The following is a 135,206-nucleotide window of genomic DNA, read 5'->3' as shown; positions in this document are numbered from 1 at the left end:
TTGGTGCCTGAATTACAAAGCCAGTGTCCCTGTGTCTGTCTTCATTTGTGGGTGTCCCGCTGGCATTGACACAGCTTCTGCCCCTGGCACACCCCTAACCCTTTATTATGTGTTATAGCTTAGTTAAGTCTGAGCCTTTTGAACATTTTACTATAAATTACTTTCCTCTTATTCTTTCTTTATTACAATAAGGACATTATCTTGATTAAAAAAACTTTTTTGTACGTGGGTGGGTTATATTATCCATAAACTTCATTTCAGGGTGGTAAAGGGAGCATACAAAATATTTATTATAACATTAATCTATGCTACAAATCAAAACAGCAGTTACCCCTGAGGGTGGGGGGTGGGCGGTAAGAGGACTGACTGCAAAAGGGCACAAAGGAATGTTCTGGATGGAAATGTTCTCTGCCTTGATTGAGGTGGTGTACAATTGTCAAAACTCATCCAACTGCACACTTAAAGTGGGCGCGTTTTACTGTAATTGTAATGTAAATTATACCTCACTCGAGTGGAATAAAACAAATTTTTAGATATCTGCATAGAAACTTTAAAAACAGAGTTGACCAGGCGCAGTGGCTCAGGCTTGTAATCCCAGCACTTTGGGAGGCTGAGGCAGGTAAATCACCTGAGGTCAGGAGTTCAAGACAGTCCGGCCAACGTGGTGAAACCCCATCTCTACTAAGAATACAAAATTAGCTGGGTGTGGTGGTGGGCACCTGTAATCCCAGCTACTTGGGAAGCTGAGACATGAGAATTGCTTGAACCCAGGAGGTGGAGGTTGCAGTGAGCCAAGATCTCACTGCTGCACTCCAGCCTGGGCAACAGAGCAAGCCCCTGTCTCAAAAAAAACCCAAACCTAACAAACAAACAAAACCGTAGACTTGTTCTAGAAAGCAGATAGGTGGGGATCTGCTAAGGCCTTGAAATTGATTAAGTGGATTTAGACTGGCATTTAAAAACAAAAGCAAAAACAAGAGATTGGAGGCTAGCACTGCCCACATTGCGAATCTTGCACAAGTTATATAAAACTTTTTATTTTTTGAGACAGAGTCTCACTCTGTCACCCAGGCTGGAGTGCAGTGGCACGATCTCAGCTCACTGCAACCTCCACCTCCTGGGTTCAAGCAATTCTCCCACTCAGCCTCCTGAGTAATTTCAGGTGCATGCCACCACGCCCAGCTAACTTTTTTTGTATTTTTAGTAGAGATGAGGTTTCACCATGTTGGTCAGGCTGGACTTGAACTCCTGACCTTAAGTGATCCATCTGCCTCGGCCTCCCAAAGTCCTGGGATTACAGGGGTGCGACTGGTCAAGTTATATAAACTTTAAATTACACAATAGAGATACGTATATGCATGCTAGGTTGTGATGTAAGTACATTTCTTATTTTGAATTGTAGTCAGAAACTTTGAAAAAACTCTAAAATGGTACTCACCAGACTTTCAAACAGAGGTCTCTTACTGCTTTTGCAGCAATGTCGGAGATGTGATTAGATCATCATGATTTTATCCTAGAAGCTTGACAGTCAGAAGCTTGTGTTTGAAAGAGGATTAAATGTGGTAGAGTGAGTTCTAATAACAGAAACCACAGGGATGGGGAATCAAAAGAGTGTTGGGGTGAGAACTGAATGTCATCGTTCATAACGATGTCTAAATTTGATCAATGCAGAATTCACACGAACAAAACTGGAAAAATACTTCCAAATTGCACCACATGCAAAGGGCTAATTTTAATAGATTTCCCACAAATGAATAAGAAAAGGAACAATCTCATCTAGGAAAAAAAATCGCTTGAACTCGGGAGGTGGAGGTTGCGGTGAGCTGAGATTGCCCCATTGGACTCCAGCCTGTGCAACAAGAGCGAAACTCCTACTCAAAAGAAAGAAGGAAAAAGAAACAGAGAGAAAAATACAACAGAATTTTAGAAACCAGACTTCTCGTCCTGGCATGGTGGCTCATGCCTGTAATCCCAGCACTTTGGGAGGCCGAGGCAGGAGGATCACATGAGGTCAGGAGTTTGAAACCAGCCTGGCCAACATAGTGAAACCCTGTCTCCACCAAAAATACAAAAAAATTAGCTGGGCGTAATGGTGTGCACCTGTAGGCCCAGCTACTTGGGAGGCTGAGGCAGGAGAATCACTTCAACCCAGGAGGCGGAGGTTGCAGTGAGCCAAGATTGCACCACTGCACTCCAGCCTAGGCAACAGAATGAGACTCTATCTAAAAAAAAAAAAAAAAGAAAAAAAAACAGAAAAAAAACCTGAGGGTGCTATTAAGAAGGTGCGAATGTGCGAATGGCCACTGTGAACAGCTGGCAGACCCTGCCACGCCTTCCCCCCCTCCCATCAGCCTCATTTGTGCCTCTCCCTCCGTTGCCACCTTCTCTGTCACCACCCCAGCCTCACGACTCTCTCCTTGACACTATCATCTCTGTCTCAAAAACAAAAAGCAATCAAAACAAACAAGTAAACAACAACAAAAACTCCAGACTTCTCAAGAACAACATTGCAAACAAGAAGATGAGAAGACAATGCCTGGACAATTCCAGAAGAAATAGATTCTGGTCGCTGAACTCTGTAGCCAGTCAACTATCAATTAAGTCAGAGGGGAGGCTGAAGACATTTTCAGACGCGTACAGTCTCAAACATTTACCTCCCATGAAACCTTGCTCAAGAAGCTCCAGGATGGCCGGGCGCCGTGACACACCTGTAATCCCAGCACTTTGGGAGGCTGAGGCAGGCAGATCATGAGGTCGGAAGTTCGAGACCAGCCTGGCCAACATGGTGACACCCCACCTCTACTAAAAATACAAAAATTAGCTGGGCGTGGTGGCACGCACCTGTAATCCCAGCTACTCGGGAGGCTGAGGCAGGAGAATCGCTTGAACCCGGGAGACAGAGGTTGCAGTAAGCCGAGGTCATGCCACTGCACTCCAGCCTGAGAGACAGAGCGAGACTCCCTCTCGGGGAAAAAAAAAAAAACAAAACTCCAGGATGTGCTCCACTGAAATGAGAGTGCCACCAAGAAAGAGGGGAGCACTCGGATCCAGGACACAGGGGACCTGACGCAGGAGAGAGTGAGGGGCTCCTCAGGATGGCAGCAAAGGAGGTCCCAGCATGGCAGCAAGGCATCAAAGTCAGAGGGCAGCCGGGCATGGTGGTGTGTGCCTGTGATCCCATCTACTGGAGAGGCTGCGGCAGGAGGATCGCTTGAATCCAGGAGCTCAAGGCTGCAGTGAGCCATGATCATGCCACTGCACTCCAGCCTGGGTAGCAGACTGACCCTTTCTCTAATACAGATATAAAAAATAAATATATGACATTTATTTCTGTTATATAACAATTACTTATTTCTATATATTTCTATATATAATTCTTTTTTCTTTTTTTGAGATGGAGTTTCACTCTTGTTGCCCAGGCTGGAGCACAACGGTGCTGCTTGGCTCACTGCAACCTCCGCCTCCCGAGTTCAAGCGATTTTCCTGCCTCAGCCTCTGGAGTAGCTGAGATTACAGACACGCACCCCCATGCCTGGCTAATTTTGTATTTTAGTTTCTCCATGTTGGTCAGGCTGGCCTTGAACTCTCAATCTCAGGTGATCCGCCCGCCTCGGCCTCTCAAAGTGCTGGGATTACAGGCGTGAGCCACCGCCCCCGACCCTATATATAATTCTGTAATATAAAATTACTTATTTCTATTACATAAAAATACATTAGAAAAGGTTAGAGGGCAAGCAGTCCAGAGAGGCCTGTGTGACTCATGCGGTGGACGTGGCGAGGGCAGTCGTCGCCAGCGTGCCAACTGCCACTGTGCTGCTGTTTTTTGGTTTTGGGTTTTTGGCTTTTTTTGAGACGGTGTCTCATTCTGTTGCCCAGGCTGGAGTGCAGTGGTATGATGACCTTGGCTCACTGCACCCTTGACCTGGGCTCAAACGATCCACCCACTTCAGCCTCCCAAGTAGCTGGGGAGACAGGTGCACACCACCACACCTGCCTAATTTTTGTAGAGTCGGGGTTTCACCATGTCACCCAGTCTGATCTTGAACTCCTGAGCTGAAGCTTGACCTCCAAAGTGCTGGGATTGCAGGTGTGAGCCACTGCGCCCAGCCTCTGTTTTGCTTTTTAAGTTGAGGAGAGTATGGCTGGGTGAACTGAACCTCTTTCCTTCCTTCCTCCCTCCCTCTCATTCTCTCTCTTTTCTTTCTTTTTTCTTCCTTCTTTCCTTCCTTCCTCCCTTCTTCTTTCTTTCCTTCCTTCCTTCCCTTCCTTCTTTCCTTCCTTCCTCCTTTCCTTTCTCTTTCTTCCTTCCCTTCCTTCCCTCCCTCCCTTCCTCCCTCCCTTCCTCCCTCCCTTCCTTCCCTTCCTTCCTTCCCTCCCTCCCTCCCTCTCTTCCTCCCTTCCTTCCTTCCTTCCCTCCCTCCTTTCTTTCTCTTTCATTATTGGAGACAGGATCTCACTATATTACCTAAGCTGCTCTTGAACTCCTGGGCTCAAGGGATCCTCCCACCTCAGCCTCCCAAACCGCCACATCTGGCCCACATTCCTGTCTATACTTGACTTGCCTTGACTGTGGCCGAGACCCTGTTCTCCCTGCGTGACCTGCCAGGGACCCAGGAGCATACTCACTTCCCTTTAGTAACTGTGCTGCTCGGCCCCCGCCTGACAGCCTGTGGAGGGCTGGGCTGCTCCTGGAGGGAGGACACGCAGACCTGACCGCACTTCTGCTGACCGTGCACGATGTGACCCATGCCTCAGCCTGACAGATCCCCGGTTGGTGGTCGGTCATGTGCCCTCTAGGACTCAACTCACGAGGAGGGGTTTGTGTAGACCCTCAGGGAAGCTCCCACCAGATTTGCCCTTGATAGGACCCAGCTCATCCTTCACACAAGAGGAGCCAGGCTGCCCTTTCCTCACACAGATGGATGGCCTTGCTCTCCAGTGGGTTTTCATTTATTTATTTGCAGACAGGGTCTCACTCTATCACCTAGGCTAGAGTGCAGTGGTGAGATCTTGGCTCACTGCAACCTCTGCCTCCCTCCCGGGCTCAAGTGATCCTCCCGCCTCAGCTTCCCAAATAGCTAGGACTGCGGGCACACATCACGACACCTGGCTAATTTTTGTATTTTTTGTAGAGATGGGGTTTCGCCATGTTGGCCAGGCTGGTATCAAACTCCTGGGCTCAAGTGATCTGCCCACTTCGGCCTCCCAAAATGCTGGGATTACAGGTGTGAGCCACTACACCCAGCCCACTAAGACATTTTTTAAGGCAATTTTTTTCTTTTTTGAGACAGTCTTGCTCTGTCACCCAGGCTGGAGTGCAGTGGTGCGATCTCAGCTCACTGGAGCCTCCACCTCCTGGGTTCAAGCAATTCTCCTGCCTCAGCCTCCTGAGTAGCTGGGACTAAAGGTACATGCCACCACGCCAGGCTAATTTATGTATTTTTAGTAGAGATGGGGTTTTACCATGTTGGCCAGAATGGTCTTGATCTCCTGACCTCCTCATCCACTCACCTCAGCCTCCTAAAATTCTGGGCTTACAGGTGTGAGCCACCACGCTTGGCTAAGGCAATATTTTTTGGGGTACAGGGTCTTGCTCTGTTGCCCAGGCTGGAGTGCAGTGGCACAATCACAGCTCATTGCAACCTCCTGGGATCAAGTGATCCTCTCACCTCAGCCTCCTGAGGTGAGGAGGTAGGAGGATTTTAAAAAGCCTGTAGGACTTTAAAATCTTTCAACACTCCTCAACATGACTCCAGTGGAAAATGGTGTACCCAACGACGGTACAATAAATAGTTGGGGCCGGGCGTGTGGCTCACACCTGTAATCCCAGCACTGTGGGAGGCTGAGGAGGGAGGATCACTTGAGATCAGGAGTTTAAGAGCAGCCTGACCAACATGGTAAAACCTGTCTCTACTAAAAAAATATTTTAAAATAAGTAGCCAGGTGTGGTGGCGTGTGCCTGTAATCCCAGCGACTTGGAAGGCTGAGGCTGGAAGAGTCGCTTGAACCCAGGAAGTGGAGTTTGCAGTGAGCCAAGATCACCCCACTGCACTCTAGCCTGGGTGACAGAGTGAGACTCCATCTCAAAAAATAAAATAAAATAAAACAAAAATAAATCACTGGGCCAATATTTATGAAGCTCATGTTGTTTGAGGGTTTTGTCTGTCCCTGACCACAGTTCCGGATCTTATGGAACTGTCACGTGCACCCCATAATACAGCTGTGCTTGGAGGCTGGGCACGGTGGCTCACGCCTGTAATGCCAGCACTTTGGGAGGCTGAGGCAGGTGGATTGCTTCAGCTCAGGAGTCTGAGACCCGCCTGGTCAGCAAAGCAAGACTCTATCTCTACAAAAAAATTAAAAATTCACCTGAGGGCCGGGCGCGGTGGCTCACGCCTGTAATCCCAGCACTTTGGGAGGCTGAGGTGGGTGGATCACGAGGTCAGGAGATCGAGACCATCCTGGTCAACATGGTGAAACCCCGTCTCTACTAAAAATACAAAAAATTAGCTGGGCACGGTGGTGCGTGCCTGTAATCCCAGCTACTCAGGAGGCTGAGGCAGGAGAATTGCTGAACCCAGGAGGCGGAGGTTGCAGTGAGCCGAGATTGCGCCATTGCACTCCAGCCTGGGTAACAAGAGTGAAACTCCATCTCAAAAAAAAAAAAAAAAATTCACCTGAGCGTGGTGGCGTGAACCTGTAGTCCCAGCTACTAGGGAGGTTGAGGTGGGAAGATCACTTGAATCCAGGAGTTTGAGGCTGCAGTGAGCTGTGATCATGCCACTGCACTACAACCTGGGCACAGAGCGAGACTCTGTCTTAAAAAACAAAAGACGGCTGGGCGCAGTGGCTCACGACTGTAATCCCAGCATTTGGGAGGCCGAGGTGGGCAGATCATCTGAGGTCAGAAGTTCGAGACCAGCCTGGCCAATATGGTGAAACCCCGTTTCTACTAAAAAAACACACAGATTAGCCAGGTATGGTAGCACGCGCCTGTAGTCCCAGCTACTCGGGAGGCTGAGGCAGGAGAATCACTTGAACCCAGGAGGCAGAGGTTGCAGTGAGCCGAGATCATAACACTGTACTCCAGCCTGGGCGACAAGAGTGAAACTCCATCTCAAAAAAAAAAAAAAAAAAAGACAAAAACAAACACGTGCTGGGAGATGACACAGGACTTGAGGCCTGAAATCCAGGACGAGATGGCAGAGGGATGAATTGGAGACAGTGGGGCCTGGTGGTTAAGGCCAAGGAGGCACAAGGGAATGAATCTCAGCTTACTATTTTTTTTTTGAAACAGAGTCTTGTTCTGTCGCCCAGGCTGGAGTGCAGTGATGCAATCTCAGCTCACTGCAACTTCCACCTCCCAGGTTCAAGTGATTCTCTTGCCTCAGCCTGCTGAGTGTCTGAGAACACAGGCGTCCACCACCGCATCCGACTAATTTTTGTATGTTTAGTAGAGACAGAGTTTCACCATGTTGGCCAGGCTGCTCTTAAACTCCTGACCTCAGACGAGCCACCTGCCTCAGTCTCCCAAAGTGCTAAGATTACAGGCATGAGCCACTGCACGTGGCCCAGCTCTTCTTACTGACAGTGGGATGTCAGGTAAGTGAGCTCACTTCTCTGAACCTCAGTTTCCTCTTCTGTAATAGAAAATGGGAGTATGCAAAGCAGTGAGGAATCCATGCTATCACACATGGCTCACAGTGAGTCTTCAGCGAACTGGCTGTGGCCGTGATTACGAGGTGAAGCCTTGGATGGGCTGTCCTGGGTCTGTCACAGGAAGCCACCCCATTGGAGAGGGTGAGTCACTCTTCCTTCCTGCTGTAATTTGAAGCAGGGTGGCATCTCTTGGGAGGTGAGCTGTGACCCGGGCATGCTGTCACCTCTGGTGGCTCACAGGTCCCCTGACGTGTGACATCATACACAGTCAGAATGAAATCAACGAGCTCAAAGTTTGGGATAGAGGAAATGGTTCTGGAGGGAGATGGAGGTTGCAGTGAGCCAAGATCGTGCCATTGCACTCCAGCCTGGGTGAAAGAAAGAAAGAAAGAAAGAAAGAAAGAAAGAAAGAGAAAGAAAGGAAGGAAGAAAGGAAGAGAAAGAGAGAAAGAAAAAGGAAGGAAGGAAGGGAGAGAGAAAGAAAGAAAAAGGAAGGAAGAGAGGAAGGAAGGAAGGAAGGAAGGAGAGCAGGACCCATAAGTAGGGTTTTGGCCTGGGTAACGGGGCAGAGATGTGTTTGAGATTCTCCCCAGACTCGCCACTCTGGGTATGTGCTTGCTTATTCCAGAACTGGCTACTTAGTCCATCCACAGTTTCATTCACGGGGGCAAGGAAAAAAGGGTTGCTCATTTTACTATCTGGAATTTGATGGAAAGAGGCGAATCTCTGGAGTTGATCTTACTATGTGTCAAAGGGTTTGGAGAACATTGATTAAGGAAGCATTTTCCTGATTGATGAAAAAATAACTCAGTTATGTTCATCTACCCCGGTAGGTGATGCGGTGTGTTATGTAGTACTTAATGAAAATATAATGAAGAAGCAAGCAAGCATTCAGCCAGCCGTTCGGGGCGACGGACTCTCCAGCCCAGAACCATGACCCAATTTATCCGTAACCTTGTGGAGACCCTGGCGCTGGTGAACGCTGCTGTGACTTATTCGAAGCCTCAATTGGCCACATTTCGGTGCTATGCCGAGATTGAGCTGACTCCTCCCACCCCTGCTGAGATCCCTAGAGGTATTCAGAGCCTGAAAAATATTCAAGAGTGCTCAGACTGGTAGCTTCGAACCACTCCCAGTTGAGGGAGCTGTGCTGAATGGTTTGCAGGCCACGGAGGGGCTGCTGTGCTTTTACGTCGGAGAGATCGTAGGCAACCGTGGCATCGTTTGCTACAATGTCCGAAGACCAATCTTTAGCATGTGGTTACATTTGATTTATTATTTGAGTGTTGTTGGACCACATGTGATCAGACTGCTATCCGAATAAAATAAGATTTGTCAAAACAAACTGAAAGAAAGAAAAGAAAAGAAGATGCTTCTACACTCACCTCCTCCTCCCAATCTCGAATTCTAGGATGCAGCACTTAGTTGGGCAGCAAGAATGGGTACAGGCTCCAGTAGTCACTAGGATTCATCCATGTATTCGATCGTTGAATAAATCCTCACCGCAAACCTGCTATGTGCCAGACAGCCAACATCCCTGCCTTCCTGGAGCTGTTAGGAAGCCAGGGCCGACGGCTCCAGAGGGGTGCTAGACTGTTAACATAATAAACGGGTAACTATTACAGTCTATTAGAAGGTGATGAATGCCACGAAACAAATATTAGCCAGGGTAAGCTTAGGGCAGGGGTCAGCAGCCTCAGCCCGGGGGCCAGATCCAGCCTACAATCTAAGAATGGTTTTTACTGTTTTGTTTTGTTTTTTCTTTTTGAGATGAAGTCTGTCTCTGTCACCCCGGCCGGAGTACAGTGGCACAATCTCGGCTCACTGCAACCTCCGTCTCCCAGGTTCAAGCGATTCTCTTAATAGCTGGGATTACAGGCACCTGCCGCCGTCTATTTTTCGTATTTTTAGTAGAGACGGGGTTTCACCATGTTGGCCAGGCTGGTCTCAAACTCCTGACCTCAAGTGATCTGCCTGCCTTGGCCTCCCAAAGTGCTGGGATCGCAGACATGAGCCACCAATGCCTGTCCTGGTTTTTACTTTAAAGAATTTTTTTTTTTTTTTCCAGACAGGGTCTCACCTCTGTCACCAGGCTGGAGTGCAGTGGTGTGATCATGGCTCACTGCAGCCTCAACCTCCCAGGCTCAGATAATCCTCCCACCTCAGCCTCCCAGGTAGCTGGGACTACACACATGCACCACCATGCCCTGCTAATTTTAGTATTTTTTTAAGAGATGGGGTCTTGCTGTATTGCCCTGGCTGGTCTCAAACTTCAGGACTCAAGTGACCCTTTTGCCTCGGCTTTCTAGAGCTCTGGAATTACAGGCGTCGGCAATTGTGCTTGGTTGATTTTTACATTTTTTAATGGTTGGAAAACAAAACCAAAAACAAAGTAATATTTTCTGGTATATGAAAATTATATGAATTTCGGCCGGGCAAGGTGGCTCACACCTATAATCCCAGCACTTTAGGAGGCCAAGGCAGGCAGATCACCTGAGGTCAAGATTTCGAGACCAGCCTGACTAACATGGTGAAACCTCATCTCTACTAAAAATGCAAAAATTATCCTGATGTGGTGGTGGGTGCCTGTAATTCCAGCTACTCAGGAGGCTGAGGCAGGAGAACTGCTTGAACCCAGGAGGTGGAGGTTGCAGGTGAACTGAGATAGTGCCACTGCACTCCAGCCTGGGTGACAAGAAGGAAACTTTGTCTCAGAAAAGGAAAAAAAGAAAAGGAAGTTATAGTTATATTGATTTCAAATTTCAGTGTCTGTAAGTTTGTTTGATTTTTAGAGATGAGGTCTCACTATGTTGGCCATGTTGGTCTTGAATTCTTGGCCTCAAGCAATCCTCCTGCCTTGGCCTCCCAAAGTGCTAGCATGAGCTACTGCGCCGGGTCTCTGTACGGTTTTACTGGAACACACACACACTCATTGGGTCCCATAAAGTCTACGGCTGCTTTTGTGTGATGGCGGAGTCCAGTAGCTGTGACGGAGGCTGTGTGGCTTGCAAATCTTAAAATATTTAATATCTTTCCCTTTACCAAAAAACGTTTGCAGATTTTTGGCTTGAGGGGTGGGGAGTAATGTGTGGAGGTAGACTGTAATTTTATATTAGTCAAGGGGAGGGCTCCCTGAGAAAGTGTCATCTGGGTAAGGCCTGAGGGAAGGAGAGAAGGGGCTATAGGGCCCCTTCCCCAGGTGAAGAATGTTCTAGGTTGAGGGAACAGGCAGTGAGAAGGCCCTGAATTGGGGACGTGACTGAAACGTTCAAAGAACGGTGTAGAGGCCGGGCGAGGTGGCTCACACCTGTAATCCCAGCACTTTGGGAGGCCGGGGTGGGCAGATCACTTAAGATCAGCTGTTCAAAACCAGCCTTGGCAACATGGTGAAACCCCACCTCTACTAAAAAAAACAAAAATTAGCTGGGCATGGTGGTGGGCACCTGTAGTCCCAACTACTCCACAGGCTGAGGCAGGAGAATTGCTTGAACCTGGGAAGTGGAGGTTGCAGTGAGCAGAGACTGCACCACTGCACTCTACCCTGGGCGACAGAGCAAGACTCCATCTCAAAAAACAAAGAACAGCGTAGAAGCTTCGTGCCTGAACCAGCCGTGGGTGAGGGCACGTAGTGAGAGATAAGGACAGAGAGGTGATGGGCGGGTCACATGGGGTCTCATGGGCCACCGGGAGGTCTCTGGCTTTCCCCTGAGTGAGAGGATCAGGAGGGCTCTGAGCGGGGGAGAGATGTGATCTCACTCAGGTGTTCAGAGGACCCCTCTGGTTGTCTCAGTGGGTGTCAGAGTGCAGGGGGTGTCTCCAAAGCCCTTCCAAAGCCCTGGCTTTTCTCCATGAATGCCATCTCTCAGATAGGGTGAAGTAAGCCACACAATGGAATATTATGAGCCAGTAGCAAAGAATGTTTAGAAGAGTCCAGTAAAAATAGCATCAGACTGTGGTATGATTGTGATTCAACCCAATTCCTGTGTATAAGAAGAAATGCTGCAAGCCTTCTCAATGGCCACTGAGTGAGTGAATGAAATCTTTTGTAAATAATTGCAGTTGTTATATATGGAGCTCTTTCTTGGTGCCCCACCCCGGGTTACACGTTTTACATGCTGTATCTTTCCGAGCACTTGCAAGGTAGGCACTGTATATCAGTTTTAGATATCAGGTCACCGAGGCTAACACAGGGGCAGACACTCACTGAAGGTTACCCAGTCACAAAGTGGCAGAACCAGAATTCAAAACCCAGATTTGTGGCCATGTGCAGTGGTTCACACCTGTAATCCCAGCACTTTGGGAGGCCGAGGTGGGAGGATTGCTTGAGGCCAGGAGTTCGAGGTCACAGTGAAGCTATGATTGCACCAATGTGCTCCAGCCTGGGTGACAGAGTGAGACCCTGTCTCTGAAAACAAATAAAAACCCAGGTTTGTTAGTTCCTTGAACAAACCTCCCTGGCTCTTTCTAAGTTTTCAGTAATGAGATGCTAATATTTTCTTTTTTAGTTTTTTTTTTGTTTGTTTTTTGTTCTTTTTGAGACAGAGTCTTACTCCATTGCCCAGGCTAGAGTGTAATGGCGTGATCTCAGCTCACTGCAACCTCTGCCTCCAAGGTTCAAGCGATTCTCTTGCCTCAGCCTCCTGAGCAGCTGGGATTACAGGCATGCACCACCATGCCCGGCTAATTTTTGTATTTTTAGTAGATACGGGATTCCACTATGTTAGCCAGGCTGGTCTCGAACTCCTGACCTCATGATCTACCCACCTCGGCCTCCCAAAGCACTGGGATTACAGGTATGAGCCACCAAGCCCGGCTAATGCTGCTACTATATTCATAATGGGGAAATACTTATTAAAAAAGAAGTCTCCTTAAGAAAGTAGACTCAGACCAGGCATGGTGGCTCACACCTGTAATTCTAGCACTTTGGGAGGCCGAGGTGGGCAGATCACGAGGTCAAGAGATTGAGACCATCCTGGCCAACATAGTGAAACCCCATCTACTAAAAATACAAAAATTAGCTGGGTGTGGTGGCATGCAGCTGTAGTCACAGCTACTTGGGAGGCTGAGGCAGGAGAATTGCTTGAACCCAGGAGGTGGAGGTTGCAGTGAGCTGAGATCGTGTCACTGCACTACAGCCTGGTGCCTGGCGACAGAACAAGACTCTGTCTCGAAAAGAAAGAAAGAAAGAAAGAAAAGAAAGAAAGAAAGAAAGAAAGAAAGAAAGAAAGAAAGAAAGAAAGAAAGAAAGAAAGAAAGGAAGAGAAAGAAAGAAAGAAAGAAAGGAAGACTCATTTTATTTTATTAGCCATAAAATTTAAAATCCTACCTCACACTGCACATAAAAATCAGTTCTAGAGAAATTGCCAACCTAAGGGTAACTCAAATGAGAAAGCTCTTGAAAAATAACAGAAGAGGCCAGGTGCAGTGGCTCACTCCTATAATGCCAACAATTTGGGAGGTCAAAGTGGGAGGATCATTTGAGTCCAGGAGGCTGAGGCAGGTGTATCACCTGAGGTCAGGAGTTCAAGACCATCCTGACCAACATGGTGAATCCCTGTCTGTACTGAAAATACCAAAATTAGCTGGGTGTAGTGGTGTGCGTCTGTAATCCCAACTACTCAGGAGGCTGAGGCAGGAGAATTGCTGGAACCTGGGAGGCAGAGGTTGCAGTCAGCAGAGATCTTGCTATTGCACTCTAGCCTGGGCAACAGAGTGAGACTGTCTAAATAAATAAATAAATAGAGATAGAAATAAACAAAATTAGCCAGGCGCAGTGGTAGTACCTGCCTGTGGTTCCAGCTACTGGGAGGCTGAGGTGGGATGATTGCTTGAGCCAGGGAGGTAGAGGCTGCAGTGAGCTCTGATGATGCCACTTCATTACAGCCTAGGTGACAGAGCAAGACCCTAGCTCTAAAAAAATAAAATAAATAAACCAATAAAAATGGACAACCCAATAGAAAACCGGGCAAGACACTTGAACAAGCACATCACTAAAAGGATATCCAAAAGGCTGATATGCAAATGAAGAGATGTTCAATTTCATTACTCAGCAGGGAAATGCAAATTAAAACTACAATGAGCTACCACTAAACACCCACCAGAATGACTAAAAATAAAGCACCTGACAATGCTTTATTGGTGCCAAGTGTTGGCAGGGATGTGGAACAATGGAAATGTTCTAACATGGCTGGTGGGAGGAGAAGAAATTATTACAATCACTTTGGAAACCTCTTTGGCTGTATCTACCGAAGATAAAGATATATACACCTTATGACCCAGGCTTTTTTTTCTCTCTTTTTTTTTTTTTGCACAATCTCGGCTCGCTGCAACCTCCACCTCCCGGGTTCAAGCGATTCTCCTGCCTCAGCCTCCCGAGTGACTGAGATTATAGGCACACACCACCATGCTCCAATAATTTTGTATGTTTAGTAGAGATGGGGTTTTTCCATGTTGGTCAGGCTGGTCTCGAACTCCTGACCTCAGATGATTCTCCTGCCTCAGCCTCCCAAGTGACTGAGATTATAGGCATGTACCACCATGCTCCAATAATTTTGTATGTTTAGTAGAGACAGGGTTTTTCCATGTTGGTCAGGCTGGTCTCGAACTCCTGACCTCAGATGATCCACCCACTTCGGCCTCCCAAAGTGCTGGGATTACAGGTATGAGCCACCACGGCTGGCGTTGGTTTATACCCAACAGAAATGTGTACATATGTTTAACAAAATACATACTAGATTGTTGAACGCAGCACTATTTGCAAAAGCCAAAAAAAAAAAAAAAAAAGGAAGTAACTCAAATTTCCATTGACAATTGGTTTTCATAGATAAACCAACTAATAAATTGATAAATAAACTATTGATGGCCAGGCACGGTGGCTCATGCTGTAATTTCAACACTTTGGGAAGAGGAGGCAGGCAGATCACCTGAGGTCAGGAGGTCAAAACCAGCCTGGCCAACACGGAGAAACCCTGTCTTTACTAAAAATACACAATTAGCTGGGCATGGTGGTGCATGCCTGTAATCCCAGCTATTTGGGAGGCTCAGGCGGGAGACTCACTTGAACCTGGGAGGTGGAGGTTGCAGTGAGCCGAGATCGTGCCATTGCACTCCAGCCTGGGCAACAAGAACAAAACTGTCGCAAAAATGAAACGAAAAACAAAACAAAACAAAAAACCGCCACTGATACATAAATGGGGCTGTATTCACATAATGGAGTGCTCCTTGGCAATAAGAAGGAAAATGGGTTTCAATTATATGCCCGACTCAGGTAAATTTCCCAATCATAAAGTGGAGTGAAAGAGTTCATCCCGTATACTTCTATTTACACCATGTGCAAAACTAGGCAAAATGAAACCACTGCGTATAGGGAGGCATACTTAGGTAGGGAAACCAAAGTCAGGTAAAAGTCAAGCTGATTCCTTCACCGAAAGGAGAAAGCTGTGCTGGAGAGGAAGCAGGTGGGGGCTTGGGGGAAGCCTAGGTAAGATTATTTTTCTTTCACCTGGTGGGTAGTCACACAGGTGTATTCTCTCTGTCATATTCGTTCAGTGGGACATTTATGTCTATGTACTGTTCTGCATGTATATCACGTTTCATAATTTAAAAGGTTTAAATTTGCTGAGCACAGCGGCTCACACCTGTAATTCCAGCACTTTGGGAAGCCAAGGTGAGCAGATCACTTGAGGTCAGGAGTTCAAAACCAGCCTGGCCAACACAGTAAAACCCTGTCTCTACTAAAAATACAAAAATTAGCCAGGTGTGGTGGCACACGCTTATAATCCCAGCTACTCAGGAGGCTGAGGCATGAGAATCGCTTGAGCTTGGGAGCTGGAGGTTGCAGTGAGCTGAGATCTCACCGCTGCACTCCAGCTTGGGCGATGGAGTAAAATGACTTAGAAAACTAGGCTTATTATAACCCTGTCTTTCAAACTGGGCAGAGTAGACGTCTTGGGTATGATAATAAATAGAAAATTGAATGGGGGCACTTGCTTTGTGCTAGGCACTGTTCTAAGGGGTTTCTATCTACGCATTATTTAATCCTTGCAACAACCCTATAAGGCACTACTATTGTTCCCATTTCACAGATGGGGAAACTGAGGCACCGTGTGGTTAAGTCACTTGTCTAAGCTAGCCAATGCTGAGAGAGATTTATGAACAGGCTATCTAGCCCCAGAGTCGATGCTCTGTTTCCCACCACAAGCTTACACCTGAGCTATCCACCCTCACCCACCTGTCAGGGTTCAACCAGATGGAATTCCAGTGGGCCTTTTTCACCTGGGCTGGTGGTTGGGAATCCAGGAGCTACATGAACTTGGATAGGGGAAATGTGTTTTTACCTCTCCTTTTACTACACTTTAGCAGTTCTCAAACACCTATGGATCCCCAAGACCTTTTTCAGGGGGTTAGTGAGGTCAAACTATTTTTATAATTACACTAAGATGTTTGTCCTTTTCATTCTCCAGAGACTACCTGATCCATGATAATGTCATCACTCTGATGGCTAACAGAAATATATGCATGTATATTTGTGTGTGTTTTTAAAACTCAGTTTTCAGCCAGGCGTGGTGGTTCATGCCTGTAGTCCCAGCTACTCGGGAGGCTGAGGCTCAAAAATCACTTGAACCTGGGACGCAGAGGTTGCAGAGCACTCCAGCCTGGGCAACAGAGTGAGACTCTGTCTCAAAACACACACACACACACACACACACACACACACACACACACAGTCTCAATAGCACTGGTTTCCTTTGTAATTCTGTACCTTTATTTTATGCATGTATCAACATGATCCTGAGAAGAGCTTAACCAGCTTGCCAGAGACACCTTCATCACGTAAAAGGTTAGGAACCTCCCATTCTGAAGAACTAAGAATAAGGGGAGGTTATCACTGGTGGCCACAGGAGTGGTGGGTACTCAAGTTTGGCTAATAGAGCTGCTTTTTTTTCTATTTTAGGCTGTAATGGAGACTCTGGAAGTGGGAAGGAAAAAAAACAGTGCAAAAGGCTCGTTTTGAATTTCCCACACGCCTAGTGCCAATTTCTGAAATTAGTGTCCACAACCAGTAGAAGTCTATATACTCTGAATTTACAAAGCCACGTGGTGGCGGGTCATTGCATCTGCAGTCAGGATACGATGGGGAAACTGGAAATCCGGACCCCCTAGACTTTTCCTGCTGCTGCTTTTGTGGCAAGCCCTCCCCACATTCAAACAGCTTGCAAAGGTTTACAGGGAAGAAAGCTAACTTGCTCCCTAGACGTCAGCTTCTGGAGTTGATGCATTAATAACGACAAAAAGAACAGCTGATTCTTATCCAGCCCTTACTCTGGGCCGGGCCCTGTTATCAGCACGAAGTTTCAGACATCAACTGGTTTACTCCTCACAGCAGCCCATGGGGTATAGACGATCATCACCTCCTTTTTACAGGTGAAAACACCTGAGGTTCTGCGAGGTTGAGTAACTCACCCAGGTCGCACAGCTCAGAAAGCCCACAGCAATTCCGGGGTTCCGGTTTTGTTTTCAGGGTGCCCCGGGCTTCTGAGGAGGAGTCAGTGGGCTCAGCATGGAGAAGGTGGTGGCCGCAAGGAATTGCGAGGAAGATGCAGGCAGGCTGGAAAGGTTGGGGATCCCCCGGGACCTGCACATCTGGGTACCTGGGTGGGGATCCGGCAGGGCCAAGGTAGGGGCCGGTGTCCGTGCCCTGGGAGGGTCCCCAGCTGATGAGTGGGCACCTGAGGGGCGAGCGCAGGCTGACCTGCCCGGGCGCTCACCTGGTGGCCGGCTTGGAGGTGGCGGCGGCGGCGTACCAAGCCTTCCTGGGTCCCCCTTCCCGCGCCACGCCCTGCGGGGGGTAGGCGGGTGGGCGTGGGGCGCCCGGGACCGGCCGGACCTGTGGGACCCGGGGCCCTGGCTGTCTGGGGAGTCCGTCACCCCGAGGCGCCCGGCTCTTCCGGGGCTGGGACAGCTGTAGGCGTCAGGCGGCCTCGGCACCCGCAAACTCATAAATACCGCGGCGGCGCGGGTGGCGGGAGACGCGCGTGCGGGCAGCCCGCGCCCACGAGGGTGAGCCGGGGTCCGGGAGGGCGACCCCGCTCCCGGATGGTCCCGACCTGGCTCCAGCCTGGCAGCTGGAGACCGGGCTGGAGCTGGGGTAGGGGGAAGCGCTGGGGGTGGGGAGTGGGTGCAGATCGGGGAAGAGCTGTGTGGCTGGGGATGGGCAGAGAGGATGCGGCCTCTCTGGCCAGGATGGACTCTAAGGGATCTGGGGGTGGCTTGGGAGGATTGCGATCACTAGGAGCAAAATGGAAGGCTAAGGATGGCGTAGGGCCGCCAGGTCCCGGGACGGCGGGGGTGGGGGTCGGGGTGGGGCAGGGGGGGCGGTGTAGGTGGGAATGCTTGGAATCTGGGGAGTAGGTAGGAGAAGTGGGGTTTCTAACAGCAGGATGGAAAGCTGGGGGCGGGGCTGTCAAATGCAACCTGCTCCACAGCCTCCACCCCACTCCCAGACCCCCAGCACTGACTGAGCTCTGGTTAGGAGCAAGGCTCCAGAATCAGGCCCTCCTGGGTTCAAATCCTGACTCCAGTGCGTGCTAGCTGTGCAGCTGAATCACTCAGTTGCTGTTTCCTCATCTGTGATATGGGGATGATGAATGCTCACAGCCACCATGTCATAGCAATGTCGTGAGGTTCCCATGAGTTAATCTATGTCAAGCACTTGGCACACCGGCAGGCAGCCTCAGAGCTCTGCTGCTGCTCCTTAGCCATTCTGATTTGGGGTTTCTCTCTCTAGCGTCTGGATAACTGCCCATCTTGAAGAAGACCTCCCTGCCCTCCTGCCTCTCTCCCCGAAAGTGCTGCCGTTCCACATCCTCCCTGCCCTTCCTGCTGTCTGTGCCTGTGGGGAGCTGACCTCCTCAGTCGTTCTTTCCCCACCCCCGCTTTCCCCTGTGTGCCGTCATCACCCCACCACCATGCACTCCCTTCCTGGCTGGTGGTCCTGCTACTGTCTGCTCCTGCTATGCTCCTTGGGACTCCAGGGGTCCCGGGGGGCCTCCAGCGCTGCCCCAGAGCAAGTCCATCTGTCTTACCCAGGTAAGTGTCCCTGACCCCTCTCTTTGCCTCTTCTAGCAAGGCCCAGCGGTGCTACGTTGTGAAGGGCTCAGAATTCCCACACTGTGGGCCCCTAGGCAGGCGGCTCGTGCCTCCTGAGCCTCGGTCATCCGCCTCTGTGAAATGGGGCGTACAGACTGTGGTACATCTGGAAGTGTGGGGAATGATCACGGCGCTCAACCCACAGGGAGGGCTCTCCGCTCTCCAAAGCGGGCTGCTGCTGTTCTTGTTCATTGATTGCATCCCTGTCATGTCTCCAGGACCTGGCACGTTCATTTGTGCATGGTAGGTCTTAGAGCCAGTTGTGGAAGGAACTAGCAGATGAGTGATGACAGAGCTGGGTTACCCAGTCCCTTCTCCATCCCTCCTCTCCTCTTCCCCACAAGGCTGGCTGCCTCCTGATCTTTGATTAGGATCCTTGCACTGTGGGGGTGAGAGCTTGGACTCTGGACCCTCAGCACTCAGACCACATGGGTTAGAATCCCAGCTTTGCTATGTATCTGCTGTGTGATCTTGGGCAAGTGGCTTAACCTCTCTGGCCTCAGCCTCCTCATCTGGATAATGGGGTAATATTAGTACAACCTCATGGTGAGGTGTAATGAGTCGCTACCTGTAAACAGGTAGAACCGAGGCTGTGCGTGGTGGCTCACACCTGTAGTTCTAGCGTTTGGGAGGCTGAAGCAGGAGGATCACTTGAGGCCAGGAGTTTGAGACCAGCCTAGGAAACACAGTGAGACCTCTGCCTCTTAGGAAAAAAGAAAAAATCTTAGCCAGGTGTGGTGGCATGCACCTGTAGTCCCAGCTACTCGGGAGACTGAGGTAAGAGGATTACTTGAGCCCAGGAGTTCAAGGCTACAGTGAGCCATGATTGGCCACTATATTCCAGTCTGGGCAACAGAGAGAGACCCTGTCTTTAAAAAAAAAAAAAAAAAAAAAAAAAAAAAAAAAAAAATGGAGGAGGCGGAGCACAGTGGTGCATGCCTGTAATCCCAGCACTTTGGGATGCCAAGGTGGGTGGATCGCTTGACCTCAGTTCAAGACCAGCCTGAGTAACATAGTGAAACCCCATCTCTACAAAAAAATGTAAAAATTAGCTGGGCATGGTGGCTCGCGCCTATAGTCCCAGCTACTTGGGGACTGAGGCAGGAGGATCACTTGAGCCCAGCAGGCAAAGGTTGCAGTGAGCCAAGATCGTGCCACTACCCTCCAACCTGGGTGTCAGAGTGAGACCCTGTCTCAAAAAAATAAAGGTGGGGGAGACAGAACTGAGCTTGGCATGTAGCAGCAATTTCCATACATTTTTAATCTCAGGACTGCTTTGCACTGCTAAAGTTTATGGAGAATCTCAAAGAGCTTTAGGTTATGTGCATTATAGCTAACAATATTTACTCTATTTTACTATATGTACTATAATTACTAATATTTACTATATTAGGTATTAAAACTGAGGCATTTAAAATCTTTTATTGTTGGCTGGGCGTGGTGGCTCACTCCTGTAATCCCAGCACTCTAGGAGGCCATGTTGGGTGGATCACAAGTTCAGGAGTTTGAGACCAGCCTGACCAACATGGTGAAACCCCATCTCTACTAAAAATACAAAAATTAACTGGACATGGTGGTGCACACCTGTAATCTCAGCTACTGAAGAGGCTGAGGCAGGAGAATCACTTGAACCCAGGAGGTAGAGGTTGCAGTGAGCTGAGATCGCGCCACTGCACTCCAGCCTGGGCAACAGAGTGAGACTCCATCTCAAAAAAAATTTATTGTCATTTAAAATTAACAATAACAAATGCCTTCTGTATTAATGTAAGTGGTATTTTTTATGAAAAAACTATATTTTGCACAAGAAGAAATTGAGTAAAGAGTGGCATTGACTTGCATCTTCTAACCATCTTTTATTTTTTATTTTTTTGAGACTGGGTCTCGCTCTGTCACCCAGGCTGGAGTGCAGTGGCACAATCTTGGCTCACTGCATCCTCCACCCTGCAGGGTTCAATTGATTCTCTCACCTCAGCCTCCCGAATACCTGGGATTACAGGCACCCACCGCCATACCTGGCTAATTTTTGTATTTTTTATAGAGATCAAGTTTCACCATGTTGCCCAGGCTGGTCTCGAACTTCTGAGCTCAAGCAATCCTCCCCTCTTGGCCTCCCAAAGTGCTAGGATTATGGGCATAAGCCACCGTGCCTGGCCTGAAATTCTTTAGTATCTGGTTTAGTAACTGACACCCGGATTCTCCTCAGATCTGTTTTCATTTCAGTCTGTTGCGTTTTGTTGTTTTGGATTTTGCCTGTGAAGAAACTGTTCTTGCGCAGACATGTGGTTGAAACAGGGAGAAAAGCTGTTTGTTTTTTGAGACAGGGTTTGGCTGTGTCAGAGTTTGGCACCAGAGTGTAGCGGGACAAACATGATGCACTGCAGCCTCAGCTCCCAGGCTCAAGCGATCCTCCCACCTCAGTCTCTCGAATGGCTGGGACCACAGGTGCATGACACCATCCCGTTAATTTATTTTTCTTTTTTTGAGATGGAGTCTCACTCTATTGCCCAGGCTGGAGTGCAATGGCGCGATCTCGGCTCACTGCAACCTTCGCCTCCGGAGTTCAAGCGATTCTCCTGCCTCAGCCTCCCCAGTAGCTGGGATTACAGGCGTGTATCACCACACCCGACTGATTTTTGTATTTTTAGTACAGACAGGGTTTCACCATGTTGGCCAGGTTGGTCTCAAACTCCTGACCTCAAGTGATCCATTCACCTCAGCCTCCCAAAGTGCTGGGATTCCAGGTGTGAGCCACCGTGCCCGGCTCTAGTCCTGGTCTTTTCTATCTGTGACAGTTCCTCAGTCATTCCTTATCTTTCTTTGTTTTTCATGTCTTTTATACCTTCAGAGAAGATAGTTTCTTTTTTATTTTTTGAGACAGCCTTGCTCTGTTGCCAGGCTGCAGTGCAGTGGCATGATCTCGGCTCACTGCAACTTCTGCCTCAGCCTCCCAAGTAGCTGGGATTATAGGCACATACTACCATGTCCGGCTGATATTTTGTATTTTGAGTAGAGACAGACCTCGTGATCCACCTGCCTCGGCCTCCTGAAGTGCTGGTATTACAGTTGTGAGCCACCGAGCCCGGCCTCTTTTTTTTTTTAGATGGGGGTCTCACTCTGTTGCCCACACTGGAATGCAATGGTGCAATCACAGTTTACTGCAGCCTCTAACTTCTGGGCATAAGCGATCCTCCTGCCTCAACCACCTGAGTAGCTGGGACTACAGACGTGCACTACCATGCCTAGCTAATTCTTTTTTTTTTTTTTTTTTTTTGTAGTATAATCAGGATATTTAGACATAGCTAATTCTTTTTACTTTTTGTAGAGACAAGGTCTCAGTATGTTGTCCAGGCTGTTCTCAAACTCCTGGGCTCAAGTGATCCTCCTACCTCAGCATCCGAAAGTGCTGGGATAACAGGCGTGAGTTACCATGCCCAGCAGAAATACTTTCTTATAGGTTACTGCAGTGTGGCAAATGAACTGGGTTGGCATTTGCCGGCCTAGCCACCTCGAACAAAGCACTTTGCCTGGAGGCGTCTGTAAAAATGGGAAAGGCAGTAAAAACCCATCTCATAGTGCTGATGTGACAATCCAGTGAGCTCATGGCTGTCATTTTTCAACCTACACGGTAACAATGGCAAATATATGCTTATAAGTGCTTTAGACGGATAACTTGGATAACTCATTTAATCTGATATCAACCTTAAGCCGTAGGTACCATTGGTACTCCCATTTGACAAGACAGTAAACTGAGGCTCATAGCAGGGAAAGAATCTGACCGCAGATCACATAGCCTGGGAATCAATGCCGGCAGGCTGGCTCAGGAGCCCATGATCTTTGTGGGGTTTTTTGTTTGTTTGTTTGATTGTTTTGAGACAGAGTCTCACTCTGTCACTCAGGCTGGAGTGCAGTGGTGCAATCTTGGCTCATTGCAACCTCTGCCTCTCGAGTTCAAGGGATTCTCCTGCCTCAGCCTCCTGAGTAGCTGGGATTATAGGCACCTGCCACCAACGCCTGGCTGATTTTTGTATATTTGCTTTTTTTTTTTTTTTTTTTTTTTCAGTCAGAGTCTCACTCTTGCCCAGGCTGGAGTGCAGTGGCATGATCTCAGCTCACTGCAACCTCTGCCTCCTGGGTTCCAGTAATTCTCCTGCCTCAGCTTCTCAAGAGCTGGGACTACAGGTACATGCCATCATGCCCAGGTAATTTTTATATTTTTAGTAGAGAGGTTGACCATGTTGACCAGGCTGGTCTTGAACTCCTGACCTCAAGTGATCCACCAGCCTTGGTCTCCCAAAGTGCTGGGATTACAGGCATAAACCAGTGTGCCCAGCCCCTAATTTTTGTATTTTTCAGTAGAGATGGGGTTTCGCCACGTTGGCCAGGCTGGTCTTGAACACCTGACCTCAGATGATCCACCTGCCTTGGCCTCCCAAAGTGCTGGGATTACAGGCATGAGCCACCGCGCCCGGTGTAAAACAGGCACCTGAGGTCAGGTGTTCAAGACCAGCCTGGTCAACGTGGCGAAACCCCATCTCTACTGAAAAATACAAAAATTAGCTGGGCATGGTGGCAGGCACTTGTAACCCCAGCTACTCGGGAGGCTGAGGCAGGACAATCACTTGAATCTGGGAGGCGGAGGTTGCAGTGAGCCGAGATTGTGCCATTGCACTCCAGCCTGGGCAACGAGAGCGAAACTCTATCTCAAAACAAAAACAAACAAACACTTTTTAATTTTGTACTACTTTTAGATTTAGCAGAAACATTCCAAAATATTACAGAGTTCCTGTCTCCCCTCACTCAGTTTCCCCGATGTTAACATTTTACTTAATCATGGTACAATGATTAAAATTGAGAAATCGAGATTGGTACAATACTGTTAACTACAGCTCTCATTTGGATTTCACCCGTTTTTCTACTAATGTCCGTTTTCCCTTCCAGAATCTGATCCAGGATCTCACATTGCACTTAGCGGTTTTGCCTCCATAGTCTCCGCCCATCCATCAGTTTCTCAGTCTTCCCTTATCTTTCACGGTCTTGGTATTGCTGAGTACTGATCAGCTATTTTGTACAGTATCTCTCATCTGGGGTTTGTCTGATATTTTTCTCCCTACTGGAATTAAGTTATGTGTTTTTGGCAAGACTGTCATACATGTGACATTGTGCCCTTCTTGGTGCATGATACGAAGGATGAAGGTGCGGCTGTGACTTGTTGATGTTGACCCTGATCGTTTGATCAAGGAGGTGCCTGCTGGGTTTCTTCACTATAAAGTAATTATTCTTTCCTTTGTAACTAGTAAGTATCTTGAGGGAGATGGCTCAAGACAATGCAAATCCTGTTTCTCCTCAATGTCTGCCCACTAATTTTAGCATCCATCAGTGCATCTTATCGGCAACAATTATTAGCGTGCTGTTCGCCTAATGGTGATTTTCTAATTTTCTAATTCCCTCCTTCTTCTTCTTCTTTTTTTTTTTTTGAGCTGGAGTTTCACTCCTGTCGTCCAAGCTGGAGTGCAATGGTGCAGTCTCGGCTCACTGCAACTTCCGCCTCCTGGGTTTTCAAGTGATTCTCCTGCCTCAGTCTCCTGAGTAGCTGGGATTTCAGGCATCCACCACCATGCCTGGCTAATTTTTGTGTTTTTAGTAGAGATGGGGTTTCAGCATGTTGGTCAGGCTAGTCTCGAACTCCTGACTTTGTGATCCACTGCCTTGGCCTCCCAAAGTGCTGGGATTACAGGTATGAGACGCTGTGCTCAGCCCTCCAGTTTCTTTTGATTGGAAAGTGGGTATTTAGAAGCTGAGATCTGAGTGCTAGGCATGCTTATTGCCACTGGGGTGTCATTGCTTCTAGTTCCTCTCAACAGACACAGCGAGGCAATACGTGCATGTATATGAAGCTGCATATTCACACATTTATGTTTGAATCTGTATAAAAATTAATTACCTGGCTAGGCACGGAGGCTCACACTGTAATTCCAGCATTTTGGGAGGCCGAGGTGGGTGGATCACTTGAGGTCAGGGGTTCGAGACCAGTCTGACCAACATAGTGAAACCCCATCTTTACTAAAAATACAAAAAATTAGCCAGGCGTGGTGGTGCACACCTGTAATCCCAGCTACTCAGGAGGCTGGGGCAGGAGAGTCACTTGAACCTGAGAGGCAGAGGTTGCAGTGAACTGAGATCACACCAGTGCCCTCCAGCCTGGGTGATAGAGCAAGACTCCAACTCAAAAAAAAATGTAATTACCATGAGATCATTCTGATATCCCTGATTTCGGCCCAGCACTGTGGGTTTATTTTAGCCTCCTCTTTCCTTTTTGTAACTTCTTTCTCTAACACTCAGAAATTTGACTCTGATTATCTATAATATACTTCTTTGTTCAATCCTAGTGTATACATAAAGCTGTTCTGGCCAGGTGCGGTGGCTCACACCTGTAATTGCAGCACTTTGGGAGGCTGGGGCAAGCGGATCGCCTGAGGTTAGGAGTTCGAGACCAGCTTGGCCAATATGATAAAACCCTGTCTCTACTAAAAATACAAAAATTTAGCCACAGATGCCTGTAATCCCAGCTACTTGGGAGGCCGAGACAAGAGAGTCACTTGAACCCAGGAGGCAGAGGTTGCAGTGAGCTGAAATCGTGCTATTACACTCCAGCTTTGGCAACAAGAGTGAAACTCTGTATCAAAAAAAAAAAAGCCGTTTCAGAATCATTTACAGTTGTGGCTGTGAGAACACCCACTGCCAAGGTGACAGCCTTTACGCACAGGCCTTTTGGTCCTTTGCCTTATAATAATACCCGGTTAGGACACTGTTCCTTGCAGTTATTTTTCTTCCTCACCCGCTTCCGTGTGGTTGTGTTACTCATTTTTAAAATCTGGTTAGGTCCACTTATTAGTGTTTCTATTCCATATTGGGTTCCCCCCACACCCTGATAGTTTTATTTGTTTATTTTGTGGGCGTGTGAGGGAAATGTGAAACATGTCTATAGTTCCAGGAGTCAAAATTACACAAACGCCTGACTCAGAGAAGCGTCTCTGTTTCCTCATCCCTACTACTCTGTTCCAATTCCCCTTCCTCCCTTCCTTCCTTCTCTCCCTCCCTTCCTTCCCTCCCTCCCTTCCTTCCTTCCCTCCCTCTCTCCTTTCTTTCCTTCCTTCCTTCTTTCTTTCTTTCTTCCTGTCTTTTTTTGGAGGATTCTTGCTCTGTCACCCAGGCTGGTGTGCAGTGGCACAATCTCTGCTCACTGCAACCTCCGCCTCCCAGTTTCAAGTGATTATTCTGCCTCAGCCTGCTGAGTAGCTGGGATTATAGGCATGAGCCACCACGCCCGGCTAATTTTTGTATTTTTTAGAGACGGGGTTTTGCCACGTTGACCAGGTTGGTCTTGAACTCCTCACCGAGCTAATTTTTGCATTTTTAGTAGAGAAGAGGTTTCACCATGTTGGCCAGGCTTATCTGTAACTCCTGGCCTCAAAGCAATGTACCCACCTCGGCCTCCCAAAGTGCTGGGAATATAGGGATGAGCCACCACGTCTGGCCTCCTCTTTTTTTCTACCTCATTTTCCATCCATCTCCTGTAAGTAATTCATCTCTTATTTATTTATTTATTTATTTAGAGATTGAGTCTTATTCTGTCACCCAGGCTGGAGTGCAGTGGCACAATCTTGGCTCACTGCAACCTCCACCTCCCAGGTTCAAACAATTTTCCTGCCTCAGCCCAAGTAGCTGGGATTACAGGTGCCCGCCATCAGGCCCAGCTAATTTGTGTACTTTTTTTAGAGTTGGGGTTTCACCATCATGGCCAGGCTGGTCTCAAACTCCTGACCTCAGGTGACCCACCCACCTTGACCGCCCAAAGTGCTGGGATTACAAGTGTGAACCACCGTACCTGGCCAGTAATTCATCTCTTTAGTACCTGGTGTATGCTATCTGTATTGCTTTTGTACGAATAAGCAGAGACCCCTGCGTGTTTTCGTATATCCCCTTACATTAAGGGCAGTAGCTACACTCTTCTGCACTTGGCTATTTTTAGCTTAACAGTATGTCCTGGAAGCATTTCGTAGCAGTTCTTGGAGCTTGTCCTCATTCTTTTTAACACCATTGTGTGGATGTTATTCAGTCACTCTCCTAAATATGCGCATTCAGGTTGTTTCCCATATTTTGCAATTACAAAGCGTACTGCAGTAAATAACCCTGGGCACATGCATTTTTGTATGACTGGAGGAAGAACTCTTAATGTTACAGGACACCACACGGCATTTTTAAAACCTTGACTTGGGTGCTAACATTTAAGAATTTGAAACTATCACTTTAAAATGTGGATTTTCCTATCTATCTATATATGCTTCTGGGATATTAAAACCACTGTGTAAAGATGTGTTCTAGAAGTCAATAGAAAAGTCGGGACATGCTCATGCCTGTAATCCCAGCACTTTGGGAGGCCGAGGAGGGCGGATCACTCAAGCCCAGGAGTTCAAGACCAGCCTGGGCAACACAGCAAGATCCCATCTCTAAGAAAAAAAAAAAAATTAAAAATGAGCTGGGCATACTGGTGCATGCCTGTGGTCCCAGCTACTCAGGAGGCTAAGGTGGGAGGATCACTTGAACCCAGGAGGAGGGGTGTATTAATTTGTTTTCATGCTGTTGATAAAGACATACCTGAGACTGGGAAGAAAAAGAGATTTAGTTGGACTTACAGTTCCACATGGCTGGGGAGGCCTCAGAATCATGGCAGGAGGTGAAAGGCACTTCTTACGTGATGGAGGCAAGAGAAAATGAGGACGCAGCAGAAGCGGAAACTCCTTATAAAACCATCAGATCTCGTGAGACTTATTCCTTACCAAGAGAACAGTATGAGGGAAACCGCCCGCATGATTCAAATGATCTCCCTCCAGGTCCCTCCCACAACACATGGGAATTATGGAAATATAATTCAAGATGAGATCTGGGTGAGAACAGAGAGTCAAACCATGTCATTCCACCCCTGGCTCCTCCAAATCTCGTGTCCTCACATTTCAAAACCAATCCTGCCTTCTCAACAGTCCCCCAAAGTCTCAACTCATTTCAGCATTAACCCAAAAGTGCACAGTCCAAAGTCTCATCTGAAGGCAAGTCCCTTCCACCTGTGAGCCTGTAAAATCAAAAGCAGGTTAGTTACTTCCTAGATACAAAGGGGGCACAGTTATTGGGTAAATACTATTCCAAATGGGAGAAACTGGCAAGAACAAAGGGGTTACAGGACCCATGCGAGTCCAAAATCCAGCAGGGCAGTCAAATTTTAAAGCTCCAAAATGATTTCCTTTGAGCTCAGGTCTCACATCCAGGTCACGCTGATGCAAGAGGTGGGTTCCCATGGTCTTGGGCAGCACCGCCCCTGTGACTTTGCGGGGTACAGCCTCCCTCCTGGCTGCTTCCACAGGCTGGCATGGAGTGTCTGCAGCTTTTCCAGGAGCACAGTGCAATGTGTCAGTGGATCTACCATTCTGGGGTCTGGAGGATGGTGGCCCTCTTGTCACAGCTCCACTAGGTGGTGCCCCAGTAGGGACACTGTGTGGGGGCTCCGACCCCACATTTCCCGTCTGCACTGCCCTAGCAGAGGTTCTCCATGACTGCCCTGCCCCTGCAGCAAACTTCTGCCTGGGCATCCAGGAGTTCCATACATCTTCCGAAAACTAGGCAGAGGTTCCCAAACCCCAATTCCTGACTTCCCTACACCTGCAGGCTCAAAACCACATGGGAGCTGCCAAGGCTTGGGACTTGCACCCTCTGAGGCCATGGCCCAAGCTCTACGTCGGCCCCTTTCAGCCATGGCTGGAGCAGCTAGGATGCAGGGCACCAAGTCCCTAGAGTGCACACAGCACAGGGGCCCTGAGCCCTAACCACAAAACCAATTTTTCCTCCTAGACCTCCAGGTCAGTGATGGGAGGGGCAGCTGCAAAGGTCTCTGACATGCCCTGGAGATATTTTCCCTATTGTCTTGGGGATTAACATTCAGCTCCTCATGGGCCGGGCACGGTGGCTCACGCCTATAATCCCAGCACTTTGGGAGGCTGAGGCGGGTGAATCACGATTTCAAGAGATCGAACCATCCTGGTCAACATGGTGAAACCCTGTCTCTACTAAAAATACAAAAAAAATTAGCTGGGCGTGGTGGTGCAGCCTGTAATCCCAGCTACTCAGGAGGCTGAGGCAGGAGAATGGCTTGAACCCGGGAGGCAGAGGTTGTGGTGAGCCAGGATTGAGCCATTGCACTCCAGCCTGGGAAACAAGAGTGAAACTCCGTCTCAAAAAAAAAAAAAAACATTCAGCTCCTCGTTACTTATGCAAATATCTGCAGCCAGCTTGAATTTCTTCTCAGAAAATGGGATTTTATTTTCTATCCCATTATTGGGCTGCAAATTTCCTGAACTTCAATGTGCTGCTTCCCTTTTAAAACTGAATGCCTTCAGGCCAGGCGTGGTGGCTCACGCCTGTAATCCCAGCACTTTGAGAGGCTGAGGTGGGTGGATCACCTGAGGTCAGAAGTTCAAGACCAGCCTGACCAACATGGAGAAACCCTGTCTCTACTAAAAATACAAAGATTTGCCGGGCATGGTGACACATGCCTGTATCCCAGCTACACAGAAGGCTGAGACAGAAGAATCACTTAAACCTGGGAGGCAGAGGTTGCAGTGAGCCAAGGCTGCACCACTGCATTCCAGCCTGGGCAACAGAGCAAGACTCCACCTCAAAAAAAAAAATTTAGCTGGGCATGGTAGCATAGCATGTGCCTGTGGTTCCGGCTACTTGGGAGGCTGAGGTGGGAAGATGGCTTGAGCCCAGGAGGTCAAGGCTGCAGTGAGCTATGATGGCACTGCTGCCTGGGCAACAGAGTGAGACCCTATCTCCAAGAAAAGAAAAAGTCAGTAGCTTTGCTGGTACTGGGCTCATTTCCTGCTTGCTTGGTGGCTACGGCCAGATCTGAGTGATGGCTGCCCCTTTGAGATAGGGCGGGTCTACAGTTGGCCACCTGCTCTGCAACACCTTGCTGTCGGACAGGTGGCCCTTGTCTCCCTTTAGATCACCTGTGGCCTCCAGACACCCAAGGTGGCAAACCTTAAATGATATCGTGTGTACCATAGTTGGCACAAGGCCTGTACACGGTAAATAATGATATTAATAACAATACTCATTCTCCCACATAACCCTAAGTGTACTCAGCACTGTTTCACGTGCTTTACTTCTATTTGTTCATCTAAGCCTCATAACAACCGTATAGGGCAGAGACTATATTATTCTTCCATTTTGCAGACAGGAAAACTGAGGCTCAGAGAGGTGAAGTGATGTGCCCCAGGAAAGCTCAGCAGAGCTGGGGCTGGGTGCAGTGGATCACACCTGTAATCCCAGCACTTTGGGAGGCCAAGGTGGGTGGATCACCTGAGGTCAGGAGTTCAAGACCAGCCTGGCCAACATGACAAAACTCTGTCTCTACTAAAAATGCAAAAATTAGCTGGACATAGTGGCAGGCACCTGTAATCCCAGCTACTGGGGAGGCTGAAGCAGGAGAATTGCTTGAACCCGGGAGGCAGAGGTTGCAGTGAGCTGAGATCACACCATTGCACTCCACCCTGGGTGACAAAGTAAGATCCTGTCACAAAAAAAAAAAAAAAAAAAAAAAAAAAAGGCTGGGTGCAGTGGCTCACGCCTGTAATCCCAGCACTTTAGGAGGCCAAGGTGGGTGGATCATGAGGTCAGGAGTTCGAGACCAGCCTGGCCAATGTGGTAAAACCCCATCTCTACTAAAAATACAAAAATTACCCAGGCATGGTGGCGGGCATCTGTAATCCCAGCTACTCAGGAGACTGAGGCAGGAGAATTGCTTGAACCCGGGAGGTGGAGGTTGCAGTGAACCGAGATCACGCCACTGCACTCCAGCCTGGGCAACGAGAGCAAAACTCTGTCTCAAAAAAAAAAAAAAAAAGAAAAAGAAAATGCAGAGCTGGGATTGAACTTGGGCAGTTCCAGAACCTCTGTCCTTGACTACTAACTGCTCAACAGCAGTTACCGTCAACGCCCCTCACTTTTTCTGCCCGTCCCTCCCACCCACCCTCCCCAGGCCTCACTCCCCCGCCACCCTCTGTCCCTTTCTCCTCAGGTGAGCCAGGCTCCATGACTGTCACCTGGACCACATGGGTCCCAACCCGCTCTGAAGTGCAATTCGGGTTGCAGCCTTCAGGGCCCCTGCCCCTCCGCGCCCAGGGCACCTTCGTCCCCTTTGTGGACGGGGGCATTCTCCGGAGGAAGCTCTACATACACCGAGTCACGCTGCGCAAGCTGCTGCCGGGGGTTCAGTACGGTGAGAGGGGCCCCAGGCTGAGCTGTTGATGGGAAGAGGAGTGAGATATGGACTAGAAGCTACCGCTGGCTGGTGGCTCAGGCTGGGCTGGTAACACCTCTGCCTATCTGCAAGCCTATTGCATGAGATCCCAGGAGGAAAATGGAAGGTGCCAGGAAGGCAGACTGAAGGGGCATGGGCCAGCCCCGACTAGTGCCCCCCATCTCCTCCCCTCCACCAGTTGAGGAAGGATGGGGGTTGGAGGGAGGGTCCTGAGGGGCCCAGCTGACTGCAACCTTTTCTTCTCCCTTCAGTTTATCGTTGTGGCAGTGCCCAGGGCTGGAGCCGTCGGTTCCGCTTCAGGGCCCTCAAGAATGGGGCCCACTGGAGCCCCCGTCTGGCTGTATTTGGGGATCTGGGGGCTGACAACCCAAAGGCCTTCCCGCGGCTGCGCAGGGACACCCAGCGGGGCATGTATGACGCCGTTCTCCACGTGGGTGAGGCATCCGCATTCGCAGGGGCCTGCAGAGGGATGGTGGGGGCCGCGTGGAGGGTTGGTGGGGGGTGTGTGGAGGGTTGATGGGGGTGGACAGTGGGATGGTGGGGGAGCGCGTGAAGGGTTGGTGGGGGGTGCATGGAAGGGTAGTGGAGGATTGGTGGGAGGTGCGTGGAGGGTTAATGGGGGTGTGCGAAAAGATAGTTGGGGCGCACGGAGGGATGGTGGGGGGAGCGCGGATTAGGGGTGGAGCCAGGACCATAGAGAGGGGGAAGGGGCTGGGGCCAGTGTGTCTCTGAAGGGACAGGGGATGGTACTGGCCACGGAGACGGTGTCTGTGGTCAACCAGCCTGCCCAGGTTAAAATCTCAACTCTGGCGCTCCTGCCAGGAGCAGGGTTTTCCCCATGTATTTTGATTAGAGAGAAAGCTGGTTCCAAGTTCGCAGGACTGTTGTGATGACTGCATGAGTTCCCGTTGCCTGGCAGTGTGCGGGTGCACTTCGGTGTCCTTGTGCTCGTTATTATTATTGTTGCTGTTATTTAAGAGGGGGAAGGGAAAGAGATGGGTAATGGGGATTGAGGATTGTATGCTTTAAAGTGCAGACTCTGGAATCAGGCTTCCTAGGTTTTTATTTCTAAATCTTCACTAGCCAGCTGTGTGACCTGGGGCCTCAGTTTCCCCATCTGAAATGGGAATAATAATAATACCCATCTTGGGCCGGGTGCGGTGGCTCATGCCTGTAATTCCAGCACTTTGGGAGGCCGAGGTGGGTGGATTACTTGAGGTCAGAAGTTTGAGACCAGCCTGGCTAAAAATACAAAAATTAGCCAGGCGGTGTCTGTAATCCCAGCGACTTGGGAGGCTGAGGCAGGACAATCGCTTGAACCCTGGAGGTTGCAGTGAGCTGAGATGACACCACTGCACTCCAGCCTGGGTGGCAGAGGGAGACTCCGTCTAAAAAAACAGAACAAAACAAAACATCTTGGCCAGGCACAGTGGCTCACACCTACAATCCCTTTGGGAGGCTGGGAGTCGAATTCCTCAGCTCAAGTGATATCCTGCCTCGGCCTCCCAAGGTGCTGGGATTAACAGGTGTGAGCCACCATACCTGGCTCTTTCGATTCCAATGAAAGCAGAGACCGGTCTAGGTCCTCATCATCCTTCTGCCCCCTCCCCCAGGAGACTTTGCCTACAACATGGATCAGGACAATGCCCGTGTCGGGGATAGGTTCATGCGGCTCATTGAACCCGTGGCTGCCAGCCTGCCGTACATGACATGCCCTGGGAATCATGAAGAACGCTAGTGAGGACCGAGGGCCATGGCGGTGGATGAGGGCTGGATCAATGAAAACGGTCCTGTTCTTCTTAGTGTCTCCCCTGAGTCTCTCATGCTGCAATATTTCAATTGTGGTAGCAAGAGAAGGTGGGGGTGGACTGGAAGCCAGACTCAGGGCCTGACAGTGGCGGGGTGGGGTATAGGAGCAGGGCTACGAAATTCAGTCCCTCACCTCCATCCTTTGTACTTCCTTTATTCTAGCAACTTCTCTAACTACAAGGCTCGCTTCAGCATGCCGGGGGATAATGAGGGCCTGTGGTACAGGTAATGTGGGAGTGCCGGGGGACTGGCCCTCTGCCCTGAAGGATAGGAGATGCAGCGGAGCCCCGGCCCTAACCCCTGCCCTTTGCCTCCCCTAGCTGGGATCTGGGTCCTGCCCACATCATCTCCTTCTCCACCGAGGTCTATTTCTTTCTGCATTATGGCCGCCACCTGGTACAGAGGCAGTTTCGCTGGCTGGAGAGTGACCTCCAGGTAACCTGGGTGGAGGTCCCCGCTAGTTCCCCGGCCGGCCCCACCTCCCCCTCCACCCCTAACCCCCAGCCCCTCACTCTGAGCCCTTCTCCCTAGAAAGCCAATAGGAACCGGGCAGCCCGGCCCTGGATCATCACCATGGGGCACCGGCCCATGTACTGCTCCAACGCAGATCTGGACGACTGCACACGGCATGAGAGCAAGGTGAGGCCCCTCCCTGGGAGCATCGGGAGGTCCCGGGAGGCATCGGGGAGGTGCTGAGGTCCAGGCGGGTGTTGGTCTGTATCACCCTCACCTGCTCATTCACCCTGCCCAGGTCCGCAAAGGCCTCCGAGGCAAGCTGTACGGGTTGGAGGATCTTTTCTACAAACACGGTGAGCAACCCTCGGGACCCGTGCCCCACACCCCACCTTTCCCCGCTTCGGAGCTCTGATCCTCGCTTGCTCTGTCTCAGGGGTGGACTTGCAGCTGTGGGCTCATGAGCACTCGTACGAACGACTGTGGCCAATTTACAACTACCAGGTGAGGCTCGTGAAGGGCTGAGCACCCACGCGGCTGGGGTCCGTGTGGTTGACGCCCCCGGCATGGTACAGCGTGACTGGCCGCCACTTAATGCTATTCCCCTCCACAGGTATTTAACGGTAGCCAAGAGATGCCCTACACCAACCCGCAGGGACCTGTCCACATCATCACAGGATCTGCCGTGAGCAGGGGGAGGGGTGCCTTTGGCTTCTCTCTCTCTTCCCATCTATTGAGGGCTGGCTTTGTTCCAGCCTGAGTGCTGGGTGCTTTACACAGTGGATATCACTTCACCCTCAGCCCTGAGGCCAGGAACTCTCAGTAGCATGTCCACTGGTGTTGGAAATAGATGCTCGGTGCGGCAAAGAAAAATTAGCACTGAGGCAAAGGATCTTTTAGCAACGCAATTTTTACTTCCTGTATTGCAGGAAAGGTACTCTCATTAGCCATCACGCCAGGAGAGTACAAAGAACAAAGGGAATACACACACGTTTATTCCTTACGCATTTGGGGTCGTGCTTACAGCTGTGTCTGATCTCTGTTGCCTGGAGCCAGACCTCACAATCTAAACTAAAACCTGATTGGCTAACAACTTAAACCTTTTCCAAACAGGTAAAAGCAATAGAGAGCTGGGACATGCTGTGAGAACTTCCAGCACAGATATCTTAAGTACAAGGATATAGAATGTACTACGTGCCTGTAAGCACGGCACATAGGATAGGGCTTAACAAAGTTATTAACACACTTATGATTTATTGTTTTGTTTTGTTTTTTTTTGAGACGGAGTTTCGCTCTTGTTACCCAGGCTGGAGTGCAATGGCGCGATTTCGGCTCACTGCAACCTCCGCCTCCTGGGTTCAAGCAATTCTCCTGCCTCAGCCTCCTGAGTAGCTGGGACTACAGGCGCACACCACCATGCCCAGCTAATTTTTTTTTTTTTTTTTTTTTTTTTTTTGTAGAGATGGGGTTTCATCATGTTGCCCAGGCTGGTCTTGAACTCCTGGACTCAAGCAGTCTGCCTGCCTCGGTTTTCCAAAGGGCTGGGATTGCAGGCGTGAGCCACCAATCCCGTACCACCTGCATGTTGTCTTTTTAACCTCTTTGAGCCTCTGATTTCTCAGCTGAAAGTGTGATATGGATGGGTCTCATTACTGATGATGTTCCCTTTGATCACTTGGTTAGGGAGGTGTCCGCCAGCCCTCTCCACTATAAAGTGATTCTCTTTTTTCCTTTGTAATTAACAAGCATCTCCTGGAGAGATACTTTGAGGTTATGCAAACGTCCTATTATGCCTCAAACTTTCCCTGCTAGTTTTATCCATTCATGAACGTTGCTTCAATCTGGTATTACAACGCTGGGTGCAAAACGGTGATTTTCCTCACTCCAACAACCTCTCTGCTCCTCGTGCCCGGCTTGTCTGCTGCAAGCACAAGCATTCTGTTTCCCCAGACACTGCTGCTTTAAAACGCTTTCTTGGAGGGTCTACCATGCAGCCAGCTTCAGACCCAGTGATTTCTCTGTTCTTTGAATTTTTTCCCTTCACACACGTCTTGGCCATCTTCCCATATCCCCCTGCTTCCTTGCTTTGCGATGGCTATGCTATAATGTATTTAACTGACTCCCTGATGAGTGTAGAGATGGCTTCTGGTTCAGAGCTTTTATTGTAACGCTGTAGAGGGCAGCCTTATACAGCCATGTCCTTTTTTTTTTCTTTTGAGATGGAGTTTCGCTCTTGTTGCCCAGGCTGGAGTGAAATGGCATGATCTCCACTCACTGCAACCTCTGCCTCCCGGTTTCAAGTGATTCTTCTGCCTCAGCTTCCCCAGTAGCTGGGATTACAGGCATGTGCCACCACACATGGCTAATTTTATATTTTTAGTAGAGACGGGGTTTCTCCATGTTGGTCAGGCTGGTCTCAAACTCCTGACCTCAGGTGATCCACCCACCTCAGCCTCCCAAAATGCTGGGATTACTGGCATGAGCCACTGCGCCTGGCCTACAGCCATGTACTTTTCTAGAAGTCAGAGGCCTGGAGCAAGGGAAGCCTGGCTGGGGCAGAGTGTTCAATTGTGAGCATTATTGTGGCCAGGTCTTTTTGGTTTTGTTTTGTTTTGAGACAGTCTCGCTCTGTCTCCCAGGCTGGAGTGTAATGGCATGATCTCGGCTCACTGCAACCTCCGCCTACCGGATTCAAGCTATTGTCCTGCTTCAGCCTCCCAGGTAGCTGAGATTACAGGCGTGCACCACCACATCAGGCTAATTTTTGTATTTTCAGTAGAGAAGGGGTTTCACCATGTTGGCCAGGCTGGTCTCTGACTCCTGACCTCAAGTGATCCACCCTCCTCAGTTTCCCAAAGTGCTGGGATTGCAGGAGTGAGCTATCACGCCCGGGCTCTATGGTGGCCAAGTCTTAACTGACTGTCTCCTTGAGGGCAGCAGGGTCTTGGGCTGGCGGGTCATTTCTGCTTCCCTGCGGGTCCTCCACCTGCCATGGGTCTGACCAGTTCTCCCCCCTAGGGCTGTGAGGAGCGGCTGACGCCCTTTGCTGTCTTCCCAAGGCCCTGGAGTGCTGTGCGTGTGAAGGAGTATGGGTACACGCGGCTGCACATCCTCAACGGGACCCACATCCACGTCCAGCAGGTGTCAGATGACCAGGTCAGTGAGGGGCAGGCCCGAGTCGCCCTACTGCATAGCCAGGCAAATGAGTTGTTAAAAACATGGCCAGGTGCGGTGGCACGAGGATCGCTTGAGTCCGGGAGTTCAAGACCAGCCTGGGTAACACTGGTGAGACCTAGTTTCTACAAAAAATAAAAAAATTAGGCCAAGTGCACTGGTTTACACCTGAAATCCCAGCACTTTGGGAGGCTGAGGAGGGGTGATCACTTGAGGTCAGGAGTTAGAGACCAGCCTGACCAACATGGTGAAAATTACAAAAATTAGCTGGACATGGTGGCAGGTGTCTGTAACCCCAGCTACATGGGAGGCTAAGGCAGGAGAATCACTTAAATCTGGGAGGTGGAGGTTGCAGTGAGTCGAGATGGTACCATTGCACTCCAGCCTGGGTGACAGAGCGAGACTCTGTCTCAAAAAAATAAATAAATAGGGCCGGGCGCGGTGGCTCACGCCTATAATCCCAGCACTTTGGGAGGCCAAGGCGGGTGGATCACGAGGTCAAGAGATCGAGACCATCCTGGTCAACATGGTGAAACCCCGTCTCTACTAAAAATACAAAAATTAGCTGGGCATGGTGGTGCGTGCCTGTAGTCCCAGCTACTCAGGAGGCTGAGGCAGGAGAATTGCCTGAACCCAGGAGGCGGAGGTTGCGGTGAGCCCAGATCACGCCATTGCACTCCAGCCTGGGTAACAAGAGCGAAACTCCGTCTGAAAAAAAGAAAAAATAAATAAAAAATAAAAATAAAAATAATAAAATAAATAAAAAATAAGTGTGGTGGTGGATGTCTGCAGTACCAGCTACTTGGGAGGCTGAGGCAGGAGGATCACTTGAGCCCAGGAGTTAGAGGCTGCAGTGAGCTATAATCACACCTCTGTACTCCAGCCTGGGCTACAGAGTGAGATTCTAACTCAAAACAACAAATAAACATGGACTGTAGAGCTAGAAATCTGCTCCTGCTACTTGGCAGCTGAATGATCTTGAACCACTTGTCTAACTTCTTTGAGCCTCAGTTTTCCCATCTGTGAGACGGGATGATCATAGTTTCCATCTCACAGGACTGTATGGGGGTTGAATGACTTATTACATATAAAATGCTTAGAATGGTGTGGAACTTGGTAAATTCTGTAGGTATTTACCATTGAGAGGTGGGGAAGATAAAGGTGAGGGTGGGACGCAGGTTGGGGGAAACAGTGAGTGTGCAGAAGCGGGGTGGCTTACAGTTAGGTAGACCCAAATAATCATGGCTCACCGTTCTTTATTTTTGCCATTGTAGTTTTAAAGTAATAAAAATATTTATGATTTATTGAGCACCTACTGCATACCAGGCACTGCCTAGATGTTCTGTATTTAGTAGTACTTTATTTAATTAATTAATTTATTTTTGAGACGGAGTCTCACTCTGTCACCCAGGCTAGAGTACAGTGGCATGATCTCAGCTCACTGCAACCTCCACTTCCCGGGTTCAAGCAATTCTCCTGCCTCAGCCTCCGGAGTAGCTGGGACTACAGGCATGTGCCACCACACCTAGCTAATTTTTTCTATTTTTAGTAGAGAGGGGATCTTGCCATGTTGGCCAGGCTGGTCTTGAACTCCTGACCTCAGGTGATCTGCTGCCTCAGCCTCCCAAAGTGCTGGGATTATAGGTGTGTGCCACCATGTCCGGCACCAGCAGCTCTTTATACACCAAAATAATCCCACAGGAGTGGATTTCCTTTTCATTTTATAGGTGAGGGAACTGAGACTCAGAGAGAGGAAGTAATTTTCCCAGGGTCACACAGCTGGAGGACAGCAGAGCTGGGATCTGATAACTACCATTGATTGAGTGGCACAGGCAGTGGCCACACGCTTTGTTTGTGTGATCTCAGTCGGTTCTCGCCATCACCCTGGGCATCTATTACCTTGCGCATTGCATAGAACATGGAAGTTGTGCTCAGAGAGTCCAGCCACATGCTTGAGAGTGGATGTGAAGGCCGGGCGCGGTGGCTCACGCCTGTAATCCCAGCACTTTGGAAGGCCGAGGCGGGCGGATCACTTGAGGTCAGGAGTTTGAGACCAGCCTGGCTAACATGGAAAAACCCTGTTTCTACTAAAAATACAAAAATTAGCCAGGCGTGGTGGTGTGAGCCTGAATTCCCAGCTACTCAGGAGGCTGGGCAGGAGAATGGCTTGAACCTGGGAGGCGAAGGTTACAGTGAGCTGAGATCGAGCCACTGCACTCCAGTCTGGGTGACAGAGCAAGACTTTGTTTTTAAAAAAAAAAAAAAAGAGAGAGAGAGACAGAATGTGCTGGAATATAAAGCAAGGTCTGTCTGACTCCAGAGTTTGTGCCCTAAAAATATCCTACACTCACACAGCCCTTTCCATATGCCGGGCTCCGTTTACAAATACTATCTCATTTAACTCCCACAACATCAGTGATGTGGCTACTCTTACGCTCCCACCACTTTTCAGATGAGGAAAACAGACCCAGAGAGGACTAGCACCTTGCTCAGGGTTGCATAGTCGTCAGAGGGCAGAGATGGGATTGGAACCCAGAGTTCAGGCTTTTGGCTCTAACTACTGTCCCTGTTTTTGTCCCTCACAGGATGGGAAGATTGTAGATGATGTCTGGGTGGTGAGACCCCTGTTTGGCCGGAGGATGTACCTCTAGGGATGGGAGCCGCTCTCCTCCAGAAGCCTATGTTTTGCCATCTTGGCTGCTGTGACCAGACACTGATCAGCCCTGGGTGGGGAGTTGGGTGGGTTCTGACTCCTCTGCCCTCCAGAGGCCCCGTGTAGGGTGCATGCAGCCCTATGGAGCTGGGGCAGCTGTCCCCTCCTAGAGAGGTGGGAGTCCTGGCTGGCTGTGGAGGGAGCGGGCACAGAGTGACACAGGGCAGGCCTCAGCTGGCATGGCCCCACCCCCCTGCATAGCACTGATGGAGCGAGGTGCCCGTAGGGCTTCTGGAATCAACAGCCTTAAACTGTGGCTCCATGGACTTTGCATGTCTGCCGGGGGTGCCCATGGGCTGCCTCCTTTCCTGCCCACCCCGCAAGGGCATCACCAGCCTTCCGTCAGCAAAGTGGCCACAACCATCGTGACACTACTCACCAGCAGGTGGCGTCGGGGGCTTTTTCTTCTGAGCCCCATACTGAGAGTTGGTCTGAAGCTGGCTCCTGCTTCACGGCTCAAGGAGTGTGACCCAGGGTCCCTTCGTGCCTCAGTTTCCCAGCCTGGCATCGTCTTATCTGGGAAGAAGAGACGTACTAACACTCCTGCCTGCCAGCTAGGACAGATGACAATCCGCAAGAGCCCACAGACTTGCCAGTTCCTTCCCTCTTTCCTTCCTTTCTTTCCCTTATTTATTGAATCATAATTTATTGAGCATCTACTATGTCCCAGGCTCTGTTCTCAGTGCTGGGGAGACAGGCGTGAATGAGACAGACATCTCTGCCCTCACAGGTCTGACATTCTAAACAGAGTTGGAAAAAATACATGATAAATGAGTTGGTTAAATAGCAATTCATGCTCAGAAAATGCAGGGACGGTGAGGGAGCAGTTGGAATTTTCAGGGGGATCTCACTGAGAGGGAAACATCTGGGGAAAGAGCATTCCAGGCAGAGGAACAGCCAGTGCAAAGGCCCTGAGACAGAAATGTGGCTGCCTGGATGGGTACAGTAACACACCTGTAATCCCAGCACTTTGGGAGGCCAAGGCAGGCGTATCACTTGAGCCAGAGTTTGAGACCAGCCTGGGCAACATGGCAAAACCCCGTCTATATCAAAAATACAAAAATTAGCTGGATGGCTGGGCATGGTGGCTCATGCCTGTAATCCCAGAACTTTGGGAGGCCGAGGTGAGTGGATCATGAGGTCAGGAGATGGAGACTATCCTGGCCAACATGGTGAAACCCTGTCTCTACTAAAATCCAAATAATTAGCCAGGCATGGTGGCGTGTGCCTGTAGTCCCAGTTACTCAGGAGGCTGAGGCAGGGGAATTGCTTGAATCTGAGAGATGGAGGTTGCAGTGAGCTGAGATCATGCCACTGCACTGCAGTCTGGTGACAGAGCAAGACTCTGTCTTAAAAAAAAAAAAAATTAGCTGGGCATGGTGATGTGTGCCTGTATTCCCAGCTGCTCAGGAGGCTGAGGCAGGAGGATGGCTTGAGCCCAGGAGGGTGAGGCTGCAGTGAGCCATGATCACGCCACTGCACTCCAGCCTGGGTGACAGAGCGAGACTCTGTCTCAAAAAAAGAAAAAACAAACTTGCTCATTATCTGTCTACACCCTCAAGGCTAAGTTCGTGAGGGTGGTGACCGTGAATTCAATGCTTCTGCCACATCCTCCCAGGCTCCTTCTCAGGCTGGGGTGGGGACTCTGGGCTCCCCCCATTCCAGTCCTTCCTACTCCAGGCCGTCACTGTCTGGGGATGGGTCTCTCTGACTCTCCCACTGGACTCTGACCTCAGAAGGACGGGGCCCAGAGCTGCATCCCAGCATTGCCCAGCACAAGATAGATGTGTAATAAATATCTATTGCCTTAATAAAGGCCACCACATGCCAGGCTCCAGCTGGGCGATGCCGGGAGCAGCAATGAATCAGCTACAGCCATGCCCTCTGGGAGCTCACAGACAGGTGGGAAACGGTTACGCAACACAGGTGATGAGCACTGAGAGGATGCCGTGGCGGGCCAGGCCACGACCAGGAGGTCACAGGCCGGACAGTCATGGAGTGCCATGGCCACCGACTGAGCTGGTGCCCTGTGCAGGCCTGGCATGCTCTGTCCCCAGCTGGGTGAGGCTGTGGACATGCCGGGAGCTGGCAACCTCCACGGAGGGCAGAGGTCGGACACTGGGGTCAAACAGAAACTGGTTCAAATTCCAGCTGCGCCACTTCCTGTGTGACCATGGGCAAGTCAGCAACCCTCTCTGAACCTCTGTTTCTTCATCTGTAATCCAAGAATGGTAATACTCTGTGAGGCTGCCTTGGGATTAAATGAGATTATAAGCCTTTGGATGGATCTTGACTCCTCTTTTGCTCATGCTCCACATCTAAGTATCTAGAAATCCTGTTTGCCTTCGAAATTGATCTAGACTCTTTTTTTTTTTTTTTTTTTGAGAAGGAGTTTTGACCCTGTTGCCCAGGTTGGAGTATGGTGGTGTGATCTCAGCTCACTGCAACCTCTGGATTCAAGTGATTCTCCTGCCACAGCCTCCCAAGTAGCTGGGATTACAGGCGCACACCACCACACCCGGCTAATTTTTGTATTTTTAGTAGAAACAGGGTTTCACCATGTTGGCTAGAGTGGTCTTGAACTTCTGACCTCAGGTGATCCACCTGCCTTGGTCTCTCAAAGTGCTGGGATTAAAGGCGTGAGCCACAGTGGCCGGCTCAATCTAGACTCTCTATACTTCTGCCACCCCAAAACCCCCCACCCTGGTCCTGTCTGCACTCATTTCCTGCAGACTCCTTGGACTCCCTGCTCCCTCCTGCTCCCTGGGGTCCGTTCCCCACACACAACCAAAGCAGAGACAGGGTTTTACCATGTTGGCCAGGCTGGTCTCGAACTCCTGACCTCAAGTGATCCTGCATCAGATCACACCCGCCTCTGCTCGAAGCTCTCCGTGGCTCTGTCTCAGGCCCACGAGGCCCCAGATGATCTGCCTCCATCACCCCTCTGTCCTCACCCCCTCCACTCACCCCCTCACCCACTCTGCTGCGCCCACACTGGCCTCTGCATTGGGTTCCCCACCCACTTTTGCACTGGGCGTTCCCTCTGCCGGAGACACTGTTCCCCCAGGGATCTGCATGGCTCCCCTTCTCCCTCCCCCAGGTGCCGCCCTCAGTGACATCCTCTCTGACCCTCTTGTTTAAAACAGCTCCACCCAACTGGAGGTCATCAGTTTCAGGGAAATAAGCCAGGCACAGGAAGACAAACCTCGAATGTTCTTGCTCGTTTGTGAAAGCTAAAAATCAAAACAGTTGATCTCACGGACACGGAGGGTGGGAGGTGACCAGAGGTTGGGAAGGGTGGTGGGGGCCGCGGGGGTGGGCATTTTATGTTGTGGGTTTGTTGTTTTTTTGAGAGGAGTCTTGCTTTGTCTCTCAGGCTTGAGTGCAATAGCAAGATATTGGCTCGCTGCAACCTCCGCCTCCCGGGTTCAAGCGATTCTCCTGCCTCAGCCTCCTGAGTATCTGGGATTATAGGCATCTGCCACCACATCTGACTCATTTTTGTATTTTTAGCAGAGACAGGGTTCCGCCATGTTGGTGCTGGGCTGGTCTCGAACTCCTGACCTCAAGTGATCCACCTGCCTCAGCCTCCCAAAGTGCTGGGATTACAGGCGTGAGCCACTGCACCCAGCCTTGGTTTTGTTAATGGGTTAAAAAAATTAGAATGAGTAAGACCTACTATTTGATCGCACAATAAAGTGACTATACTCAATAATAATTGTACATTCTAAATAACTAAAAGAGTGTAATTGGTTTGTAACTCAAAGGATAAAAGCTTGAGAGGATGGATACCCCATTCTCCATGAGGCGATTATTTCATGTTGCATGCCTGTGTCAAAACATCTAATGTACCCCCATAAATACATACTCTTACTATGGAACCAACAAAAATTAAAACTTAAGGCCAGGCGCGGTGGCTCACACCTGTAACCTCAGCACTTTGGGAAGCCAGGGTGAAAGGATCACTTGAACTCAGGAGTTTGAGACCAGCCTGACCAACATGGCAAAACCCCACTGTCTCTAGCAAAAATACAATTAGCTGGGCATGGTGGTGTACACCTATGATCCAGCTACTCAGGAGGCTGAGGTGGGAAAATAGCTGGAGTCCAGGAAGTCAAGGTTGCAGTGAACCAAGGTCACCCCATTGCACTCCAGCCTGGATGACAGAGCCTGTCTAAAAAAATAAAATAATAATAATAATAATAATAAAATTCTTTAAAAATTAATAATAATAAAATAGTTTTACCCTCCCACACACCTCCCATCCCCTTTCTCTGCTTTATGTTCCTTCAAGACACTTAGGACCAGGCACAGTGGCTCACACCAGTAATCCCAGCACTTTGGGAGGCTAAGGCAGGCAGGTCACCTGAGGTCAGGAGTTCAAGACCAGCCTGGCCAACATGGTGAAACCTTGTCTCTAGTAAAAACACAAAAATTAACTGGGTGTGGTGGCACATGCCTATAGTCCCAGCTCCTCAGGAGGCTGAGGCAGGAGAATTGCTTGAACCCGGGAGGTTGCAGTGAGTTGATATTGCACCACTGCACTCCAGCCTGTGCAACAGAGTGAGATTCCATCTTAAAAAAAAAAAAAAAAAAAATTTAGATCTTGTGACCCACTATATAGATACATGCTTAATTATTTGTTCCTTGTCTTCCCCAACAGAGTGTGAGTTCCCTGGACCGCAGGGTTTTGTTTTTGCTGTTGTTTTTTGCCAGTTCTGTTCCCCGGCTGTTACCCTGATCACTGGTATATAGTAGGTGCTCAATAAACGTGGTTTGCATAGAAGAAGGAAGGAGTGAGAAATAAAGGTAAAATGCTTAGCACAGGGCCTGGTACTGAAGAATGCACAGCAATCAGTAGGAACGACAGTGACTTAGGCGACTGATAAGGCTCAGCCCTTGGGAGCTCCCCATGGCTGGGTGTGCAGGAGACTGGCAGGCGGGACTGATGGCAACACCTGCCCCGTGTGACCTGCACAGGAAGTTGCAGGTTGCAGGTCCAGAGCCCCTGAAGCTGCTGAGAGGTGAAGCTGAGCAAAGCCTTTTTTTTTTTTAAGATGGAATCTTGCTCTGTCGCCAGGCTGGAGTGCAGCAGTGTGATCTCAGCTCACTACAACCTCCACCTCCTGGGTTCAAGTGATTCTCCTGCCTCAGCCTCCTGAGTCGCTGTGACTACAGGTGCACGCTACCACACCCAGCTAAATTTTTTTTTTGTATTTTTAGTAGAAACGGAGCTTCACCATGTTGGTCAGGCTGGTCTCAAACTCCTGACCTCAGGTCATCCACATACCTTGGCCTCCCTAAGTGCTGGGATTACAGGTGTGACTCACTATGCCCGGCCTATTTTTATTTTTTATTTTCTGAGACAGGGTCTTGCTCTGCTGCCCAGGCTGGAGTGCAGTGGTGCAATTATAGCTCACTGCAGCTTCAACGTCCAGGGCTCAAGCAATCCTCCTGTCTCAGCCTCCCAAGTAGCTGGGACCACAGGTGAGTGCCACCATACCCAGCTAATTTTCTAAAATTTTTTTTTGTAGAGACAGAGGTTGGAAGGGGAGTGAGAGGTGGTGGATGGAGAGGGTTGGGGGGTGTTGCTAGGTTTCCCTGGCTGCTCTAGAACTCCTGGGCTCAGGTGATCCTTCTGCCTCCCACAGCGCTGGGATTCCAGGCATGAGCCACCATGCCCGGCCTGCGTCTTACACTTTTATTGGCTAAATTTGGTCACCCTAAGATTGAGCAAGGAGGGCATGGAGGGAGATGACAGAGCATGTGGAGTGGGCAAAAAGTTGAGCAGGAGCCTCGGTTCCTCCTGGATCCCCCACACACAGCCAAAGAGACAGGATGCTCTTGGAGGATTTTTGCAGGGGCTTCTGTTTTTTGTTGTTTTTTGAAATGGAGTTCCACTCTTGTTGCCCGGGCTGGAGTTCAATGGTGAGATCTCAGCTCACCGCAACCTCCGCCTCCTGGGTTCAAGCGATTCTCCTGCCTCAGCCTCCCAAGTAGCTGGGATTACAGGCATGCACCACCACGCTCGGCTAATTTTGTATTTTTAGTAGAGACAGGGTTTCTCCATGTTGGTCAGGCTGGTCTCGAACTCCCAATCTCAGGTGATCTGCCCGCCTTGGCCTCCCAAAGTGCTGGGATCACAGGCGTGAGCGACCGCCCCCTGCTAGGGGCTTTTGTTACATGGGTTCCCTCCTTGGGTAGGAGTCCCCCCTCCCAGCCCCTTCCTTCCTCCAGACCTTTTCAGCAAATTTAAAAAATGGTAATATTTTAATTTTATTTCAGGTGAGAAAGCAACACACTCATTGCTAAAATGAGTGCAAAAAAGAATAAAGCATCACAAAAATGATAGTTGTGTGAGATAATGCATATGTTAATTAGCTAGAGTTAGTCATCCCAAAATGTGTATGTACTTCAAACATCGTGTTATACATGTTAAATACATACACTTTTATCTGTTAATTTAAAAAAAGAGGGCCGGGTGCAGTGGCTCACACCTGAAATCCCAGCACTTCGGGAGACCAAGGCAGGAGGATCGCTTGAGACCAGGAGTTCAAGACCAGCCTGGGCAACAAAGTTAGACACTCTCCCTGTCCTTGCTAGCTAGCTAGCTAATAAATAAATACATACATAAAATAAAACAAAAAGAATGTAGGCCAGGCACAGTGGCTCACTCCTGTAATCCCAGCACTTTGGGAGGCTGAGGTGGGCAGATCACCTGAAGTTACGAGTTCGAGACCAGCCTGGCCAACATGGTGAAACCCCGTCTCTACTAAAAGTACAAAAATAAATTAGCCAGGCTCGGTGGTGTATGCCTGTAATCCCCGCTGCTCTGGAGGCTGAAGCAGAAGAATTGCTTGAACCCGGGAGGCAGAGGTTGCAGTTAGCCAAGATTGCACCATTGCACTCCAGCCTGGGCAACAAGAGCAAAACTCTGCCTCAAAAAGAAAAAAAAAGAATGTAGAACTGGAAAGTGCTGCTGTTTCATTGCTAATAGCGTCTAACTTTTAACATTTTAATATTTATCCTCATAACCTTTAATTTTGTTAAATGAAAATACTATCATATGATATGGGAGAATTTGTAGCTTTTCTGCTTAAATTAACATGGGTATGAAATCATCTACATTTTTTCTATTTTAAGAAATAAACTATTTTTTGAAACAGTTTTAAATTTACAGAAACATTGTAAAGATAGTAGAGTTTCCATAAACCCCACACGGTTTCCCCTATTATTAAAATCTTATATTATTATGGCCATTCATTAAAATTGATAAACCAATATTGACATTAACTAAAAACCAAATTTTATTCTGCTTTTTTTTTTTTTGAGACGAAGTTTCCCTTTTTTTGCCCAGGCTGGAGTGCAATGGTGCGATCTCGGCTCACCACAACCTCCGCCTCCTGGGTTCAAGCGATTCTCCTGCATCAGCCTCCTGAGTAGCTGGGATTACAGGCATGCGTCACCACGCCCAGCTAAGTTTTTGTTTGTTTGTTTTTTGGAGATGCAGTCTTGCTTTGTTGCCCAGGGTAGAGTGCAGTGGCACAATCTCGGCTCACTGGGGTTTCACTATGTTGGCCAGGCTGGTCTTGAACTCCTGATCTCAAGTGATCTGCCTCCCTCGGCCTCCCAAAGTACTGGGATTACAGGTGTGAGCCACTGCGCCTGGCCCAAGTACATTATATATAAAATACATCAGTATTATTATATATGTCAGTAATATTATATATAAAAAGCAATAGTTGTAATAAACATTAAAATAGTACTTTGTAATGATGAATATTTGCACATATATACCTTTATCTATTTGTTCTTTTTCTCTAAGGAAAGCCACACTAGTCTTTCTTCTTCTTTAAGATCAGTTCCAGCCAGGTGCGGTGGCTCATGCCTGGAATCCCAGCACTTTGGGAGTCCTTGGCAGGCAGATCGTGAGGTCAAGAGATGGAGACCATCCTGGCCAACATGGTGAAACCCTGTCTCTATTAAAAATACAAAAATTAGCCAGGTGTGGTGGTGTGCGCCTGTAATCCCAGCTACTCAGGAGGCTGAGGAAGGAGAACTGCTTGAACCTGGGAGGTGGAGGTTGCAATGGCCTGTAATCCTAGCTACTCGGCAGGCCGAGGCAGGAGAATTGCTTGAACCTGGAGGTGAAGGTTGCAATGAGCCTAGATTGCACCATTGCACTCCATCCTGGGTGACAGAGCAAGACTCTGTCTCAAAAAAAGAAAAAAAAAAAAATATATATATATACATATATATATATATCAGTTCCTAGAAATGGAATTGCTGTATTAAGGGGTAGATAGTAATGTTAAGTCTCTTGATAGATATCACCAAAAAGCTGCCCAGATTCAGTCCACAGTGGGATATAAGAGTGCTGAGAGTCTGTACTCTCATCAGCACTAATTACATAATATTTACAAACATTTTTCTGAGAGAACAATAGCAAATTTCAGTTTAATATTTATTTCATTTTTTATGTTTGCCTCATACTAATAAACTTACTTCACTCAAATTAGAGCAATATTTATTTCATTAATTGCTTGTTAACCAATTCAATTTTTTCTGTTCACTGTGTTATTTTTTTAAGGTCCTTTGCCTATTTTTTTTTCCTATTGTATGTTCACCTTTTTCTCTTATTGATCTGCAGATGCTCTTCACATATGAAGAACAGAAAGCTTTGCTTGCCATCCATATGTTGCAACTTCTCTTTTTCCTTGATGTACTGAAATGTATCATTTTTATGAAGCCAAATCCTCTTCACCCTCCTCGCCTTTGTCCATCCTTCAAGGGTCACCTCCTCAACACCCCACCAGGAAGCCTTCTGTAGGAAGGAGGCTCTTTGAAGTCTGATTTTCTTCTCCCAGGGTCCTGAAGTAGCAGGGTCTGATTCCTCACACTGAGTAAGCCCTTGGGGCAGATCTGTTCCAGGGGTCTGACTTCTGACTGCAATCCCCAACTAAGTTACAATGGGGCTTCTCCAAAAATGGGTTCTAGAGCCTAAGGCTCTGAAGTTTGTGCAGGGCGTTAAAGAGGCAAGGCTGCACCTGCCCCTCCTCCCGTTACTATGACCTGATTAAGGTATTGTCATCTCAGCTCTCGGTCTTGGTATTTTTTTTTTTTAATGAAGATTCTGCAAGACACAAGCATTTCAAAAGAGTGCTTAATGCTGACAAGGATTCTTTTTAAAGGGCACATTCTCTCTGAAGGCTGGTGGGAGTGGGAGTTGGATCCCTATAGCACAATTTGGCAATGTGTGTCCCAGGCCGTGAGGAGGCAGCAGAGGGCAGTCAGTGAGAGCAGTGCCCGGGAGTCAAAGCTGGGTTTGCCCCATTGGTCCTTGACTTTGAGCAGGTGAAGTTACTTCTCTAAGCCTCAGTTTCCCCCTCTGCGAAAAGGGATGAATATTCATAACTTTAGTTGTTAAAATTACATGGCTTAGCACCATGCTTCCTGATGCACGGAAATGCTTGAAATATAGGAACTGTTACTATTCTTCTTGGAGATGAAGTCTCACTCTGTCTCCCAGGCTAGAGTGCCATGGCTCGATCTCGGCTCACTGCAACTTCCTCCTCCCAGGTTCAAGCAATTATCTGCCTCAGCCTCCAGAGTAGTTGGGATTACAGGTATGCGCAACCACACCTGGCTAATTTTTGTATTTTTAGTAGAGATGGGGTTTCACTATGTTGGCCAGGCTGGTCTTGAACTCCTGACCTCTCGTGATCCGCCTGCCTGGGCCTCCCAAAGTGCTGGGATTCCAGGCATGAGCCACTGCACCTGGCCACTGTTACTATTCTTAAATCTTAAAGATATACCTTCTCCTTGACCCAGAAGTTTCATTTGTAGCAGGAACAATAATTAGAGATGGGCACAAGGAAATAATTAGAGATGGGCACAGATATTTAGCTGCTTGAATTTTGCGCAACAGGGAGGGGCATTATTTATAATAGCAAAGTACTACAGCATTGATGTTCAGCAAGACAGTGATTAGACAAATTCAAGTTCACGATAGGATGGCATCTTATGCAGCCATTAAAACTAATCTTGAAGAATATTTAATGACATGGAATGACACCAGTGATATTTACAGTCTGGTGTTTTAAAAGACAACATTCTAGGCCAGGCGAGGTGGCTCACGCCTGTAATCCCAGCACTTTGGGAGATGAGGCAGGCGGATCACCTGAGGTTGGGAGTTCGAGACCAGCCTGACTAACATGGAGAAACCCTGTCTCTACTAAAAATACAAAATTAGCTGGGCATGGTGGTGCATGCCTGTAATCCCAGCTACTTGGGAGGCTGAGGCAGGAGAATCCCTTGTACCCAGGAAGTGGAGGTTGAGGTGAGCTGAGATCGCGCCATTGCACTCCGGCCTGGGCAACAAGAGCGAAACTCTGTCTCAAAAAAAAAAAAAGACGCAACATTCTTTACAAATATATGTTTCCAATTCTGTTAAAAGAAAAAAGGGGCCAGGCATGGTGGCTCATGCCTGCAGTCCCAGCACTTTGGGAGCCCAAGGTGAGAGGATTGTTTGAGACCAGGAGTTCAAGACCAGCCTGGGCAACACAGTGAGAACCGTCTCTACTAAAAATTAAGAAAATTAGCCAGGCCGGGTGCAGTGGCTCATGCCTTTAATCCCAACACTTTGGGAGGCCAAGGCAGGCAGATCACTTGAAGCCAGGAGTTCGAGACCATCCTGGCCAACACGGGGAAGCTCCGTCTCTACTAAAAATACAAAAATTAGCCAGTCATGGTGGCAGTCACCCAGGAGTTGCTTGAATCCCGGAAGTGGAGACTGCAGTGAGCCAAGATCGAGCCACTGCACTCCAGCCTGGGTGACAAAGTAAGATTCATCTCAAAAAAAAAAAAAAAAAAAATTAGCTGTTGTGGTGGCATATGCCTATAGTCCCAGCTACTTGAGAGGCTGAGGTGGAAGGATCACTTGAGCCCAGGAGTTGCAGACTGCAACCCAGCCGAGGCGACAGAGTAAGACCCCCTCCTTTCAAAAAAATACAAAAGAAACAACGAACAAATAAAAAGAAAAAAGGTAGGTAAACACAAAGAAAAATTAACTCATCATTCAATCATTCGTTCATTATTGCCACCGACATTAGTAGAAATTAATTAAATGCCTGCTATATAGCTGTTCTGGGGCAGAGGAGAAGCACCAGACATTTAAAAGTATCTCTGAAGGGATGGAATTACCATTCATTCAAACATCCCTTCCACCATTCATTTACCATTCATTTCAAACATCCCTTCTGGTGATATTTACAATCAATGTTTACTGAGCATCTACATGCCAGGGCGCTGGGAATACAGCAGTGAACAAAGACAGAAATCCATGTTGTCATGGGCTGACATTCCAGCAGAGGAGAAAACCAACGAGCAGTAACTACAATTAGCAATGAGCGGTAAGTAAAACGCAGACAGAGTTGGGTAATATGTGAGAGAGATGTTTGCTGCTTTCCTCTGGGTGAGCAACGGAATTATTTCACTGAGAAAGTGACATCTGTGTTAAGCCCCAGAAAAGGGAGGAAGAGACAGGTGCGGTGGCTCAGGCCTGTAACCCCAGAACTTTGGGAAGTCGAGGTGGTCGAATCATCTGAGGTCAGGAGTTCGAGACCAGCCTGGCCAACATGGCGAAACCAGTCTCTACTGAAAATACAAAAGTCAGCTGGGCGTGGTGGTGCATGCCTGTAATCCCAGCTACTCAGGAGGTTTACAGGAATCCGCAAGGTAAAGGTTGCAGTGAGCTGAGATGGTGCCACTGCACTCCAGCCTGGGAAACAAAGTAAGACTCTGTCTCAAAAAAAAAAAAAAAAAAAAAAAAAAAAAATTTAAAAAAAGAGGGGAGGGGAGGAAGGGAACTATAAGGATACCTAGGGGAAGATTAAGTTCCAGACAGAGGAACAGCCAATGCAAAGACCGTGAGGTGGGTGCACACCTGAGAGTGTTCAGGAACAGCAAGAAGGCTGGCGTCCAGTAAGTAAGATCGTGGAGAAAAAAGATGTCTGGTCCGGCACGGTGGCTCATGCCTGTAATCCCAGCACTTTGGGAGGCCGAGGCGGGTGGATCACGAGGTCAAGAGATCGAGACCGTCCTGGTCAACATGGTGAAACCCCGTCTCTACTAAAAATACAAAAAATTAGCCGGGCATGGTGGCGCGTGCCTGTAATCCCAGCTACTCAGGAGGTTGAGGCAGGAGAATTGCCTGAACCCAGGAGGCGGAGGTTGCGGTGAGCCGAGATCGCGCCATTGCACTCCAGCCTGGGTAACAAGAGCGAAAATCTGTCTCAAAATAAATAAATAAATAAATAAAAGAAAAGAAAAGAAAAGAAAAGAAAAATGCCAGGCGCGGTGGCTCATGCCTATAATCCCAGCACTCTAGGAGGCCGAGGTGGGTGGATCAACTTCAGTCGGGAGTTCAAGACCAGCCTGGCCCACGTGGCGAAATCCTCGTCTCTACTAAAAATGCAAAAAAATTAGCCGGGCATGGTGGTGGATGCCTGTAATTCCAGCTACTTGGAAGGCTGAGGCAGGAGAATCTCTTGAACCCCGGGAGGCGGAGGTTGCAGTGAGCCAAGAGGATGACATTGCACTCCAGCCTGGGCAACAAGAGAGAAACAACGTCTCAAAAATAATAATAATAAATAAAAATAAAATAAAAGAATTCTAAAAATAGGACGTCTGATGTTTGTTTCCAATATTTTGACTAGTTACTTTTTTAAAACTTATTTAAAAATTAAAGATTAAACAGTGTTAGGTTCCTAGGCTCAGATAGACCAGCGTTAAAAACTCATTACCTTCTTTCTATGATGCCAAGCCAGCTATTTCACCCTCTGAACCTCAGTTTCTTTATCTGTAAAACGGGTATTAATGATATTACACCACAGGGTTGTGTATGCAGCGAGAAAAATACAAATAAAGCATTTATCCAGGTGCCTGGCTCCTCGTAACTGCCTAAGAACTGTTTCTGGCCATTATTAACCCATTACTCTCTCCCAGCCCCTAACTCCTTTTAGGGGGAAGTTGAGAAATCGGTATCACACGAAAACGGTCATTTCCCCTTTAAGGACCTCAGTGGGCCGGGAGCCAGCCTTCCCGCACCTTTTCCAAAATTTCCAATCCCAGCTTGGCATTTTCTGCCCGAATGTCATCGATTGGACGCTCTGCACCAATTGGAGGCTGGAGCGGGCTTGGAGAGGCGCCCGGCTCCGCCCCGACTCTGGTCCTGCCCACTGCCTGGTCAGCTTCGTTGCTATGGGGACTGGTGGGCGGTGAAGTGTGGGGGGGAAAGCCCCGGATATTCGTTGGGGATTCAACATGGCGGCAGCAGTAACCGCGATGGCGGCGGCGCAAAAGAGCTGAAGGAGGTGCGAGGGCGCAGAGTTCCAGGCCGAGCATCTACGCCGCAAGCGACTGCGGCGCCGAGCCGGTAGGATAAGGGGTCCAGCCAAGGGCTTGCAGTGGGCCGGGTGCTGGCGGCGGGACGGCATTTCCGCGAGGAGGGGGCGGGGCCGTCGGGGTCAAAGTTCACTGGTGGAGGGCTGGGTCGCTTCCGAGGGGTCGGGGGTTAACGCTGACTGGAGGGAAGGGTAGTGGAGCTCGGAGGTCAAACTAGTGAAGGGGGCGTGGCGAAGGGGAGTGCAAAGTTTGAAATTCGAATTGGGTTCGCGTTCGAGGGGATCTGGGCAAGTCTCAAAAAAGGTAGGGTCAAAGTTTATAATTTGAGGGGAGGCTGCGCCTACGAGGGTCAGAGGTCACAGCCACGGGGGCGCCAGGTTGGAGGTTTAAAGCTGCCCCCAGCGGAGCAGATGAATGAGTTTTAGGTTCGGGGGCATCTTTTAGGGCATCAAAGTTGGGGCGTGCCTAGAAGGTGCAAAGGTCAGAATCTGACAGCAGGGCAGGTGTTTTCCAGACTCAGAAATTAAAGCCCAAGGAGGGGCATATTGCAGGGGACCGGGGGCGGGGTGGGGGGGAATCCAGGGGCGTGGTCAGAGATGCTTCCTGGTGGCTGGAGAAGTGGGAACCCTCCCGCAAATAGTAATAGGAAACACTAATGAAGCACTTACTATGGGCTAGACCCTCTTTTTAACGTTTTATTTGTATGGGCTTATTCAGTCCTCACTACAGTCTTAGAGGGTCTTAACCTGGTATTAAGAGGTAACGTGATTTGCCCAAGGTCACCCGATGCATAAGTTGTGCGCTGGGATTCCAACTCTGGAGTTCTGGCCCAGAGCCCTCCTCTGGCCGACGCCTCTGAAATCATCATAACGTGGGTTAATGTTTAATGAGGGCTCACACCTTGCTCCACGCCCTCTGTGCGCGGTCTTATTTCACCCCTGCTGCACTCTTGTGAAGTGAGTGCTCAGGGTGAACCTACTTTACAGACGGGAAAAGTGAGGCTCAGAAGCTTCTGCTGAAGGCAGAGTGAGAATTGAAGCTGGGCCTGGGTGATTCCAGGGCTCCTGCCCCTGGTTGCCACCTTGTACACAGCCAGCCATTAGGTCTCTCCTGGAAGCAGGGGACTGGGCAGGGCTGGGCCACTCCCTGGACAGGATCAGATTGTCTGCTTGGTTTCCTTGGAAGGGTGTGATCTGGCAGGGAAGATTCCTGTGGGCCTATGGGAGTGGGGTGTTTGTGGGTGGCCTGGAGTCCAAGCGAGGGAGTCGGATGAGTTTCTGACTGGGGAGGGTGTCCCTGGGTGGGACCCTGGGCAGAGTTAGGTGTTCACTGTTCTTAAAACCCTAAGCTCTCACTGTGGTCCTCAGTCACTCCCACCTCACTTCTGTGGCTCTGCCTGTTTCTCCCTAGCCCATTTGCTGTTCTCTAACTCTGGGCATGTGCCTTCCGCCTGTTCTTTGACCTTCCTGTTCCTTCTGCTGGGAATCTTTCCCCACCCTGTCTCCTGTCACCAACAGGTCGCTCACTCAGCTGGCCTGGGACCACCCTGGCTCACACTGGCTGCAGGCTCTCATTCTTTCATCTGCCCAGCCCTTCCCTCCCTCCTTACCTTGTTTATTAGGGTGCCTGGCGGAATTGCTCCGTGGGGTTCGTTGCCTTGGTCCTGGTCCCGCTGAAGCCCTGCCTGGCCTGCAGAGGATATGACGTTGCTGGGGGTTGACTGTTGGGCACTGCACCGGGTGCTGCGAGTGGGGCAGGGAACAAGACCCACAGAGCCCCTAGCCTCAGCGGGCACTCAGCCCCCCGTGGGAGCAGAGTGGAACCAGCCCCTCAGCCAGTAACGCAAGGCTACGTCTCTACAAACGGTGATGTGGTTTTCGAGGACATTCAGGGAGCTGGGAGAGTGCCCCTACCCTGGGCTGAAGCCCGAGTCCCTTTCCCCTGGGAAGGCTCTGAAGGATGAGGAGGAGGGCTGGGAATGGGCTCACCAGGCAGAGGAGCAGTGTGCGGAGGCCCTGGAGTGAGTGGAGGGTGCAGAGTTGGGGATCCAGGGCAACACAGAGCCCGTGCAGGTTCCGGGTGAGACCCTGAGGGGGCTCAGCCTGGGAGGGACAGTGGGAGCAGCAGAGGGCTGAGGAGTACCGGTGTGTGGAGTTGCGTGAGGCTGTGATGGCAGTGTGATTCAGAGAGCAGTGCTGGGCCAGCGATGCCTGGTACATACCCTGCTCCATCACTCACAGGGTGCGTGAGGACCTCTGTTTCCTCTTCCGCAAAATGGGCATAGCATTAACACTGCCTCATAGAATTGCTGTGAGGGTGCCGGGTAGAGATCTGTGGCCCAAGGCCCCGCATCCAGTAGTTGCTGGGTAAGCATTAGTCTTGCTGCTGCTGCCGCCCCTCCACTGCCTGGGGAGAGATGGTGGAGGCCCTCTCTCCTCCTGCCTCTGGCTTTCTCTGGCTGCCACCCCATCCCCACCTGGCTTTGGCAGGGTCGGGGAGCTGGCACACTGCCAGGCAGCCCTCTGAGACTGGCCCAGACTCCCAGCCTTGCAGTGCCAGCTCACTCAGCATCTCGGCGTTTGGCACAGATAAGGAAGGATAGGGTTGGGGCATTGGAGACCCGTATTCAGGTCCCTTCCTTGTCACTTACCAACCTTGGACAGATGATTTCTTATTTGCCACTTTTATTCCTTCGACACACACTGGGCTAGGGGAAAAAGTAGGGCTTTCAGTATGATGAAACACTCGTGCATCCAGCCAGCCTCTGGCCTGGGACAGAACGCACCGTGATAGTTAGAGACCAAGGGTCTCCTCCTCACACCCCTTCCTCCCTCCCTTCCAGGGGCAGCCACTGTCCTGGGTTTGGCAGTCGCCATTCCTCTGCAGCCTTTCATGCTTTTACTGCCTTTGGATGTATTCACTAACAGTAGCTCTGGCCCCTGGCTGCACAGTGGAACCCCCCAGAGAGCTTTGAAAGGATGCTTTGGCCCAGGCCCACCATGGAAATTTTCTTTCCAACTTAACTTGGTCTGGGCTGGGGCTGGCCTCAGTCTTTTGGAAACTCCCTGCCTGGGCAGTTCTTACGGCCAGCGGGGGCTGACCACCGTTGTTTCACAGTTCAGATAAATGGTGTCACCATAAATACGTCATTCTACATCTTGCTCTGTATGCTCAGCATTATAGGTATATTGGAGATGGGGTCTTGCTGGGTTGCCTAGACTGAACTCTAACTCCTGGGCCCAAGATCCTCCCGCCTCAGCCTCTTGAGTAGCTGGGATTACAGGCACACACCCCTGCACCAGGCTTTGAGCTGAGCCTTGGAGTCTGGCTCTCTCTCCGTGGGGATGTGTGGTGGTCTGGGCCAGGCCATTCATTTTTTTCTGTTGCTATTTCTTTTTGTGATGGTGTCACATGGGAGTTGGCTCTTCACCTGTTGATGGCCACTGAGGTGGTCTCCTGTTGGGGCTGTAATGGTGCAGTGATGGGCGTGCTGGAACGGGTGTCCCTGTAGACCATGGCCAGAGTCTCTCCGGCGCGTGCCTAGCAGTAGAAAAGCCGGAGCCCTTTCCTTGTGGTTGCCAAGTGGTGCCCCCAGAGACTGGACCACTGTGCTCCCAGCAGGCTCCAGGCCTCCCTTCCTTCCAAGTCCTACTTTGCACAGCTTTGTGGCCCTCGCTGAAACGATTTCCTCGGTCATGAGATGGGAGGTTTATGGACCCACCCACCCACCAGGCTGGTTGGAAACAGATGGGGAGATGGTTTACACGACTGGCTTAGCCGGGACCTTGTCCCCACCGAGTCCCCATGCTCAGAGGAGAAGGCAGGCTGGGAAGGCTTTCACGTTTACCCCCTCAGGCATCAGGGAAGGTGACTGCAGCTTTGCCCCAACTGCCCTTGGGGGCAGGTGCGGGGGCTGACAGCTGGGAAAGAGAACTGTACGGACTGGAACCTCTCAGTAGGGAGGATGGAGGTGAAAGTTGGAGGCTGGGCGAGGCCTTGTAACATTCTTTCTGATTGTTGGTCCCGGTGGTAACCAGCACAGCCCAGCTCTACCCTTGTAGATTATCGTACAGTGAAGGAGACAGACCTGCTGTCCCCAGTCAGTGACAGAGAGGCCAGGGCTGTGAAGGAGAGGCCTAGATGAGGGGTCAGGTGGGATGGGGGGGCCCAGGCAGAGGGGTCAGGGTAGGATGGGGGCGTACCCAGGCAGAGGGGTCAGGGTGGATGGGGGGGCCCAGGCAGAGGGGTCAGGGTAGGATGGGGGCGTACCCAGGCTGAGGGGTCAGGGTGGGATGGGGCCGTACCCAGGCCGAGGGGTCAGGGTGGGATGGGGGCGTACCCAGGCAGAGGGTTCAGGGTGGGATGGGGCCGTACCCAGGCCGAGGGGTCAGGGTGGGATGGGGCTGTACCCAGGCCAAGGGGTCAGGGTGGGATGGGGGCGTACCCAGGCTGAGGGGTCAGGGTGGGATGGGGGCGTACCCAGGCAGAGGGTTCAGGGTGGGATGGGGCCGTACCCAGGCCGAGGGGTCAGGGTGGGATGGGGGCATACCCAGGCTGAGGGGTCAGGGTGGGATGGGGGCATACCCAGGCAGAGGGGTCAGGGTGGGATGGGGCCGTACCCAGGCCGAGGGGTCAGGGTGGGATGGGGGCGTACCCAGGCAGAGGGGTCAGGGTGGGATGGGGCCGTACCCAGGCCGAGGGGTCAGGGTGGGATGGGGGCGTACCCAGGCAGAGGGGTCAGGATGGGATGGGGGCGTACTCAGGCCGGGGGTTTGGGACTGGATGGTGGGGGGAGCATAGAGAGGAGTGGGGCCTGGGATGGAGGTGCAGGGACCATAGGAATCCGGAGGAGGCATCTGACCCAGCCTGGGGAGTGGAGGAGGGCTTTCTGGAGAAGATGACATCTGACTGATGAGAAAATGTGAGTAAGGCCTGGAAGGAAATGGAAGGAATGTAACAGGTCGTGGGTACAGAAGTGCCAAGGCCCTGAGGTCAGAGTGACCTCGGATGTTCGAGGATCATCTAACAGGCCGGCGTGGGCTACCCGGTGCACCCTGCCTGCATGGTAGCCTTGCTCTGCAACGAGCAGTTAAATACATAAAGTATGAAAGGAAGAAATCAAACAGCCAAAAAAGGCCAGCTTAGCGTCAGAGGCGTGGAGGCTGTGACAGCTACAGCAGGGCCAGGCAGAGCCAGGTGGGGCGTGTGGATTCCATTCTGTGCATAATGGGAAGTCATCAGAGACTTTAGCGGCATCTGGTTTTCCTTTTATAAAGATTGCTCAGGCTGCTGTGTGCAGGACGGATTGTGGGGGGTGGTGACAGTGAGGCTACTGTGGCAGTCGGGGCAGAAGAGGGTGGACAGGACGAGGGGCGGTGATGGAGGAGCATCCTCATGCCAGCCGAGGTCATCAGCACTTTACCCGGGTTACCTCACTTCAAATTCATAGCGGCCTGTGAAGTAGGTGCTAGTATCATCCCCACTCTAGAGATGAGAAACCCAAGACCCAGAGAGGTACGGGACTTGCCTAAGGTCACACAGCAGGCAAGTGGCAGAGGTAGGATTTGAACCCCAGGCCTTGGGGCTTCAGCGTCACTGCCCACCAGGGCTGCCCTCCCATGATTTCGAACTGACTTGGATGAGACGGGCCCAATTCCTGTCCAGTAGGTTCTTACCCAGGCTCCTTTGTAGACAGAAGCTCCGTGGGGACCTGTCCCCCCTGAGTAGTTTCCGGGCGCTGGGTCCCTACCTCCCTCAGGGCCTCCCTTTCCTTTCTCGCCTACTCCTCGTCCTGCTGGCTCATGGCGAGCCAGACTTCCTGGCCAGACACCGGTTAGGGGTGTCCCCAGCAGCTGTTTCTCCCATCACCCAGACCAGCCTCGAAGATGCTGCCAGCAGGAAGCAGCCTCCTTCCAAGTCACGGCCGGGGAAGTGGGGCCCTTCCCGCCTACTCACCCATCCGGGGCCACAGCTTCTTCTCTGCCAGCTGCCTGGGCCCACAGGAAGGTCGGGGGGGTCAGGGAGGGTGAGAAGGGGAACACGTTCCCATCCCAAGGGAGCCAGCTCTGACAGATGCAACAGAAGCCACCGCTCACTGAAGCCTGTCTCCTGGGGTGCTCCTGTCCTGCCCTGACCCTTCCCAGGCTGGGAGGCCATCCGCTGCCTTCCCGAGGGGCACTGGGAACTTCCCTACTGGGGCTGCCCAGTCCACACACATCCCTTAGCCTTCCCCACTAGCTGGGAGCCCCTGGGGAAGAGATGGAGCTTCCCTAGGCCTCTGCTTCCTCACCTGTCACAGGGAGTGTTGGCGGCCACCTCTCCAGGCTGTGGGAGGATGGGAGATTATATGTGTGCATCATGCTTAGCCCGATGCTTGGCATACAGTAAGCGCTTGGTAAATGTTGAACTTGATGCCATATATATATATTTTTTCTTGAGATGGAGTCTCACTTTGTCGCTGGAGTCTCAGCTTGAACCTCCTGGGTTCAAGCGATTTTCCTGCCTCTGCCTCCCGAGTAGCTAGGATCACAGACGCCTGCCACTACGCCCAGCTAATTTTTTATATTTTTAGTAGATAGGATGTCACCATGTTGGCCAGGCTGGTCTTGAACTTCTGACCTCGAGATTCACCCACCTCGCCCTCCCAAAGTGCTGGGATTACAGGCATAAGCTGCTGCGCCCGGCCCGAACTTGGTACTTTTGACAGTTTCCATCCCCTTGCACCCCGTTCCCCTCTCTGGGTTCTCATCCCGTAGTGAGCATAATAACCCCAGACCGCCGTGTCCCAGCTCTGTGTGCCAAGGCACGAGTGTGCTGTACCCATGTGAGCATGGTCGTGTAGCTCTACCCAAAGACCCTGAGGAGGTGTTATTAACCTCATTTCTTTTCTCCTGTGTTTTAATTTTAAGAAAGCACGTTTTCGATCCATGTGCATGTATTACCTATTCCCCTAAATAATCACTGAAAAACTGCACACAGCACAAAAGGATGTACGGGGCGAGCAAATCTCTTTCCCAGCCGCCTGCCAGGCCCCTTCCCAGAGAGAACATCGTCACTCCCGTTTATTTTCTTTCTTTCTCGGAATATTTGTTCCCCCAAGTGCCCCACCCCTCCCTTTTGTTTTTACTCAGATGGAGCGGACGTCCCATGTTTATATTGCGTCCTGCGCTTTGCACTTCCTACTCCGAAGCTCGCTCCCAGGACAGAGTGCCGCCTCGAGTGTCCCATGCACACGCGTGCCCCCACGGATGGTTGTCTTTCTGTGCTGTGGACAGGGCTGTGCCCGCCTGAGTGTGACTGTGCACACGTCTCTGATGTGACTCTGAGCTTGTGGCCTCGTGGTCCATGACAGGCGTCCCGTTAGCTTTGCCAGTAGTGTTTCACTCTGCCAGGGAGGTTGTCCAGCTCACACTCTCACCCCCAGTGCCTAATGGCACCGGGGTTTCCTCACTCCCCTGCTGGAATAGATGGTTGTCACCTGACGCTCTCACCTTTGCCTGTCAGACAAATGGTCCCATCGTGGTTCTGATTTTAATAAGAGCAAAGTGGGACGGCTTTGTGTTGTTGAAAGCCATCTTGAGCTTCCTTTTCTTGGAGCTGTCTATTCCTGATCATTTTACTTTCTCTGAGAAGGGGAAACTGAGGCACAGGCCAGCAGCCCCACCGCAAATACGTGGCAGGTCTGGCACTCAAACCCTGGCTCCATTCTGGAGCTCCTAATCCATCTGACACAGTGGGGGTCAAGGGCTTGGCCTCCAGAGCCAGCTTTGTCTCTTACTAGCTGTGTGACCCCTGACAAGTCACGTCACCTGTCTGAGCCCAGGTGTCCTCATCTGTAAAATGGGGGTGCTAATGGTATCTCCTTCTAGGGTTATTTTAAAGATATAAAGGTATATTCAGCAGGATGCATGCGTAGTAAGTGCTCAAAGACTGTTAGGTGCATTGCTAGTAGCTGTGTTACTAACATGAGCAGGCACTGTTTGAATGCCTTCTGTGAACTAACCTAGTGGACCCTCCCATCAGCCCCAAGAGACACATGATATTATTATCTCCCTTTTCTTTTTTCTCTTTTCTTTTCTTTTTTTTTTTTTTTGAGATGGAGTCTTACTCTATCCCCAGGCTAGAGTGCAGTGGCACGATCTCAGCTCACTGCAACCTCTGCCTCCCGGATTCAAGTGATTCTCCTGCTTCAGCCTCCCAGGTAGCTGGGACTACAGGTGCACGCCACCACGCCCAGCTAATTTTTATATTTTTATTAGAGACCGGGTTTCACCATGTTGACCAGGATGGTCTTGATCTCTTGACCTTGTGATCACCTGCCTTGGGTTCCCAAAGTGCTGGGATTTCAGGTGTGAACCACCTCGCTGGCCGCCTTCTCCCTTTCATAAGGGAGGACCCTGAGAGCCTGGACACCTGCCCTGGGTTACAGAGCTGGATTTGATGCAGGAGGCCTGGCTCCTACTCCCTGGGGCTAAGCCCAAGAATTAGAAAGCTCCCTCTCCTGCTTTCCCCACCCTTGTTCTGCCATCTCCATTCCAGGCAGGCTGCCCTGGAGCTTTTGAGCAGACACCTTGAGGGGTGGGAGCACCGGGTAGGCGTGGTCCTCACCTAGAGAGCTTCCCTTCTGGGCCCTCCCTGCTCCTGCCACCAGGCACCTGGCCCTGTCCTGGGAACTCCTGATAAAGCGGCATTGTGCTGCGGTTTCAGTCGCTTCCCAGCCTGGTTTCGCCACGCCCACACTTCACTCCCAAAGGCAGAAGGCGGCCGGCCTTCCTGGGCTGAGTAGGGTACGAGCTCCCCGTCCCTTTCCTTCCCTCCCTCGCTGCACCCACAGTCCATGGTCAGCACTGGGTGTGGGGAGACAGTAGGACCCTGCGGGGCACTGGCCCCTCCACAGACCCATCCCCAGGTGAAGACCCCTTGCTGCCCTCCCCGCAGGCAACCCCTGTCCCTCTCTCCCTGGGAACCCTCCTTTCCTGCCTCCCACAGGGGCCTCCATAGTTAGTTCTGTCGTCCCTTCCCTGAAAATCTTCTGCTGCAGCCTGGCCCCACGTTATTTGACTCTGAAATGCTATATATATACATAGCACTTATAACTCCACTGCTTTGCAAAAACCTTTAATAATTGTCAATTATAATATGCCCACAGAAAAGTGCATAAAACGCACAGGTAAGCTTAGCAAAGAATTGCATAGCGAACAACGCTTCCCCACCAAGCCCTCGGTAAAGACAGAGCACAGCGTCCCGGAAGCCCCCCAGTATCCCCTGTCAGTCATGACTGCAGTCGTGAGTGCTCTCCTGACCTTGGTGGTCACTGTGTACTTGCTTTTCCTGGCAGTTTTTACCATGAGGTGTGTATCCTTGAATTACAGAGTGTCATCTTGCCTGCTTTTGAACTTGACATAAGTGGGATCTTCCAGCATGTCCTTGTCTGTGCCTTCTTTCACCCGTAGGCCTGTGTGTGAGATCCATCCATGTGCTGCATGTATCTGTAGTCATTCTTCTTTGTTGCCATGTAATATTCCTTTTTTTTTTTTTTTTTGAGATGGAGTCTTGCTCTGTAGCCCAGGCTGGAGTGCAGTGGCGCTATCTCAGCTCACTGCAGCCTCTACCTCCTGGGTTCAAGCGATTCTCCTGCCTCAGCCTCCCGAGTAACTGGGATTACAGGTGCACACCACCATGCCCAGCTAATTTTTTTGTGTTTTTTTGTATTTTTAGTAAAGACTGGAGTTCACCATGTTGGCCAGGCTGGTCTTGAACTCCTGACCTCAAGTGATCCACCCACCTTAGCTTCCCAAAGTGCTGGGATTACAGGCGTGAGCTGCTGTGCCCAGCCCCGTATAATATTCTGTTTCTCTGTCTCCTGCAGCGCTGGTGTGAGCCATCTCTTTGTAGCATCTCCTGGGGGGCCAGTGCATGCATTCCTTTAGGGAATATACCCGGGAGTGCATGGCCCAGGGTAGAGGGTAGGGTAGCTTCACATTTGGTGGACGCTGCCGCCCAGCCTCCCAAGGTGGTCCTATCTTTGTGTGCTCCTAGCAGTGGGGACTGAGGATCTTAGTTGCTCCACCTCCTTACCAGTATTTGGTACTGTCAGACTTTTTAGTTGACTTTGGAACATTTTTATCTTTTTCTTCTGCAAAAGTAACCCCACTGGTTGTCATCGGGCTAAGCCCCTTGTGGTGTTTTCCCCTCCCCGTGCTCCTGTCCGTTCCGGTTCTCACCCCTTCTGTGGGCAGGAGTCAAGCGCTTCTTCTTTTTTTTTTTGAGATGGAGTCTTGCTCTGTCACCGAGGCTGGAGTGCAGTGGCGCGATCTCGGCTCACCACAACCTCCGCCTCCCAGGTTCAAGGGACTCTCCTCCCTCAACCCCTCAAGTAGCTGGAATTACAGGCATGTGCCACCATGTCCGGCTAATTTTGTAGTTTTAGTAGAGACGGGGCTTTACCATGTTGACCAGGCTGGTCTCAAACTCCTGACCTCAAGTGATCCTCCTGCCTCAGCCTCCCAAAGTGCTGGGGTTACAGGCGTGAGCCACCACGCCCAGCCCAAGTGCATATTCTTTGACCAGCCTTGTGCTAGGACCCAGTGACCCAAGGGTGAACCCAAGCAACAGGCAGCCCTCCCTGCGCTCAGCCGGGCTGGGAGCACAGACCCCGACCGAAGAACAACAGAGAGACAGCTGGACTGGAGGCTCCCAGCGCCTGTCGCCCCTCAGTGACCCCATTTCGGGAACAGGTGCCTCCATCCCTCGTCTTGTTTCAGGAACAGGCTTCTCCGAGTCTGGTGTCACCCTGACTCCTCTCTTGTCCCCTCCACATCCAAGTGTCCAGAAAGCCTGTGGCTCCACCTGAGAACATAGCCTGGTGCTTCCCACTCCTCTTCCTCATCACTCCCTAGTTCAAGCCACCTTCATCTCCCTCCTGGACCATCGAGGCAGCCTCCCTTCTCTCTCCTCCACCACTGTCCCCACAGTTGTCCCCACACAGCCAGAGGGAGCCAGGCACACCTGGTCAGGGCAGGAACCCTTCCCTGGCTCCGTGTCTCCCAAGAGAGAAGCCTGCCAGGCCCCAGGCGACCTGGCCACTTTCCTGCCTGCCCCCCTTCCCTCCTCTCCTGCCACCATTCCTGGAACATTCCAGGTGGGTCCTACCTGGGGGCCTTTGTCCTTGCTGGCCCTGGGGGCAGTACCCTCCCTCCCTCCATCCAGGCAGCCTCTGCTGATGGTGGCCTCCCTTGGGGAGACCTTTCTTCCCTGCCACGGGTTGCCAGGAGCAGCCTGTCACCCTCTCTCTAGCACCCCCCATGATGGTTACTTACATTATGACGTGTGGGTCTGTTGGTTTATTTCATCTCCTGGCATAACTTAGCCTCAGGGCACTGGGGTAGGGGTAGAACAGCAGGGCCTTGCCTTGCATCTTGTTGTGTTCTCAGGGATTGGGGTGTTGAGGTCTCTGGGTAAATGTTGATTGACTGACTGGCTGACTGACTGAACTGTTGTAAGCCAGGCTGCCAGAGTGTCTAATGGGGACCCGCCCTGAGTAGAGCACAGCGGGCAGATTTTTTTCTTGAGGAGGAAATGCCACTTGAAGGAGGAACTTGGCCTCGGCTAAGGGAAGAGGGGGCTGAGGCATCTGGCAGAGCAGAGGTCTCTGGGTGGGGGAGTGCAGGGGCCTTTGAGGAATGGAAGGAAGACGGATAGGTCGGTTCTTGGGTTGGTCTGGATTCCCGTCTTGATGGCCACTTGAGCCTCTCTGTGCCTTAGTGTCTTCCTCTCTAGAAGGGGCTGCTTCAGGTGTTCCTGGACATCCCTGAGTTCTACTCCTAACACACTTATCCTGACTCCTGACACATCAATATAAATGTGATTGTTTATTTTTTTCCAACAAATTCGGCGGAGTGCTGGCCCGTGGTGGTGGGTAAACTGACTCAGTTGCTACCCATTTAGAGCCTGGCCTCTGGAGCCATCTGGGCACCCCTGCTTGGAGGCAGGAGAAGGCCTGGTGTGACCTTGGGCCTGGGGAGTCCTTATTCTGGATTCGTAAGATGATTCTGGATAATCTTCAGGGTGATTCCTAGGGAAGACGAATGGAGGGTTTGCGCGTGCTGGCCCTGTGTCCCGGCCAGTGCTCCCAAGCTGCTGCCTGGGCCTCCCTGAAATCCCAGGAGGTGGCTGCACCTGTGTGACCCATTTCACAGATTAGGAGGTGAGGGTGGCACCAATGGTATGTCCTTGGCCCATTTTGCAAACTAGAGCAGATCTGGTGGTATCTCCTCTGTGGTCTGATGCGCATTTTTCTGGTAGCCAGTCAGGTGGGGAGCTTTCATTTGTTCGTCAAGACTCCTGTGAAGGAAGGGCCACTTCAGGGCACTTTCCCTTTTTTTTTCTTTTTTCTTTTTGAGACAGAGTCTCCCTCTGTCACCCAGGCTGGAGTGCAGTGGCGCGATCTCGGCTCACTGCAACATCTGCCTCCTGGGTTTAAGCAATTCTCTTGCTCAGCCTCCCGAGTAGCTGGGACTACAGGCACGTGCCACCACACCTGGCTAACTTTTTGTATTTTTAGTAGAGACAGGGTTTCATCATGTTGTCCATCCTGTTCTCAGTTTTTTTTTTGTTTTTTTTTGTATTTTTGTAGAGATGGGATTTCACTACGTTGCCCAGGCTGATCTCGAACTCCTGAGCTCAAGCCAGCCGCCCACCTCAGCCTCCCAAAGTGCTGGGATTACAGGTGTGAGCCGCTGCACCCAGTCCATGCTTGGCTTTTTGTAATCCCCTTTGCGTATTAGACAAGCATGTCAGTGTATATACATGTGTGCTCGCCTGCACACCCAACACTGAGTCTCTCAATCCATGAACGTGGTATATCTTACCATTTGTTTATGTCTTCTCATTCATACTTTTCCAGCCGAGGCCTTGCCCGTCTCTTGTGGGGTTTGTCCAGGCGTAGTTCATGATGTGGCAGGGTGTCTGCGCCCTCCACTCCCACAGGATGCCTTGCACCGTAGGTTTGGCCTTGCTGGGGTCGGACCTCATGGCTGTGGCAGGAGGCCACTTCCCCCGTTCTCTGCTTCTTCCCTGGCACCACCCCGGACCCTGACGGAGGGTGGGCACAGTGCCCAGAAAGGAGGCTATAATTTTCCTGAACAATTTCAAGGGCTAATTAAAGGTTTGCCTTGACTAATCAGCTTATGGTTTAATTATCAGGGAACAGGCTCTGGGATTCGGGGAGCAGCCTAGCTGGGGTCTCCCCACAGCATGGCAGGAAGGAGCCAGGGCCCCTCCCTACACTGCGGGGGTGGCAGGATACGGGGATACCCCAGCACCCTCCAGTGGGTCAGTGGGGGGTTCTCCGTCCCCCTCTGCGCTGTGACAGGTGGAGGACAGCAGGTGCAATGGAGATGACAGCCAATTCCTCCCCTTATTCTCATCATTTCCCAGAGCCCCCTGCCGGGGAGGGGCCGGCCCCATCCCTCCAGCAGCTCTGGCAGGGCCCGCCCCTCCCTGCTTGCCTGCAGCACCCCAGCCTCGCTGGCCTTTGTGGAGTGCTCTGACTTCATTTATTCTGTGGCTCTTGACTTAAAGGTCAGCACCTCTGGGAAGCCTCCTCAGGCCTCCCTCCTGCCAGAGCTGGAGATCAGCCTCGAGGCCCCTTGCCAGCTCTGAGGGTCACGGTTGTTCATCCACTGCTCCTCCTGCAGACACTGAGAAGTACACTGAGGGGGATGTCTGAGCTGGGCCAGTGTCGGGGTACCCAGCGGGACAAAGGGTTCGGGACCAGAGCTCCGAGGAGGGGGCTGGGAGGGGGTGTTCAGGCCGGGAGGACTGAGTGATGGCTTGGAGGCGGCTGGACCTGCAGTGGCTCCTGGGAGTTTGTGAAGGGGGAGGGGACCCCGGAGATGGCTGTGCCAGGCCTGGCTTCATTCCTTGAATTCCTCAGCAGGCCCCAGACTCCTGATGGCTCTAGGTGGGGGAGGGTGAGCCGGAGAGGGCCTTAGGCACTGCTCCCCCATCACTCTGCCTCAGTCTCACTTTACACCCTCTCCCGATCTGCCCTCCTGTCCACTCCCCAATCTCCTCCTCACCCTTTGGCTGCGCCTTAGGGTCACCTGGGGTGGGGAGGGTTCTCTGCAGGGACCCAAGCCGGACTGTTCGAAGCTGACTCTCCAGCTGTGGGGTCTGGGCCTGGGGTTTCCAATGCTCCCCTGGCGACTCTAACACGCTTCTGCACTGGGATGAGAGCTACCGGCTGGCAGGAATGGCAACAACCTGTTTTAGCTTTTGGCGTGTTTTGGGTGCTTTTCTAGGCTTCTGATATGGAGGGGTTAAGTCACAGCATGCCACGGGGACTTGTGACTGTGATTCCTGTTTTCCAGATGAGGCAACTGAGGCGCAGCAAAGGCCTCCGAGTGGGGCATCGCAGCCTCTGTCACTCTTACCTTCCCATTTCTGGTCTGTCAGACTCTGCCTGGGCCTCCATTTCACTCCTGTCTCCCTCCCTGCTTCTCTGCCTCTTATCTCTCTCCCCCACCCCACCCCCTGCCTTTCAGCTTCCCTCCTCCCCTGGCAGAAACTTCCCAGATTTCTTTTCTTTCTTTCTTTCTTTCTTTCTTTATTTTAGTTGGAGTTTCGCTCTTGTTACCCAGGCTGGAGTGCAATGGCGCGATCTTGGCTCACCGCAACCTCCGCCTCCTGGGTTCAAGCAATTCTCCTGCCTCAGCCTCCTGAGTAGCTGGGATTACAGGCACGTGCCACCATGCCCAGCTAATTTTTTGTATTTTTAGTAGAGACGGGGTTTCACCATGTTGACCAGGATGGTCTCGATCTCTTGACCTCGTGATCCACCCGCCTCAGCCTCCCAAAGTGCTGGGATTACAGGCATAAGCCACCGCGCCCGGCCTCTTTTTTATTTTTTTTTGAGACAGTGGCTCACTCTGTTGCCCAGGCTGGAGTGCAGTAGCACAATCTCGGCTCACTGCAACCTCCGCCTCCCGGGTTCAAGCGATTCTCCTGCCTCAGCCTCCCGAGTAGCTGGGATTACAGGCGCCCACCACCATGCCCGGCTAATTTTTTTTTTATATTTTTAGTAGAGATGGGGTTTCACCATGTTGGTCAGGCTGGTCTCAAACTCCTGACCTCAGGTAATCCACCTGCCTCAGCCTCCCAGAGTGCTGGGTTTGCAGACGTGAGTCACCGTACCCGGCAACATCCCAGATTTCTATGTTTTGAGGCAGAATCTGGCTGAAGCCACAGAGGGGAGATGGGTTCTGCAGGCCCAGGACATCCTTCTGAGGGGAAGGATGCTGATGTCACCTCACTGGCCTTCCTTACAGCTCTTGACACCTGGAGTCCAGGGCTAGGGACAGCACACCATCTGATTGACAGTCGGAGGGTGGCTAGGGCCAACCCTGCAAACTTGCCGAGAGGACCGTCCCCGCCAGCAGGCTCTGACATGCCCTGCGACACCAGCCCCCTCCACGGTCCCGGAAGTCCTCTACTGCCAGTTAACATTTCAGCTCCTGTGGGTAGGACTGCCTGCCGCCCAGTAGTTTAATTGCAGCAAAGGTTTTTCCTAAAAAGGCGAGTATTGCATTGCCAGAGCCTTCATTATTTTATGGGAATGGGGGGAATGATAGCCAGTGGTCCCGTCTGTCCCCACTCACGGAGGGCTGAGGGCTCCCCTTGCCTCCTCTCCCTCTACCCCTTCCCTGCCCCAGGGAAGGGCTCAGGAATCCAGCTCCCCCTCTGGCTTCTCCCTGCTCCGGCACAGGGGCCTCTGACCCTGGGCGAGGCCCTGAGCCTCAGATGTTTCTGAGTTCCCACATCTGGAGCAGGAGGATAATGATTCCTGCTGCCTCCCAGGGTTGCTGGGAGGATGAAGTGAGTCTGCTGTGCGATGCTCGGAACAGGGCTGCTGTCATTATGTCATTCTGGTTACTAGTACTCTTACTACCATTACACTTATTAGTGAGGCAGGATGCGTGTGTGGATTTAGTAGTTAGGATTCACAGGGTGAGTGATCCATAATTCCTTGTCATTTCAGTGAGGTCACATTTCCTCTGGTAAAATGTTGAACATTTTTGTATCGTGGAAATGTTCACACATATACTCAGAAGAATGGTCTCGTGCCCACCCGGGGTCCCTGGCAGCAGCTCAGCGGGTAGCAGCCGTGACCAGGCCTTGTCACCTGTGCCTGCACGCCTCATCTCCCTGATTATTTCAGAGCAAATCCCAAATGTCATGTAGCCAGAAATATTCCACAGCTTTCTAAAAACAAACCTGCCTCAGTCTCCTCACACTTCCCCAGTTGTCTTATAATCCCTTTTCTTTTTTTTTTTTTTTCTTTTGAGCCAGCGTCTTACTCTGTTGCCCAGGCTGGAGTGCAGTGGTGTGATCTTCGCTCTCTGCAACCTCCGCCTCCTGGGTTCAAGTGATTCTCCTGCCTCAGCCTCCCGAGTAGCGGGGATTATAGGCACATGCCACCACACCCGGCTAATTTTTGTATTTTTTAGTAGAGATGGGGTTTCCCCATGTTGGCCAGGCTGGTCTTGAACTCCTGACCTTAGGTGATCTGCCCGCCTCGGCCGCCCAGAGTGCTGGGATTACAGGCATAAGGTACTGCACCCAGCTCAAGTTAACTTTTAAAATGAAAGTTAAATCTTTTTTAAAAAAAGCGAGTGGATTGAAGAAAACACTCTGGAGTTACTCCTAGATCCAGCAGAAGTAGGGCAGGAGGGACTGAGGGACCGAGGCTCGGGATCCCCTTCCCTGCCCCGGGACCTGGGAGCGAAGGGCTGGGTGCCCGGCTTCAAGTAAACCAGTGATGTGAACATGTGGTCCTCAGGCTCCTGCTTTGCTAGGACTGCAGGCCCCCAGCTGAGAGCTGCCCCCACCCCACAACCCCCACCCCACAACCCCTTCCGCATCGCCTGCTGGTTACACCTTCAGGGCAGAGTGGTCTCCCACCCCAGCTCTGCCCTTGGCCGCCGCGTCACCCCAGGTGGCTTTCTCAGCCTCTCCACCTGCTTCCTTCTTGACAGCATGATGGTGGCCGTAAGTCCCTTGGGCCTGTACATCCCAATGACTGGTCCTCTGGGAGTTGTACTTCCACTTCTGCATTTTAATATAAACCTCCTTGACTTCAGCTGCTCCATTCCCCGCTCCCTTCCAGCCACTCGGCTTCCAGTCCTAGGGCCTCCGCGCCGACCATGCCCTCCACCCTCAGTGCTGTTCCCGGATTCTCCGCGTGGCTTCCTCACCTGCATCCCGTCTTGGCTCAGATGCCACCCCCTTAGAGACCTCCCCGACTGTGCCCTCTGAAAGAGCACCTTGTCACTCTGTCTCTTCTCCCGCTGCTTTACTTGTGTGTTGTCTAGCGTCCCCACTAGAATGTCAGCTCCAGGAAGGCAGGGACTCTTGTCTTATTCACTGCTGTGTCCCCAGTGCCTAGAACAGTGCCTGGCACCTGCTACGTGCATGTTAAGGAGTTGTTGCTCATTGGGTAGAAGCATTAAAAAAAAATGGCCGGGCACAGTGGCTCAGGCCTGTAATCCCAGCACATTGGGACGCTGAGGCTGGGGGATCACCTGAGGTCAGGAGTTCGAGATCAGCCTGGCCAACATGGTGAAACCCATCTCTACTAAAAATACAAAAATTAACCAGGTGAAGTGACATGCGCCTGTAGTCCCAGCTACTCGGGAGGCTGAGGCAGGAGAATTGCTGGAACCCTGGAGGTGGAGGTTGCAGTGAGCCGAGATAGCACCCCTGCATGCCATCCTGGGTGACAGAGCAAGACTCTGTCTTAAAAAAAAAAAAGAATTGTTGAGTGCTTGAACGAATTAAAGAAGGAGTGTGACTGGGCACAGTGGCTCACATCCCAGCACTCTGGGAGGCTGAGAGGCTGAGGTGGGCAGATCACATGAGCCCAGGAGTCTGAGACCAGCCTGGGCTGTAGTGAGACCTCTCTACAAAACGATTTTAAAATGATTGTTTCTAAATAATTTTAACATTATTTAAAATTTAAAAGGGTATAGTGGCATGTACCTGTGGTCCCAGCTACTCAGGAGACTGAGGTGGGAGGATTGCTTGAGCCCAGGAGTTGGAGGCTGTAGTGAGCTATGAATGCACCACTGCTCTCCAGCCTGGGTGACAGAGCAAGACTCTTTCTCAAGATGGATGGATGGAGAGAGAGAGAGCAACCAAGCAAGACTCTGCTCAAGATAGATAGGTAGGTTAGTAGAGAAAAATAGATAGACAGATAGATAGATAGAGAACAAGACCCTGCCTCAAGATAGATAGATAGATAGATAGATAGATAGATAGATAGATAGATAGATAGATAGAGAGGACAGATAGATAGACAGGAGATAAGAGACATAGATAGATAAGATAGAGATAGATTAGATAGATTAGATAGATAGACAGACAGACAGACAGACAGACAGACAGACAGACAGACAGATAGATAGATAGATAGATAGATAGATAGATAGAAAGGATAGGAGAATGAACGTGGTTAAGTGAGTGGACTTCGGCCCAGATGAGACCTGCCGTGGCATCCTGGTTCTGATATACTCACTGTGTGACCGAAGGCTGGCACATCTTCTCTCTGTGCTTCACTCTCCTCCTCTGCAAAATAGGGTGTGAACAGCACCCTCCTCGCCGCCTTGTTTTGCACCAGGATGGAGCCTGCACGTAACACTTTGTAGTGGTCTCGCTGCTGTCCTGTGTCTCCAGCACAAGGCAGAGATGAGCCAGAAGCGGTCCCTGCCACGGGGAAGTTTGACCCAATCTTTAATAATAACTCGTTTCACTCTGGGTGGGTGACCAGCTGTGGTGCCCCAGGACAGGGACGTCCTGGACCGGGTTCGTTCCCAAGGCCAGAAGGGCTTCCTGGGGACGGCGATTGGAGCTGGATTGCAAGTGCCTGGTATTCAGAGAGACCTGGCTGCCGTGGCCTGAGTCTGTGGGCTCAAGGGCCGGCTGCTTCCAGGCCTTTGTCTTCCTTGCAGGAAACAGGCCAGGAGCTACGAGGGGCCGGAGGCAGCTGCTGTGGTTATGGTGGAAGTTATGGCTTTAGGAAGTGTGTGTGTGTGTGTGTGTGTGTGTGTGTGTGTGTGTGTGTGTGTGTGTGTGTGTGTGTGTGTCTGCATGCGCGCGCGCACTTGTACTCATGGTAAAGAGACAGTAAAGCAATGAGGAGAGACTGTTTGCAGACACATGCAAATGCAGAGAGAACATTCAGTTGTCAGGATCGCTCTCCCGGTGTTTCCCGCATGGTGGTGTAAAATCTGACATGTGTACAGAAAAGTGCGTAAAACCTCCATGTTCAGTTTAATGAATCATTATAAAGCAAACAGCCATAAACTACCACCCAGATCAAGAAGACAGGCATCACCAGCTCCCTGCAAGCCCCTCCTCCCCTTCCCAGTACTCACAAACACATTCTCCTCCCTTTTCATCGTTACCTCTTTTTTGGTGAATTGTGAAAGATATCAGACACCCCCATGAGAATAGAGAATCGCCTGCTGACCACCCTGGGGCCCTCTGCCCAGCTCAAACATGAAACACGCTGTGGGTTCGGCTGCCAGGTGCCTCCCCCAGGGACCCGGGCCTCGCTGGCCCCACATCTGTCCAGTATTGCTCTGCAGGATTTGAAACCATGTAAATGGTACGAGGCCGGCAGCATTTGGCTGCTCCTCTCTCGATGCCAGGAGAAATGATTCCCAGCAGGGGTCAGAGCGCCCCCTGACCCATAGCCAGAGGAAAGAGCTCTGTTCTGGGGAAGCCCCAGGAGGACGCTCTGGGCTCCTCTCACCCAGGCCCACAGCCTCCCTGCTCCATCTGGGTTTGAAGCAGCTACCTCCAGTGGAAGTGGGAGATCGCCATTGGCTTCCTAGGGCACCACATCGGACTCAGTTGCAGCCATGATGTGCAGGTGCCCTCTCTGAACTTTTTTTTTTTTTTTTTTTTTTTGAGGCAGAGTTTCGCTCTTGTTGCCCAGGCTGGAGCGCAATGTCATGATCTCGGCTCAAGGCAACCTCCACCTCCCAAGTTTAAGCAGTTCTCCTGCCTCAGCCTCCAGGGTAGCTAGGATTACAAGCGTGCACCATCACGTCCGGCTGATTTTTATATCTGTAGTAGAGATGGGGTTTCTCCATGTTGATTAGGCTGGTCTCGAACTCCCGACCTCAGGTGATCCGCTGGCATCAGTCTCCCGAAGTGCTGGGATTACAGGTGTGAGCCACCGCGCCTGATTCTCTCTGAGCTTATGTAAGGTATAATGGGGGCACTGGTGCTGCCTGGGTCTGTGTGCACCATGGAGGGGCCCTCTCTGGAGGAGGGCCCGGATTGGGAGCTGCAGACAGGAGGGCCTCTTCTCTTCCCCTACCCTTTCTGCACACTCGCCACCCCACTCCCCCCGTTAGCCAGGCTTACGCAGCCTTTCTTGGGGAGACCCTCTGTCAGGCACATTACTGTCGAAGGCTCTGTGTCTAGCTGGCCTGAGTTTGCCACTCAGCTCTGCCACTTTCTAGCTGGGTGGCCTTGGGCATGTGTTGACCCCTGCCCTGCCTTTGCTGGCCTCAGTTTCTCCATTTGTGACATGGAGTTGCGTAAGGGTTATTTCACCCATGTAAAGCACTCGTAGAAGCTAGCGTGTGGAGACCTCTTACTGAGCCTTCGCTGTTAGTACCGTTGTCATGCTTGCCGTTCGTTCATTCATTTTTGTAGATAATACGTTTTGCCGCCTCTGAGTCCAGCCCTGTCAGCCACCACCCTGTCAGGCTGAGGTCCTGCCTTCAGATGGGAAAGGATCTGGTATTTTAAATAAATCATTACTGGTTTTTTTCCTATTTATTTATTTATATTTTGACACAGAGTCTCACTCTGTCACCCAGGCTGGAGTACAATGGCACGATCTCAGCTCACTGCAACCTCCGCCTCCTGGGTTCAAGTGATTCTCCTGCCTAAGCCTCCTGAGTAGCTGGGATCACAGGCGCCTGCCACCAAGCCCAGCTAATTTTTGTATTTTCAGTAGAGATGGGATTTCACCACGTTGGTCAAGCTGGTCTTGAACTCCTGACCTCGTAATCCGCCTGCCTCAGCCTCCCAAAGTGCTGAGATTACAGGAGTGAGCCACCGTGCCTAGCCAAATCATTACTATTTTTAAGAAAATTTGAAATTCTGAGATCATTGTAGATTCTCATACAGTTGTAAGAAATAACTCAGAGTGTCCCGCACGGTGGCTCACGCCTGTAATTCCACTCCCATTTTGGGAGGCCAAGGCGGGAGGATCATTTGAGCCTAGGAGTTCAAGATCAGCCTGGGCAACATGGGGAGACAGCATCACTTCACAAAATAGAAAAACTTATCTGGCTGTGATGGTGCGCACCTGGAGTCCCAGCTACCTGGGAGGCTGAGGTGGATCGCTTGAGCCCGGGAGGTTGCAGCTGCTGTGAGCTGTTACAGCACCACTGCACTGCAGCCTGGACGACAAAGTAAGGCCCTGTTGCCAAAAGAAAGAAAAAGAGAAAAGAAAGAAATAATACAGAGAAGAGGTCTGGCGCATCTTTGCCCAGTTTCCCCCAGTGGTTACACATCTTACAAGACTGCAGTACCAGATACCAGGGTGTTGATTGACACTGATACAGTCAAGGGACAGAGCATCCGTTCCATCACAAGGATCCTTGCTAATACCTTCTTACAGCTACACCCTCCCCCTGCCCATCCCTAACCTCTGGCAACCACTCCTCTATTTTCCCGTTGTTACGATTTTGTCAATTCAAGAATGTTATGTAAATGGAGCCATCCGGTATGCCGCCTTTCTGCGCTGACTTTATCCCCTCAGCGTGATCCTCTGGAGATGCATCCAGATTGTTGCGTTGATCCTGACTCTGAGTAGTATTCCGAGGTCTGGACGCCCTGCTGTTTGCTTAACCGTTTCCCATTGGAGGACATCTGGGTTTTTCCTAATTTTTTGGCTATTACAAACAAAGCCGCTGTAAACCTTGACAAATGGGGTTTCATGTCAGTGTCAATTTTTGTTTCTCCGGGACCAATACCCAGAAGTACAATTGCTGGGCAGTGTGGCAGTTGCATGTTTTAAGGAAACCATCAAACCGTTTTCTAGAGTGGCTGTATCGTGTTGTCACCAGCAGCGTTTGAGCGATCCAGGTTCCCTGCGTCCTCACCAGCATTTGGTGTTGTCACTGTTTTTTATTTTAGCTCTTCTAATAAGTGTGCAGTGATAACTCATTGTGGCTTTAATTTGCATTTCTCTAATGGCTAATGATGTTGGTTATCTTTTCACGTGCTGATCTGCCATCTGCGTGTCCTCTTCGGTGAAATGTCTCTTCGAGTCCGCTCGTTTTCTTGTTGGATTGTTTAGTTTTTTGTTTTTTTTGTTTCGGCTGTTGAATTTCGAGTTTTCACTGTTCTTTTTCTCTTAGCTCCCCCCAGGTTCTGATATGAAATCTTTATCTGTTCTCTCTCTTTTTTTTTTTTTTGAGACAGAATCTCATTCTGTCGCCCAGGCTGGAGTGCAGTGGTGCAATCTCGGCTCACTGCAGCCTCTGCCTCCTGGGTTCAAGCGATTCTGCTGTCTGAGCCTCCCGATTAGCTGGGATTACAGGCCTGTGCCACCACACCCGGCTAATTTTTGTATGTTTAGTAGAGATGGGGGTTTCACCATGTTGGTCAGGCTGGTCTCGAACTCCTGACCTCAGGTGATCTGCCCGCCTCAGCCTCCCAAAGTGCTGGGATTACAAGCGTGAGCCACCGCGCCTGGCGAGATCTTTTTTCTACATACTAGTCTTTTGTCAGATATGTGGTTTGTAAATAGTCTCTCCCAGTTTGTAGTGTGTCTTTTAATACTTGTTATGTACACTTTTCAGAGCAAAAGTTCTTAATTTTGTATTAATTTTTTTCTTATATGGATCGCGCTTTTGCTGTCAAGTCTCAGAACCCTGTGCCTTGTCTTAGGTACCAAAGAATTTTCTTCTGCTTTTTTTTTTCCCTTAAAAGTTTCACAGTTTTACATTTAAGTCCATGATTATGAGTTAAGTTTTGTGCAAAGTGTAACATTTGGATTAAGGTTCCTTTTTTCTTCCTTTGGCATATGGATGTCCAGTTGTTCCAGCACCATTTGTTGAAAATGCTGTCTTTCCTCTGTTGAGTTGCTTAGCCTTCTTTCACAACAATCAGTTACCACAATGAGATACTACTTCACACCTACTAGGATGGCTGCTGTCAAAAAAAACAAAAATAACAAATGTTGGGAGGATGTGGGGAAATTGAAGGCCATGCATTGCTGGTGAGAATGTAAAACGGTGCGGCCGCTGTTCAGCATAGAATTACCGCATGACCCAGCAATTCCACTCCCAGCTGTACATCCAGAAGAATTGAAAGCAGGGACTCAAACAGATATTTGTACACTCAGGCTCATCACAGCATTATTCACAAGAGCCAAAAGGTAGAAACAGCCCCGTGTCCATCAGTGGATGAATGGAGGAAGAAGAGATGGTATACACGATGGAATATTACTCAGCCATAGAAAGGAATGAAAGTTTTGGTAGAGGCTATCGTGTGGATGGACTTGAACACGTGATGCTTAGCGAAATCAGCCAGGCACAGAAGGAGAAATTCTCTATGATTCCACTTGTAGAAGGGACCTAGAGTAGGCAAATACAAAGAGACAGACAGCATTCCTAGAGTCCCATGTTCCGGGAGCAGGATCACTTGAGCCCAAGAGGTTGAGTCCAGCCTGGACAACATAGTGAGACCCGGTCTCTTTTAAAATACATGTATATATAGGGCCAGTCGCAGTGGCTCACACCTGTAATCCCTACACTTTGGCAGGCTGAGGCAGGTGGATCACCTAACGTCAGGAGTTCAAGACCCAGCCTGGCCAACATGATGAAACCCTGTCTCTACTAAAAATACAAAAATTAGCCGATCATGATGGCACATGCCTATATAATCTCAGCTACTCAGGAGGCTGAGGCAGGAGAATCGCTTGAACCCGGGAGGCAGAGGTTGCAATGAGCCGAGATTGTGCCATTGCACTCCAGCCTGGGCGACAAAGCGAGACTCTGTCTCTAAATTAATAAATAAATAATAAAATAAATGTTTATATATAGAGAGAGAGAAAAAGAAAGTAGAACAGAGGTTATTGGGGTTGAGGGGAACAGGAGGGCTGTTGTTTAATGGGTACAGTATTTTTGTTAGAATGATAAACATGTTTGGGTGTAGATGGTGGTGATAGTTACACAACATTTTTTTTTTTTTTTTTTTTTTTGGTGGGACGGAGTCTTGCTCTTGTCACTCAGACTGGAGTGCAGTTGCATGATCTCAGCTCATGCCACTCTGCAACCTCCATCTACCAAGTTCAAGCGATTCTCCTGCCTCAGCATCCTGAGTAGCTGGGGTTATAGGCATGTGCCACCATGCCCAGCTAATTTTTGTATTTTTAGTAGAGTCCGGGTTTCACCATGTTGTCAGGCTGATCTCGAACTCCTGACCTCACGATCCGCCCGACTCAGCCTCCCAAAGTACTGGAATTACAGGTGTGAGCCACCGCGCCCAGCTGTGGATGTATTTAATGCCACGGAATTGTATACTTACAGATGGTTGACAATGATAAATGTAATGTATATTTTACTGTAATAAAAATAAGTTTTGAGAAACCAGCTAGGTGTGTTTGTGTGGGTCTGTTTCTGGGCTCTCTGTCCCGTTCTGCTGCTCTGTCGGTGTGACCAGCCCACCCCGTCTAGGTTACTTGCTGCAGGCGGCCTTCAGTGTGGGGAGAGAGATTCCTCTGGCTTTCTCTCTCTCTCTCTCTTTTTCTTTTTCAAGACTGAGCTCTTGAAAAAAGGGCTCTGGGGCCTGGCATTTTGGAGCTCCTCTAAGGTTCCCCTGGTAGAAGGTGGCACTGTGGTGGGTCCAGGTTCAGAGTCACCCTTGACACCACCTCATCCTCAGCCCCAGTGTCTGACTCAAAACCGAGTGTTGCCTTGTCTTGGTAGACATAGCCCAGGCCTGTCCCCCTCTTTCCCGCTCCTGCTGTCCTGGCTGCCTCGTCGGTTGATGGAGCATCGCTGCCTCCTTGTCACTCATCCTCACACCCACTCAGGCCCCTTGATCCCGTCCTTCACAGGGCAACCAAAGTTACATCTGCAAAACCCAGGCCTGTCTTCAGCGCCCACCTCGTCTCCCCTTGCTCTCCGACCGTCTGCCTCTGCCACACCGTCCCCCGTCAGGCCTGCTACCCACCCTTCCCTCCAGCCAGCTTGCGTCAGCTGAACTTGCACTTTTTTTTTGAGACGGAATTTCACTCTTGTTGCCCAGGCTGGAGTGCAGTGGTGCGATCTTGGCTCACCGCAACCTCTGCCTCCAGAGTTCAAGCAATTCTCCTGCCTCAGCCTCCTGAGTAGCTGGGATTACAGGCATGTGCCACCACACCCGGCTAATTTTTGTATTTTTTTAGTAGAGGTGGGGTTTCTCCATGTTGGTCAGGCTGGTCTCGAACTCCTGACCTCAGGTGATCCGCCCGCCTCGGCCTCCCAAAGTGCTGGGATTACAGGCCTGAGCCACCGCGCCCGGCCTGGACTTTCACATTTTTTGGAGCGGTGCTTGACTATAAGCCTGATGGGTTGGGGCCCACACTGCACTTCCGGCCCCGCATGGGCGGCACATGATAGACTCACATTGGATTTCTGTCGATGGACTCCATGAACCTGGGAAGGAGGTTGCGTGTGTTGGGAGCAAGTGACTGGGGGCAGAGAGTGTGCAGAAATGGAGACAGAGAGGTTGGCCTGACCCCAGGGAGGAGATGGCTTTAGCTCTGCTGGCCGAGGAGGTTTTTAGCAGGAGAGGATACAGTCAGATTAGATTTACAAAGGTCTCCCTGACCTAGCAGAAAAAGGCAAAGGCTTTGAATAGACACTTAGCGGAAGAGGACATTCTGATGGCTTTTATATGTATGAAAGACGCTCAGCCCTACTAAATAGAAAAATACAAATGAAAACTAGGCTGAGGGGGGCCAGACCTCACATATCAGTAAAGATCAGAGAGACTAGCCACACACGAGGCCGAGGGGAGACAGGCCCTGGCTCTGCCAAGGGGCTGTGAGTGGGGACCGCCCTCACACAGGGCCACTCGGCAGTGGTGAACTTTGCTGGGCATTTACCCACAGACACACTTGCACACCTGTGAAAGGAGAGCTGCACACAGTGAGTGACGCTGCACCATTTATAAGAGCAAAAGACAGGAAACCACCAGTCTGGCCCCGTGGGGACCGGCTCCAGACATCACAGTGTTTCACACAGCTGCCAAAGCAGTCGGGCAGGGCTCCGCCAAGATCAAGGCAGGGGACAATCACCAAGAGACACACATGTACGCAGTGCGTCTGTGGTTTCAGTTACGCATGAGCAGGCATGGCCCGAAAGTGCATGGAAAATTCCAGAAATAACCAGTTCGTTCATTTTCTTTATATTTTTTTGAGATGGACTTATGCTCTGTCATCCAGGCTGGAGTGCAGTGGCACCATCTTGGCTCACTGCAACCTCTGCCTCCTGGTTTCAAGCAATTCTCCCACCTCACCCTCCCAAGTAACTGGGATTACAGGTGTGCACCACCACACCTGGCTCATTTTTGCATTTTTAGTGGAGATGGGGTTTCACCATGTTGGCCAGGCTGGTCTCAAACTCCTGACCTCAAGGAATCCACCCACCTCGGCCTCCTAAAGTATTGGGATTACAGGCGTGAGCCACCATGCCTGGCAAGAATGAACCTTTTATCCATGAAATTGTGAAGAAGGGGAAGAATTTGCGCTAGGTTTACTGTCGCACCTCACACTGCAAAAGCTACAGCCACAGGACATAAGTGCTTGGTTAAGATGGAAAAGGCATTAGGTTTGGGGGCGGAAGACAGGAACTTCTGAAACGTGTTGCAGCTGACGGCAGTTGGGTTCGATGTTGTCCACAGTTTCAGGCATCCGTTGGGGGTCTTGGAACACATCCCCTGCAGATAAGGGGAACTACTGGATATTAGTCTACCCTCGGTATCACAGGTCCTCAGGATCATGGGTTCTGCACCCACCAATTCAACCAACCAAGGACTGAAAATGTATTCTGGAGGGCCGGCTTTTCCATCCGAGGTTATGGAGGGCTGACCAAGGGACATGAGCATCCCTGGGTGTGAAACCCCCTGCAGGGGTTCTGGAGGCAATCTCCTCAGCTGCCTAGGGACAACTGTATATATATATATATTTTTTTTTTTTTTCTTTAAAATCATAATTATAAATTGTTAGGATACACACTGAAAATTACATAAAACATAAATGTATAGCATAACCAATTACTATAACGGGAAGAATCTATGTAGCCACCCTCCAGGTGAAGAAACAGATGGTGCGCCTCCCCCAACCCCCAAATGCTCCCAGTCCCTCCCTTCCTCAGAAGCAGCCACTCTTTTTAAAAATTTAATTTTTTTTTTTTTTTTGACACGGAGTCTCACTCCATCACCCAGGCTGAAGTGCAGTGGCGCAATCTCGGCTCACTGCAACCTCCACCTCCTGGGTTCAAGCAATTCTCGTACCTCAGCCTCCTAAGTAGCTGGAATTACAGGCATGTGCCACCACACCCGGCTAATCTGTGTGTGTGTGTGTGTGTGTGTGTGTGTATGTGTTTTCAGATGGAGTCTCACTCTGTCACCCAGGCTTAAGTGCAGGGGTGCCATCTCGGCTCACTGCAACCTCTGCCTCATGGGCTCAAGTGATTCTCCTACCTCAGCCTCCTGAGTAGCTGGGATTACAGGCATCCACTACCACACCCAGCTAATTTTTGTATTTTTAGTAGAGACGGGGTTTCACCATGTTGGTCAGGCTGGTCTCAATCTCCTGACCTCAGGTGATCCACCCACCTCGGCCTCCCAAAATGCAGGGATTACAGGCGTGACTCGCCCAACCTTAGTTTTTGTGTTTTTTTTTTGAGACGGAATTTCGCTCTTGTTATCCAGGCTGGAGTGCAATGGCACGATGTCGGCTCACTGCAGCCTCCGCCTCCTGGGTTCAGGCAATTCTCCTGCCTCAGCCTCCTGCTTAGTTTTTGTGTTTTTAGTAGAGTTGGGATTTCACAATGTTGGCCAGGCTGGTCTCGAACTCCTGGCCTCGAGTAATCTTCCCGCCTCAGCCTCCCAAAGTGCTGGGATTACAGGCAGGAGCCACCATGCTGGGTCAACTCTCCTGACCTTTGAGGTCATCACGTGCCTGCCTTTCTCTCGGTTTGCCAGCTCTGTATGCAGCCTGAAGCAGCTTCCTTTTGCCTGGTTGTGAACCTTGAGGTCCGAGGATGGCATGTTGTTCTATGGTTCGGCCTCTTCCTGGTGGCCTCTTCTTTGATGCCCATGCACTTGTAGCTGCAGTCATTCATTCATTCTCCCTGTCGCGCACTGTGCCACGGAGCCAGTAAGTCACCCTTCATTCACCACCTGGGGAGGAGCATGTTTCCTGTTACCAGTCTCTTCCCGCACGTGCTCCCTGCCCATGGGCCTGCCTTATGCTGGAGTGTGTACCCAGGAGAGCTCTTGCCCCGTCCAGCGTGTGTCCCCGCCTCCCCTGGATGCTGCCAAGCTCCTCCCAAGTGCCAGCAGCGTGGGAGAGCCACAGAATGTTTTCAAGAAGAGCAAAGTAGAGAATATTGCGTGTTACATAGCTGCCATTTCTGTTTTTTTTAAGAAAGCGGCTAATCGTGTGTGTACCCATAGACACACGTAGGATTTCTCAGAAAGGAAAAAAAAAACCAAAAGTCTAGTAGGGGTTGCCTCCAGGGCTGATGAGCCCAGCCTGGGTGGGAGGAGGACATCCTGTCACAGTTCACCCTTTGGTGCCTTTTGGCTTTTGAGCCGTATGACTGTATTATAGAGACAGAGACAGAGAAGGAAAGGAAGGAAAAGGGGTAGATGGGCGCAGATGTGGTGAAGTAGGAATCTCTGAGCATCGCCCACTGCAGCTCCCGCTCCCTCCCCTGGGGACCTCGCTTCCTGCGGCTGTCCAGAGCTGTCCAATCCTCACCTGCTCCCACCAGAACCAAAACCTGCCCATCTGGTTTGCAGAGCTGCCCCACCTGGCTCCATTCTGGGTGGTTACTCGACAGGTGCCCCACCCTCACCCCACCGGGAGGCGGTGGCCTGAGATCTGGGCCTTCTGGGATCCCCTAGACCTGCCCTGCTGTGGTCCAGGGCCCAGCCCAGCCCCTCCTTGGACTTCCTTCCTCATTGTGGGCAGGGGCTGGACAGAAGGTGGAGATGGGAGTTCTAGGCCCTCAGCGCCAGTGCTGGCCTCCCAGCTCACGATCTGTGTGAGATAGCATCTGTCCTCGGGGAGTAGGCTGCTGGGACAGTGGTGTGCCAGAACAGGGCAGTGGCAAGGACCCAGGCGCGTTCGTCTGCCGTGTGCCTGAGCACTTGCTCACTGTTGTCCCTGGGTTCATCACGGCCTGGGCACCCATCCTGGGCCCGGGCACCCAGCAGCCTTGGTCCCTGCCACCTACCGGACTGGAGCCCCTGGTGGAGTCCCCCTAGGATGTCAGCTCCCCTGGGCAGGGAGTTTTGTGGAGTTTGTTCAGTGCTGAATTCTCAGGGCCTCCCACAGGTGTGCCTGGTGTGTGCCTGGAGCTTAGTAACGGTGTGAATGAATGAGAGGCAGGCAGGCAGGCTGCAGACAGCGACCGCCTGGGTGGCCAGGGCTGGCATGAGGAGGTGCAGGGCAGAGTGTGCAGGGCTAGGGTGGAGCCCCAGGGATACCTGACCCAGCCTGGGGTGGCAGGCAGGGCTTCCTGGAGGAGCAGGTGCCTGAGGTGGGGCCGGAGGGTGAGAAGGGATGAACCAGGCAGCCCTCCATGGGGCTGGGGGGAGCAGATGGTGTTCACAGGAGAAACAGTTACACCTGCGAGCTCTGCCTCGGCCAGCCTTTGCACAGGAGGTGGGATTGGAAGGGGAGGGAGGGGTGTGGGTGGAGCATCTTTTTCTCCTGTTCCAGAATGGGGGTTATAATCACGCCAGGCTCATGCTCGGAGCAGCTGGTTAAGGGGACAGACACCAGGACTGACACCCTACCTGGGAGTCCCCGCGCTGACCTCCCCATGGGCATCAAGTCACTGCATTGCTCCGGCCTCAGCTTCCTCCATGATGAAAGGGGCCTGCTGAAGGACCTGTGCCATTTAGGGCAGCGGTGAGGCAAAGCGCCTGAGCCCACACCTGTGGCAAGAGCAGGGCCAGGCCCAGAGTAAGGTCCTTTTGCGTTGAGCTGCCTGTTTTCAGCAGGGTTAGTTTCATCCTGGTGAGATGGCACCAGCATGGTGTTCCACCTCCCGGCCTTGCTCCCTCCTTTTTCTGCCATCCACACCTCCCAGCCCCATTCTCACACCTCCGGATGGTGATGCGGGGGCTTCACCATGATCTCCCCTGACCTCGCCCCTTCCCCGGTCAGGCTGAGTCTCAGATTCCTCCTCATGGGTGACAGGGGCACAGTGGCCCCTTTCCTCTAGCCCATGCTGGGCATTTGCTGGAATCGCAGCTGGTCGGTGTGGAGGAAAAGTCGGCTCCAGCTCTCCAGTTCTGCCTCCGCATCAGAGCCCGCCCACCCCTCTCCCCGGGGCTGTATCCCGGACCTAGTGGCCCTGTCACTCCCCAGCTGCCCCCACGCACACACCCCAGTTCCTTGCTTCAAACCTGGCTGCCCCTTAGCTGCCTGGCCGGCCTCACAGGCGCTCAGCCTTGCTGTGTACTCACTGCCTCCAGCTCCTGGCACCTAGCCTGGCCTGCGGGGGTGAGGCAGGGTGTGCCTGTTGGTGGGAGACCGACCCTGCTGAAGCACAAGCTGTCTTGGGGTGCCCGCCCAGCCCTGCTCTCTGTCCAGGCAGCTGTGGGCCACGTGGCCCAGGCCCACCCACCTGGGCCCCAGGCTCAGCCCCGCCTCCCTCCCGCCCTCCGTGGGTGGAAGCCACAGCCGAGGCTCAACTCCTGGCCGCGTCACCGCTGCCCCGGAGGCTGGAGCACAGAACCCAGCCAGTTCTCCTCAGTGAGTGCCTACATCGAGGGCCTGGGGAGCCCTGGATCTACTCTGCTCTCCCAGCTGGAAGCCTGTCTGTCCACAGGCCCGCCCTGTTGAAGGTGGCCCAGGAAGCAGGAAAGAGCGTGGTGGAGGTGAGCTGGCCAGGCCTCAGGAGGGAGGACCAGACTGGCTCCGGGGGAACGAGGGTCCGCCGCCTGGCCACTGGAGCCAGCCTGAGCACGTGCGAAGGCCGTACCTTTCTTGGGGCTGGGGCTGGGTCACCGAGTTTCCACATGTGTGTGACAGCAGGTGCCCGTCTGCTGGGGACTTGCAGGTGTCTGAGTTTTGGTCCCTGAGCCTCTCTGTGGGAGCACGGTCCTGGGGTCTGGCTTGCATGGGGGGCAGTTTCCGTGAGGCTATGCCTCACTCAGTCACTGGGTGACCCTGGAAGTGACTGGGTGTGCCTGGTCCATGAAGATCTCCTTGCACCGTATCTTCATTCAGCCGCACTTTCTGCCGTACCTTACCTTGTGCTGGGCAAGGCTAGGGACACAGGGGGGCTAAGATGGGCCCAGGCCCTGCCCTCCTGGGCCTCCCAGTCCATGAGAAAGGCCGACCCGTCATCAGACAGCAACAGCCCATCAGGCTCCCCACTCCCAGCCCTGGAGAAGTAAGACTAGCACATTTGCTCTGCACAGGGGACCGTGCCCAGCATCCTCTGTAGTTTATTTCTTCATTCATTCATTCATCATTCAGCAGCAAGAATGGCAGTAATGATAACAGCAGCAAGCCTGAGGTGAGGCCCCACTGGGCACCAGTCACTGTTGTAAGTGTTTTACGTGTGTTATCTTATTCGCTTGTTCAACATTTCCAGGAGGTAGGGACTATCACTACCCCCTGTTTGCAGATGAGGACACCGAGACCCAGACAGGTTGAGTAACTTGTCCAGGGGCACACAGCTTGGAGTAGTAGAGCCAGTGCCTAGGACTGGGCAGTAGGCTCTTAACCACCAGTTGACTGCTGAGCCCCTGTACTGGGCCAGGCCTGTGCTGAGGACAAAGCAGTGGCCAGGAGAGGCAAGCCCTGTCCTCATGGGGCTGCCCATCCATCGCAGGAGACGTATTAATCAAGGACCATATGGACAGATATAAAATGACAGCTGTGGCAGATGCTGTCAAGGAGAAGGCTTGGGATGTACAGGGTTTTTTTGTTTTGTTTTGTTTTTACATGGAGCCTTGCTCTGTCGCCCAGGCTGGAGTGCAGTGGTGAGATCTTGGCTCACTGCAACCTCCGCCTCCCGGGTTCAAGTGATTCTCCTGCCTCAGCCTCCCGAGGAGCTGGGACTACTGGCACGTGCCACCATGCCCAGCTAACTTTTGTACATTCAGTAGAGATGGGGTTTCGACACATTGGCCAGGCTGGTCTTGAACTCCTGACATCAGGTGACCCACCTGCCTAGGCCTCCCAAAGTGCTGGGATTACAGGCGTGAGCCACCACGCCCAGCCATGAACATGCAGTTTGAAGGAAGAGGAAGGGATAATAAAGTGAAGGTTGGCTGGACATGGTGGCTCACACCTGTAATCCCAGCACTTTGGGAGGCCAGAGCGGGTAGATCATGAGGTCAGGAGCTCAAGACCAGCCTGGCCAACATGGTGAAACCCTGCCTCTACTAAAGCTACAAAAATTATCTGGGCCTGGTGGCAGGTGCCTGTAAACTCAGCTATTCGGGAGGCTGAGGCAGGAGAATTGCTTGAACCCAGGCGGCAGAGGTTGCAGTGAGCCGAGATCGCAGCACTGTACTCCAGCCTGGGCAACAGAGTGAGACTCTTAAAAAAAAAGAGGCAAAGGTTGCAGGTGGGGGGTGGGTGTCAGCACTTCAGGACCCAGGCCAAGGGCACAGTCCGTGCAGAGCCTGCGAGCCTGGTGGCAAGGATGGCACTCTACCCAGGGGAACGGAGAGCAGAGCTGCTCCCTCCTCCGAGGCTCCGCTTCTGCTTCTGCTTCCGAAGGCCAGGGTGCTCCCCGGATCTGTCTCTTTATGAGCTTACCTGTTGTGGGGACTCATGGATTTCCAGAGGCACCCCCCATGTGATTTGACTCTTGCCAAGATGCACTGCCACTTCCTGCGATTCCCAGCCTAGGCCACATGGCTGGGTGGGCCCCTGCAGTGGGGAGGGCCTGGGCACTCACAGTGGGGGAACCTTTTGTGGTGGTGGGACACACACTGGGTTACTTGCGAAACAGCCAGATTCAGTCTCTGAAGACCCACTTTCCCCCCAGGCGTCAAGCCAGGCAGTGAGTGAACGGCTTGTGTCTGCCTTGTCCCCATCCCCCTGCCCTGCGCCTCCTGAGGGACCCAGGCTCATTACTTTGGTCATGGCATCACTCATTTGTTCCACAGATATGTCCCGAGCACCTACTGTGTGCCAGCCACTGCTCTAGATGCCAGCAAGAACTAGACAGAGGTCCCTGCCCTCAGGGCGCTGACATTCCACTGGGGGCAGTTGGAATCGGGGACCGCCAGTCAGTAGGTGTATGATGCCAGGGGGTGGTAAGTGCCACTGAGACATAAAAAGCAGGGCAGAGATTTTGCTAAGGGATCAGGACAGCCTCTCGGAGGAGGTTTTATTTGCACTAAGACCTGAATAGCAAGAAAGGCTGAGCGGCGGAGTTCTGGCAGAGGGAAGAATACGTGCAAAGGCCCGGAGGCTGGAACAGCTGTGATGTGTCCAAGACATACACGGAGGAGGCCAGCGCTGGAGGAAGCGAGGGGAGGAGATTAGGTTTTCGAGGTTGGCGGGGCCCTCCCAGTCAGGGCCGTGTTGAATTACAGTGTTTCAGCCAAAGTGGGAAGCCATGTAGAATTGTGTGTGTGCATTTGTTTAATATTTCTTGGCCAGGCTAGGTGGCTCACGCCTGTAATCCTGGCACTTGGGAGGCTGAGGCGGGCGGATCACGAGGTCAAGACCAGCCTGGCCAACATGGTGAAATCTCATCTTTACTAAAAATACAAAAATTAGCTGGGCTTGGTGGTACGCGCCTGTAATCCCAGCTGCTCGAGAGGCTGAGGCAGGGGAGTTGCTTGAACCGGGGAGGCAGAGGTTGCAGTGAGCCAAGCTCCCTTTGGATCGCTGCGTTATTTTCCATCTCAGCATTTCTCACCTGACTTAGCAGATATTGTTTATCTCAAACATTGACTGCCCGCTTCCTTCTAGAATGTGAGTGCTGCAAGGACAGGGATGTTTCTGACTGTTGGGTGCACTGCTAAGGGCCCCAGGCCCAGCAGAGAGTCAGTCCCTGGTAGATATTGACACATGCATAGGTCAATGCATGGGTGGGTGTGATGGGGTCACTTGTGGATGGAGTAGATGTTTGCTAAGGAGGACCCTGAGGATGTGTCAGTCCCAAAGCCTGAGGACTCCTTGGAGGAACGAGGCTCAGTGCAGGATGCCGGAAGAGAGATGTGGATAGAGGAGGGCCAGGGGTTGTGCAAGGTGGGGGCAAGAGCTGAGCCATGGTTTGAGGCAGGACTGGCGTGGGGGACTTGGGACATCGAGGAGCCTGCTGTGCCGGGACGGGAGGCCAGACTCCCAGCGCCTCCACCATCAGAGCACATCCGCAGAAGGCAGAGGGCAAACTGAGGCAGGGGGTAGGTGAAGGTTGTGGCAGAGTGGTGAGTGGGGACCAGTGGCGGAAGCCTGAGTGCAGGCTGGAGACAGTGAGCGCTCTGGGTCCCCTTCCCGATTTGGGTTTCATTTTAGTGATGAGGAAAGGATGCCTGTAGGCCTGGTCACCTCCCCTGCTCTGCCCTGGGCCCCTGCGTTCCAGCTAAGCCAGCCCTCTCCCTTCCGGGGGCTGCAGCTTTGATCAGAGCCTGGAGGGGGAAGGGCAGGAGGTGAGGGGTTCTGCACACACGTCTGCTCACACCGACAGCTTTGTCACACGGTGGATCTTGCTTTGCTGCCGTTTGGGCCGATGACCTTGTGGGGGAGAATGGGGGCAGTGCTACCCTCTTCCTCCCGTAAAAGATCAGAGGACGCAGAGGGGACTGGAAAATCTGAAGTGTCTGCTAGGCTGGGTCGACGCTGCCTGTCCCACATGTTAAACAATTCAAAAGATTTTTAAAAATGTGAAATAAACATTTTAGAGTAGGATACAAAATGTGCCTGCATTTTGGGGATTAAATACTGTACTTTACAGGCATCCAGGCCCCGGCTGGGGCAGAAGGCGTCATCTTCCTGCTGCTCTGGGGTTCCTGCCCCCAGGTCCAAGCTGCTTATCTGAAAGCTGCCAGGCCTCTGAGCAGGGGTGTAGTGCAGCGGACAGGGACCGCCATCCCACCAAGTCCCTACCGTGGGCTCCCCTGGATTACAAGGGGGCAAGACAGAGGACAGTCCCTGTCTTGTGGAGTTGACACATTCTAGGGGGAGAGGCTGATGTTAAAGAATTACACACACGGCCGGGGTGGCTCACGCCTGTAATCCCAGCTCTGTGGGGAGCGGAGGTGGGTAGATCACGAGGTCAAGAGATCGAGACCATCCTGGCCAACATTATGAAACCCCGTCTCTACTAAAAATACAGAATTCACCGGGCATGCTGGCAGACGCCTGTAGTCTCAGCTACTTGGGAGGCTGAGGCAGGAGAATTGCTTGAACTCGGGAGGCGGAGGTTGCAGTGAGCTGAGATCGCGCCATTACACTCAACAACAGGAGCTGAACTCTGTTTCAAAAAAAAGAATTTTATGCACACACACACACACACACACACACACACACTCCATATACGTGGTAAGAGCCCTGAGGGAAGATAAAGCAGAGACAGGCGAGAGGGCGACAGGACAGGAGCAGAGCCTGTGAGCACAGGCGGGCCTGGGAAGTCAGGGCAGGAGAGAGCCGCCTACGGACCAGTGAGAGGAGAGTCCAGGTGGGGCACTCACCCATGCAAAGGCCCTGAGGTGGATCCATGCCTCGGATCCGAGGAACAGCAGGGGGCCCGTGTGGCTGGGGCAGAGAGAGCGCAGGGGTGCCTGGGAGGAGAGGGCAGCCTGGTGATGGGTGTGTCCTGTGGGAACTCTCAGGCCATGAGGAGGCATCGTGGGGGTCAGGAAAGGGTTTCAGGCTGTGGACTCCAGAGTGGGCAGGACTGGCTTCCGGGCCCAACTCTGCTTGGTGAACTTAGTGAGAGATTTTACCTCTGTGAGCCTGCATTTCCACATCTGCAAAATGGGGCTCAGAATGGCCACTCCACCGAGGTTGAGGGCACCGGTGAGCTCAGTGTCAGCATCTGCTCTGGGCCATGGGTCCCTTGTGGTGGCAGCGATGGTGGTGGGGGTACCAAGCTGAGCCTTAGGCCACATTTGGTGGCGGGGATTGGTTTTAAGCATCTTCCCTGCTGCAAAGGCCTGTGGGAAAGCGTGGTGAACAGCCATGGGGGAGGTGGGAGCCTGGGAGACCACTTGGTGCTCCTTCCCACCACCCATGGGGTCCAGGACGGGTCAGACACGAGGGAGGGACCCTCACTCAGCAGAGACTAGGCCAGGAGAGGAAAGGCAAGGTCTGGGGGTGGACAGAAAGAATGAGGAGGGAGAGAGGGAGCCAGGACCAGCCTTAGGAGGATAATAATAATAATCAATAGTAATAGACAAAACCAGCGGCGTCACCCCAGCCCTCCAGGGCAGCAGGACAGGCAGGTAAGAGCTCAGCCTTCAGTGCCTTCCACACACAACCATCCAGGTTCAAATCCTCGCTGCTTCTCGCTGTCTGGGTGCGCTGGTCAAGGGCCTTCCCCTCTCTGGGCCTCAGTCTCCCCACTCGTGAATTGGGATGAGGATGCTTGTGAGGATGGAACAGGATGAGACGCACGGCAGGTCCAGGACCCGCGCATCTCTGCAGACACGCCTGGAGTCTGGTGTCCATCCACCCTGTCACTTTAGCTGGGTCACCTGGGTTAATGAGGCCCCTCTCTGTGCCTTGTTTTCCGTGTCTGTAATCCGGGGCTCATAATGGCCCCTCCCTCCAGGGTCAGATGTGGGACTCCGGGTAAAGTGCCTGGAAGAGGGCTGGTACACAGTAGGCGCTCAGTAAGTGCTGGCTGCTATTGTAATGGTGACCGCACTGACTGAGCACTTGCTGTGTGTGATTCGCCTTGGCTCTGATCGCAGCCGCAGTCTCTGGCCCAGACCTTTCTTGCCCTGTGTTCTCCCTAATTCCTTAAAAAACTCCAGGAAGCAGCTACTGTCATCACCATCTTTGAACAGAGGAGGAAACTGAGGCACAGCGTGGCTGAGTTGCTCACACAGGGCCACACGTTGAGGTCCCGGATTGGGTTAGATCCCCATTTCACAGACACAGAAAGTGAGGTCACACAGGGCAGGTCATAGCAGCCCTGCTGAGGTTTGGAGCCCTGGGCGGCTGACTACCAAGCTTGGGGCTGGCCTGGAAGCCCAGCCCCTACCCCTCCCTCCCTGCCACCTGGGCAGGCCCAGCCTTTCTGCTCGGCTCTTCTCCCTTCTCCCAGGCCCAGCACTGCCTCTGCGGGCCCCATGAGGTCAGGAGCTTACGGTGGGAAGGGAGCGCCTGCTAGGGGAGCCGGCAGCACTTGGAGCTGCCCAGGAGGGGCTGGGGTGGGGCCCCTGCCTGGTCACTATAAACACGGTCAGTTCCTCTGTTTGTCCTGCCCTCTGTGCAGTGCCCAGAGGGAAGGGGTGGCCCCGGGCAAATATCCGGAGGCGTGCCCCTTGCCCCCTTCCCTTGGGGGTTTGTGGGTGGGAGGGCAGGAGCCCAGGCTTTGGAGGACATCCCCAGCCCTGTGCTGCTAGCCGGGTCAGCCGCCCACCCTCCAGGCTGCTCCCGCCAGCCCCAGGCGTCCAGGACCTCAGGATCTGCCCCGCTCTCCGCCCTCTGGGCTTATCATGGGGTCACATGGCTGATCCTGTTCCTGTGGCTGTGGGAACTGCCTAGTGCCCTGAAGTGGGGAGGGAGTGGGATGGGCGGGGCCACAAGTTCACGGTGAAGAGGCAGGGGCTGGGCATGGGGCCAAAGGGGGTGGAGGGACCTCTGGGAGGACAGAGAGGCCGGAGGACAAGGGACGCAGATCTGGAGTGACAGCAGGCAGAGTGGGGAGATGGGGACACTCGGGGTGTGTGGATGACCCGAGGAGCTGGGCCTGGAAAGCTGTGAGAGAGTAGGTCAGGGCCACCAGGGGGTGGGCAGGGCTAGAAGGCTGTGAGGGAGGGGTGGGCTGCACTCAGGGCGCTGGCATTGGGCTCAGAGAAGGGGCTGGGCAGAGACAAAGGAGCCCCTCCCCACTGCCTGCCCTCCATCCCAGGCCCCAGGGCAAGCAGGGAAACTGGGCCAACCCTGGGGGCCCTGGCCAGGCCTGGCTCTGACCACCCGCTGGCCTCCTGGGACCAGTTGAGACAGGTTGGCTGCCGGGTCCCCACCCGCCTCCCACGGGGCTCCCGCTGCCAAACCGGTTCCCCTGGCTGGCTCCCATCAATGGTCCTACGTCTGGGCCAGGGCCTCACCTTCCCGAGCTGCTCCCAGGAAAGCAGCCTGAGCCGGGAGGAGGAGCAGGTGTGGGGGGCCCACGTGGATGTGCGCGTCCTCCGTCCTCTCACTAGGGCCATGGGACTCGCTGGGCTGGGCGCCATGCCAGGTGCGGGGGAGCCAGCTGGGAGCAAGACAGAACTCCACCTGCGTGTCCCCTCGTCCACTGGTCCACGCTTCCCCTCATCTGGGAAGCCTCCCTGCTGCCCACCCCGACATCCCTCCAGGGTCCCGTGCTCCCAACTCAGCCCTGACCACTCTGGGCTGCTGCTGCATGGGGACAGGTCTGTGCCCCACGTGAACTTCCCACGAGGTCAAAGGCTGTCTGGGTCCCTACGGTGGCCACAGAGGAGGCCCATTGCTGAGTGATGACTGAATGAATGAGTGAACGGATGCATTCTTCTCATTTCACAGATGAGTAACCCGACGCCCCCAGAGGAGAGGTCACCTGCCTGAGGGCACTTCTGTCCCACCAGCATTAGACCAGGTATGTGTGACTCCAGGGCCCAGGCCTGGAACAGCTGGGATGGGGCCTTCCAGGAGAGCAGGACCTGGGCCCCTCCTCCCACAGACACTGTGGGGACCGCCCCAGCCACCACAGTGGCCCCCACAGACAGGCCCCCCGCATATATGCCCAGCCTCACCCTGAGCTGTTTGCTCCCAGTCACTCACTACCTCTCATAGCAGCCCCGTGGGGGTTCATCCATGGCACAGAGAGGTGGTCACTTGCCCAAGGTCACGGCAGCATGTGGTGGAGAGTGGAACTCTGGCGCCTGGCTCCCCTTCCCATATTTCTCCCGGCTCCCTGTGGGCCGCTGCCACCAGCGTGTCTCCCCTCAGCCGCTTTGTGGTTTTTTGTTTTTGTTTTGTTTTGTTTTGAGACGGAGTCTCACTCTGTTGCCCAGGCTGGAGTGCAGTGGCTCGATCTCAGCTCACTGCAACCTCCGCCTTCTGGGTTCAAGCAATTCCCCTGCCTCAGCCTCCCAAATAGCTGGGATTACAGGTGCATGCCACCATGCCCTGCTAATTTTTATATGTTTAGTAGAGACGGGGTTTCACCATGCTGGCCAGGCTGGTCTCGAACTTGGGGTGGTCAGGAAAGGAGTCCTTGCTGCTCTGAGAACTGAAGGAGGGGAGGGGCAGCCCTGTGCGGACACTGGGAAGTGAGCTCCAGGCAGAGGGGCTAGCCCCTGCAAAGGCCCTGAGGTCTCCAGGGATGAGAACAGAGAAGCGACGGGGCCTTGTGGGCCCATAAGAGACAGGCAGGAAGGTTCTGAGCGGAGGGATGTGGCCCCTCGGGTGCTCACGGGTGCCCTCTGGCTGCGTGTGCCGTGCAGATGGGGTAGGGGGTGAGCAGGGAGACCGGAAGGAGGCTGCTGCCTCCTGTGGGTCCCGGTGGAAGATGAGGATGGAAAGGACAGGGCAGGGGCAGAGAAAGATGCGGGCAGGCTCACTGCTGCCACTCAGCCACCATGATTCCCTCGCCCAGGCTGCACTGAGACCCCGGCACCATGTTTGGGAAGAGGAAGAAGCGGGTAGAGATCTCCGCGCCATCCAACTTTGAGCACCGCGTGCACACGGGCTTCGACCAGCACGAGCAGAAGTTCACCGGGCTGCCCCGCCAGTGGCAGAGCCTGATCGAGGAGTCAGCTCGCCGGCCCAAGCCCCTCGTTGACCCTGCCTGCATCACCTCCATCCAGCCTGGGGCCCCCAAGGTACGCAGCACCCACCACCACCTCCTCCAGCCCACACCCACCCCCAGAGTGGCCTGGCCCTCACCCCACACTCGACCCTGTGACCAACAACTTTTCACTGACATGGAAATAGACCCACCCCCGACTTCCACCCTGATCCTGGGTCCAAGGCTGGCCTTTTACCCACCCTCCACCCACTGGCTCCAAGTTCTGAGAACCCCATGCCACCCCAACCTGAGGCTTCCGTGACCCATCTGACAGCCCCACACCAGCCTCCAACCTGAGCCTCATGCCCTGGGTGCTATGCTCCTGTCCCTGGACCACACACCCGTCCTACCCTTGAGCCTTTCCAGAGCTCCTGGCAGTGGGGGACGGACCCATTCCCAGAGAGTGACAGCCCCCAGTGGTCAGGGCTTGGATGGGGGAGCCCGGAGGAGGCACCTGACCCAGACCAGGGGTCCAGGCAAGCTTCTGGGAGAAGGGGACACCGCGGCCGAGGAGGAGGAGGAGGATGGCAGCAGATGCAGGGGAAGCTGGGCTTTCGTGGAGGAAATCACCCCTGTGGAACACTGCAGGCTTTCAGGGTTTGGGTTATTTTTTCCTGCCATCTAGAGCAAAATGGCAGGGTTGGGATTTGAACCAACATCTGTTTCCAAGCCCCATGCTCTTAACCCCTCTCCTGCCTCCATGTGCAATTATGAGTTGCAGAGCCGGTGTCTGGGTGTGGCCTGGCATGAGGCTGGCCTGGCAGGAGCCTGTGCTGGGCCTCGGGAAGCCAGCCTCGGAGCCTGGACTCTTTCCCGTGGTCAGTGGGGACCGGGAAGGGCCGCAGGCCAGGGGTAGCTCGCCAGGTTTGTTTCCAGTGGGTGGAGATGAGTGTGCCTGGACTCACCCCTCCCGGTGCCCAGCCCAGCCTGGCGGGGAGGAGCGCCAAGACCCGCAAGTTGGCCACAGACACAACTGCAACCTCAATGTGGCGGCCCACGGAAGGGTCTGTGCGGCCCACGCAGGGCGCTTTTGAATGCCTTGACTTCTTTGCCACCACTTAAAAAGTGACAGACTTCACTTCCAAAGCTGTTGGCTTCTGGTGACAGACCAGCTGGAGCCGAGTGGCAGCTGCCTCCGCAGGTGTGGCCCTGGCTCTTGTGGGCCACAGGCCGCACCCGACCCCCTCTGCTCCACGCCCCGCCTGGCTCCGTGGCCACTGGCATATGTCTCCAAAAACCCAGCCCCTGCCTGGCTTGCCAGATGTGAGGCCTGGCTGTGACTGTCCTATCAGGAAATAGGGCACCTGAATTCACACACAGGGCCTCGTGGCCAGCACTGACCTGGGGCCCCATGGGCACGTGTTTGCTGCCCTTGGCCAGGCCCCAGGTCTCCCAGGGCCCTCTCCACCCCCTGGTTTTTGTTTTGTTTTGTTTGAGACAGAGTTCCACTCTGTCTCCCAGGCTGGAGTGCAGTGGCACTGCGATCTCAGCTCACTGCAACCTTTGCCTCCTGGGTTCAAGCGATTCTCCTGCCTCAGCCTCCGGGGTAGCCCCCAAGGGATTACAGGCGCCTACCATCATGCCCAGCTAATTTTTGTGTTTTTAGTAGAGATGGGGTTTCACCATGTTGGCCAGGCTGGTCTTGAACTCCTGACCTCAGATGATCCTCCCACCTCGGCCTCCCAAAGTGCTGGGATTATAGGCGCCCACCACCATGCCCAGCTAATTTTTGTATTTTTAGTGGAGACTGTTTCGCCATGTTGGCCAGGATGGTCTTGAACTCCTGACCTCAGGTGATCCTCTCACCTCAGCCTCCCCGAGGTGTTGGGATTATAAGGGTGAGCCATCGTACCTGGCCTCAACCCCCTGTTCTAACAGCAAAGTCTGGCCTTGTGTCCACCTTGCTTTCCTAGGGCCCCTGGGCAAGGCCCGGCTTCAGGCAGACAGCCATGGCCAGGAGAGACGGGGCAGCAGCAGGCCACAGGTTTTGTGGGATCAGTGTTTGCTGCACATTAGAGGCAGGCCTCCAGCTGCAGATGCCTGGCAGCCCCAGGCAGGGCCCATGTTCTCAGCTCACTGTGGGCCCTGCACAACCACCTCATCAATGTGTGGTTTAGCAAAAGTCCACTGAGCCCCTGCTGTGCGCCAGATGCTGGTCTAGATGCTGAGATATAGCGAGACCCAAAGCAGACAGGAAAAAACAATCCCTGCCCCCAGGAGAGTGCACTGGGCAGAGCCGGGAGCAGATAGATGCCTGTGTGCCCCATGGCGGCCGCTGTCAGGCGCTCTAGGTGGAATGCAGGCAGGGCAGGGGCTGGCATTTTAGATGACGGGCGGCCAGTGGGAGCTTGAGCAAAGACCTGAAAGAGTGGAGAGAGGGAGCCACAGGGACTCTGGGAGCTGATGTTCCAGGCATCAGCTTGGAATGATCAAGGGGTTAGGGTTAGGGTTAGAGTTAGGTTGGGAGCAGCCAGCACAGAGGCCCTGGAGCAGGACAGGAGGGGGCAGAGCAGTGAGGACACCCGTGTGCCTGGAAATGGAGCAGGGCCAGAGGAGCCCTGTACAACACAACTCAGACCATGGTGGGTGGGGACGGGGGACTCGGGACGCCCTGGACGCCCTGCCTGGTGCCCACATGCGTTTCTATTTGGCACCTGGCTCCTGGAACACCCTTGCCCTCTACTTTGGGACCAGGCCTTTGTGACTCTCCCTGTCCCCCACCCCTTGTCCTTCATGGGAGCAGAGAGTGTGGTTTTGGGGCTCACGAACACTGGCGCCCACAGGGGAGGAAGTGCCAGCCCGGGCCTGGCCCCAGCATCCTGTAATTTGTAGCCCTTGGCCTGATTATGGGGTGGGTCAGCTTCTGCCCTCCCTCCCCTCCACCCCACAGGGCAGGACTGTGCCACCCATCTGGGGAACAGGAGAAAAACAAGGGTGCCTCTCCGGGGTCCCACCCAGCCCAGGGAGGCAGCACCCTGGCCGGGGCCATCACTCCTCTGACCCTGCAGCTGCATCCCGGCGGGGGAGGGGCCACCGCCCATGCCATCGTCACTGCACGGCATCTCCTCATTGCGTCTCTGTCTTGTCTCTGTGTGTGTCGTGCCGTCCTGTCCCTGCGTATTGGATGCCCGTCCTGTGTGCCCCACTCCTTGCCGGGCCCCCACCCACCATTGCCCGGGACCCCAGACCATCGTGCGGGGCAGCAAAGGTGCCAAGGATGGGGCCCTCACGCTGCTGCTGGGCGAGTTTGAGAACATGTCGGTGACACGCTCCAACTCCCTGCGGAGAGACAGCCCGCCACCGCCCGCCCGTGCCCGCCAGGAAAATGGGATACCGGAGGAGCCGGCCACCACGGCCAGAGCAGTCCCGGGGAAGGCAGGCAGTCGAGGCCGGATCGCCGGTCACAGCGAGGCGGGTGGCGGCAGTGGTGACAGGCGACGGGCAGGGCCAGAGAAGAGGCCCAAGTCTTCCAGGGAGGGCTCAGGGGGCCCCCAGGAGTCCTCCCGGGACAAACGCCCCCTCTCTGGGCCTGATGTCGGCACCCCTCAGCCTGCTGGTCTGGCCAGTGGGGCGAAACTGGCAGCTGGCCGGCCCTTTAACACCTACCCGAGGGCTGACACCGACCACCCATCCCGGGGTGCCCAGGTAACCCATCCCCCACCCCAGGGCCCCCGAGGTCCCCTGCCTGTTGCTCCCCCGTCCCCACCTTCCAGCCCCGCCCCACCCACCATGCATCTCATCCTGACCACCCATGTGTCTGTCCCATCGCTGGGCCTCTCCCCTGCTTAGGGAGCAGAGCTGGCCCCAGGCACCCCTCACTGACAGTTACCTCTCTCTTCTGTTTCAGGGGGAGCCTCACGACATGGCCCCTAATGGGCCATCAGCGGGTGGCCTGGCCGGCCCCCAGTCCTCCTCCTCCTCCCGGCCTCCCGCCCGAGCCCGAGGCACCCCCAGCCCTGGAATGCTGGGCCCCCACGCCTCGGAGCCCCAACTGGCCCCTCCAGCCCGTGCCCCTGCCGCCCCCACCGCCCCTGCTGTTCCCGGGCCCCCTGGCCCCCGCTCGCCACAGCGGGAGCCACAGCGCGTATCCCACGAGCAGTTCCGGGCTGCCCTGCAGCTGGTGGTGGACCCGGGCGACCCCCGATCCTACCTGGACAACTTCATCAAGATTGGCGAGGGCTCCACGGGCATCGTGTGCATCGCCACCGTGCGCAGCTCAGGCAAGCTGGTGGCCGTCAAGAAGATGGACCTGCGCAAGCAGCAGAGACGTGAGCTGCTCTTCAACGAGGTGCAGGAGCTGCTGCCCTGCTGTCCTCCCGCCCTGCCCTCCCTCCTCTCCCTGCCGTCCTCCCGCCCTGCCCTCCCTCCTCTCCCTGCCGTCCTCCCGCCCTGCCCTCCCTCCTCTCCCTGCCGTCCTCCCGCCCTGCCCTCCCTCCTCTCCCTGCCGTCCTCCCGCCCTGCCCTCCCTCCTCTCCCTGCCGTCCTCCCGCCCTGCCCTCCCTCCTCTCCCTGCCGTCCTCCCGCCCTGCCCTCCCTCCTCTCCCTGCCGTCCTCCCGCCCTGCCGTCCCTCCTCTCCCTGCCGTCCTCCCGCCCTGCCCTCTCTCCTCTCCCTGCCGTCCTCCCGCCCTGCCGTCCCTCCTCTCCCTGCCGTCCTCCCGCCCTGCCCTCCCTCCTCTCCCTGCCGTCCTCCCGCCGTGCCCTCCCTCCTCTTCCTGCCGTCCTCCCGCCCTGCCCTCCCTCCTCTCCCTGCACTCCTCTGTGCTGGGCCAGGCTCTCCTCCTCCCTTCACTCCTCCCCACCCCCAGGCCATCTCCTCCCCCCCAGGTAGGTCCCTGCCTCTGTCCTCACAGTGTCCTCACCCACGTCTCTGTCCCTGAGCCCCAGACCCAGGGTTCCTCGGCCCACTAACCCCTTACCCAGTGTCTTCCAGGCCCCTTGCACCCACTGAGGCCCACCTGGGCTCCAGGGTACAGTGTCCTCCAGACCTGCCCCTCCTGGGTTCCCCGTGCCCCGCCCCAGCCTGTCAGTCAGGCCAGCCCCTCCTCACCTGGTCTGCACAGCCCATCGTCTCCCACTACAGGCCCCGCCCCGGCCTCCACTCGGGCGTCCCTTCAGCACAGCCCACACAGCCACCGAGAGGAAATTTCTCACGTTCAGGCCCACCCCATCCCCATCCCACCTTACCCTGGCAGTGCCCCGCAGCACCCTGACGAGAGGAAGCCTGGGCCCCTTTGCCGGGTGTATGAGGCCCCTCTGGACCCACCATGCATCACAGTCCCCGGATGCACCAGGAGCTCCCCACCTGGGTTCCTCATCTGCCCCGACGCACACGCTTCTTCTCTCATCCTTGCCCGATACCTGCTTATCCAGGGTCTCAGCCCTGAGCTCTAGTGCTCTTCCCACCTCCCCCCAGCACCAGCCCAGGACTGACCTGGATGGGCGTGGTCCTGGGGGAGCGCACCCAGAAGGGAGGGGAGGGCTTTAGGCTGCCTCTGAGGCCCACGTGGCCGTGGCAGTAGTAGGGGAGGGCAGTCCAGGTGGCCCCATGAGCACAAGCTCGATGTAGAACTGCAGGGGGACCTGGGGGGTGGCGGTGGCTGGGTCTGAGGTGGGCCTGGGCAGCCCTCCTGTCCCCCTTCGCCCCCTCCCGCCCCTCCACCGCTGACCCAACCCCTGCACAGGTGGTGATCATGCGGGACTATCAGCATGAGAACGTGGTGGAGATGTACAACAGCTACCTGGTGGGCGACGAGCTCTGGGTGGTCATGGAGTTCCTGGAAGGAGGCGCCCTCACCGACATTGTCACCCACACCAGGTACTGCCGGGGCCTCAGACTCCTCCTGTGACCTGACCAGGTCCCCTCCAGACCGCTTGGGGTGGGGCCACATCTCCAAACCAGCCGTGCTGCGTCCCCCTCGGCCCCCTGGGAATGGGGTCTTGTCTTCCATTCCTCCAGCACCAGAGTGGGGTCAAGCCCCACTCTGTCTCAGGTTCCTCCCAGCCCAAGGCAGGGCTTCATCCCCCTCCGCCCCTGGGGGGCTGTCCACCCCCCTGCTCACCCCGCACCCGCAGGATGAACGAGGAGCAGATCGCAGCCGTGTGCCTGGCAGTGCTGCAGGCCCTGTCGGTGCTCCATGCCCAGGGCGTCATCCACCGGGACATCAAGAGCGACTCGATCCTGCTGACCCATGACGGCAGGGTGAGGGGACAGGCAGTGGGCTGTGGGGGTTGGGGTTCCCACGGCAGGGCTTCCCTTCCTCTCCCCATCCCCTTTGAGGGTAGGTGGGCTCAACCCTCTAGGCCTGTGTCTTGAGGAGCCGGGACTTCATCTGTCCCTCAAGCAACCCAGAGTCGGGCTCCAGCTCGGTGGGGGTTCTGTGCAGTGGGAGGGTACAGGCTGGTGGGGGGCTCTGTGCAGGGGGAGGGCACAGGCTGGTGGGGGCTCTGCAGGGGGAGGGCACAGGCTGGTGGGGGCTCTGTGCAGTGAGAGGGCACAGGCTGGTGGGGGCTCTGTGCAGGGGGAGGGCACAGGCTGGTGGGGGCTCTGTGCAGTGGGAGGGCACAGGCTGGTGGGGGCTCTGCCGTCAGCACTGGATGCTGGGCCCAGGGGCAGGGATCTGGGCAGACAGCTCAGTCCCCGCTGCAGGCTTTGCCCTCCACTGAAAAGCCGCTGCCTGCCCAGCACCCAGGTTGGGCCGTGAACCCAGCCCTGTCTCCCATACTTTGGACTGAGGTTCTGAACCCCAGGCTGTGGCATTTATAATGCAAGGTGGACCTGACTTTCTGTAGGAAAGGGCCCTTGACTCCAGTGAAATTCTTGCAGAAGTGGATGACTCCATCCCTTCCTCCAAGGAAAATAAAGCCCCACCAGTCAGTCTAGGCAGAGGCAGAGAGAGCTGTTTCAATGACAGTCTGTGGAAATCTCAGGATGTCTGCATCCTGATGTGTTTTGGGGGCGACATCTGTAGGCCACCTGAGATTGTCCTCCCATGGTTGTGGGGGTGTTCTTTGGAGACAAGACCCATAGAGATCCTCAGAATTCGGAAAGGGGGCCAGGTGCAGTGGTTCACACCTGTAATCCCAGCACTTTGGGAGGCCGAGGTGGGAGGATCACAAGGTCAGGAGTTCGAGACCACCCTGACCAACATAGTGAAACCCTGTCTCTACTGAAAATACAAAAAATTAGCTGGGCGTGGTGGCAGTCGCCTGTAATCCCAGCTATTTGGTAATCCCAGCTACTTGGAAAGCTGAGGCAGAATTGCTTGAACCTGGAAGGTGGAGGCTGCAGTGAGCCAAGATTTCACCATTGCACTCCAGCCTGGGCGACAAAACAAGACTCCATCTCAAAAAAAAAAAAAAAAATCATAAAGGGGCCCACAGTTCCTAAGAAGGTGTGGGGGGCCTAGTTGTTATAGAGGCAGGCTATGGCCCCTTCCTTTCCAACCCAACTCAAGGCTACCTTCCTCTCCAACCCAACTCAAGACGCTCCAGAGCAGCAGGGCCCCAGGGCACAGGCCTTCAGGGCCACCCGTTCCCAGCCTCGCCTGGCCTTTGCTGTCTGCAGTACTCAGGCTACCACTCCCAAGAGCCCCAGAGGCTGTCAGGGAGGGAGATGGGAGGATCCTGTGGGAGGTGACTCGCCCGAGGGCCCCCACTGGGAGGTGGTAGAGCTCCCCAGTGGTCTGGCTCTGGAGCCCAGCTCTGACCTCTGGGCCACACATCGTGTGTGAAGCTGACGGATTACGCAGGCGGACGCCCCTGCTCGCCCTTCCACTGTACCAGCTCTGCTGACTGCTTCTGCCCTGCCCCAGGTGAAGCTGTCAGACTTCGGGTTCTGCGCCCAGGTGAGCAAGGAAGTGCCCCGGAGGAAGTCGCTGGTCGGCACGCCCTACTGGATGGCCCCAGAGCTCATCTCCCGCCTTCCCTACGGGCCAGAGGTGAGCCCTGGGGTGGCTAGGTTGTCCTGCTGCCGTGCTGGCTGGAGGTGGGGCTCAGCCTGGGGAATGGTTTCCGGGAGTGGCTCTGGATAAGGAGGTACTGCAGGCATACGTATGTTCATTCATTCATTCATTTATTTATTCTTTTTTCTTTTTGAAATGGAGTCTCGCTCTGTTGCCCAGGCTGGAGTGCAGTGGTGTAATCTCGGCTCACTGCAACCTCTGCCTCCCTGGGTTCAAGTGATTCTCCTGCCTCAGCCTCCTGAGTAGCTGGGATTACAGGTGCTTGCCACCATGCCCGGCTAATTTTCGTATTTTTAGTAGAGATGGGGTTTCACCATGTTGGCCAGGCTGGTCTCCAACTTCTGACCTCAGGTGATCTTCCTGCCTTGGCCTCCCAAAGTGCTGGGATTACAGCCATGAGCCACTGCTCCCAACCTTGGCTCTGATTTCTGAGTAATGTCTTCACGCAGGCCGCTTTCCCTTTGTGGGAGCAGAGCCCACCCCAGCAGTTCTGGGAAATGTCTCCCGCCTATGGGCTCCCCTCATTCCCTGGGTGTTTTGGGTAAAGTCCACAGCTTGGCTCTGATTGGCTTAGCCTAGGTCATGTGCCTGTTTCTGAACCAATCACTGTGTCTCAACTATGCTGATGAGGCCACCTGGGTCCTGAACCCACCACTGGATGCTACCTGGGCTGAGGGCGGGAGGGGACCTGGGGGCAGTTGGCAGCAAGAAGAGGGATAGGTGCTGGGCGGGCAGCTTTCTTCAGGGCTCCCTGGAGGATTAGCACATGGACTGCTGGCTGGGTGCCCAAGAGGGAGTTCTGGGCCAAGGACTCCAGGCGGCAGAGGCAGAGACGGCGCTGGGGCCTCCCCAGGACCTACCATCCCCCTGCAGCTCAGCCCTGCTGTTCCTTCGCCCGCCCCAGGTGGACATCTGGTCGCTGGGGATAATGGTGATTGAGATGGTGGATGGAGAGCCCCCCTACTTCAATGAGCCACCCCTCAAAGCCATGAAGATGATTCGGGACAACCTGCCACCCCGACTGAAGAACCTACACAAGGTGGGCCCCGCTCTGGCTGGGAAACTGTGTACCAGCCGGCGGGTCACCAGGCGGAGCATAGGGTGCAGATGGGATGGGGATGGCGATGGCGCCTGAGATGGCACTGTGTGCTAGGCCCCCACCCCGAGCCGTGTGTGTCTGTACAGACCCCCTCTGTGGGGCCTGGGCGACAGAGGCAGCAGAGCCACAAGCCCCCTGCACCCTCACCGTTGCCCTGGCCCTGCCCAGCCCTAGAGAGATCTGCACGTTTAGAGGTGGAGGACAGGGCTGGGACCTTCCTAGTGGAGGACTCACCGGCAGGGAAAGGGGCATCTCTGGGGCCCAGTTACTTCCAGCTCCTTGTTAAGCCATGGAAATAGGGAGTACCTGAGCCCCTGGGGGTTTGTCGCTTCCTCTGGGCCACACAGCACCATCCCAGGCACCATCACTGTCCCTGTCCCGTCTACACCCCAGCTCTGGACACCCATGACCTCTGCCTCATCCCTGCACGGTACATGCTGCCAGCTGATTTGACGGAGGAGGAAACTGTGGCCCCACAGCAAACGAGCATTGGGGACCTTCGCCCTCTGACCCTCCCTCCCTCCCCCACAGGTGTCGCCATCCCTGAAGGGCTTCCTGGACCGCCTGCTGGTGCGGGACCCCACCCAGCGGGCCACGGCTGCCGAGCTGCTGAAGCACCCATTCCTGGCCAAGGCGGGACCGCCCGCCAGCATCGTGCCCCTCATGCGCCAGAACCGCACCAGATGAGGCCCAGCGCCCCACCCGTCGACCAAAGAGCCCCCCGGGTCACCCCCACCCCACCGAGGCCAGTAGGGGGCCAGCCCTTCCACTCCTCCCAGCCCAGGAGACGCTCCGCGTGGCACCACCCTCCTTGCTGGGGGTAGATGGGACCCTACTACTGAACTCCGGTTTTGATCTCGTGACTTTTAGAAAAACACAGGGACTCATGGGAGCAAGTGAGGCTCCCAGGACCCCCACCCTCTGGGACAGGCCCTCCCCCCTGTTCTGTCTCCAGGAAGGACAGCGGCCTCCCATCACTGGAAATCTGCAGTGGGGGTCGCTGGGGGTGGAGCGAACACTAAGCAGTTAGTGTGTGTGTGCGAGTGTGTGCACGTGTGCGAGTGTGCATGTGCGTGTGTGCCAAGGCCCAGCCACCCTGTCCTCCAGCCTGCAAGGGGGTGTCTGGCGCCTTGCCTGACACCCAGCCCCCTCTCCCCCTGAGCCATTGTGGGGGTTGATCATGAATGTCCGAAGAGTGGCCTTTTCGCTTAGCCCTGCACCCCCTTTCTGTGGCTGGATGGGGAGACGGGTCAGCGCCCCCACCCTCTCCCAGCCTCTGCAGCAAATGACTACTGCACCTGGCCAGCCTCCTCTTTTCTAGAAGTCTATTTATATTGTCATTTTATAACACTCTAGCCCCTGTCCCCACTGGGGGACAGATGGTCCCTGTCCCGCGGGGTGGCATGGGCAGAACCACTGCCTGAAGAACGAGGTTCCTGCCCGGCCAGCGCAGCCCCGGCCCACCCACCCCTGCCTCAAGTTAGTTTTACAATTAAAACATTGTCTTGTTTTGTGTGTGTGTGTGTGTGTGTGTGTGTGTGTGTGTGTGGTGTGGGGGGACCCTGTCTGGCTGTCTTGGGTGGGAATTTGCAGAGATAACGTCTGGATCTGGAAGAGCAAACCACGATTCCAGCCAAGGCAGGGCAGGGGTGGAGTGGGAAGTAGGGAGTTAACAGTCGAAGCAGCCTGTAAGCCCCCTACCCACCCACCACTCCCCAGAATAGGTCAGGATTGTCCCACCCCTGGAAGCAGCCAGTTTGCCACAGTCCATGTGCAAACTGGTCCCAGTTTGCCAAATCTGCGATTTCCTGGAACTTTTTTTTTTGAGACGGAGTCTCACTCTGTTGCCCAGGCTGGAGTGCAGTGGCGTGATCTCAGCTTACTGCAAACTCCACCTCCCAGGTTCAAGCGATTCTTCTGCCTCAGCCCCCTGAGTAGCTGAGACTACAGGCGCATGCCACCACACTCAGCTCATTTTTGTATTTTTAGTAGAGACATGGAGTTTCACCATGTTGGCCAGGATGGTCTGGATCTCCTGACGTCGTGATCCACCCACCTCGGCCTCCCAAAGTGCTGGGACTACAGGCGTGAGCCACCACGCCCGGCTTCCTGGAACCTTTTAAAGGCTGTTTGTCTTGAGCACATTTGGTGGGTAGGAGCTAACCCGAGTTAGTAAATTTAAGGCCATTTGGCACATTGGTCAGTGGGCAGATGGGCTTTGTGGGGATTAACAAGCTGGCTAGACTGGAGCTGCTGGCTTCGGAGAGACCCCATGTGAAGTGCATCCCTCCACGCAGGAGCCCTGGGCTGAGCCCACTCTGGGGGGATCGGACTGGCATGGAGATAGCCATGCCACCACTGCTGCCGCTACATTCTGGCACTTCACAGTAGAATGCTGGGCTTCACCTCTTGCATCCTCCCCAGCACCCAGGCAGGCAGGGGGGCACGGGAAGAGCCAGGAGTGAGCCTCCATCCCCTTGGCACCAGAGACCTCAGCCTGGTCCTGTCAGGAAGTGAGTAGCCAGGGCAGAGATTCCAGGTTAGTCCACGCCTCTGGCTCTCCACTGCCAGGGCCCCGCCCTGCACAGGTCCTGACCCAAGAATCGGGGTAGTGTGTGTGTGGCAGGGCCTATGCCAAATGCAGACACAGCCTCCATGGATTATCAGAGTGAATCCAGCGGTGCAGGCAGCTGTGCTCTGTGCAGTGTGTTGGAGACCTAGGTGAGGTGGACGCCTTTCTGGAAAAAAAAATGCTAACATTGGCAGAAGAAGAGATAGAAAACAAGACCAAAATAACTCTGCCTCCTCACTGCACACACACTCCAGAATAAACAAAAAGCTGCGGGCTAAAATGCACTTTCAAATGAGATTTACCACACTCTGAAGGAGCAGGTAATTCCTCCTACCATGTACAAGTTGTTCCAGAAAAGGGGGAAGAGGCGGTTCAGGAGGCCGCCGTGACCACAGTTCCAGACGCGGATGAGGACGGTGAAGAACTGAGGTTGTTGGAAACATGCTCCGTGCCACAAAGAAAAATTAGCACAGAGACAAAGGATCTTTCAGCAAAGCAATTTTACTTTCTGCACTGTAGGAACGGTGCCCTCGCTAGCCATTTTGCCACTAGAGTACAACCAACAGAGGAAAGCAGACTTAGGTATCCCTTACGCATTTGGGGTCGTCATCACTGCTGGGTCTCATCTCCATTGGCTGGAGCCAGACCTCACAATCTAAACAAAAACCCAATTGGCTAACTTAAAACTTTTCTAAACAGTTAAGGGGCATAGGCTGTGAGCTGGGACGTGCCTGTGAGCACATCCAGAACAGATATTTTTGTTAAAGTACAAGGACATAGAATATACTACGTGCCTGTGAGCCTGGCGTGTTTAGCAGCTGCACAGGATACGATTTAACAGAGTTACTAGCAAATTTGTTCTTTAACAAGAAAGGAAACTTTGAAGAGGAACTTTTACTTCCACAGAGCGTCTCAGAAACGTGAGGCTCACAGCCCGGGTGCCCGGCGACCCCACGGGCTCTGAGGACAGCTCTAGAAGCTGGCCACTCTCCTGCTGAAGAAACCACGGGCTCGGAGACGGGAGGTCGTTGCCCAGTCACATCTGTGACCCCACAGTGACTGCTGGTTTTGGTGCCTTCAGTCACTCACTGTAGGTTTGCTTCGTTTTGTTTTTTTTTAGACTGTTACTGTGTTGCCCAGGCTGGTCTCGAACTCCTGGCCTCAAGCTATCCTCCCGCCTCAGCCCCACAAAGTGCTGGGATTACAGGCATGAGCCACCGTTTCTGGCCCACTCACTGCAGTTTGAAGGCATGGCTCTGGGTGGCCATGACATGAAAGCTGCCCGAGGCCCCGTTCCTCTGCCTGTGCTTCCTGCCGCTGTTGCCGGTGCAAAATGGGGTCCCGCCAGGAGCCAGGAAAACAGACCCCAGCTAGAGTTGTTTCAATGACTGGGATTTAGCACAGGTTGTTGGATCATTACAAAGCTTTGAGAAGGCTGGAGGAGCCGCATAGGGCCAGGTGCCCAGCGATCATTAAAGGCAGGAGGCTGCTGCCACCTGTGTGGCTGGAGCAACAGAAGGGGCCAGTGGCATTCCCCAGACCCCAAAAGGCCACTGTCACCTCCACCTGGCCAATTCCAGCTTCCCGCCCTGTCCTCTCACCCAGGAGCCTCCTACTGCAGACCCTGCACCCACCGGCCTGGGAATCTACAGATCCATGTTTCAGGCATCCGCCCGGAGCGGAACAGGACATCACTTAGGACAGGGCGGCTCCAGAGGACTCACTCTGCCCACATTTAATTGACCAGCCAAGGCACTGCACAGGAATGAATGACACTCGGCGGGATTTGCCCGCCCAGGGGCTGGAGGTGTGTTTACGGAGACCCAAAATAATGCAACCAGGTCAGACCCAGGTTCTCACAGTGTGGTTCCCGGACCAGCAGCATCCCTGGGCACTTACTGGACACGCAAATAAATCCCCGAGCACCACCCCAGCTGCATCAGACACTGGTGGGGCCTAGTGATCTGTATTTAACGCGCCCTCCGGGGCGTGCTGGTGCCCACTCACGTTTGGGAACCCTACGATCCACATCTTCTCTCCCATGTAAGAGGCCCACCTGTGTGGGATTCTGAGTCATCAGTACCCTGGGCTCCTTCCATCTTTTTCCTTCCTCCTGGGACACCTGCCTCTCCCAGGTGGTATTAGAGGACTGCTTACGCCCAGAAGGGGGCACAGGGAGAGGAGGGCACTCCTCTTTAAGGACTGACCCAGAGGGTTCGCCATTGCTTCATTAGCCAGAGCTTAGTCACGCAACTGCACCCAGAGGCAAAGGAGGTTGGGAAATGTAGTTTTTATTCTGGGCGGCTGTGTGTCTAACACAAATTCTACTACCATGCAGTCAGGATTCTCCACCCTTGCTGTTCATTAGATTTGCTGGGCTTCATCCTGGAAATTCTGATTTAGTAACAGAGAACCCAGAGGCAGACCCAGATGTCTACGGGAGCTTCATATACAATAAGGAGATTTAATATCATGCTGGGGCCGGGGCAGCAGCTCACGCCTGTAATCCCAACACTTAGGGAGGCCAAGGCAGGCAGATCACTTGAGGCCAGGAGTTTGAGACAAGCCTGGGCAACAAAGCAAAACCCTGTCTCTACTAAAAATACAAAAATTAGCTGGGCATGGTGGCGGGCACCTGTAATCCCAGCTACTTGGGAGACGGAGGCATGAGAATCACTTGAACCCAGGAGGCGGAGGTTTCAGGGAGCCAAGATCAAATCACTGCACTCCAGCCTGGGCAACAGAGAGAAATTCTGTCTCAAAAAAAAAAAAAAACCAGGTGCAGTGGCTCATGCCTGTCATCCCAGCACTTTGGGAGGCTGAGGTTGGTGGATCACCTGAGATCAGGAGTTCCAGACCAGCCTGGCCAACTTGGTGAAACCCAGTCTCTTCTAAAAACACAAAAATTAGCCAGACTTGGTAGCAGGTGCCTGTAATCCCAGCTCCTTGGGAGGCGGAGCCAGGAGAATTGCTTGAACCTGAGAAGTGGAGGTTGCAGTGAGCCAAGATCATGCCATTGCACTCCAGCCTGGGCAATGAGCGAAACTGTCTCAAAAAACAAAAAACGACGCCATTGATCAAAGTCTGGCTGTGTTCAGGGGCTTTGCTAAGCTCCCAGTTTTGCCCCATTTAACCCCTGTAGTGGTTACCGCCCCCCTGAAAAAAAAGATATGTTTCCCTCTCCAAAAAAAAATAGGTCCTCCCTCCCCACCCCCGCCAACCAAAAAAAAAAGATAGATCCACGGAGGATCAATGAGTGTAGCCTTATTTGGAAAAAGGGTCTCTGCAGATGTGTCCTGAGTTACGGGTCTGGAAATGAGGTCACCCTGGTATATCCAGGTGGGCCCTAATCTACTGAAAACCATCCCTTAGAGAAATGCAGAGGGAGATTTGGGGCACACAGAGAAGCAGCCCACATGAGCACGAGGTGTAGATTACAGTGATGACGCAGCTGCCAGTCAGGAAATGCCAGGGGCCTTCCAGAAGCCAGAGGGGCCAGGAATCATTCTGCCCTGAAGGCTTCAGAGGGAGGAGGGCCCTGTCCACACCCGCACTTCAGATCTCGGCTTCCAGAACTGAGAGGATACAGCCAGGCACGCAGGCTTATTCCTGCAATCCCAGCACTTTGGGAGGCTGAGGCGGGTGGATCACTTGAGGCCAGGAGTTCAAAACCAGCCTAGCCAACATGGCGAAACCCTGTCTCTACTAAAAACACAAAAATTATCCAGGTGTGGTGGCAGGCGCCTGTAATCCCAGCTATTCAGGAGGCTGAAGCAGGAGAATCACTTGAACAGGGAGGTGGAGGTTGCAGTGAGCCAAGATCGCGCCACTGCAGTCTAGCCTGGGGCGACAGAATGAGACTCCATCTGAAAAAAAAAAAAAAAGCCAGGTGTGGTGGCTCACGCCTGTAATCCCAGCACTTTGGGAGGCCAAGGCAGGCGGATCACAAGGTCAAGAGATTGAGACCAGCCCGACCAACATGGTGAAACTCCATCTCTACTAAAATAACAAAAATTAGCCGGCATGGTGGTGCGCACCTGTAATCCCAGCTACTCAGGAGGCTGAGGCAGGAGAATTGCTTGAAGGTGGAGGTGGAGGTTGCAGTGAGCCGAGATTACACCACTGCACTCCAGCCTGGGCAACAGAGCAAGACTCCATCTCAAAAAAAAAAAAAAAAAAACAGAACTGAGAGAATACAGGCTGCTGTTTCAAGCCACCTTGTTTGGAATTTGTGATCGCAGCCCAGGAAATGAGGCCCTCCTCGCCGTCTTCTGCAGAGGTATTGCACCTTCCTCAGCCTGTTTCACAGATAAGACAGGAACAAAGATGTCAGCCTGAGGTTGCACAGCCAGAAAGCGATAGAGGCGGGATCCGAATCCTGGCCTCGGGCCTGGGAGTTCCCACCCATCCTCAGCTTACCACACTGAGAAGTTGGTCAGGGCTCCCCTCACTACCCCACTCACGGGACCACAGTTACGAACAGAAAAGCACCTGTGTCTTCCCAGGTGGCCGGTCACCGAAGGAGAGTAGGCCCCAAGCTGCAGACTCCGAAACGGAGGCCGTCGCCCTCGGGTGTGCCGAGGAGACTCAGGGAGGAGCGGTGTTGCCTGGGGGAAGAGATGGAGCAGCAAGCAGCGTCCTGGACTGCGCTTGGGGGACATGGGCGCAGCCTAGACTCACGCTTGGGGACTGCTGGCTCACACAAAAGTGAACTCCCTGTTTCCTCCTCTCACTGCATTTTTTTTTTTTTTTGAGACAAAATCTCGCTCTGTCACCCAGACTGGAGTGCAGTGGTGAGATCTCAGCTCACTGCAACCTCTGACTCTTGGGTTCAAGTCACTCCTGTCTCAGCCTCCTGAGTAGCTGGGATTACAGGCACGAGCCACCATGCCTGGCTAATTTTTGTATTTTTAGTAGAGATGGGGTTTCATCATGTTGCCCAGGCTGGTTTTGAACTCCTGACTTCAAGTGATCTGCCCGCTTCAGCCTCCAAAGTGTTGGGATTACAGGGGCCCTCTCCTGTTTTCTAGCTCTTTGTGTATCTGTTTGCTCTCTCTGCCTCTCCCTGTACTGCTCCATCCTTCTACCCAACCTCATTCCTGCCTCTCTGTCGCCCCCTGCCGGGTGAAGTGGGCTCACTGCCCCTCCACCTCACAAACCACTGTGGTTTGTATCTGGGGCAGGCAACACCCACCCCAGCCCACCTTTCTTCCACCCCCTACCCCTCCCGACCTGGCTGCACTTTCCTCCACAGCCCTGATAGAGAGCCCAGGATCTGCTCCCCCAGCCCTAGGTGCCCCCGCTCCAGGACACCGGCCCTTCTCCCTCTACCAGCGGGCTTGGGCCCCAGGACGTGCTGACTCCTGGGGATGACGGGTTTTGCAGCAGGTGCGGTGGAATCTAGGCTTGGGCAGGTTGGACGCGGTGGGTCAGAGGCTCTTCCTCCCGCCGCCCAGCCGGGCCTTCCTGCCCTCCCTGCCCAGCAAGCAGGGCAACGTCATGTCAGCCCTGAGCTGCGGACAGATGATAAACACACCAAGGCCCTCCCTAGTGAGGGTGGCATCCAGGCAGGGTGAGAGATTGTGACCCAGTGAACACAGCCACACGCTCAGATGTATTTACAAAGCATGATGAGTGCGAGAAACAGAACAGGGCGTGATAGGGAATAGCCGTGGAGGGAAGTGTACCTGGCCTGGGAACGGCCCAGCTCTCTATGTACCAATAGAGAACAATCACCAACCCATCTCGTCAGCCAGAAAAAAGCAAGAAGGGTGTGTGCCTTACGACAGGTGACTGGTTTTGTTTTGTTTTGTTGAGACAGTCTCTGTTACCCAGGCTGGAGTGCAGTGGTGCGATCTCGGCTCACTGCAGCCTCAACCTCCCAGGCACAAGCCATCCTCCCACATCAGCCACCCAAGTAGGTGGAACCACAGGCACGTGCCACCACGTCTGGCTGTTTTTTTGTTTTGTTTTTGTGGAGACAGGGGTCTTGCTGTGTTGCCCAGGCTGGTCTCAAACTCTTGAGCTCAAGCCATCCTCCCACCTCAGCCTCCCAAAGTGCTCTAATTACAGCCACTGTGCCAGGCCAGCTTTTTTTGTTTTGTTTTGTTGAGACAGAGTCACTGTCACCCAGGCTGGAGTGCAGTGGCACGATCTCAGCTCACTGCAACCTCTGCCTCCCAGGCTCAAGCAATTCCCCTGCCTCAGCCTCCTGAGTAGCTGAGATTATAGGCACGCACCATCACACCTGCTAATTTTTGTATCTTTAGCAGAGAGGGGTTCTGCCACGTTGGCCAGGCTGGTCTTGAACCCCTGACCTCAAGTGATCTGCCTGCCTCAGTCTCTCAAAGTGCTAGGATTACAGGCATAAGTCACCGCGCCCGGCCTCAGCCAGTTTTTATTATTTCATTCAGTTCCCTGGTTGTCGACAAGGTGATGCTTCCCAGATTTTCATCTCAGCCCTGACCCCTCTCTCGACCCCAGGCTGTACATCCAGCTTCCCCTGGCGTCACCCCTGTGGATACTTCGTACAACGTATCTGCACGGAGTAGGTGATTTCCTAAGAACCCCCTCAAAGAGCTGCTGCATCCTCTGGCTGACCTCATCTCCCCTTCATTCTCTTCACCCCACACTGGCCTCCCTGCTGTTCCCCAACCCAACAAGCTCTGTCCCACCTCGAGGCCTTTGCCCTGACTGTTTCCTCTCCCAGAACGTTCCTCTCCCAGGCGTCTGTGCGGCCAGTTTCTTCCCCTTCTTCAGGTCTCTGCTCAAGTATCACCTCCTCGGAGAAGCCCTCCCTGACCACCCCATCTAGGCAAGGCTTCCACCCGCGCTTCCCTGCCCTAACAGCCCATTCTTCACCTTCAAAGCACTTAGTGCTGTTTTTCAATTGGCTAGTTACTTGTTGACTTGTAAGTAGTTAATTGACCTCCCTTCCCCTACAAGGCTGCAAGCCGTGTGCGGACAGGAATGGCATCATTCTTTCACCAGGTTACGCCCCGGTGCACAGGGCTGGGCCACTGAAGGCATCTCTTAAACATCTGTGGAAAGAAGAGGTGGTAGAAAGAGCAATGAGAGGCTCCGGACCTTGTTGGCTTTATAAAAATTGTACTTTCACCAGCCTGGGCAACATAGAGAGACCCCCATCTCTACAAAACATTTACAAATTAACTGGGCGTGGTGGTGTGTGCCCGTGATCTCAGCCACTTGGAAGGCTGAGGTGGGAAAATCGCTTGAGCCCAGGAGGTTGAGGTTACAGTGAGCTATGATGGCGCCACTGCACCCCAGCCTGGGTGACAGAGAGAAACTCTGTCTCAAAAAAAAAATTACACTTAGACCGGGTATGGTGGCTCGCGTCTGTAATCCCCGCACCTTGGGAGGCCAAGGCGGGCGGTTCACCTGAGGTCAGGAGTTGGCCAGCCTGGGCAACATGGTGAAACCTTGTCTCTAGTAAAAATACAAAAAAAATTTAAAAAATTATCCAGGTGTGGTGTCATATTGCCTGTAATCCCAGTTACTCAGGAGGCTGAGGCAGGAGAATGGCTTATACCCAGGAGGCAGAGGTTGCATGCAGTGAGCTGAGATTACACCACTGCAGTCCAACCTGGGCAACAGAACGAGACTCCGTCTCAAGAAAAAAAAGAATTACACTTAAAAGTGTAATACTGAGGCCGGGCTTGGTGGCTCATGCCTGTAATCCTAGCACTGTGGGAGGCCAAGGTGGGAAATCACCTGAGGTCAGGAGTTCAATACCAGCCTAACCAACATGGTGAAACCCCATCTATACTAAAAATACAAAATTAGCCAGGTGTGGTGACCCATGCCTGTAATCCCAGCTACTTGGGAGGCTGAGGCAGGAGAATCACTTGAACCTGGGAGGTGGAGGCTGCAGTGAGACGAGATCGCACCACTGCACTCCGGCCTGGGCAACAGAGCGAGACTCTCTCAAAAAAAAAAAAAAAATGTAATACTTAAGAGAAGTAATACACATAATGATGCCAACTTCAAAAGGTTCAAAGGCCTTAGAGTACAAAGTCCTTGCCCCCCCTCATCTGTCTTGGCCGCCACCAGATCTCACTCCCAGCGTCTCTTTCTGGAAGAGACCTGACGACTCCTCACTATATATGTGTGTGTATATTTATATATATATATGTTTATTTTCTTCTTCTTCAGCATGCATTTGAAGCACAAGCCCACTGTTCTATAGCTTGCTTTTATACCTTATCATTGCCTTGTAGATATTTCCTTATTAGCAACATAGAATTGCCACACTGTTTTTGTTTTGTTTCTGACTGAGGTATAATTTATATACAATAAAATACGCCCATTTTAAATCCACAGTTTGCTGTTTTGACAAATGGATACACCCATACAATGACAACTGCAATTAAAACGGAACTTTCTCGTCAGCCCACAGTGTTCAGTCTTCTGCCTTTTTGCAGTGAAACCCCACCAGCCTCCTGAAATTACAGACCTGCCGACTTAGAATCTAGATGAGTTTTGCTTTTTTCCAGAACTTTATACAACTGGAGTCACATAGTCGGTGCTCTTTTTTGTCTGGCTTCTTTCTTTTTATTTATTTTTCTTTTATTTAGTTATTCTGAGACAGAGTCTTGCTCTGTTGCCCAGTCTGGAGTGCAGTGGCACAATTTCGGCTCACTGCAACCTCCGCCTCCTGGTTCAAGTGATTCTCATGCCTCAGACTCCGAGTAGCTGAGATTACAGGCGTACGCCAATGCCCAGGTAATTTTTGTATTGTTAGTAGAGACAGGGGTTTCTCCACGTTGGTCAGGCTGGTCTTGAACTCCTGACCTCAGGTGATCCACCTGACTCAGTCTCCCAAAATGCTCGAATTATAGACATCAGCCACCACGCTCAGCTTTTTTCTTTTTCTTTTTTTTTGAGATGGAGTCCTGTTCTGTTGCTGCCAGGCGCCAGGCTGGAGTGCAGTGGCACAATCTCGGCTCGCTGCAATCTCTGCCTCCTGGGTTCAAGCAATTCTCCTGCTTCAGCCTCCCGAATAGCTGTGACTACAGGCGCACGCCACCATACCCAGCTAATTTTTTTTTTTTTTTTTTGTATTTTTAGTAGAGACAGGGTTTCACCATGTTGGCCAGGATGGTCTCGATCTCTTGACTTCACGATCTGCCCGCCTCAGCCTCCCAAAGTGCTGGGATTACAGGTGTGAGCCACCACGCCCCGCCTCTTTTCTCTTTATGCTCTAAAATCTATCACTGGCCAGATCTAGTGGTTCACACCTATAATCCCAGCACTTTGGGAGTTGAGGCTAGAGGATCTCTTGAACCTGGGAGTGGGAGACCAACCTGGGCAACACAGTGAGACCCCCATCACTACAAAAAATTTAACAATTGTAAAATAAATACATAAAATGTATCGCCATATTGCCTGGCTTCTTTCATTCATCACGATGTGTTTGAGAGTCATCTGTGTTGTGATGTATCCATACATCATTCCTGGGCTGGGTGTGGTGGCTCACACCTGTAATCTAACACTTTGGGAGGACAAGGCGGGAGAATCGCTGGAGCTCAGGAGTTCGAGACCACCCTGGGTGACATGAGGAGACCCCTGTCTCTATAAAAAATACAAAAATTAGTCGGGCATGGTGGTGTGCACCTGTGGTCCCAGCTACTTGGGAGGCTGAAGCAGGAGGATCGCTAGAGCCCAAGAGATTGAGGTTGCAGCGAGCCGAGATTGTGCCACTGGGCTCCAGCCTGGGAGACAGAGCCAGACCCTGTCTCAGAAAAAAAAAAAAAAAAAAGCTGGGCGAGGTGGCTCACACCTGTAATCCCAGCACTTTGGAAGGCCAAGGCGGGTGGATTGTGAGGTCAGGAGTTCAAGACCAGCCTGGCTAAAACGGTGAAACCCCATTTCTACTAAAAATGCAAAAAACAAAAAAACCTAGCAGGGTTTGGTGGCATATGCCTGTAATCCCAGCTACTTGGGAGGCTGAGGCAGGAGAATCACTTGAACCCGGGAGGCAGAGGTTGCAGTGAGCTGAGATCACACCACTGCACTCCAGCCTGGGTGACAGAGCAAGACTCTGTCTCAAGGAAAAAAAAAAAAACATAATGCACTTGGCTTTGCAGGGCCCCAGCTGTGGCCCTGGATCCCTCAGATTGAAGTAAAAGGGTTTCTTATAGATTCGGGGCCTATCACAAGAACTGAACCAGACTCCTTGGAAACGCACATTTTTCAGAAGCTCCCTGGGCAAATCTGACAGGACCTGCGGTAAAGTTTGGGAACTGCTGAGTTTAGGAACCACAAAAGCCCTAAGATGCAAGAGAACAGGTCCTGGAGGCAGGGACCGGAAACCCAGGGCCTTGGATGCTAGCCAAAGAGCTGGGATTTTCTCCTGAGGGCACTCAGGAGTCATGGAGGGTTTCAGTTGGGGAGGGACTGTGTTCAGGCCTTAGTCCAACCCCTGTGGCTGTCATGCATGTGGGTGTGACTGCCACAGAGGTTGATATGAAAACAGCCAGGTTGGGGCAGGTGGGAGGGGTGTCAGTCTCTACTCGGCAGACTCTAGTTTTCTTTATTTATTTTTTCAATTTTTTTTTTTTTGAAATGGAGTTTCAATCTTGTCGCCCAGGCTGGAGTGCAATGGCACAATCTCAGCTCACCGCAACCTCCACCTCCCGGGTTCGAGCGATTCTCCTGCCTCAGCCTCCCCAGTAGCTGGGACTACAGGTGCCCGCCACCATGCCTGGCTAATATTTTTTTGTATTTTTAGTAGAGATGGGTTTCACTGTGTTGTCCAGGCTGGTCTCGAACTCCTGACCTCGTGATCCACCTCGGCCTCCCAAAATCCCAAAATGCTGGGATTACAGGTGTGAGCCACTGTGCCTGGGATTACAGGTGTGAATCACCGCCACCTCTCCAGTTCAAGTGATTCTCCTCAGTAGCTGGGATTACAGGCATGCACCACTACACCCGGTTAATTTTTTGTATTTTTAGTAGAGATGGGGCTTCACCGTGTTGTTCAGGCTGGTCTCGAACTCCTGACTTCAAGTGATCTGCCCGCCGCAGCCTCCCGAAGTCCTGAGATTACAGGCGCGAACCACCGAGCCCTGCCTATTATTTTTTGAGACAGGGTCTTCCTCCGTCGCCCAGGCTGTGGCGCAGTGGTGGCGCCATCTCAGCTCACTGCAACTTCCACCTCCCAGGCTCAAACAATCCTCCTGCCTCAGCCTCCCAAGTAGCTGGGACTACAGGTATGTGCCACTATGCCTGGCTAACGGGGTCTCGCCAAGTCGCCCAGGCTGGTATCCTACTCCTAGTCTCAAGTGATCTGCCCGCCTCCACCTCCCAAAGTGCTGGGATGACAGCACCAAACCACGGCACCCGCCTCTGCTCTACACGCTCTTGGCTGCCTGGCTGCTCTTCCGTCCTGGTCTCTTCCGGCTCCCAGCCACTCCCTGCCCTGGATTCTGACCTGGCACAGCTCTGACTCCACTCACCAGACACTCCTCCTCCTCCTCCGCCGTCGTGATGATGGTCTGAGCAGGGTGGGCGGGCAGCCAGGGCGAGGGTGTGGGTTTGTGTGTGTGTGGTGGCGGGGGAGTGTCTCTGGCCGTGCCTGTGTCTGGGCTCTGCCAGTGTTTGCCTGGGAATCTGCTGGGGACTTCCAGTTGCCGTGTTTGTTGATCTGCTCCCCCAACCCCTGGTTTTTCTCCACCCCCCAGGCAAGGGTTAATTCTCAACTTTCCAGGGCAGGCACTTCACCTCTCCTGCCTCAGTTCCCTGGTCTGCCAGTTTCCACCTCTGCCGGCTTGTGAAGTTCAAAGAGTCCAGGACTCAATAAATGTAACCATCATCTCCTGCTTGCTTCTGTGTGAATCTGTGTTTTTTCCCCCAGGGATGAATTGTTTTTTTGTTTTTTTTGTTCTTGTTGTTTTGACGCAGTCTCACTCTGTCACCCAGGCTGGAGTGCAGTAGCAAGATCTTGGCTCACTGCAACCCCCATCTCCCAGGTTCAAGTATTTTCCTGCCTCAGCCTCCTGAGTAGCTAGGACTATAGGCATGCACCACCGTGCCCAGCTAATTTTTTTCTCTATTTTATTTTGTTTTAGAAGAGATGGGGATTTCACTGTGTTGGCCAGGCTGATCTTGAACTCCTGACCTCAAGTGATCTGCCCGTCTCAGCCTCCCAAAGTGCCGGGATAACAGGCGTAAGCCACTGTGCCCGGACTGTTTTTGTTTTTTGTTTCTTTGAGACAGGGTCTCACTCTGTCACCCAGGCCAGGATACGATGGTGCGATCTCAGCTCATTGCAACTTTGACCTCCTAGGCTCGAGAGATCCTCCCACCTCATCCTCCTGAGTAGCTGGGACCACAGGTGTGCTCCACCACACTGACATAATTTATTCGTTTTTCTGTAGAGATGGGGTCTCATCATGTCATCCAGGCTGGTCTCAAACTCGTGGGCTCAGGTGATCCTCCAGCCTCAGCCTCCCAAAGTGTTAGATTACAGGTGTGAGCCACGGACCCCAGCCCCTGGGGGCAATTTGAATCAGTGTCCCTGTGTATGTTCTCTAAGATTCTGTTTGCGAGTGTCTCTAACTTGTTGTGTACCAGCTGTGCAGGCTTGGGTGAGTTACTAAACCTCTCTGTGCCTAGTTTCTTCATCTGCAAAATGGGTGTGACTTCCTAGTTATGCCACTTCCTAGTCATTTCTACTTCCTAGGGTGGATATGGAGACCGAATTAATTACCTAATGAATTACCTTAAGTCCCTTGCACCTAATGGACTTACTGCAGTGCCCGGCCCACGGGCAGCCTCGGTTACATGATCATCGTCACTATGGACTTACTGCAGTGCCCGGCACACAGGCAGCCTCGGTTACATGATCATCGTCACTAGGGTGTGACTTCCGGCCCCCACCCTGAGTGTCTGTGAGTGTCTGAGTGCGTGGGGCAGGAAGTGCCTGTGGAAGCATGTGGTGTGATCTGGGACTGTATGGGACCCGGTCTGGGAAGGCGGCCTCTGTTTCCTCATCTGTAAAATGGGAATAATAATAGCACTTGTCACGGGGTTGTTGTAGTGGTAAGAGCCATCCCAGAGGGCATTCGCCAGCACACAGCTGCACACACACGTTTGCTGTGACTTTTTTTTTTTTTTTGAGGTGGAGTCTCACTCTGTCGCCCAGGCTGGAGTGCAGTGGCGTGATCTGCTCGCTCCCCTGGTTCCCCCCAGGCACTGGTTAATTCCGCACTTTCCAGGGCAGTCACTGCACCTCTCTTGCCTCAGTTCCCTGATCTGTAGGTAGTGAGCCACCGCGTCTGGCCTCACTTTTCTTTTACTTACAAAATGCCAATCATAGTAGCACCCACTTTGTCTTTGTAGGAGAATGAAATGAACTTAGAAGCGCTTAACAGAAAGCGCTCACTGTGGGCCAGGTGTGGTGGCTCATGCCTGTTATCCCAGCACTTTGGGAGGCCCAGGTGGGTGGATCAGCTGAGGTAAGGAGTTTGGGACCAGCCTGACCAACAGGGTAAAACCTGTTTCTACTAAAAATACAAAATTAGCTGGGCGTGGTGGCTCATGCCTGTAATCAGGAGGCTAAGGCGGGAGAATCGCTTGAACCTGGGGAGGCGGAGGTTGCAGTGAGCTGAGATCGTGCCATTGCACTCCAGCCTGGGTGACAGAGTGAGACTCCATCAAAAGAAAGAGAGAGAGACGAGGAAGAAAGAGAGAGAGAGAGAGAGAGAAAGAGAAAGAAAGAGAGAGAGAGAGAGAGAAAGAAAGAAAGAAAGAAAAAGAAAGAGAAAAAGAAAGCAAGCCTCACTGTGGTGAATGCCACTGATCATCAGCTCAGCGCCTGAGCTCACCTGGGCCAGGTAGAGGGATGTGGCTGAGGACAGGAAGTGGCTGTGGGCATCTGGCCCTACAGGTTCCTCTGCCATCCCACTTCCTCCACACCTGACCTCCTGTCCCCACCTGCACATTAGCCCTCACTCCCACCTCCCATGACCTCTGATGGAGGAGGCTTCTGCAGCTCCCCGCCCTAGTCCCGGGCAGGGGTACAGGTCCCCAGAACACCCAGTTGGGGTCACTGCTTCCCTCTCGCTGCCATCTTTGTGCCTCCCTGGGTCCCCCATCTCTGAGGCTCCTCATCTCTGGTTTTGGGTGTCTCTCTGCTCTTCTCACCTTGGTTTTCTGGACAGAACATGTCAGGGCCCCAAGGGGGTGTCCCACGTGAGGACATTCGTCACACGCTCTGCCAGGCCCACGCTGGGTCCTCAGCTGGCCCTGGGGAAAATTGGGGCAGGAAGTCTGGGGACCTAAGAAGGGAACTGGGGCCTGGACTCCTGGGTCTGAGGGTGGAGGGGCTGGGGGTCTGGACTCCTGGGTCTGAGGGAGGAGGGTCTGAGGGACAAGATCCTCCCCCGACACGCCCCTCCCTTAAATACCAGCCGGAGTGCCCTGCCCCCTTCCCGCTCCCAGTTAACCCAGCCCAGCGAAACCGGGACAGTCGCGCAGCCTCGAGGGATGGAGGAGGTGCGCGAGGGACGCGCGCTCGGTGGCGGGATGGAGGCCGACGGTCCCGCGAAACCCCAGGAGCTGCCTCCCTCGCCACGGTCGCCGTCACCGCCGCCGTCGCCGCCATCGCCCGCGGCCCCGGAGACCCCCGAGACCCCCGAGCTCCCCGAGCCGGAGCAGCTGTCCGAGGCCCACGCGCGGCAGCTGCTGCTGGAGGAGTGGGGGCCGCTGAGCGGGACGCTGGAGCTGCCCCCGCGCCTCACCTGGAAGCTGCTTCTGGTGCGGAGGCCGTTCTACCGCAACCTGCTGCGATCGCCCAACCCCGAAGGTGCGCACGGCCCCGAGCAGCCGGGAGGCACCACCTTGACCGTCTGTCTCTTCTTTCCCTCTTTGTTTTCCTCTCTCATTCTCTCTTTGTCTCTCTCTGTCTCTGCATTTCTCTGCATCCCTCTGTCTCCTTTTCTGTCATTGTGCCTCTCCGTTTAACCCCGTCTCTCTGTCTTGTCTCTCACTTACCTCTGTCTCACACCTCTCCCTCTCTGTCTCCTTCTCTTTCTCTCCCCTCTGCCTATGTTTCTGTCTCTCTCTCTCTCTTTTTTTGAGACAGAGTCTTGCTGTCGCCCAGGCTGGAGTGCAGTGGTGCCATCTCGGCTCACTGCAGCCTTCAACTCCCAGGTTCAAGCGATTCTCCTGCCTCAGCCTCCTGAGTAGCTGGGACTATGGGCACGCACCACCACGCCTGGCTAATTTTTGTATTTTTAGTAGCGACAGGGTTTCACCATGTTGGCGAGGCTGGTCTCAAACTCTTGGCCTGTCTCTTTCTCTGGGTTCTTCTCTTTGTCCCTCTGTCTCTGTCTCACCACACCCCCCTGACTCCCCTGGCATCACCCTCTCCCCAGAGCCCTGACTCACTTATCCATGCCCGGCTGCCCTGACCTGGCACCGATTCCTGCCTCCAGTGTAGCCCTGCGGGTAGGGAGGGGTGAGTAGGGCGGAGGGGCTGGCCGGAGGCTCCACTCACTTGCGCGTTTCAGGCATCAACATTTATGAGCCAGCGCCCCCTACTGGTCCCACCCAGCGACCCCTGGAGACTCTGGGTAAGTGTTTGGAGGCCGGGTTGCTGAGGGTGAGGAGGGTCCTCCAGGGTTGGAGTGTTTTAACCCTTTGTTCTCCAACCTGCAGGCAATTTCCGCGGCTGGTTCATTAGAACCGAGAAGCTCCAGCAGAACCTAAGGTGAGTCGTCAGGCTGCTGCGGCCTGTGCTCCATTTCCTGCTCTGCCCTTTCTCGCTTGGCCTCTCTGGGCCTCTATTTCCTGCTCTGTAAACAGCGTTAGCACAAGAGAGAATGCCTGTAAAACACACAGCATAGGGCCCGGCCAGGTCTGGCTAGCACCAGTCCATAGCAGCTATTACTGGTTTTTGGTTTTTGGTTTTGAGATGAAGTCTCCCTCTGTCGCCCAGGTTGGAGTACAGGGGAGCCATCTCAGCTCACTGCAAACTCTGACTCCCAGGTTCAAGCAATTCTCCTGCCTCAGCCTCCTGAGTAACTGGGGTTACAGCTGCGAGCCACCACGCGCAGCTCAGTTTTGTATTTTTAGTAGAGACGGGGTTTCACCATGTTGGCCAGGCTGGTCTCAAACTCCTGACCTCAAGTGATCTGCCCGCCTAGGCGTCCCAAAGTGCTGGGATTACAGGTGTGAGCCACCGCGCCTGGCTATTACTGTTACTGTTGTAATTATTCTAAGGTTCTTTCCCTGGGAGGGGAGGATCACCCAGGCCACCCCGTCCTCCAGGAAACAAGCCTTGCCTCCTGCGCAGTAGATGAGATGATGTGACTCGGGGGCTCGGTCACATGGGCCAAGGCTGGGATCCCGGCTCTGCCACGTTTGCTGCTTGACCTTGGACACGTCTCCATCCTCAGCCTCAGGTTGCACGTCTGTGGCATGGGGTTCAGGATGCATTGTCCTCAGAGGGGCCCATGGGGACTGAGACTGAAAGGTGCTGGGGGAGCACCCCACATGTGGGGACTCAAGCTCTCTCTAAGAAAGCGATGAGACAGGGCTTCCTGCTTCCTGGAGATCCCCGGGACCCTGGCATATCGCAGACCCCGCCTCTCCCGGCCCCTCGTTCACAGCTGGACGGTGAAGCAGCAGTGCGTGGACCTCCTGGCCGAAGGCCTGTGGGAGGAGCTGCTGGATGACGAGCAGCCAGACATTACCGTCATGGACTGGTGCGTGCCCCTTCCCTGCAGCTGCACCCCCGATCACGCAGCGCTGCCCAGAGCGCGAGCCTTACCCCAGTTCCCTGTGCTCTCAGCCCCCATCAAGGCCTTCCTGGTGCTGCAGGCTCCTGCCCTGCCTACGTTCCTGGCCCGTTCTCTTTGAGTCTTTCAGATTTTGAAATGTGCCAGGGAGTAACTGAAGCTGATCCTTCTTTCTTTCTTTTTTTTTTTTGAGACAGACTCTCACTCTGTCACCTACGCTGGAGTGCAGTAGTGCGATCTCAGCTCACTGCAACCTCCAACTCCCAGGTTCAAGCAATTCTCCTGCCTCAGCCTCCCCAAGTAACTAGGTGTGAGCCACCACGTCTGCCTAATTTCTGTATTTTTAGTAGAGACGGGGTTTCTCCATGTTGACCAGGCTGGTCTCGAACTCCTGACCTCAAGGGATCTGCCTACCTCAGCCTCCCAAAGTGCTGGGATTGTAGGCATGAGCCACACTGCTCAGCCTATTCCTTATTTCTTAAAAGCCTGTTGCCCTCTATTCTCAAAACAAATTCCTTCTTATTCCTTAGCAGTCACTTACACATAGCTCCACCGGGAAGCCTTCCCTGAAAACCCCTCAGCTGGGTCAGGTGCATTTGCTCCAGTGCCTTGTGCCCCCCAATCCCAGTCCCAACCTCTCTGTGCCCCTAATTCTGGCCCCAACCCCTGTGCCTGGGTCTCCAATTCCAGCCCCAGACCCTCTGCGTAGGTCCCCAATTCCAGCCCCAACTCCTCTGCCTGGGTCCCCAATTCTGGCCCTGACCCCTCTGCCTGGGTCCCCCCATCCTGGCCCTGACCCCTCTGCCCATGCTCCCCATCCCGGTCTTGGCCATTCCTGGCTGTCATGTTTGGTGGCATGCCTGCCTCCCTCACTGGACTATGAATGCTGTGTGGATGGGTGTGGGGCTGTCTTGGTCACTGATATGTTGCCAGCACCCCCCAGCTCAGGGCTGTGCACAGAGTGAGTGACAGCATGTGTGCTGAATGGGGACCGGGGCCAGGGCTGGGGCTGGGCAGCTGAGACTGCAGTGGCAGCTGAAGGCCTGGACCCCGCCTGCAGGTTTGAGGACAGCCGGCTGGACACATGCGTCTATGAGCTGCACGTCTGGCTGCTGGCGGCCGACCGCCGCACAGTCATTGCTCAGCACCACGTGGCCCCCCGGACTTCTGGGAGAGGTCCCCCTGGCCGCTGGGTCCAGGTGAGACTCCCCGGCCCCGGGCCTCCACCCCAGACGTGTTCTTCTCCCAACACCTCACAGAGGGAGGAGAGCAGGTCCTCGGGTCCTCAAAAAGGGCTCCTCCCTAACTCCGGGTGCTGTCACCACAGGTGTCCCACGTATTCCGTCATTATGGTTCCGGCGTGCGCTTCATCCACTTCCTGCACAAGGCCAAGAACCGCAGGGAGCCTGGTGGGCTGCGGCGGACACGGGTGACCGACTCCTCCGTGTCTGTGCAGCTCCGGGAGTGACTGGCTGGCTCCGCATCTGTCCTGACCCCATGGCACCCCTCCCTGACCTTTAGAAACCCCTAACCCGTAGCCACCTCCTAGGCCCCTTATTCCTGCCTGGCCCCCTGGCTTCTCTCTTGGTTGACAGCTTCACACACTCCTGAACAGTGGCCTCTGGCCTTTCCCAGCGCTCACTGAGGCCCATGAGGGCAGAGCCATGCCTTGTAAATTCAGTGCCTGACAGGTGCTCTGGCAGGTGCTCCGTAGATCTCTGTTGAGTGAATGCATAGACACCTGTGCCCAAGGATGCTGAGTGCTTTGAACTCCACTGAAATGGATTGCTCACTGTCGTGTCGCCAGCACCACCCAGCCCAGGACTGTGCACAGAGTGGGTGGCAGCGAATGTGTGAAGGGGGAATGGAACCATTCACTTCACTCAGTTCCTGCCCCATTTGCCCGCCCCTGATCCATGATCTTCCATTACCTTCACAACCCGGGGACCTTCTGACCTTGACCTCTGATCTCCTCACACATCTCCCTTAGCATCTCCACTTACCTATTCTCCATCTCTCGTTTTTTTTTTTTGAGATGGAGTCTCGCTCTGTCACCCAGGCTGGAGTGCAGTAACACGATCTCGGCTCACTGCAACCTCCGCCTCCCAGGTTCAAGTGATTCTCCTGCCTCAGCCTCTCAAGTAGCTGGGATTACAGGTGCATATCACCACGCCTAGCTAATTTTTGTATTTTAGTAGAGACAGGGTTTCACCATGTTGGCCAGGCTGGTCTTGAACTCCTGACCTCAGGTGATCCACCCGCCTTGGCCTCCCAAAGTGCTGGGATTGCAGGCGTGAGCCACATGGCCTGGCCTTTATATCTCTCAAGTCTCAGAATCGCCCCTAGCTCCCTCCTGCTGTCTGCAGTTGTCATCCCCTCAGAGCTCTCCTCCCACCCTCTCCTCCAAGGACCCTTTGTGTATCCTCTCCAGCTACCACAGAGCCCCCAAACCCAGGCATCCATCAAAGTCCTTCATTCATGGGAGAGGTGGGGACACAGACTGCGATCAGAACAGAAATATGGGGTGTGGGGATTAAAAGTATTTGACAACCTCTAAGTTCAAGGCCCCAATCTGATCACTTGTGGATCCTAGTCCTAACCCCGGGCGGAGTCCCCAAGGCCCCCTACTGTCCCCCACAGGAACCATGGAGGGAGTCCAGAGGCCTCTGGGAGGCCAGAAACGGCTCAAGAAAGGGTTATTATTTTTTTTTTTGGAGACAGAGTCCCGCTCTGTTGCCCAGGCTGGAGTGCAGTGGCATGATCTGGGCTCACTGCAACCTTTGCCTCCCAGGTTCAAGCGATTTCCAGCTAATGCTTGTATTTTTAGTAAAGATGGGGTTTCCCCATGTTGGCCAGGCTGGTCTCGAACTCCTGACCTCAAGTTATCCACCTACCTCAGGCTCCCAAAATGCTAGGATTGTAGGCCTGAGTCACCTCGCCTGGCTAAGGAAGGGCTATTAACCGAAAAGGGTGGGGCATATTTCACATTAACATCAGCCCAGGTCCCCCTGTGATTCACTCATATGTCCTTCTGGGGGCGTGTCTTTGAACACACCTAAAACCATGTCTGAATCTATGGCGTGTCCTCATCCAAGGCATTGTCCTGGTTATGGGCTGACCCAGGCCCCACCACCCTGCTCTCGCCTCCATCCCACCCAGTCCAGTGAGGACTTGGGTCCCAGGGACAAGCAGATGACAGACCGTATGAGGCAACTGTAGGAAAAGGCTGTATTGCAGGGGAGGTGGGAGGGGCAGGCAGAACGCTCCTCCTTCTGGGTCTCGGGCCCCGGAGCAGAGCCCAGGGACAGGCCGAGTGAGGGGCTTAGCACTCTGTGGAAGCTGCAGTTGAGAGAACAGCAAAGCATCAGCTGCACCTGAAATGTAATCAAGAATTCCTTCCAGGGCTCTCAGAGACCCAGGGTCTGGGGGGTTCTAGAAACCTGAGGCTGGGCGGGGGCTGGGGCGTCTGGGTCTGAGGTTCCAAGTTCAGGAACCAGGGATCCTAGACTGGGAGTTAGGAGCTGGGGGCTCTTGGAGTTCCTGGGGGACAGGAGTGGCTGGGGAGGGCTTGGGAAGGTGTCACCAGTGGATCTAGGTCCCCAGTCTGTGAGCACAAGGTGGGCTCAGGGGCCTCCAGGGATGGGTCTGGGGGTGGGCTGTGGGACTGGTTTTAGGGGCTGAGGCTGGTCTAGAGGGTCTAGGGGAGTGGGGAGCGTGAAGGCTCACTGGGTGTTCCTGTAATTGAGTCTGGGGTCTTGAGGTCTGGGTTAGTTTTAGAGTCTGGGAGTCCCTAGAGTTGGGTCTGGGAGCTTTCAGATGTGATGATATGAGGGCTGGGGACTGGCTTCAGTTCTGGGGACTCCAAGGTGAGGGGTCTAGGAGCCCTCAGTCCCTAGAATTAGCCAGCCCTCCCTGGGAAGTACAGCGGTGGGCAGGTGGGTAGGTGGAAGATTCCAGAAGGGATGGAGGGTTGGCTCTGAATCCCAGAGCTGGGGTGGAGAGGTCCCAGGGGCTTGGGCTGCAGGTGGAGTGTGGACCAGGTGCTGGGGGTGAGGAGGAGGAGGACCTGGTTTGGGTATGGGCTCTGAGATGCGGCCTCAGGATGGGTTGTAGGGAGGCCTGGTGCTCCCAGTTCCAGTCGGGAGCTCAGGGGTGCGGAGCAGCCTCAGGGCTTGGGTGGTAGGTGTGGGGGGTTGTGCGGAGCTGGGGCCGGGGCCTGGGGTGGGCGGCCGGGCACCTGCAGTAGAGCGCGGAAATAGCGTTGGACCAGTCTCCGAAGATGCCCCGGCGGTACTCCTCCAGGCGCGGATAGGTGCCGCTGGAGAACTTGCGCGTCTTGCCCGCCTTGCCTTTCAGGGACCACACGGTGAGCTCGCAGCGCGGCGCCACCACGAGCGAGGAGGCGGTGTTGGCCCAGTTGGAGGGCAGGTAGGGCAGGTCGGCGTCCGGCTCCAGCGACAGCTCGGCGCCCCTGCAGCAGTTCTCATAGTAGGGGTCGCTCTTGTCGTAGAGCTTGGCGCACGTGCGCGTCCCGTCCGAATGCTTGAGGTCGGCGGGCACCGGGCAGGCGCCCCGGGCGCAGGGCATGACGGCCAAGACCAGGGCCAGCAGCAGCGGGTGCAGCAGGGACATGGTGGCAGTGCCCCGCCGCGACCCCGCGCGCTTTTATGCGCCCGACCCGTGGGAAGGTACAAGCTGCGAGATTTGGAATCAGCGAGGGAGGGCGTCCCTCCCCTTGGAGCCCGGAGACCTGCCTAACTTAGGACGGAAGCTGACAAGGTGGACGCTGTGTATATAACTTAGCACCTTAAGACGTTAGGTGACAACATTATAAAGAGAGACAATAGACAGGACTTGAGGAAGAGTCATTTGCAACACAGAGGGTGGCACAGGTTAAAAGACAGAAATGAGAAGAGCTCTTAAAAATTGACAAGGGGGCCCAGTGCAGTGGCTCACGCCTGTAATTCCAGTACTTGAGGAGACTGAGGCGGATAGATCACGAGGTCAGGAGTTCGAGGCCAGCCTGACCAACATAGTGAAACCCCCATCTCTACTAAAAATACAAAAATTAACCAGGCATGGTGGGATGAGCCTGTAATCCTAGCTACTCAGGATGCTGAGGCAGGAGAATCACTTGAACTGGGGAGGCAGAGGTTGCAGTGAGCCAAGATCGCACCACTGCACTCCAGCCTGGGTGATAGAGGGAGACTACGTCTCAAAAAAAAAAAAAAAAAAAAAAAAAAAAATTGACAAGGGGCTTGCTAGTGGCTCACGCCTGCAATCTCAGCACTTTGGGAGGCCTAGACAGGTAGATCGCTTGAGCCCAGGAGTTTGAGACCAGTCTAGGCAACATAGCAAGATCCCATCTCTACTGAAAAATAAAATTGGCTCAGCGTGGTGGCGTGGCCTATAGTCGAAGCTACTCAGAAAGCTGCGGTGGGAGGATAGCTTGAGCCCAGGAGTTCGAGGCTGCAGTGAGCCGAGATCGTTTCACTGCACTCCAGCCTGGGCAACAGAGCCAGAAAAAAAAAAAAAGAAAGAAAGAAAAGAAAGAAATGGAACAACCCTTATTCTAAATTAGGAAAGTCTGGGAGGGGAAGGCAGGAGGGGAAAGCTGGGGCCTCCTGGCTGGGGAGGCTCCCTCCTTGGGAGGCAGGACCTTGGGAAAGGAGAAGCTGGAGATAAGGAGAGAGGCCCTGGTGGGGTGGGGGCAGGTAGAGAAGGAGGTGGGGAGGAGCCCCACCCCCCTTCCCCACCAGACTCAGACTGGGCAATCTTCCTAAGCACGGCTGGCAATCCAGAATCTGTGAAGTACCAGATAGCAGTATTTGCATAACACGTTAAAAACCTTTTGCAAGACAATGTACAAAGGCTTGAGGAGATATGTGCAATATTTCAAACAGCATAGCATTACAAGCTATAATACATAGAGTGCACACAGGTTGGGCGTGGTGGGTCACACCTGGAATCCCAACAATTTTGGAGACCGAGGCAGGTGGATCATTTGAGGCCAGGAGTTCAAGACCAGCCTGGCCAACATGGTGAAACCCCATTTCTACCAAAAAGTACAAAAATCAGCCAGGCGTGGTGGCAGGTGCCTGTAATCTCAGCTACTAGGGAGGCTGAGCAGGAGAATTGATTAAACCCAGGAGGTGGAGGTTTCGGTGAGCTAAGATTGCACCATTGCACTCCAGCCTGGGCGACAGAGTGACTGTGTCTCAAAAAAAAAAAAAAAAGAAAGAAAGAAAAGAAAAGAAACAAGGCAAAGGAAAAATTAGAGCAGCACAGGAAGGGGAGGGAGATTGGGACCCTTGGGCTGGACTGGGACCCAGACCTCTGGGAGCCTGGCCAGAGCCCTTCCAAGGTTCTTTGGAGTTCCCAGTGTCTTCCCTAAACAGGGTCAAGAGGGAAGAGTGTGGATGTGCTGATTAGACAGACGAGGGTCCACTGGCTCTGTCAGTACAGGTGTGGGCCTCGGTTTCCTCATCTGTGAAATGGGTAGTATTTCCTCCTACACCATAGGAATGCTGAGAAGCTTACAGGGGATGGTAGAAGGGACGTGGTTAGGAGGACAGCCCATAAAGTCAAATCCCAGCGCCTCTATGAGCTTGTGCACACAAAGGCTTCAAGGACACGCTGATGGTACCTACCTCAGAGTGCTGGTATGAGGAATAAATTAGTTAGCCTGGGAGCAGAGGCTCACGCTTGTAACCCCAGCACTTTGGGAGGCCAAGGAGGGAGGATCACTTGAGGTCAGGAGTTTGAGACCAGCCTGACCAACACGGCCACTACTAAAAATACAAAACTTAGCCAGGCGTGGTGGTGCATGCCTGTAATCCCAGCTACTGAGGAGGCTGAAGCAGGAGAATCACTTAAACCTGGGAGACTGAGGCTGCAATGAGCCAAGATCGCACCACTGCACTCCAGCCTGGGTGACAGAGTGAGACCCTGCCAAAAAAAAAAAAAAAGAATAAATGAATTAATCCGTGTAACAGCCCTTAGAGAAGGGATCAACCCTTGCTAAGTGTCATATGAGCATTTGCCGTCATCATCACCGCCATCTGTTTTTTTTAAAGAGACAGTCTCACTCTATCACCCAGGTCTGCAGCCTCCACCTCTTGGACTTAAACAATCCTCCCACCTCAGCCTCCTGAGTAGGGAACATGCCACCACACCCTGCTAATTTTTTGTAGAGATGGGGTTTCACCACGTTGCCCAGGTTGGTCTTGAACTCTTGGGCTCAGTAAGTCCTCCCGCATCCCACAGTGCTGGGATTACAGGTATGAACCACTGCACACGGTGTATCATTATTATTATCTAAATCTTTAGCACAGTGCCTGGCACATAGGACTCAATAAAGGCAAACCATCACAACAACATAACACCACCAGTTTGCTGTCATCCATGGTCACTCAGCTAAACCTACGCCCTGCTGGTCCTCCTCAGACGCCGTGGCTTCCACCCTGGGCAGAGGAGGGCCGTTATTACGAGGCAAACACTGGAGACACTTGGAAGTGGGGTTCAGACGTTGACTCTGCCACCTGCTTGCTGAGCAACCTTGGGAAAATGAACTTACCTCTCTGAGCTTCCATTTCCCCCTACCTTCAATGGGATAATAGAAAATGAGGACTCATGAGCCAAGCACAATGGCACATGCCCATAGTCCCAGTTACTTGGGAGGCTGAGGCAGGAGGATCATTTGAGTCCAGGAGGTCAAGGCTGCATTAAGCTGTGATTGCACCACTGTGCTCCAGCCTCTGCAACAGAGGGAAACCTTGTCCCTAAAAAAAAGAGAGGTCTCTATAAAGTAATTTACAACTGATATAAAACATTATGAACAATCCATATAAGTGTGTTTTTTCTTTTTTTTGTTTTCTTTTTTGAGACAGAGTTTCTCTCTTGTTGCCCAGGCTGGAGTGCAATGGCTCGATCTCAGCTCACCACTACCACCGCCTCCCGGATTCAAGTGATTCTCCTGCTTCAGCCTCCCGATTAGCTGGGATTACAGGCATGTACCACCATGCCTGGCTAATTTTGCATTTTTAGTAAAGATGGGTTTCTCCATGTTGATCAGGCTGGTCTTGAATTCCTGACCTCAGGTGATCCGCCAGGCTTGGCCTCCCAAAACACTGAGATTACAGGTGTGAGCCACCACGCTCAGCCCATATAATTGTTATTTATAAATATAATATAGGCCAGGCGCAGTGGCTCATGCCTGTAATGCTGGCACTCTGGGAGGCTGAGGCGTGAGGATCTCTTGAGGTCAAGAGTTCGAGACCAGCCTGGCCAACATGGTGAAACCCTGTCTCTACTAAAAAACATACAAAAATTAGCTGGACGTGGTGGCACATGCCTGTAATCCCAGCTACTCAGGAGGCTGAGGCAGGAGAATCACTTGATCCTGGGAGGCTGAGGTTGCAGTGAGCCGAGATCGCACCACTGTACTCCAGCCTGGGTGACAGAGATTCCATCTCCAAAAAAAAAAAATGTGTATATACATATGTATGTAATATACTTAATATACAATATTGCATTAACATAATAGTATAAATGTAAAACCATAAAGCATGAAAGCATAAAGCACAGTGTCCAGCACCTGATAGGTACTCAGTACATGGAAGCTGTTATTGACTATTCTTATAGCTCTGAGACCCTGGTCCTCAGCCTGGCCCTGCCCAGGGATCCTTCTTTCTCCTTTCCTTTCGTGATCCTTTGAAATCTAATCTCCAGCTGCTAACTTCCCAGAGAGCCTCCTTGGCCCCAGGAACAGAGAGCACCCACCCTCTGGCTCTGCACCACCCCAGACACAGGGATGGAGGGTGTAGCAGAGTCACCTAGCGTCCCACCCACCCTGGAGGGCCATGAGCTTCAGACACAGAGAGCGACATGGCCCAGGAGACCCTGATGGGGAGACAGACCCAGACACAGGAAGGAACACGGAACTCACACAGCCCACATCCGACAGAGCCCACAGAGACCCAGGGCATGGGCACCGCATTTTCAATCCCACCTCACACGCATGGACAGGGCGTAGGGATACGCATCACAAGCCAGCTACCGATGGTCCTGGATTCTTACTGGTGAATTCCAGGGTAGACACATGCACAGCTCTGGGGCAACAGACAGTTACACACACCCCGTGCCCCAACGGAACCACACAACCATTGTCACGGGCAAGCCTCCAGTCTTCCTCCACTCCTGCCCTACACCCTACAAATCTCATACCTGTGAAATCTTTTTTTTTCTTTCAGAGTTTCACTCTTGTTGCCCAGGCTGGTGGAGTTCAGTGGCTCGATCTCAGTTCACCACAGCCTCCACCTCCCTCGGCCTCAGCCTCCCAAGTAGCTGGGATTACAGGTGTCTGCCACCACACCCAGCTAATTTTTTTATTTTTATTTTTAGTAGAGACGGGGTTTTGCCATGTTTGCCAGGCTGGTCTAGAACTCCTGACCTCAGGTGATCCACCCACCTCAGCCTTCCAAAGTGCTGAGATTACAGGTGTGAGCTACCCAACCCAGCCTCTTTTTTTTTTTAAATAAAGACGGAGTCTCGGTATGTTGGCCAGACTGATCTCAAATTCCTGGCCTCAAGCAATCCTCCCACCTCAGCTTCCCAAAATGCTAGGATTACAGGCATGAACCACCTCATATCATATGAAATCTCACACACATGTATCTGACATGTTCACATAAGCACACATCACACACACACACACGCCCACATGTGCACAGTGTCCTCACCCAGAAACAACTTCCTCAGTATTTATTAACACACACTAGACAAATAGTAGGTAAACAAACATCTCCTTATTACACAATTTTTTAAAAGAATAGAAGACTGTCCTGCCCTTGAGGAACCCATAAGCCCTTGAAAATGTCGGATGGTAAATAAATCAATAATTTGAACACCATGTGAAAAGAGTTAGAACAGGGGTGTTGTGAAGGAACGCAGTGGGAAGAATGACAGGTTGGTTGGTTGGTTTCATATCCACTGGGATATTGTGATTTGTATAATAATAAATCCTCTTTTTGGATCTTACAGCCTTGATTGGACATTTTTCAGCAGAGCATCAGAAAGGAGATTGCTAGATTGCAATACACGTGAAATTGCCACTAGAAGGAAAAGGAAAGTATTTGTCTCCATCAGGGCGGTACTTGAACACAAACAATAAACATTATAGGTTGTACATAATTTAAATTAAAATGATGTGTGTTGCATAAGTACAGGAAAATATTCAGATCAGCACGTAAGTTCGTATTGGGTCATCAGAATGCATTACAATTTTGCAAAGATAAAACACTGAATGACATTTTCTTTCTTTTTTTGAGACGGGGTCTTGCTCTGTTGCCCAGGTTGGAGTGGTATGGTGTGGTCATAGCTCACTGTAGCCTCAAACTCCTGGCCTCAAGCAATCTTCCTTTTTTAATTAGTCCAGCTAATTAAAAAAAATTTTTTTTTGAGATGGAGTCTCGCTCTGTCACAGGCTGGAGTGCAATGGTGAGACCTCGGCTCATGGCAACCTCTGACTCCCAGGTTCAAGTGATTCTCCTGACAGCCTCCTGAGTAGCTGGGATTACAGGTGTGCATCACCACACCTGGCTAATTTTTGTATTTTTAGTAGAGATGGGGTTTCACCATGTTGGTCAGGCTGGTCTCCTGACTTCGTGATCCACCTGCCTCAGCCTCCCAAAGTGCTGGGATTACAGGCGTGAGCCACCACGCCCAGCCATAAAAATTTTTTTAGAGGTGAGGTCTTGATATGTTGCCCAGGCTGGCCTCTAACTCCTGGGCCCAAGCAATCCTTCTGCTTTGGCCTCCCAATGTGTTGGGGTTACAGGCATGAGCCACTGCACCCAACCAGATTATTTAACCAGTATTATATGTTTAAGGAATAGTATAATCCCAAAGCAGCCATAACTGTGTGGCTTGGAAACAGTGGTTCTCAAAGGCTACTCCCTGGACCAGCAGCCTCAGCATCCTCTCGGAACTTGCTAGAAGTTTAAATTCTCACTCCCACCCCAGCCCTACTCTAGGTTTTCACAAGCCCTCTTGGTGACTCCAGTGCCCACTCAAGTTTGAGAACTGAGGGCTAGGGCTTTGGTCTGCGGCTTCCTATGTCACGGATGGTTTATTACATCTAGAATTTTCTTTTTTTTTTTTTTTGAGATGGAGTCTTGCTCTGTCACCCAGGCTGGAGTGCAGTGGTGTGATCTTGGCTCACTGCAACCTCTGCCTCCCAGATTCAAGCAATTCTCGTGCCTCAGCCTCCCAAGTAGCTAGGATTACAGGTGTGTGCCACCACACCCAGCTAATTTTTGTGTTTTTAGTAGAAACCGAGTTTCACCATGTTGGCCAGGCTGGTCTTGAACTCCTGATCTCAAGCGATCCGCCTGCCTTGGCCTCCCAAAGTGCCAAGATTATAGGTGTGAGCCACCACGCCCAGCCTATGTCTAGAATATTCTGTATTGATACTTTAATTTGTTCAGATCCTTTAAAAGTATATTTCATGTAATAGGATTCCAGAAAAAACTGTCATTAGCAATTAAAAAGGAACTCCAGTGCCTGGAGTTGCAAATGCCCAGACTGAACTTGAATCTCCCCCAACTCAGACAAAAGATCAGTTGTCAGCTAACCTCAGGACACAGCTGACCTCCATTTTCTCAGACACAGCTGCCGCAGGTGAGGTGCCTTGTCTTAAAGGTTTCCTGGGCTCCACAGTCCCTTTCTGGTCTAGACCAGAACTGCTCAATCTTTAAGGAGCTGCCAACCTCCTAGAGCGAGAGGGAGAGGGAGAGTGGGATGGGAAAGGTCTTCAGCTGCAGATTCTGCTTCAACAGGCTTGGGATTGGGTTGAGGTTCTGAGTTTCCTTTTTTTTTATTGAGACAGAGTCTCACTGTCACCCAGGCTGCTGGAGTCCACTGGTGCAATCGCAGCTCACTACAACTTGTGCCTCCCAGGTTCAAGCCATTCTCTTGCCTAAGCCTCCTGAGTAGCTGGGATTACAGGCATGCGCCACTACTCCCGGCTAATTTTTGTATTTTTAGTAGAGACGGGGTTTCACCATGTTGGCCAGGCTGGTCTCAAACTCTTGACCTGAAGTGATCCACCCGCCTCAGCCTCCCAAAGTGCTGGGATTATAGACATGAACCACCACACCTGGCTGGGTTTAGGTCTGAATTTTCTACAAATTCCCAAAGGATGCCAGGCTGCTGAGGGTCATTGTTTGAGTAGAGAGTCTCTCTGCAAACCGACAGCCTCAGCTGAGACAGATAATGCAAGAATACAGCCCAAATTTGGAACCTGCCACCAGAAGGAGGTGGCAGGAATACAGAGGGAAGCCAGGCCAGGGGAACTCAGGAAAGCAGTGGAGATGGAAACGCAGATGAAATTCAGAAGGAAGCAGGTGAGGGAAGCTGGTTCTGAAACTCAAGGCTGCAATAACGTTAGTCCAGGAGCCCCTGCGGGCGGGAGGTAAAAACCCTAAGCCAAGCCGGGCGAGGAGGCGGGGTTTCGCCGGTCACAGAGACCGGGAAGCGGGGAGCCCAGAAGCGCTCGGGAGGTGGCGCCATAGCCCAGAGATTGAGCGGGTCCAGGACCGCAGGTTCAAATCCTGTCTCTGCCTTTTACGTGCTGTGTGGGTTTTGGCAAGTTACTCAACCTCTCCAAGCTTCAGTTTCCCTCATGTGTGAAGTGGACACAATACACACACAAAAACTGCTTACAGGTTCTTAGAGTTTTGAGATTTGCAGGGCGGTTTCCTGTTTCTTATTGCTTAATAGTGGTCATTGATTCTCTCTCTCTCTCTCTCTTATTTTTTAAACTGTCATTATTTTTTATCAGGCAGTCTCCGAGCCAGAATAGGCTCGGAGACTCCCTTATTTTTTTCTTTCTTTTCTTGGTTTTTGTTTCTGTTTTGAGACGCAGTTTCACTCTTGTTGCCCAGGCTGGAGTACAATGGTACGATCTCGGCTCACTGCAACCTCCCGGGTTCAAGAGATTCTCCTGCCTCAATCTCCCGAGTAGCTGGAATTACAGGCGTCCACCACCATGCCTGGCTAATTTTTTCTATTTTTAGTAGAGACGGGGTTTCACCTTGTTGGCCAGGCTGGTCTCGAACCCCTGAACTCAGATGATCCACCTGCCTTGGCCTCCCAGAGTGCTGGGATTACAGGGTGAGCCACTGCTTATGGCCCATTTCTTTGAGTTTGTGTGCTGTTCTTTTCCTCGCATTTAAGCTAGATGGTTTACTGGCTTATTTTCAGCCTCTTTCCTTTTCCCACATTTGTATTTAAGGCTTTACACTTTTTTTTGTGGGATTGTTGTGTGGCTTACATAAGCAAAAAATATAGTGGGCTGAGGTTATTTTAGGCACATGGAAATTGCTCAGTGTGTTTAGTGACATGAATGATGGTTTTGATTATTATTATTATTATTCTTTTTTGAGACAGTCTCACTTGATCACCCAGACTGGAGTGCAGTAGTGTGATCTCACCTCACTGCAATCTTCACCTCCCAGGTTCAAGTGATTCTCCTGCCTAAGCCTCCTGAGCAGCTGAAATTACAGGTGTGCATCATCATACCTGGCTAATTTTTTTCTTTTTTTTTTTTTTGAGACAGAGTTTGTTTCACTCTTGTTGCCCAGGCTGAGTTCAGTGGCGCAATCTCAGCTCACCGCAACCTCCACCTCCCGGGTTCAAGCGATTCTCCTGCCTTAGCCTCCCGAGTAGCTGGAATTACAGACATAAACCACCATGCCCGGCTAATTTTGTATTTTTAGTAGAGACGGAGTTTCACCATGTTGG

General features: G+C 52.7%; 4 protein-coding genes and 1 pseudogene across 5 annotated transcripts; 4 read left to right on the top strand and 1 right to left on the bottom strand.

The window, feature by feature from the left end:
* Positions 1 to 8,592: 8,592 nt before the first annotated feature.
* LOC105707627 (ATP synthase subunit g, mitochondrial-like) lies at positions 8,593 to 17,197 on the top strand (annotated as a pseudogene).
* A 1,255-nt stretch (positions 17,198 to 18,452) lies between these two features.
* ACP7 (acid phosphatase 7, tartrate resistant (putative)) lies at positions 18,453 to 41,474 on the top strand. The gene is made up of 12 exons (XM_021676549.2): positions 18,453 to 18,747; positions 30,938 to 31,138; positions 31,432 to 31,614; positions 32,794 to 32,917; positions 33,152 to 33,214; positions 33,310 to 33,424; positions 33,521 to 33,628; positions 33,741 to 33,798; positions 33,879 to 33,946; positions 34,056 to 34,127; positions 36,461 to 36,598; positions 39,202 to 41,474. Exons 1-12 carry the CDS (start codon positions 18,627 to 18,629, stop codon positions 39,265 to 39,267), a joined length of 1,317 nt encoding a protein of 438 aa, XP_021532224.2. The 5' UTR covers positions 18,453 to 18,626; the 3' UTR covers positions 39,268 to 41,474.
* Positions 41,475 to 52,630: 11,156 nt separating this feature from the next.
* On the top strand, positions 52,631 to 103,583 carry PAK4 (p21 (RAC1) activated kinase 4). 2 transcript variants are annotated; one of them, XM_012435850.2, is made up of 10 exons: positions 52,631 to 52,764; positions 91,741 to 91,813; positions 92,816 to 93,041; positions 96,194 to 96,652; positions 96,855 to 97,295; positions 98,690 to 98,823; positions 99,081 to 99,207; positions 100,820 to 100,945; positions 101,874 to 102,008; positions 102,600 to 103,583. In XM_012435850.2, exons 3-10 carry the CDS (start codon positions 92,838 to 92,840, stop codon positions 102,753 to 102,755), a joined length of 1,782 nt encoding a protein of 593 aa, XP_012291273.2. In that variant the 5' UTR covers positions 52,631 to 52,764; positions 91,741 to 91,813; positions 92,816 to 92,837; the 3' UTR covers positions 102,756 to 103,583. The 2 variants fall into 2 exon arrangements, with proteins under 2 accessions (XP_012291273.2, XP_012291281.2); XM_012435858.2 differs by lacking the exon at positions 52,631 to 52,764 and adding an exon at positions 52,941 to 53,036.
* A 15,565-nt stretch (positions 103,584 to 119,148) lies between these two features.
* On the top strand, positions 119,149 to 123,082 carry NCCRP1 (NCCRP1, F-box associated domain containing). The gene is made up of 6 exons (XM_012438885.2): positions 119,149 to 119,467; positions 120,174 to 120,236; positions 120,322 to 120,373; positions 121,275 to 121,370; positions 122,464 to 122,602; positions 122,731 to 123,082. Exons 1-6 carry the CDS (start codon positions 119,149 to 119,151, stop codon positions 122,869 to 122,871), a joined length of 810 nt encoding a protein of 269 aa, XP_012294308.1. The 3' UTR covers positions 122,872 to 123,082.
* Positions 123,083 to 124,613: 1,531 nt separating this feature from the next.
* On the bottom strand, positions 124,614 to 126,044 carry SYCN (syncollin). Its single transcript, XM_012438876.2, has 2 exons — positions 125,641 to 126,044; positions 124,614 to 124,777 (listed from the first exon to the last, which is right to left on the bottom strand). The coding sequence occupies exons 1-2, from the start codon at positions 126,033 to 126,035 to the stop codon at positions 124,768 to 124,770; spliced, it is 405 nt and encodes a 134-aa protein (XP_012294299.2). The 5' UTR covers positions 126,036 to 126,044; the 3' UTR covers positions 124,614 to 124,767.
* Between the last annotated feature and the right edge of the window lie 9,162 nt (positions 126,045 to 135,206).

Source organism: Aotus nancymaae, unplaced genomic scaffold (genome assembly GCF_030222135.1).
Source record: "Aotus nancymaae isolate 86718 unplaced genomic scaffold, 86718_ANA_hifiasm-v0.15.2.pri h1tg000028l, whole genome shotgun sequence".
Lineage (NCBI taxonomy): Eukaryota > Metazoa > Chordata > Mammalia > Primates > Aotidae > Aotus > Aotus nancymaae.
This window is presented reverse-complemented; position numbering and strand designations above follow the sequence as displayed.

What these genes read in the sequence shown, in the direction of transcription:
- ACP7 (XM_021676549.2), top strand. Translation starts at nt 18,627, where the DNA reads ATGCACTCCCTTCCTGGCTGGTGGTCCTGCTACTGTCTGCTCCTGCTA. An exon ending in TGACGCCGTTCTCCACGTGG is followed by an intron (nt 31,615 to 32,793) that starts GTGAGGCATCCG and finishes CCCCTCCCCCAG; the next exon opens with GAGACTTTGCCTACAACATG. An exon ending in AATGAGGGCCTGTGGTACAG is followed by an intron (nt 33,215 to 33,309) that starts GTAATGTGGGAG and finishes TGCCTCCCCTAG; the next exon opens with CTGGGATCTGGGTCCTGCCC.
- SYCN (XM_012438876.2), bottom strand. Translation starts at nt 126,035, where the DNA reads ATGTCCCTGCTGCACCCGCTGCTGCTGGCCCTGGTCTTGGCCGTCATG.
- PAK4 (XM_012435850.2), top strand. Translation starts at nt 92,838, where the DNA reads ATGTTTGGGAAGAGGAAGAAGCGGGTAGAGATCTCCGCGCCATCCAAC. An exon ending in ACCCATCCCGGGGTGCCCAG is followed by an intron (nt 96,653 to 96,854) that starts GTAACCCATCCC and finishes CTTCTGTTTCAG; the next exon opens with GGGGAGCCTCACGACATGGC. An exon ending in GACATTGTCACCCACACCAG is followed by an intron (nt 98,824 to 99,080) that starts GTACTGCCGGGG and finishes CCGCACCCGCAG; the next exon opens with GATGAACGAGGAGCAGATCG.
- NCCRP1 (XM_012438885.2), top strand. Translation starts at nt 119,149, where the DNA reads ATGGAGGAGGTGCGCGAGGGACGCGCGCTCGGTGGCGGGATGGAGGCC. An exon ending in AAGCTCCAGCAGAACCTAAG is followed by an intron (nt 120,374 to 121,274) that starts GTGAGTCGTCAG and finishes CCTCGTTCACAG; the next exon opens with CTGGACGGTGAAGCAGCAGT. An exon ending in GACATTACCGTCATGGACTG is followed by an intron (nt 121,371 to 122,463) that starts GTGCGTGCCCCT and finishes CCCCGCCTGCAG; the next exon opens with GTTTGAGGACAGCCGGCTGG.